At 40.3% G+C, this 144,179-nt stretch overlaps 1 protein-coding gene across 1 annotated transcript; it reads right to left on the bottom strand.

Moving 5' to 3' along the window:
- Window positions 1-59,006: 59,006 nt before the first annotated feature.
- Window positions 59,007-61,187, bottom strand: LOC147450761 (uncharacterized). Its single transcript, XM_086520520.1, is given in 1 exon segment — window positions 59,007-61,187. A coding segment is annotated over 1 exon segment (2,181 nt).
- Window positions 61,188-144,179: the final 82,992 nt, after the last annotated feature.

Genomic DNA, 144,179 nt, shown 5'->3' on the forward strand with positions numbered 1-144,179 from the left:
CCCCGTTCCTAATTGAGTTGAAAAAGAAAACATATCTGATCTTGAATCGAAGTAAGTGTCTGGCACTTCTTTTGCAATAGTTTCTAATGTTCTCCCTTGGTTTACACTCTCTTTTGTGGATGCTCTTATCCTATTCTCTCCTAAGTCAACCGAGTTTCCCAAAACTCTTGTTAGCAGTGGGACACACCCTATGGAGCTCGGCGGAATATTATTTTTTGTAATTATTCATTTATTGAGAAAAACTGACATTTCACCTTTGTGAATAGCAGGGATTACAGAAGCTTCCAGATTGTATCCTATTTTTGACATTTATATCTAGTAGATGGTTAAATTGGAACATTAGGGTTTGAGATTGTAAGGTATTTATACCACTTTTTGACCTTAATGAAAAAAAAACCTTTGTCATTTTTGAAAAGTTCTGACTGTGAGTGAGCGTACTGTGTACGAGAGAGTGAGAGTTTCATCTTGACGCTACGCGCGCACCGGTGGTCGGAATCGAGTGTCGATAAGTGCAACGTGTTTCCCCCAACGAGAGCTATGCGCCAATACCTACATTGCGGGCGTACGGTCTGGTTTTGCGAGCTCAACCCGCAAGTTTCATCTAGTGATTCGGTGAGCATACGTTATCCATTTTCACATTTCAGCATATCCACGCGTTCGCATTGAGTAGAGATATATATTAGGAACTATAGTTTTCGGAAACGACGACTTGCAAATTTCAACCAGACATCCTACGTGATTTTGCACCAGGTGTTTAGGGTTGGGATTTTGGTTCATAGACCTTAGGGAGAGCGACGTATTGGTGATATTAGGGTGTCCTTCAAGTTCTGTGGCATTTCGAGAACGTTTGATGGGTATTTGGCTCTTGGAAGCGTTGTAAGAAACCTCTTCTTATGCAGTCCTGAAGGTTGTAGCTTAGACATTGGGTAGAGACCTCTGTAGGAATTAGTCAAGAGTCGGTCGAGTGTAGATTGACACCTAATGCTTGCTTCCATGCGCCTGTGGGTCGAGCTTCGTCCTTAGTTGACAAATCTTGTTAGGTGAGTTCTCGTTGTGCTGACGTCCGTCGCGGCGTATCCGCCAACATTGGTGCCGCTGCCGGGGACGAAAACCCTAGGTAGGTGACCGAGACTAGTCCTTGAGGATAGGGATTCTCTGGCTTGCCAGAGTCTCGTTTTACATTTAGATAGGATCAAAGGGTGGAGGACTCTCTAGGTCTTAGAGGGAGTGTAGGGAGCGTGTGTCTGGCCTAGATCCTTCGACTTAGGTAGACTTAGATAGTTTTTAGGCCTTAGTTGAGTTGATGAGTAGGAGTTGGAGTGGTAGAAGCGTTGAAAGGAGAGCTTGAGAGTCCGGAGAGACCAGGAAGCAACCGAAACACCAATATCACCATTTCACATGATGAGTAGGAGTAGGGTAAGTAGGACATCATGATTCATGATCTAGAGCACTTCATGCATGTTATACTTGTTGTTAGGTTCATCACAAGGTTGTAAAAGACGTAAAAGAGTTTTTGAAAGCTGAAGTGAAGTTCAAAAGTTGCTGTGAGTGTTTCTAAGAGAGCTGCAGAGCATCAGGAGCATTTCTGTCAAAAGAGGCATCCTACACGTAGGATGTCTACAGGCTAATCTCGTGGGAATTTTGAAATTTTGAGTTGACCAGTGTGTTCATAAGGTAGGTTTTACCCTATTTTCACCTAGAAAGTGGAAATTTGATCCTATCTTGACAGGATAAGGCCAAATAGACAGAAATTGATAGACATCCTACCCAAATTGTGTCAAGGCATTATTTTAAGACCAAAACCATAGGGTGGCTGCATGAGCATAATCTGCATGATTTATTGAGTGCCTGAGAAGGGTTTCATCTCAATTGGGTGAAAAAATTGGGTTCTAAGTAGACTTTAGCATCTTTGACTGAAAAGGGATAGAATAGCTAACTTTGGGGTCTTTTGAAATCCAAACCAAAATCTAAGCATAGCACTGGGTTGCTGACATCAAGGGGAAGCTGTGGCTCAAGTCTGGGGTCAAACAGGCCAAAAAGACATCCTACGCGTAGGATGTGTTTTGTGTGCTTTGGCAATCCAAACCCAGATTTGAGCATATCAAAGTGATCAGCACCTCAAGAGGAGTCTGTGCTTTGCATTTGAAGCCATTTTGAGCAATTAGACATGCTACATGTAGAATTTCTAATGCATGAAATTGAAGCCAGAAACTGATTGTAGGCTTAGCAGGGTGTTGCATAGCCTGAAGCAAGCCTCCTAGTCAATTTTGGTCCAAATTGGAGTTGATTTGACTGGTCAGACCAACATCAGGTTGCTGGAACAGATTTTTGATCCATTGACCAGCTTATAGGTGTCCAAATCAAAAAGTAAAAACAACTGTGGACTCAGCACATCAAGGGAAGTCTATAGTGAAAAACACAGGCAAAACAGAGTATGAGACATCCTACGCGTAGGATGTCTACTAGGGCTTAGGGAAGTGAAAAACTGTCTGAGGACATACAGTGATGTTCCAATTGACTTAAGAGTTCCAAAACTTCTTTCAAAAGTGAATTTGGACCTTGTTTGACCTTTTGATAGAGCAAAGATGGAATTAAGACTTTTCAGGTAAATTGACCAACATCCGAGGGAAGTACATTTCCAGATTAGCATACCTAATCAAGAACATCAGAAGTGTATAAAATAAAGTAGTCGTTGAGATTAACCCTCCAGTTATACCAATCATTACTAAAACCACCTCTAGCGGTTAAATGCTTTGATTCGATTGCCAAAATTAAACGCTTGTGTACAAGTATATTCAACAGCAAAGCAAGAAGTTGTGCGGAAACTGATCCTTTGCCAAGTGAGTGGTTGGATTTATGTAAAGTTGCATTGCTAAGTTTGATGAATTTAAGATCAGGAAGACACATTTTTAGAGACCAAAAGGTGGTAGGTGATCAAGGTAGCTTAGTGTCCACAAAGGAGACTGTAGCTCCGGCAAGGCTAGATCCACTAGCACCAATTATTGAGGAGGGTAGCTATATTGACACTTCATCCGATAATTCCTTCATGATGGGTAGTCAACAGCCAGGAGGTTTCTCCAATGAAGGAACAATGCCAAGAGGAAGCACCTCCCTAGATGCTTTGAACGATTCCAAGTTCACTATAATCTCCTTGGAAGGAACAAACTCGACGGGAGCCCTAGTTTTTTCTGACTATCGAGGACGCAAGTGTATTTGTATTGAAGAAAGACCTGCTCAGAGACTAGAAATAATTCGAGTCTATGATGATGGAGATAGATTCCGAGAAGAAAATGGGAAACACTATCTGATAGTTAGTAACCCTGAGGATTACAATAGATATGGATTGTTTCAGAAACTCAAGAACCACCTCCAAACATTGATCGACCTGGAGTGCTTTTTACGTATGATAAGAAAACAACCAGGGTCTCTACTCATAATGAGAATGTGGGAATTTACAAGCATGAGAGCAAGGGAATAGTCTCTTACTTCTGATGCAAACAACCCTACCCAAACGAATTAAGCAAAGACAAGGTTCTTTACTTATTCTCATATGAAATTGCTATGGGGAAGGATATTTTTTTTGTTGATAGGTACGGGCGAGAATACAAACGTATTCTCCCAGAGGGGTAGAAAAGGCAACAGTTCCAGAAGTATCAACATATTCCCCCGAAGAAGTGCCAAGGGTTTCCTACACCCCTAGCAAATCGACAAATCCATTTTCAAAAGAGTACGACGCGACCTCACATTCTACCCGACAACAGACGTTCAACTACCAAAACCAACTAGCAACTCAACCATCATTGCAGGCATGGATTTGACAGAGTGCAACATTAGAACAGGACCTAAACCGAGATATTTATCCAGCCGCACAAGGGCTAAGGGATTTACAAGAACCACCACTCTATTCACGGTATCAAGGTGAGAGAAAGCCAAAAACTCAAGGGTCAACAGAGCCTGGAAGACCACCCATAGAGCGAGTTCGAAGAGATGAACCATCTCTTGCAAAAACCGTCAAAAATTACGGCTTAGGAGCACCACTGGGAGAGGAACCCGCCCACTACAGAAGGCCAGACGAGGTATATAGATTGGGACGAGGAGATCCAATGATGAGATTTGTAGGCCATCGTAGAATTAGACCTTCTCAAGTGCAAAAATGGGTAAACAAGAAATACACAGGAAACAGAGATCCCACAGATCATGTAGCAGCCTTTGTGCGTGTAATTAGAGCTGAAGAGGTGTTAGACTTCCCTACCCAATTTGCAGGGTTTGGACTAACCCTAGAGGAGGATGCTGCTACTTGGTTTGACTCTGTGGAGCGTAGAGACTAAATTGAGTCTATGGAGGAGGTGTTTGATGAGTTTATTGAGGAATTCTCACAAATGGGAATAGCTCATAATACAGTCTCACAAATCCATAAATTCAAACAGAAAGAAGGGGATTCTGTGCAAAAGGCAGCTCTACGACTAAAAAGATATGTTAAGTTCTGTCCTGTGGAAGATTTGCCAACTCAGTCCAGACTTATGCTTATATTTATCCAAGGACTGAGGAATGCAGATCTAGAGAAGGACTTATATATGAAGAGGAGCATGATGTCAAATGAGTTAACTAAGGAGGCTCTTTACCTTGTAGACAATTGTGCGGTCTACAAGGAGGGTGAATTCAAGGATCTTGACGACGATTCATCTTCACAACAAAGTGGAAGCAAGTCTGCTAAGACGGCACCGAAAGGAGAAATAGCTGTAAACCAGGAGCAGATTGTAGAGGAAGTGCTAAAAACGATTAACCTGTATGCCAAACCTCAAGCTAAATAGCCCAAGTGGTGTGCTATTGAACAAAAATGGACAAACCATGGGACGGAGGAATGTTACAAGGGGTATGTGAGAGAACGACCTTACGCTCCCCAGGCTCAGGTAGCATCTCCTCAACTTCCACCGATGCCTCGGTATCAAGCAGGCAACCTACCAAGACCTATAGGTGTAGAAAGACCAGAACCAGTGTTAGGGAAACAACCACCCCTACCAGGATTACAACCAGTCGGCATAAGATACACACCAACAATAATTGAACCAGAAGAGAAGGCTTTGGTGCCTATGCATGCATATTATGAAAATCCCAATGGATATGCTGCAAATCTTGCCTATTATCCACCGGAAGAACCCTCAATGCTAGAACCATGGAGCATGATAGCCAACGGAGGCATGGGAGGGTAGACACATGCCTACCAACAAAGAGGAGCTCAAGGAGCACCTCAACAACCTAAGGGACCCCTGCTACAAGTGTGGTGAAGACCATTGGCTAAGAGACTGTCCTCATGATGAAATCATTAGAGTGAACGCATATTGCACCGAGTGTGGAATTACTCATTTAATTCTTGATTGCCCTGAACCCAAGCAAAGGAGCAAAAAATACCTTGAACATGCTGGAAGCAGTGCCTTCCAGCGAAGGGTCGGAAAACGAGACAATAATAACTATTCAGGTAGTGACACGAGCCCAAGCTCAAAGAATGACAAACGAACCCATAATTGAAGAGCCAAAAATCGATGCCCCAAGTTTAGAAGTGAAGAATCATAGAAGCACTTGGAAAGCTAGAAAGGCGCGTATGAAAGCCCGGAGAGAACGAGAGCAAATGGCTCTATCCGAGGAGTTAAAACACACAAAGGATAGATTGGAGCGGTTAGACGATCTAGCTAGTCTAAGCTCACACACTGCGGAAACCATAGCACCCAAGGAAATAGCAGAACCCAAAAGTGCAGGATAGGAGGATCAGTTTTGGCAGAAAAGTTAAATGAGCAGTTAGACGCACGTTTAAAAGCTTACGAAGCCAGAATAAAAAACAACCAAACCCAAGAGCAAAGATGGATGACTTATCCATATGCTGAAATAGAAAAATAGAGATTGGAAATGTGTCAAAAGATGATTGAAACAGCTCACTCCTTGATAGAAAACAATCTTGGTAAACCTGCAAGTTGGCATGAAGTACCAGCTCCAACCCCTATCAAACCAACTTTAGAGAAACAAGTAGAGACAAAGGAAAGACTCACGAATGCCTCTGAGTCTAGGGGAGCCTATCATAGTGCCAAATACAACATATGAGGCAAGTGAGGGGTTCTAGCCTAAAACATTGGTAGAAATGGGTAGGGATTGTAACGGTCTAGATGACCTGTGGAAGCAAATCCGTGATGCCAATGAAGCTAACAGGGTGAGTTACCACATGAATAGCACGAGGAAAGAGAAAAATGAGATCTTACCTCCCATTGAAGAATTTGAGGCAAGATCACAAATGAACTTTGATATACATTCTCAAGGGTGAGACCAGGGATCAATTAGTTCAAGGCACAGCCAACCAGACTCACTAAAAACTCTACCCTCTTACCTAGGAGAGTATGAAGCCAAGTCTGAGGTGAGAGCAATCCCATCCCGAAGACTTTCTTCTAACAGAGTGATGGATTCACAAGGGCTGATTGAGTTGATGTCCACCCCTGTGGCATGTACAATCACATTAGCCAAACTCTTGAGGTTACGACCAAACATGTGGACCACTGTACGCAAATGCTTAGAAAAATTTGGAGTAAAAGACCCCACCTCGAAGCTTCAAGAAGGGATCAGAGAATTGGACAAGCCTCAACTAAACACTAGGCCAGTACCCTTAAACAAGGTTGGATAATATTGCGAGGGGGAAGTTGGAAACACCACGCTACCAATAGAATTCCACGGAGTAATTTCCAAAGCTATTCTAGACAGTGGAGCAAGAGTTTCTATTGCCACTAAGGAAATCTGGGAAGAATGGGGAAAACCGGCTTTGAGAGCTACCAGAATGAAATTGCAACTGGCAGATGGGTTCATGGAGAAGCCTTTAGGACTCTTAGAAAAAGTAATTGTCACCTCGTGCGGAATCGAGTATGAGCATACATTTGCAATAGTCAATTTCGACAAAAAGAACAATTACGAGATCATCTTGGGAAGACCATTCATGAGACAATTAAAGATGGTCCAGGATTTGGGTTACGACCATATATACCTCAGACATGGCGAGACTACAACCAGAATACACCTAAAAGACCATAGTTACAAAGATGTGAACCAGACACCAGTGGATGAGTTTGATTCAGCTACATTGGCAGGGTCCAAACTCCCAGCATGGTTAGGGAAACAAAAATAGCTATGGATGTGCGGAGCTTCACATTGTGGGAGCTTAAAAAGAGAGGAATGCGTCTTAGAAAGATCTATTGAGGACAAGGATTATATTCCGAAGCCTTTTTCTAAAGATGCCTTGGAGCCTCTGGAATGGAAACACATACTAGCAACGTTGGGTGTCTATACCATTACAAATAGTCCAACGACAAAATTTTGCAATAAGGATGGCTATGATGTGCTACCCTATTACATGGTAAGCTTTATACGAGGAGGAGATGAGATTGTAGAACCACCAAAACAAGAAGAGTTTTATAACTCCTCTAAGCATTTGGAGGTAAATAACGATGCAGATAATGAGTGTTCAGACAGCTCAAGCGAGAGTGGGAAGAAAATAGCGAATATCAAGTTGTATGATTTTGCCAATCAGCACCCTAGACGCCAGGAACGCTATAGGAGAAAACGAGCAGAAAACAAAATGAGAGATAACTTGATGCCCAGGATAAAAGATAAAACTCACTATCTAATGCTTGTCAAAGCAGAGGATTGTATAAAAGACCAAATATCAGGAAGATTCTCGAGAGTGAGAAGGGAACGGACGCAAGAGGAAATAAAACAAGTACGGAAAGCTAAAACAGAAACAAAATAAAAAAATCTCAAAAATCAAAAAAAGAAACAACAAAAGACCCAGAGTGGACCAAATTGGAGCGTAAAAATAAATACCAAGAACTAAAATGGTCTTTACGAGAGGTATGGACTACTGAGGGAGAAAGTGATGGTAAGGAGGAGTGAGAAAAAGGAAACATGAATGTACCATCACACTATCGAAAATTCACCATCCAGGACAGAAAAATCATAATGACACCACTAGTCAGCGAAAGAATAAACCAGGAATCTTACGATGGGCCGGAAAATGCAAAATGGATAGACCTCTCTAAACCAGGTGAAAAGCCTCAGTCAATCTATATCGCAACTGATTTAGAGCCTGAAGAAGAAGAACAGTTAACACAACTTCTCAAGAAGTATAAAGATGTGTTTGCATGGTCCTACAAAGACCTCAAAGGAGTTGATCCATCGATATGCCAACATACAATTCCTTTGAAATCAGATGCCAAACCTAGCAAACAACGTCCTTATACATATAATGACACATTTGCTAAACGAATCAAAGAGGAGATTGACAAGATGATGGATGCTGAATTCATCTATGAAATCGAGCATACAGATTGGGTGTCACCCATTGTGGTTGTCCCCAAAAAGAACGAAAGCTGCGAGTGTGTGTGAACCTCAAAAAGGTAAATGCAGCTACCATAAGGGATAATTATCCCTTGTCGATCACAGAACATGTACTTGAGAGGGTGGCCGCCGACCGGGAAACGGGCTTATTCCTTTCTAGATGGGTTTTCAGGGTATAACCAACTGGCAATTGCAATAGAGGATCAACACAAAACAGCGTTTGCCACAGAATGGGGAATATATGCGTATAGAGTTATGCCTTTTGGCTTAACCAATGCACCAGCTACCTTTCAAAGGTTAATGACTCATGCGTTTAAAGAATACCTGAGAATATTCTTAGAAATATATATGGATGATCTTTGTGTACACTCTCTTCTACGAGAAGAACATATTGACCATTTACAAAAGGTATTTGAGAAGTGCAGAACATATTGAATCTGTCTTAACCCGAAAAAGTGCATTTTTATGGTTAGGCAAGGCCACATCTTAGGACACATTGTCTCAAGAAATGGCATAACCACTGACCTAGACAAAATCAAAGTCATAGTAGACCTACCCAGGCCTACTAACACGAAACAAGTGCAATCCTTCATGGGACACTGCGGATATTATCGAAGATTCATATATATGTATGCAATCATCGCACAACCTCTGTATCGTTTGTTAGTTAGTTTCGACTGGACTGAGGAGTGTGAAACTTCATTCCGAAAGCTTAAGGGAAACCTTGTATCAACACCTATACTTAAGGCATCAGATTGGGAAAAGATATTCCATGTTCACCGTGATGCATCTGCATATGCAATCTGGAGTATTCTGACTCAACTTAGAGATGGAACAATGGATTTCCCAGTTTGTTATGCAAGCCGATTGTTAAACAGTGCAGAAAAGAACTACACAACCACTGAAAGAGAGGGGTTAGGAATGATTTATGCTGTAAAGAAATTTCAGCATTATTTGCTCGCAAACAAATTTGTTTTCTTCACAAATCATCAAGCTCTTTTGTATCTGGTAAATAAACCATGCAATACCGGGAGAATTGTACGCTCGCTTATTATATTGCTTGAGTTTGATTTCACAGTGGTGGTCAAAAAGGGTAAAACACATCTACGGGCAGATCATCTTTGAAGGCTACAAAACGAGGAAGCTCCTGAAGGAGTAGATGATGACATACCTGATGCTTATCTTTTCAATATTGAAATGATACCCAAATGGTCTCAGGAAATTTTTAGCATTGTTTCCTTTGGAGGTAGGTTTGATAACAAAGAAGACAAATCCAAATAGCAAACAATTCGACAAACAAAAAACTTCCAGTTGATTGCAGAACGACTGTATCATCTAGGATCGGACCAGATTCTACGATTATGTATAAATCCAGAGGAATTCGAGTGTTATCTTGAAAAAGCTCACGTCCAGGATTGTGCATTTCATTGTTCAATAATGAAAACACACCAAAGACTGAAACAATTAGGGATGTATTGGCCAACTATGTATGCTGACACACATGCTTATGTTAACAATTGTACTATATGTAGTGCCAAACTACCAGTGGATTATGCGACATTGTTTCAGGTAAACATTGCACCTGCATGGAGTCAATATATCATTGATTTCTTAACCACAAGGACGTTTCCTGAAAATATAACAAGAGCACGGAAAAGGGCTACAGAGCTGGAGGCTCGCAACTATAATTTAATTGGGAACCAACTCTATTAGCGAGGAAAGAACAATCAACTTAGAATCTGTGCAAGTGAAAGTGAATACCTGCTGATTCTAGAACACGCACATGGAGGCATAAGTGGAGGCCATTTTTCAGGCGATAAGACGGCAAAAATTGTCTTAACCGCAGGAATATGGTGGCCTACATTGCATATGGATGCCGAGGAGTTTTTAAAGCGTTGTGGCGCATGTCAGCGCACCAAGGTGCCGATAAAGAGAGATGAGATGCCACTATGGCCAATGATGGGATCAAGGGCATTTGAAAAATGGGGCATTGATTTTGTGGGGTCTATTTCACCCCCTACATATCGCACCCATACCCAATATATCATTGTGGCTACGGACTATCTCACAAAATGGTCGGAAGCCAAGGCAACACAAAAAGAAGATGCAAGAACCACTGCATAATTTTTGTATGAGAATGTCTTTGTACGATACGGATTACCAATAAAAATTGTCAGTGATCGAGGAACACATTTTCTTAATGAAGTCATTGAATATCTGCTAGAGGAATTCATGGTCATACATACAAAATCTTCTACATATCATCCACAGGAAAATGGACAAGCTGAGGCCACAAATAAAACACTATGCATGGTCCTCACTAAAATTGTATCAGAGTCAAGGATAGACTGGGATCAGCAATTACACTCAACACTATGGGCATACAGGATAGCATACAAAACATCAATAGGAACAACACCGTACAACATGGTGTTTGGCCTAAATGCTATATTACCCATAGAGTTTTTAATTCCAACTCTACGAGTAGTGAAACGCTTAGAATGGACAGGGAATGAGCTCTCTTCAAGAATAGATGATCTTGAAAAGCTGTAGCTTCGATCTATGCTAAAAAGAGAAGACAAAAAGAATTTTTTGACAAGCATGTGCGCACGAAAGAGTTCAAAACAGGTGATTATATACTTGTTTATACCTTGAAGCAACATGCCAAGAAACTTAAAAAGCGAAGGATGGGACCCTTTGTGATTAGTGACCTATCATAAAGTGGAGCTGTCAAGCTTGCTACATTAGCAGGTGAAGAAATGCCAAATTGGATTAGTGGGTGTCGATTAAAGAAATATCATTGACCACTAACACAGGATATGCTTCAACAAATCCATCAAGAAAAAAAACGGATGAAGGAGAAACAGAGGGTATGAGAAGAACTCAAGTAGAAGCAAAAGAACGCATTGCAAAAAGACGGCTTCTACGGCAACAACAATAGTGTGGCTCACCTTTCCGAATAAATGCTATTCGACTAACGAATTTTGATGAAGACATAGTGGAGCCAATAATTGCAGTCAAAGTGGGTAGCAATCAAGTTGAATCAACAGCATTGCTTGATTCTGGAGCTCAAGAAAATCTAATCTCTTACAAATTATACAAACAGCTCAAGCCCACAGGTCAACTACATCCTACTCCACAAGTGCTGGAAAGTAGTATATCACATTCGCTAAAAACATTGGGCGGGATTATATTGCATGTACAACTACATCAATATATTTACCCACACAAGTTTTATGTGGTCAAGGATGAAAGCACACAACACCACATGTTGTTGGGACAACCTTGGTAAAAAGAGTATAATGTGCAGATAGATTGAAATGCGAATGCGGTCAAAATTCAGCATGCACAAGAACAACAGGTGGTAGCCTTTGCTCAGCAACCCCGCAAGAACCAGATGGCAGCAACACAATCACTAGATAAATAACCAAAAGGATGGGTGCCACTAAAGAACAACACGATACCCATGGCGACCAAACAGGGAACTGCCAACCATGTTCACTCCAACAATAAAACAACATCGACCGCAATCAAAAGATCAAGGTTAGCAACACGAGAAAAACAAGTATGGGTGCGGAAGGATAGAGGTGACATGGCAAACAAACCACAACACAATAGCATGAGTCAAAAGGAGAAAATAGTTCAACCAAAAACCAAGGGAATAAAACAGATATGGATCCCCAAAATATTGCTCGGTTACAACTTAAGTGCGACTCTCATTTGGATCCCGAAACCAAAGCAAGAGGAACTCTCTTCAGTACAAGAAAAATCGGCATACAGATACACACTACATATGAAACCAACAAACCGATATGTGGGTGCCAATCAGCAGCAAAACAATGACAATCGTGGAAGTAGCAATAAACCTACAAAAACCTCCAAAGCAAAGCTACAAATGGAAAGCAAAAGAGACAAAGTCTATGGCCAATTCTACCACGAAAATTCTCTCCAAGGAGACGACTACGGCCATATCGACAATAGTGGCAAACCAAGCGACTTTTGCAAAAAAGACGATCAAACGAAGAGCGGTAGACTTACAACTTTTACTTACAAAGAAAATCTATCGACCAAATCAACAACAAACAGGAAACCTCGACGGCGAATGCCAATAAGCATATTGCTTATACCCTCTTCTTGCACAACATTAATTTTTCCATGCATTGACCGAGTATGCATCATGTAGGGCCACATTACACGGCCAAGCATTAGCACGATTTTTTTAACCTAGGCATGACCCACACACCGAGGTGACACCTTGTTGTCCAGGAGGACTCCATCTAGGAGGGGGGGAGGCATTCTCAAATGCGGACCCAATGGCAGAAAGAGCAAAAAAGGGCATGTTTTCTAACAATTTTTAAGGGTTGTCGTTTGATTGCAAAATTTTCTGGACTAACCCAAGTACATATGCCCTTATACAACATGAATAGACAAGTATATGGAGCCAAATGCCAAATCAAGCCCCTAGGTGTGTGTATATAAGTAAAAATAGCTATTTTTTGGACAAAATATTGAAAAAACAAAGAAATCCGGCCATAAAAATTGCGTGTGATTGTATATAGTGTTTTGCGGTGATGTTTTTTATTTATTATGATTTTTGGAGATTTTTTGGGTTTAATTTGCTATGCTCTTTTTAATTTTATTAATTTTCGGTAGAAAAACTTCAAAAATACAAAAAGCAGGTGAAAAACGGTCGTAATGAAAAACAAAAAATATGGGGATGATCAGTGACTATAGGAAAACCTATGGTACAATGGGGATGCAATTATGTGAATGGAGCGGAAAGCGTGTTTTGGCCAGATTTTGACCGAAACGTCAAATTTCTCGTAAACTGGGCAAATGGAGTCCAAATCAAGAAATTTTTGAGCTTAAACCGCATCTCGCAAGAAGTTGGGAGCACATGTCAAATTTCATGGAAAGTGGTTCGGGGACCCCCATTATAAAAAATTTTCACTTCATTTTAAGCTCATTTCTACTATTGACTTTTGAGAGAGAGCTCCTGCCACCTAGAGCGAACGGGACTTCTAGCAGCTTCTACGACGTGCACGACCACCCGACAGGCTCCAGACATGAGAGGTAGGCTCACCACCTTGAGCTTTTCACGCATGTTTGTTGTTTTGTCGCGAAAACTAGGGTAGGGTTCACATGGGAAGAGGGTAGTAGAGACCTACAGGTAGAAGTGACCACCTAACGGCTAACCGAAAAGCAATCAGACTTCATTGGAGGCTTACCCTAGCATAGGAGACCATTTTTGGATGACCAAAGGGAGTAGAAAACCATCGGGAAAAACCCTAATTCCTAGAGCCCCGCAAGAGGCCACCAAATGGGAAATCGGCGGAAAGGAAGCCCAAATGCTACCAAAACTCATGGGTAGGAGCATCTCAACATGCTCGACAAGTCTATATAGCCCACATGGCCATATGGTGACACGAAGCGGCACTAAACTTCAGAAACGGCATCAGACACACAAAGTGTCAAATAGCTCTCCCGGCCAAACCGCATGTCCGTTTTCCACCAAACTTCACGAGCGTCTTTCTTAGGCCATCCACAACCAAGTCCTATGGTGGTAGACCACCACAAGTCATTGAAGACATGAAAACGCAACCACAGGTGCTTCTAGAGCGACAAATTGCCAAACGAAGCTCCGGTGAAGCCAAAGTCGACAAAAACCATATGGCAAGGATCCCCAAGGGACCATGAAGCTATGGAGACCAACATCAAGAAATTTCATCGCCGAAAAGCACTCCAAGAGTCAGAAAATGGCTCGGAGGATCTGAAATCCACACAGGGAGTTTCTTTCTATCAATTTGACTTTTTTGTTGAAATAATGCTTAAAAGGGACTCAGGGGGACTCAGGGCAGGTACTAGTAGCACCTCCAATATAATGTTCATCAGGAGACATCCTACGAGTAGGATGTCTCAAGGCCAAATCTGGACACCAAACCTAACATTTCTCATCACACACAGCTTCTAAATAGCCTGTACATGCTAGCCACCAAGTTTCATCACATTTGGACAAAAATTGACCTCTTTATGCATCAAAAAATGCAAAGTCAGAGCATAGAGGCAATAATGGGCCATAGACCTACCAAACTTGTCCAAATCAAATGAAACTTGCACAATACACTCATGAGCACATTGCCAAGCTATCTATGGGGTCACAAATGAAAATTGATGAAATAGACATCCTACACGTAGGATGTCTAAATGACCAAATTGGCCCCCAACTGATATTTTTCAGTTCCAGATCTCTTTATAACACTTTCATAAGCCCATATATCAAGTTTCAAACCATTCCCATCACATTAGGCTCCCAACACCTCCAAGATGCACTTTTTGAGCCCAAAAACATTACACATGCTCTTACCAACACCAATTCTTGTCCAAATCAAAATCCAAGAGTAGGGCCATGTCCCACATGCCAAGAGCTACCCACAACACCAATTTCAAGCTATTTTGATGAAAAAGACATCCTACGCGTAGGATGTCTCCAGTATGATTTTGACCTACTGTGCAAGAACTGACTTCATAGGGGCCATTAACATGGTGCAAGGAGCCTGTATATCAACTTTCAACCCATTTGAATATCATTTGCCACCTGTTGAGGACATCCTACCCAATTTGTAAGCCAAAAGCTTGAATCTGCCCAGAAATGCACTTTTTGATGCCCAAACCCAATTCCAATCACATAGCCATGTTCAACAGGTCAAGGACCACTAGCATACCAAGTTTCACCAAAAACAAGCAAGATAGACATCCTACGCGTAGGATGTCTAAATGATAATTTTTGGCCAGAATGATACTGTGCGCACATGCAGAGTTTCCCTAGTTCCTTTTGAGTTTTATTTTCAATTTTCAAGTCATTTGGATAGTTAAAACTCAGTTTCTCAGCTAATATGGAAAAAATGCTAACTTCGGACTACTGAGTGCAACAGGATCCATGGCAGCAGCAAAATCACCGGCAAAGAAGAAGAGAATGACAATAAAAGACTACTTGGAAGAAGTAGAGCCATTTGTGATCCCAGAAGGAACCCTGAATCCAACCAGCACATGGATTCAGGATGATTTGCTAGAGTCCAATGATTTGAAGATCTACCAAGGCGTGTTCAAAGATACTGAAGGAAATGCAGTAGAGCTACCCATAATACCACTGGAGCTCAACGAATTTTTCAGAAGCAAGATGGGAGATTATCTGGAAAAGCTGGACCTTCATAACTACTTTGAAGCTTTGCTAGCGGGGATTGACATCAAAAGAGTGTGGGAATTTGTAACCACTATCAAAGAAGATGGAGTGGCCAGAGTCAGTGATCTACAAGGCAAGCCAGATACCATGATTTTCATCACAAAGAGGGTGGTGGTAGCCGCTCTTGACATCTCCAACAGGGTAGATAGTGTGACAAAGCGCCGAGATGAAGTCAAGGTGTACTCCGAAAAGAAGAACAACTACACTTTTGAAGACATTGCAAACCCAAAAGTGGCTATCATGAGCCATCTCTACAACCAATACTTCCACATGTGTACAAAGCGGCCACAAAAGTACAGAATGCCACCTGGAGCCATTGCCACCACCTTCACCTGGGCAATGCAGAAGAGCAAGCCAAAAGTGATCAATTATGCTGCCTACATCCATGACAACCTGGTGAAGATGGGGAACAAAAATCCCACCTACATTGTACCTGGTGAGCTAACAACAAAAGTGGTTTATGGAGCACTAGATGCCAAGGGAAACTGGCCAGAACCTCCTTCACAGAATGATTGGTTAAAGCTGCAAGAAGATAAAGAAGAAGAACCTCCCAGGGCACCCAGAGTTGCCACGCGTTTGAAACGCCGGTAGGAAACCGTGCTAGAGGAGCCGCCAGAGTCGAAGAAAGGAAAGAAGGAGAGTGTACAAGTGCCGATCAAAGAAAGCAAATCACAAAATGTGGCACGTCTAGAGCAACTAATGGAAAGCTTCAAAGCCAGAAGAGCACTCAAGGGAGATCTAAGTGAGCTGTGGAAGCCCTCCCTGGAATCCATGTCAGGATCGTCTCGAAGGGTGCACCGAGATCGGTTTGAAGACTACATCAAAAATTTTGAGATCCTTGATGCTACGACAGAAAATATCCCTAATGTCCCTTTTACAAAAGCAGAAGTGGACGAAGTAGGACGGCAGCTGCTGGAAGAGCAGGAAGGCCAAGAAAGGGAGAGAAAGATCAAGGCAGACCGGGACTTCAAGAATAAGCGAGCAAATCCACCGTCAAGCAGGGAGTCCAACCCACCGCCATCACCACCTCCTCTTAGCCCTCCACAAACCCAACAAAAGGAGGATGAATAAGAAGATTCAAAGCAAGAGAAGAGCCAAGAGAAAGAGCAGAAAGAAGAAGTTGAACCGAAAGAGGAGAAGTTAGATCCAGAAGAAAAGAACTTCAGAATATTTCTTGATCTACTAGTTGCGGGTTATTCACGAGAAGAGGCAGCCACTGTGGCCTTTCAGTTGGCAAGCACAAGGCCCAAGGAACAGATGCAGAGCCTGCAATTAGTGGAACTGAAAGAGATGGCCACTGATACAGTGGACCTACAACCACCAACCAATGATTGGGATGTGGTGATGCACAAGCTAACCGGGCTCAGGGCAAGATCAATGGCCACGAAAAGTGAGATTGAGAATCTCAAATCCAATGAAGTTCAGATCAAGGCTGAAGTCGACACACTACAAAGACAAAGCCAAGAGAATATGGACAAACAAACAAAGATGCAAGCTAGTTTGGACGTGGCATTACAAAGATGCTAGGAGATGGAACAAGAAAATCAGGCAGCAGAAAACAAGCTTCAAAGGGCTGAAGAAGAATACAAGAAAATCAGCAAGTCGTTGATAGATGCAGAGAGAGAAAGGGACAACCTAACCCTACAACTTGCTGAAGAATCCAAAGAAGTGGAAACCCTGAGGAATGCCAAAGAAAAGGCAGAGATAGAGCATGAAGCGAGCCAGGATGAAGTGATCGAGCTAAAAGATCAGATTAAAGTCAAAGATCAAACCATCCAAAGGCTGCTGGCATCTCCTGCTAGAGTCAGAGCTACGAGCTTGACTAGCACCACTTCAGAGAATGAGCTATATGAAGAACAAATGAAGGAGCTCCAAAAGGAGTTAAAATTGGAGAAGCGGCAAAGGCTGATGCTGGCCGAGGGGTCTATAGTAATGCAAAACTGCCTAGGAGAAGAAAATCAAGCCATGAAGAATGAGTTAGAAGCCATCAAGAGAAAGCTCGAGGAGGCGGAAAGATAAATGCAGATCTAAACGAACTCCTAGTAAACATGGGAGAGCAAATAGAAGAGGAAAAGAAGACACTTCACAAGAAAATAGAAGAGCTGAGAGGCCAACAGCAAACGGAAGAGCAGCAGTTTATCACCAGTCCAACAACCATGGAGGGTATTGACATAGAGAATGTGTCAGATCCAGTGGACACCACCATGCAAGAGGAAATCCTGGTGGGGCCCTCACAAGAGCCACAAGATCTGACACAAGAAGAAGAAGAGAAGTTGTAAAAGGCCATAGAAGCGGCAGTCAAAGACACAGCCAGAGAAGGATTGGAGTGGGAGCAGAGGGTGTTTAAGTCGATGACTATTAAGAAGATAGATGCTAGTAACCTTCGGCATGAATGGCTAAAGCCCTCTCTCCCATATCCTCTACTAAAATATGAAACTGCCACAATCAACAAACGAATAAAAGAGGAGCCAACAATGCCATTGTACAAAGCAGAAATCTCCAAACCTGAAGGAGTCAAGATGATAGTGGACTCTCAGCCCAAGTGGAGAAAGGCATGGCTGACAAAGTATCCTCAATATCTAATTCATCTGGTAGAGGCACCTAAAGTGATCAGAGATAACCTTAGTTTCTGCCCTCTACCAAGGATGAGGACGTGGAAAGCCCATGATTTTTTGCAGAGAATCCAAGCCACTTGGCTAAATTACACAAAGCTACCAAGCTTGAACGCAGGCGAGAGAATAAGTGAGCAATACATGGTGAAAACCCTAACGGGCGCCATCAAATTGTTCACTGGCTCACCTGACCTATCTTGCATCATGGTGAGAAAGATTTGTAAAACACTTTTGGCAGTCTTCGAGACCTTCAAACCAAGCCAGGCGACAGACAGTATCTTCTTCTTTCAAGATACATACAGATGTGCATACAATCTGTCTGGTCAACCTTCTCACAAGGTGATACATGCATTGTATCAAAGGATTATGTTTTTGACATCTTATCACCTACAGGCCTTTGAAGAAGCCTTCTACACCGGATTCTTCACAATCAGCACAGACATATTCGGCCCGACGCTACTAGCTCAACATGCGAGATATGAGTCCCTCTCAAGATGAGAGAAAGCCTACACTGAAGACGCAGTTCAACTGCCATGTTAGGGACGACATGAACAAGGAGGGGGGGAGTGTTAGTAGCGGGACACACCCTATGGAGCTTAGCGACATATCATTTTTTGTAATTATTCATTTATTGAGAAAAATCGACATTTCACCTTTGTAAATAATGGGGCTTATAGAAGCTTCCAGATTGTATCCCATTTTTGACATTTAGATTGAGTAGATGGTTAAATTGGAACATTAGGGTTTGAGATTGTAAGGTATTTATACCACTTTTTGACCTTAATGAAAAAAAAACCTTTGTCATTTTTAAAAAGTTATGTCTGTGAGTGAGCGTACTGTGTACGAGAGAGTGTGAGAGTTTCATCTTGACGCTGTCGAGAAATTTGCGGTCTTGCCAGGAAAGCACCGGGCTTATGGCTGTGAGAGTTTGTGAGAGAACTCAAAAAAAACTATATGAAGGAGTTAAACCATAGATGCCATGAAGATTAGGGTTTGGAAAGAAGTGCAATCAACGAAGACTCACTCTTTCTCTCTTGCACTCACACACACAAAGAAAGAACACAAAAGAGAATGTCAAAACAATACGAAGATGAAAACATCAAGGCTATGGTCATATCGTATCATGGGCAATATGAAAGGGTTAATGGATGAGTTAATGACATTCAATCTTGGCTGACCAAATAGGCTACGAATTGTTCTTTGGAATTGTAGTTTTGTGCTCACCATAATATATATATTTTGTCTAGTGATTGGGATTAATTGTGTGTACAAATCCTCTTGGTTCATAGCAAGATAACTACGCTTACATCAAAAGAAAAATTATAGTCTATGAGAGGTAGTATGATGGGATCTGGTGATAGAAGTATTTCATTGAGCCTTTCAGGGCCAAAGAGAAACACTATACGTTGTTGAAAGTGTATTTTACGGCTAATCCATACGTTAATTCTAATAGATCGTACAGAGTGAAAGCCATAGAAATGATCATCATGTGGGTTATTCATCTAGATAGTATGTGAGAAATGTAGATATGAGAGAAGTGAAGAGATGAGAAGTTTCCCTCCCAAGCGCTATTCTTGCCCGTAGGCAATAAGGATATTGCGGGGAGAGATGTACCTGTAGCAAGAGAACCTAGAGAGGATGAATTACTAAGAATGAGAGAGATAGGTTTGGTTAAGGAGATGAGATTAGATACATACATATATATATATATATATATATATATATATATATATATATATATATATATATATATATATATGTTGGATTAGAGATGAAAATGAAAACAACAAGAAATCAAGGAAACATCAATGTAGAACACATCTTACTTGAAACCCTTCGGCACCATTATTGATGGAGAGAGAAGAAGAGTGGATAATTCCACTTTGATTGATACACCAAGTGCAAGACCTTCTTTGATTAGAGTTGATCTTCCAAGGTTAGCTTGTTGCAAGAATGGCTAGGCTCCCTCTTGGAGAAAGTGTAGGCTCGGGCTTATGTTAATGGCTAAGTACAATTAGGCATTACTACTCACTCCCTCAAGAATTCCTCTCATCAATGGCTTGAATGCTTGAGTTCCTTTTCAAGGAAGAAGAGGTCCCCTTTTATAGGTGAAGGGAACCCCCAAGGGTTTACACAAGAAGAGAGGAGCCAGTGTGAATAGGAATTGAAAAAGTTGGAAATGAGCTGTCCCTGCATGATGTGGGCAGACTGGGGTCCAGTATTTTGATCATATCTCCTCAACCGTGGCTCCAAATAAAAAAGTAAAACTATGGGCAGAAACCTCAGCTCATTAGCTACGATTTTTATTTTAAAATTATTTTCCACTTCGGATTGGAACCTTGTGTAAAAAATTCATCAAAATAGGGTCCATTTCTGGCAGCAAAAGTCTTCATGTGGTCCCCTTAGCCTAGACTTTCATTTGATTCCAAAGGACACCTCATGCCATATGAAAGCATGACATTGCTCCTTGAAAAAGTTTTGTAATCATGCTTGCAATAATGCATTAAAATAAGTTTATCTTTGAAATCATGCCACCTAGTGTCCCACTAGGATTTGATTCTCTCCTAGTAGCTATTTAAAAAGAAATATAAGAAAAGTATAGAAAATACATAGAATATATATATATTGGAGTTTACCCTAGATATAGGATCTAGCTAGGGTGTGAGATAATAATGAAATAGTAGAAATAAAGAATCAATGCTTTTTGCCCCAAGTTAAAGAGGCGGAGCTATTGATGCTTTTCCCATAGTATTTTCTGATGGTAAAGTAAGAATAGGTTACCCTTGAGAAAAATAATAGGATGAGATAGAAGGCTTATTATTATACTTAAATATGCATATGTACATTATAGGAAAGATAATTATGGATCTAAAAAATTACAAGATAACTCTTGTAGCATGCGTTCCCACTATGTACGTGTCAGAGCACGACGACGCTGCGTGCGCACCGGTGGTCGGAATCGAGTGCAGAGAAGTGCAGTGTGTTTCCCTCGACAAGGGCTATGCGCCAATACCTACATTGCGGGCGTACGGTCTGGTTTTGCGAGCTTCATCTGGTGATACTGTGAGCATACGTTATCCGTTTTTGCATTTCAGCATATCCATGCGTTTGCATTTAGTAGAGATACACATTAGGCACTATAGTTTTCGAAAACGACGACCTGCAAATTTTGACCAGACATCCTACGTGATTTTGCACCAGGTGTTTAGGGTTGGGCTTTTGGTTCATAGACCTTAGGGAGAGCGACGTATTGGTGATAGTAAGGTCTCCTTCAAGTTCTGTGGCGTTTCGAGAACTTTTGATGGGTATTGGCTCTTAGAAGCGTTGTAGGAAACCTCTTCTTATGCACTCTTGAAGATTGTATCTTAGACATTGGGTAGAGATCTCTGTAGGAATTAGTCGAGAGTCGGTCGAGTGTAGATTGACACCTTATGCTTGCTTCCATGCGCCTACGGGTCGAGCTTCGTCCTTAGCTGACAAATCTTGTTAGGTGAGTTCTCGCTATGCTGACGTCCATCGCGGCGTATCCGCCAACAACTCTACTAGATCTTAGGTTCATATATGGATTTACACAACTAAATGAACTGATACTTCAAACCTAGAAGTTTGTCTTTGATTTCAATTGCAGTGCTTTTGCTATTTTCTCTCCTTTTCGTCACAAAGTCGCAATTCCTTGTACCACAACACTTAAGTCCATATGTGATTCCACAATTTGTGAATCCTAAGTCACAAAATATACAAAAATTCCTTTTTCCAGTGCCTCATAGACCTCTATGAAAAAATGTGAAGTTTTGCTCAATTTGATCTTAGGTGCGCCTAAGATGGTTGTACCTATCTATGGAGTCTACTTCAACTTTTATCACATAACTAGAGGCTCCACAACTTTCCAAAGTCAATTGTAGTGTCAAAATGACAAAATCTCTTTTTTCGTGAGAGATTTATCTTCAACGTGCCTAAGATAAAGCTTTTCTATTTAAACATATTTTTGGCCAGTCTGACTTGGGTTGGATTCTACATGTGATTTCAAGCTTGTATAATGAGTTTCACAAAGTCTTGACAATTCACTAATGTTTTATCACTGTTTTTGATCATGCATGGTTTTCTAGTTTTCCCAGTGTGTTTACCCTTACACCATTCCAAATTTGATGAAATTTTCTCTGGAGTTCTATTATGGTCTAAGGAGACCCTATGAGTTTAAGTTTTGGTAAAATACCCTCTCTGGAGAGTTTTGTATCTTCGAGGTGCCTAAGATAAAGCTCTACTAGATTTTGATCTTTTTCACTTTTCTCTTCATAGATTGATTTTCCCACAAGTTTTAGGATTCATCCACACCCTGGTTTCAAGTTTTAGCCCGATTTGACTTTTCATTGGTAATTTTCTTTGAAGTTTATGTTGTTTCCGATTTGGGGCTTGGCCAAGTGTTTTAGTGATCCAAATGTTTCCAAACTTAAAGGGAGATGTCTACTCAAGTTGTTCTACCACCTTGCCAGTTCATTTTGTCAATTTTAGTCCCAAAAACCTTATGTCTATGCTAAGCGTTCCTAGGATAGATTTGATAGTGTTTTGGTTTTCTCTAATGCATATCAGATCATATGTAATCTCGATGGTTTTATACATACCCTATTCCTACTGAACATGATAAAAAAGTACTAAAAGTAAAAAGTTCAATCTTCAGTCTCAAATCCCTACTCTCTACTTAGGTGATGCCCAGACCGACCACTAACTCCCAAGTCTAAGGCGCTCCTACATATCTCAGTCTCAAATGTGTGTCAGACATCAAAAGCTACTTTCCTTATCGCACGCTTGATCTGATGATTTGGCATACCTATGAGTCTTTGAATGCAACAAAACTTTATGCCTAATATGAGCAAAGTATGGTTAACGCTCTCATGTACTCAAATGTGAGTTTTTGACACTTGGAAAAAATTGTTCATAAGATAAACATTCTATTTTAGGTCAGTCAATTTTGGCGCCTGAAGCACTCTACATCTTCCTCTACCTATTCCCAAGGTCAAAAACAAGTTTTGGTGCGTGTATTGTGCATAGGGAGCAAATTTAGCTCATAGATAGCATGACTAAAAACACACATTCATCACAAGAAACTTACGTTAAATGAAAGAGCTTTCACCTACGAACGCATTGCTATGCTTGGAATAATAGTCCAACATCGTACAAGAGAGACACCAAGAATTGAAGAAACAGTAGACTCACATTGAGCTTTTGTAGAAAATGCTTACTCTCATTATGAAAAAACTTAGGTTTTTTATTGCGAAAGTTGGCTTTTATACCTTAGCCATGGTTCAAAGAATGGATTCCTAGCTATTTGGGCTCAATACAAAGCTTAAAACTGCATACAATTAGAAACTTGGATGCCCTCAACCCCTTTAGACTCGTTGGAAATCAATAACATTACAATGGCTTTGGACTTTGCGGGATTTCTTAGTAATACAAAGGGGTTTAATACAATTAATTGGCTTTAGAAAATGAGTGGTGTCCCTTTTGATGCTCTTTCTCCGGCTCTTGTTAGCTAAGAAGCTAATAAGAGGAAAACATCTTCGAGGTGAGTAGGCCCCTCAAATTCTTGGCCTATAGAACCTTGAATAAGTTTCCTAAATTAATGGTAGAATCCTAACTATTTGGTGGGTTCCCCTTACGAAGGAAACTACTACATGCCAAGGTTAAACCTTGCCTGCACTTAATCATAGAGACTTTTTTCCAGCCCTCATCCACCTTTCTTAGAGTAGGGTCCACTGTAATTTTTTTACGAGGCTTCATTGTTGGTGTTTTGATCATAGGGGAAATCGAGAATTGTAGTTTTGTCATGGATTGGCTACTTGACTCATCAGTAGAGTATTCCTAGGGGTGACCTCATGAGTTCCCAACTTTCCATATTTGAACATTACATTCTCACTATTTCTTCCACCTTCTCCTTGCTTTGCAGCTTCACCTTCCATGTTGGAATCAATCGGTTCTTTGGATGCGGTTTCTTGTGTATTTTTGGCCTTACCCTCTTTAGCCTTACTTGGACTATTGAGATGGCAATCTCTACAAAAGTGGCCAAACCCATTGCACTTGAAACATGCTCCAAACAATTTACAAAACTGGAGCGGGATCAGTTTTAGAACTGCACCAACATTAATTTCCTTGCTCTCTAGAGGAGGCTTATGTACATCCCAAAAGATACATACCTTATTTTCCATGGTTCCCAACCTTCTATGCACTAGTACAAACAATGGAATACCCAAGGTACTTGCTAGTGATAGCCGTTTTTCGGCTCTCTATAATTGCCATAGTGAGTTATCTCACCCTATCAAATCACTCAAACACTGTAGTTACCCTCACCCTTTCACTGTATATTGGTGCGTGTGAGTTAGGGGACTTTTCCCATATCTCCTTACTGAAATAAAAAACCTTCAATTAGCTAGGCATTGGACTAGTTGAGCCAAAAAAATTCAAAATATAAAAAATATAAGTATATTATGGCCCATGCGTATGTAGATATTTCTTTGTATATAGGGCCTAAATAAAAGATTTTTTCATAATTATTTTGGTATTTATTTAAATATTTCTACCTAGGTGTGTGTTATTATGCTATGTACATTGCCTCACCATTACCACAATTTTTCTTACCATTTTTCATACTCTTTATTCCATATAGAAATATTTTCATGTAAGCTTCTCTTATATTTGGTGTAACTCCACCCCAACAAAAATCCAAAAAAACTAGTTTTATTTATGTGTATATTTTTTCACTATTGTGATTTTTCCCTTCCTACATCTATTTTGTTTCAAAAAAAAAAACAAAGAACACTAAAAATATTTATCTTTTTATGGTAGCCTCATAATGAGAGAGATTTCTTTTGACCCCTTTATATTTTTTCCACTTATATTATTTATATTTGACATGTACATATTTTTTAGACCCCTCAATATTTGATTTTCTTAGTTGTACTATTCACTTATATCATGATCTCAACAATATCTTCAATTATAGACCTACCAAATAGATTCAAGGGTAGGTGGCATGCATACATGCACTATGGAGGGCTCACTCTTGGAGGTATTCAAAAGAATCATCCAAAGAAGGACCCCACAAGGACCTTGTGCAGTGGAAAAAAACGATCGGTTTTACTGAATATTTAAAATTCACTTGCTCTCCGAATTTGAAAAGGTGATACAAACAAAAGTTGTAGCTCGTGGGCTGTTCTTTTGCCTCAAATTTTTTCATATTTCTTTGAGCTACGAGCTGTGAGCTATGATTGTATTAGTGGACCCCAGTTTTCCCATGCTATGCAGCCACACTCTCTCTTCCACTTTATCATTTTCCTCTTTCACACACACTTCTCCACTCATCATCCCCACCTCTCTCACCACTCCTCTCTGCACCCTACTCACCTTCTCCTCAACCTTGAAGAATAAGAGAAACCATGGTGAACTCATACCTCCCACACACAGTTCCATTCCAAAATTGACCACCTAGTCTCATTTTTCCTCCTCCAAATTACCCATATCTTTCAAAAAAACCACAAAATTCAGCCTCTTCTCTTAAAAGACAGCATCATGGTGGTTGATTACTCAGCTTCAATTACCTTGTCTCTCAAGGAAGGTCAAGAGTGGAGAAAAAATGTACCGTCAAAGCTAGTGGACCGTCAACAAGCGTCAAAATTGGCCCTACTCAAGACACTTGGAGCATCAACCTTGTAAGAAATCCACCTTTTCTTACCTCTTAAGAGTTTTTCTTCCTTATTTGTATCCTACATGGATACTCCCATTGTAAATATCCAATTCCATTTGTAAATTAATACTAACTCTACTAACACTAACCCACTATGAAGAGTCCTATCACCTTCATTTCTCTCCTCTCTCTTTCCCCACCAACTTCTTGATAATTCCAAGCAAAAGAAATTAGATAAATTGCTGAAAATCTAACCCAACCATGGTTAGAAGAGTAACCCTAGCCTTCAAAATTGCTATAAAAGGAGGGTGTAGCTACCACAAAAAGGGGGAGCCATAAGCAAGAGCACTATGCTATAGCTTGAGAAGCCAAGCTCAACCTCTCTAGAAGGAGCTCTTGAGTGGAAGCTCATTGTATTATGCATGTGCATGTGTTGTAATAGGAGATTAGCAAGGGAACTCTATGCCATTGTAAGAGAGAGAGTGATCACTCAATTGAGAGTAGGAAATCTATCATTTCTCCTACTAGTGTAAGCCCAACATTTGCTGAATCAAGGAGGGTGGATTTGGACTAAGCTTGGATACTTTGTCTCTTTTCCCACGTGAAGTAATGGACAACAATGATGTGTAAGTGTCTTGGTGTTTTTTTTGTTAAGTTCTTGATAGCTTGTCTCTAGTGTTGTCATCAATTTAGCCATAAATCCCACATACTGTAAGAGGGCGACAGGGTGGAGAGGACTCCCCTGGCCTTAAGACAGTGAGTGGGGTGGCTTTTCTTGTGATGTGTTGTGGTGTAATTTACTCAAGCTATGTTGAACAAATACTAATATCACTTTGATTGGTCATGACAGATTTGTAAGAAGGTATTAGTGCAACAAACACCCCCTCCCCCTTCTCTCTCTTTCTTACATATATATATTTATGTTTGCTTGATCATTAACGATACACTTCAAAGCAGCCCAAGCACCATCTCTCTCTCTCTCTCTCTCTCTCTCTCTCTCTCTCTCTCTCTCTCTCTCGTGTTTTAGTGTGTGAGAGTGTTCCATTGGTGTTAGGGTTAGTGTAAATTTCTTGCTTGTTTGTGGGTTGCTCTAACGATTCTCCTCTTTTGCGTCCTAGTTCGCTCTTAAACTAGGTGGTGCCCCTTGTGTAGTTGGGATTTGGCTGGGGGTTTGTTGTTTTGGTTTGTGTTGTGTTGTGCCCTAGCCCTATTGAGCAGCACGGGAGCCTTGAAGGGTGTCTAGAGGTTGCTCTTCTTGTTGCCCGCCCCGGACCGCCTCAAATTGGTGCCCCCACTGAGGACGGCTTGTGTATTTTTGTGTAGAATCAACCTTTAGCATAGTCAAGTAGTTTGCATGAATCACGAAAATTTGTATGATCCCTTCATTCCCATTGCAAGGCAAAAGGTACACATAATTGTTAGTACTAAGTTGCAATTTCAACGTGTCATTCGTAGAATTTTAGGTCTTCTTAGGTTTGCCGAGATAAACGCTTCAGAAAATCCTTTTATTTTGCCTCTCATTAGGTACGACCTTAGTTTGGACGTCTATATTTTTGTTTTGTTTTAAGCATTAGGTCATGCATAGACCATGGATAATGGCCCAGGAATAGAGGTTTTCCCCTTCCATTTCACTCCACACATTAGAATAAACATTGCAATTAGTAGGAAAATCCATTTTCAACAACGTATGGTGTTCATGTTTGGTGTCCAAAGAGTAGGAGAAATTATCGCATCACCAAACCCTGTCATCCTACCTCTTATTGATTATCATAGGTCGTTTGATGTGAATATGTTTATTTTGTTGTAGAATAGATTGCAAGCTAGAAAACATTATTGTGTAAATCTTTTTAAGAAAGAAAAACAAAAACGGGTGTCACTTTGAAATCAATTCAATGGAAAGCCAACGCCAAATGTCTGGGTATCCTCTTTTCTTTGGAGAGCCTGGAGAGGATGCAGAATTATTTTTAGCGAATTTCAAGATGTCTTGCCGTATCAAGAGGATAATAACTGATCAAGAACGTGCAGAAATGTTTGAGGTGGTCCTTAGGAAAGATGCTAGCACTTAGTTTGACTCTTTGCCTGAGGAAGTTAAGGGGAATTACACAGAAGTTTTGAATCGTTTCAAGAAATACTTCTTTGATCCCCAAAACACTCAAAAATTATGGCAAGACATTGTTTCTCATAAGCAAAAAGACTTAGATGACTACTACTTGTACAAGCAAGAGTTTCTACGTCTTTGGGCTCTATGGATACGAAATGTTGCTAACCCTGGTGATGGTGCAGAATTTCTAAAGAAGGAGAGGTTCATAGCCGGACTCTTTCCTGACCTTAAGGTAAAAGTTGAGGCGGGTGCACCTGCTACCTTTGATGCAGCTGAAACTAGGGCTGCTCAGAAATATAGGAAACTCAAGTGCTTAAGGGGAGAGGTTCCAATAGAAGGTCTTAGACCCAAAGGTAAGTCACAAGCATCAACATCGAGGGAGCTTCCTGAGGTAATGACGGAAGTAATTGAGAAGTTAAACGAATCTTTAAGCAGCCTGTCAATTCACCTTGCACAAGCTATAGGTCCAAAGGGACAAGCAAAGAAGTCTGAAGAGCGAGATCCACGACCTAGGAGAGTCTTGCAATGTTGGAATTGCGGAGAGTCTGGACATGGGATGTATAATTGTCCTTGGCCCCGTGGGGAGCCAGGGAGACCTAACTTGAATTACCCAGTGATGAATGCAGGTGAAGGAACTGGTCAACAACCAAGTCTTCTACAAAGGCCAAATGGACCAAGACCACCTCCACAAGGGGTAGAAGGAGTTCCACCTTTGCCAGATCCAAATGTGCATGTGGTAGAGGTGACAAACTCAAATGAGGTTGACATGGAAGCAAATGGCATTAAGCGTGGCCGAGGAAAAGGTAAAGAGAAAGAGGATGTCCCATCACAGAGTGACCATGGACAAGGCAAGAAGGCAAAGGAGACCAAGGAAGCTAAGAGGACTCGATGTCATATCAATCTCCAAGACTTCCCTCTTGGACATGGTATGGCTCCATACAACCTGTTGGAAGACATGTGAGGTAAGGGTCCTGATATCTCATGGCCTCAGTTTCTTGCATTATGCCCACAAGTTAGGAGGGATTTAACAAAGGCAGTTAGCACTAGGAGAAAGGTAAAAGAGAGTTTTCCTGTTGTAAAAATTGCACATGCTGAAATGAACGAGGATGTTACACCTGTGCTAGATTGTTACATAAAAGGAAGATTGGTTAGGAAAGGTCTAGTGGATGGGGGTGCACAAATTTGCATCATGACAGAGGGACTCATGCAAAGACTAGGCATGCACATCCAGGAGACACCTGAAATCAAGGTCAAGATGGCAAACAATAGCAAGGCTAGGTGCGTAGGCATTTGTAAAAATGTTTTTGTGGAGGCCTTTGGCATTAAGAAGGCAGTGGATTTCTATGTCATGTCTACCAAAGGAAATGGTTACCCATTTATCCTAGGGAGACCATGGCTAATGAAAATGCGAGCTTTGCAAGATTGGGAGAGTGGAAAGCTAATTCGCAGGAACGACAATCATAAGAAGGTTGTCTTTGACATGAAGGAGCAACGCCAAGAGGAGCTCCATGAAGAATCATCTCAAAGTGAGACGGAAGAAGGTTGGACCGATAGCACTTCAGAAGAAGAAAGTAGCGGCAGCATTACTGAAGAGGAGTCTTCCATCAAAGTCATGGGGGTAAGGTTTAAGCCAAGCAACCAAGAGACCTCTTGTCAAGGCTTGGAGGAGGTAGGTCCTCAAGAGAACGAAGGTGTTCAAGATGAAGGGATGCTGGAAGGTATTCTATCAACAACACTTACAAAGGATGAAAGAGAGGAGTTCAAATGTGTGCTAAGGAAATTTCCTAGGACTTTTGCTAAAGACTACACCGATGTGCGTGGAGTAGATGCTATTCAACACAAAATTGAGTTGAAGCCAGAGGCCACACCTAAGGCTCAGAAGCTACGAAGGCTAGGAGTCATCAAGGAGCAGGCTTTACTCAAGGAGGTAAGAAAGCTTCTAGCAGCAAGTTTCATTTATCCAGTGGAGAATTTAGAGTGGGTCTCTCCCGTTGTTGTCACTCCTAAGAAAAATGAAAAGTGGAGGGTGTGTGTGGATTCCCGTCCACTCAATGAGGCAACAAAAAGAGATCACTTTCCCCTCCCATTTCAGGATGAGATACTAAATGAGGTAGCTGGTCATGAGAAGTACACTGTGTGTGATGGCTACTCAGGCTACTTTCAAGTAGGTATCGCATTGGAGGATCAATTGAAAACAACCTTTATCACTCCTTGGGGTTGTTATGCTTTTAGAGTCATGCCATTTGTCCTGACAAATGCTCCTGCAACTTTCCAACGCTTCATGAACATGGTGTTTCATGCATTCTTTGGAAAGTCCATTAGGGTTTTTATTGATGATTTTTGCATTTATAGCTCAAAATCATTGTATCTACAAAGGGTAGAAGAAGGTTTAAAGAAGCTCTATGACATGGGAGGTCAACTCAACCCCGACAAGTGTCACATAGCTGAGGATGAAGTGATCTTGCTTGGTCACAAGGTTTCCTATAAAGGCATTGAGGTGGATCCTTCAAAGGCAAAGGCTCTTATTGATCTCCCCTCACCCAAGAATCTCAAAGAGGTCATATCATTCATTCAAAAAGTGAAGTATATGTCACGCTTCATTCACTTAGCCTCGGAGTTGCTTCATCCTTTGCAAAAGTTGACACAACAAGTAGAATTTGCATGGTCTGATGAGCTTGAAGAGTATTTTTGTAACATTAAAGTCATTTTGTCAGAACTACCAACACTCATGCCTCCTTGTTAGGAGTACACATTCTTTGTTAGCTCTAGTGTTGGAAGGGAAACAATTGGTGCCGTGTTGCTACAACAAGATCCCCACAGTACAAGGATGCGACCCATCTACTTTGCTAGTAGGGTCATGAATGCTTTGGAGAGAGACTACACAGAAGCAGAACTCATGATGCTTTCTCTCATGTTTGCGGTGAGAAAGTTTAGATCCTACTTGCTCCCAAAACCTTTTGTAATCCTCACCGCAAAGAATTTGTTCCCTTGGGTGTCATCTCAAATGAATCTTAGTACTAGGATCTCAAAGTGGATTATGGAGTTGCAAGAGTTTCAATACTCTTTCAAGGTAGAAGATAGTGTGCGTGCACAATTGGCAGGGATTCTCACTTATAGGGTACATGAGAAGGAAATTAAGGTGCCTCAAGTAAAGACCCTACCATTGCCACCACCAAAAAGTATTCCCAATGCTTTTACCTTGTTCTTTGATGGAGCTTTTCGACGAGCCACAGGGAAAGCAGGGGGAGGGCTAGTGTTCATGAAAGATAAGTTCAATCTACCAAGTTGCCCTAGCAACAATGAAGCAGAATACGACACACTAATTCATGGTTTGAAGATGTGCATTGGCCAAGGGATACAACGCCTCATGGTAAAGGGAGATGCACTTCTCATTGTTAAACAGATTTTAGGCATTTGGGCATGCAAGAATGAAAGCTTACGGACAAAATTTCATGCCATTCGTAGATTGTTTAATCAATTTGAAGAAGTGCAACTATATCATATTCCTAGGAAACAGAATGAAGATGCCGATTCACTTGCACAGCAAGTAGTTACATGTGTTGAGAAAGAAGTGCAGGTCATCATGGTGGCAGCAACTGTCAAGCAACCGAGATACCAGGGATTGGAGTCATTGACTCCCATTATTAGCTACATTTTGGAGGGCGAGTTTCCACAAGACTTCACGAAGACTCAGAAGAGGAGACTCATGAAGAAGGCAAGCGCATATCTCTTCCTAGAAGGCTCCCTCTATCAAAGAGGGAAGGATAAAGTGTGCAGAAGAGTACCAACTATCGCGGAAATTTCAGCCATTCTAAAAGGTTTGCATGAAGAGGCATGTGGTGGTCATTTTTCCCAAGAATTAACTGTGAAGAAGATTTTGCTTGCGGGGTATGTTTGGCCAAGTCTGCATGTGGATGTCCAACATTGGTGTAAAAGTTGTCACAATTGTCAGGTAAATGGGAATAGAAGATTGATTTATGGTCCAAGGCAAATCGTGCTTGCAAATGGATTCTTTGAAAAGTGGGGCATTGATGCTATGGGTCCTCTGCCTAGGACAAAAAATGGTAAACTCTACATTCTAGTGGCTGTAGACTATATGACTAGGTGGGTGGAAGCACAAAGTGTGGCAAAGGTAAATGAGAGGACAGTGAGCAAATTCGTCTACACTCACATTTGTTGTAGATTTGGCACACCTTTGGAGATTGTTTCTGATAATGGTCCAGGGTTTAGAAAGGGATTGCTCACAGAAGTCTGTGAAGAACTTCACATTCTACATCGTCACAGTACACCCTACTATCCCCAATCAAATGGTTTGGTAGAAAAAGCTAATGGTGTCATTGCAGGCATCATTAGAAAGATGGTGAGAAACAAGACAAAGTTGTGGGATGACTTCTTGGATGGTGCCTTGTGGGCGTATCGAACCACATATAGGAAAGCCACGGAGTTTACACCATTTCACTTGGTCTATGGTCAAGAGGCTTTGCAGCCTATCGAGCTCAACATTCCAACAATGCGACTTCATGGAAAAGGAGCACAAGATGATCAAGAGGTATGGATGGATCGACTTCTTACCTTAGCTGAGCTTGAGTGGAAAAGAGAAGCAGCATATGAGTGCTATAAGAGGAAATCCACACAGACAAAGGAGAAGCTTGACAAGAAACTGAAGGACAAAGGCATCAATGAAGGAGATCTTGTGCTAAGGTATGACAATCGACTCGATAATCGTTTTGATGCCAAATTTCAAACAAGATGGCAGGGGCCATACATAGTCAAGAAGGCTTGCAATTCAAGTTACTATCAACTTATGGACTTGAATGGGAAAGAGCACTCCAGAAAGGTAAACGGCTATCGCTTGAAGCATTACGTGAGTCGCCTTCTACCAAAGGATCTACCAAAGCAAAAGGAAACTATCCCATGTAAGTATTGTTCCAGGAAGCATGAGTGTAACACAAACCAAAATTCCAAGGGGCCAAACAATGAAGATCTTGTCAAGGACTCTGAAGCACTCTTTGGAAAAGATTCTTTATGATGGTACATGAATATACCATCATCTTGGGGGAGGGCTCATAATAGCCGTTTTTCGGCTCTCTATAATTGCCATAGTGAGTTATCTCACCCTATCAAATCACTCAAACACTGTGGTTACCCTCACCCTTTCACTGTATATAGGTGCGTGTGAGTTAGGGGACTTTTCCCATATCTCCTTACTGAAATAAAAAACCTTCAATTAGCTAGGCATTGGACTAGTTGAGCCAAAAAAATTCAAAATATAAAAAATATAAGTATATTATGGCCCATGCGTATGTAGATATTTCTTTGTATATAGGGCCTAAATAAAAGATTTTTTCATAATTATTTTGGTATTTATTTAAATATTTCTACCTAGGTGTGTGTTATTATGCTATGTACATTGCCTCACCATTACCACAATTTTTCTTACCATTTTTCATACTCTTTATTCCATATAGAAATATTTTCATGTAAGCTTCTCTTATATTTGGTGTAACTCCACCCCAACAAAAATCCAAAAAAACTAGTTTCATTTATGTGTATATTTTTTCACTATTGTGATTTTTCCCTTCCTACATCTATTTTGTTTTTTTTTAAAAAAAATATAACACTAAAAATATTTATGTTTTTATGGTAGCCTCATAATGAGAGAGATTTCTTTTGACCCCTTTATATTTTTTCCACTTATATTATTTATATTTGACATGTACATATTTTTTAGACCCCTCAATATTTGATTTTCTTAGTTGTACTATTCACTTATATCATAATCTCAACAATATCTTCAATTATAGACCTACCAAATAAGGTCAAGGGTAGGTGGCATGCATACATGCACTATGGAGGGCTCACTCTTGGAGGTATTCAAAAGAATCATCCAAAGAAGGACCCCACAAGGACCTTGTGCAGTGGAAAAAAACGGTCGGTTTTGCTGAATTTTTAAAGTTCACTTGCTCTCCGAATTTGAAAAGGTGATACAAACAAAAGTTGTAGCTCGTGGGCTGAACTTTTGCCTCAACTTTTTTCATATTTTTTTGAGCTAGGAGCTGTGAGCTATGATTTTATTAATGGACCCCAGTTTTCCCATGTTATGCAGCCACACTCTCTCTTCCACTTTATCATTTTCCTCTTTCACACACACTTCTCCACTCATCATCCCCACCTCTCTCACCCCTCCTCTCTGCACCCTACTCACCTTCTCCTCAACCTTGAAGAATAAGAGAAACCATGGTGAAATCATACCTCCCACACACAATTCCATTCCAAAATTGACCACCTAGTCTCATTTTTCCTCCTCCAAATTACCCATATCTTTCAAAAAAACCACAAAATTCAGCCTCCTCTCTTAAAAGACAGCATCATGGTGGTTGATTACTCAGCTTCAATTACCTTGTCTCTCAAGGAAGGTCAAGAGTGGAGAAAAAATGTACCGTCAAAGCTAGTGGACCGTCAACAAGCGTCAAAATTGGCCCTACTCAAGACACTTGGAGCATCAACCTTGTAAGAAATCCACCTTTTCTTACCTCTTAAGAGTTTTTCTTCCTTATTTGTATCCTACATGGATACTCCCATTGTAAATATCCAATTCCATTTGTAAATTAATACTAACTCTACTAACACTAACCCACTATGAAGAGTCCTATCACCTTCATTTCTCTCCTCTCTCTTTCCCCACCAACTTCTTGATAATTCCAAGCAAAAGAAATTAGATAAATTGCTAAAAATCTAACCCAACCATGGTTAGAAGAGTAACCCTAGCCTTCAAAATTGCTATAAAAGGAGGGTGTAGCTAGCACAAAAAGGGGGAGCCATAAGCAAGAGCACTATGCTATAGCTTGAGAAGCCAAGCTCAACCTCTCTAGAAGGAGCTCTTGAGTGGAAGCTCATTGTCTTATGCATGTGCATGTGTTGTAATAGGAGATTAGCAAGGGAACTCTATGCCATTGTAAGAGAGAGAGTGATCACTCAATTGAGAGTAGGAAATCTATCATTTCTCCTACTAGTGTAAGCCCAACATTTGCTGAATCAAGGAGGGTGGATTTGGACTAAGCTTGGATACTTTGTCTCTTTTCCCACGTGAAGTAATGGACAACAATGATGTGTAAGTGTCTTGGTGTTTTTTTTGTTAAGTTCTTGATAGCTTGTCTCTAGTGTTGTCATCAATTTAGCCAAAAATCCCACATACTGTAAGAGGGCGACAGGGTGGAGAGGACTCCCCTGGCCTTAAGACAGTGAGTGGGGTGGCTTTTCTTGTGATGTGTTGTGGTGTAATTTACTCAAGCTATGTTGAACAAATACTAATATCACTTTGATTGGTCATGACAGATTTGTAAGAAGGTATTAGTGCAACAAACACCCCCTCCCCCTTCTCTCTCTTTCTTACATATATATATTTATGTTTGCTTGATCATTAACGATACACTTCAAAGCAGCCCAAGCACCATCTCTCTCTCTCTCTCTCTCTCTCTCTCTCTCTCTCTCTCTCTCTCTCTCTCTCTCTCTCTCTCTCTCTCGTGTTTTAGTGTGTGAGAGTGTTCCATTGGTGTTAGGGTTAGTGTAAATTCCTTGCTTGTTTGTGGGTTGCTCTAACCATTCTCCTCTTTTGCGTCCTAGTTCGCTCTTAAACTAGGTGGTGCCCCTTGTGTAGTTGGGATTTGGCTGGGGGTTTGTTGTTTTGGTTTGTGTTGTGTTGTGCCCCAGCCCCATTGAGCAGCACGGGAGCCTTGAAGGGTGTCTAGAGGTTGCTCTTCTTGTTGCCCGCCCCGGACCGCCTCACTAGATCTCTAAGATTATCCAACAATCAAATTGATAAGTTGATAGATTTAACCCACACCACGCACATAAGTCCTTGAAGGACTCTAGATATTCAAAGGAAGGCTTCTAGGGTAAAAAGAAAATTGGGGAGTGATCAAGGTACAACAAGCTTTGAGCCAAAATTTTGTCAGTTAAAGCCCAATCATTGAACCAAATAGCTGTGTTTGGACAAATATTCCACGTATATAGTCAATTTTTATGCACTGGTTGAGCGTCGCAGGGCTGGATATCCATCTGATAAGCTCTATACGAGATGGAACCCTATTCATTAAGACAAACACCAAGGAAAAGCTAGCGATTGTGGCAAGTTGTTTCTTGATCAATGCTTGTGGGATCAACATTAGACAAGCAATTTGCACTTTGACCACTTGTGATAGGCTTTTCTTCAAAGCTTGAAAGGCCATCTCTCCAATCGAAGGAGTCAGGTCAGATGCACCTCTCCGAGCCTCCTCAAATGATTTCTTGTGGTGATTTCCCTATTGTGCCTTACCACCTTCTTGACCTTCTCCATTTGACAAGGAAAAAGGACCTTGGATTAATGACTCTTCATCGCCCCTTCACCCCCCACCATTGCCTCAATGTATGAGGGTTTGCGCACCACCTCCATCATGCATCCCCACACAGGTTGCACCAGTGTGACACGTTTCAGAGACACCAAGATAGTATGACTACAATGATACAAAGTGGAAAAAAAAACACTTATCACTCGAAGTAGGGAAAAAATAATGCACTAAGTATGTGAAAATAAGCACGCTAACTAAGCAATAATAAGTGTACGTAGGTAAACTAGCAAGGTACATGCTTGATTGCCTCTTCCAAGCTTAGTAGATTCCACTCTCCCACTCAGTGCACTGAGAAATCCAACATTGTAGCGTCCCCAACTTTTTTGAAGGACTAACAAAGCAAGATGTAGGGCACCTTTAGTCCACTAGACCTTTGGCTCCCCATCACCCCCACTTTCACCTATGCACTTCAGACAACAATAGCCTTGAATATCCTTCCTTAGCAACTACCCATATTGGTGCAATCCCTCAAAGTCACAAACCCTCTCACCCCTTCTCCATTGCAAGCCCTCAAAGCTCTTTGTTTAGCCTTTCAATACATCTTCAGGCCATGAATGAAGGGTGAAATTATAAAATGAAAAGTCTCATGAAAATGGAAAGTAAAAAAAATTGTGTCCATATAAAGAGATGGTCGAGTGCACATTGATGTACATATGTGTATTTCTTTTGTTGATTTTCCCTTTAGCATTTTCTTCTCTTTAGAGTGTGTTCTTGCACTATATAGGTAGTGATCTATTTTTTTTTTTAAGTCACTAGTGTTGGGTTTATGCTGGCCATGTCCGACCGCCCATCTAACTGCTACTAACCCAAGTGTATAGTACACTTGAGCCACTCTTCAATATATGTGTACAATATAATTGGGGGCCTTAATATTTGGCTCACCCCCTTCCATACGTGTGTCTATGTGCTCTTTCTCCCTGCCCACAGCTTCTCCTTCACAGATCCTGCTTCATCAATTGGTATCAGAGCGACAGGTGGGAGAGTTTAGCCATAGCTTGAGCGGAGTTGAAGCTCAAGCTTACAAGAGGAGAAGAGAGAGGGCTGCACATCGGATCTGAGACATTGCAAGAGAGTAATGTGCTTGCAGATGGTTGTGTACTGGAGTGTATGTGTTGCAATTTTCAGCCTGTTTTAGTGTTCATTAAGAGAATTTCTCACAGAAGCCGTTTTTCAAAATTTTGTTCGCGAGGGGTTCCCGAAAACAGCATTTCGTAACTTTTTGCCACTCACGCGCATCCGCTAATTCCTCACCGTTTGGAAGATACGTTTGATCATGAGATTATATACAAACAACATCATGTTTCTTGCAGATCTGCATTTTACAAGTGTTTTGCCTCTTGTGTGAGGGCTTCCATAGCTCTTTCATTTCAGCTCCTAGATCCCTACTCTACACAGGTTTCCGGCATCGGATTGCGTTTCGACAACGGCATCGACACACAGAGTACAGGTTGCAGCATTTATGTCAGTTTTGGTTCCAGTGGGAGCAGTTTATATGCATACATGCATATTTTGACACTTTTTACATTGGTTGAGCTCTTTTGAGAGCAATTTGTCTCCTTGCAGGGATACTTTTTGGCATGCATATGCTTTTGGTGTCTGTTTGTGCGAAGTGACATCGTTCTACGTCTTTGTGGATACTGCCAGTGTACGTCTTTTGTGGAGTCATCTTTTGGCTAGTATGGCAGTCCCGGCCATTTCTGAGACTTGGTTCGGAAGATAGCCATTTCTGAGACTTGGCTATACGTTTTTTGCTGCATAACCTACGTTGTTGAGGGTTGATAGCATGAGGTTTTCATTGAGTTGGGGTATTCTCAAATGTGGAGATACCTTCGGCGATACACGTAGCTGGAGCATCCCTTACGAGGCCTCGCCATAGGATATGTATAGAGTGGTATAGGTGCTTTTGACGCCGAGTTGGTGGTCTATGGTCAGTTTGACTGTTTATGCACCTTAGTTGGTCTCTATACAGTCTGCTTTTGAGAGGCATTGCTCTCTTCTATGCTTTGTGAGTGACATACTTGGTCATTTTGTCTCGTATTTTGGTTGACATAGTCCCAAATACAAAGGAGACTCTGCATAAATTTTTCCATAATCTTCTGGTAGTTTTGTCACCATGTCTACTAGCAAAGACCGTGACATTTATGACATAAAGAAGTTTGAAGGCACTAACTTTCGGCTTTGGAAGAATCAGATGTAAGATGTGCTTGTCCAAAAGAAACAAAAATTGCCTATTATTTATGCGACACGGACTGAAGAGATGAATTTGACTCAGTTTCAGTGGGAGGAGCTTGATGAGCTATGCAGATCTACTATTAGATTGCACCTTGCTGAGTCAGTGTACTTTTCAGTGCTAGAATGTGAATCTACCTATGCTTTATGGAAAAAGTTATGCAACACTTATGAAAAGGATACGGAAAGTAATAAGGTTTTCATGATGCGAAAATTGTTTAACCTTCGCATGAAGAAGTCAGCCAGTGTTGCCAGTCATATTAATGACTTTGATTCTCTATTTGCCCAGATTCGTGCACAACGGATCAATATTGTTGACGAGATGAAAGCAATCCTCTTACTTTGTTCGTTGCCACCCTCATGGGATATCTTTTGCACAGCTGTTAGTAACTCTGCACCTAATGGTACGCTAGTGTACATTGATGTCACTAGTTCTCTTTTGTCAAAGGAAATGCGCCACAAGGCTATGGATAGCTCGCATCATGGCGAAGCTCATTATGTGCAAAAGGATGGAAAACAGCATAAAGGTCGTTCTTGGAATCGTGAATCCAAGAAAGAGGGCAATAGAGATGCTTCAAAGGGTAGATCAAAGTCTCTTGGTCGTCGCAATGTTCAATGTCATTATTGTGATAAGTTTGGTCACATAAATAAGGATTGTTATGCTTGGAAGCGTGACAAAGGTAAAGGCAAAGGCAAAGACAATGATGATAAAGAGGAGAAACCAAAGAGTTCGGTTAAGATTGAAGAACTGAACATAGTGCAAGATGATTGTGATGCACAAGACATCAATATGTTGACTGAAAATAATGATGTATTTTATGATGCACAAGAAACTCTATCTTTGCAGAGTTCTATGCCAGCAGAGCTACTTGTTAGCGGTGAAGTGTCCCATACATGGATTCTTGATTCGGGCGCTTCGTTGCATGTCACACCTCCTAGGCATTGGTTTACTACATATGAGGAAACCATTGGCACTGTTACGCTAGGTGACAGCTACTCTTGTGACATTGTGGGCATAGGTGATATTGCTATGGTTATGGAAAATGGTGTGAGGTTTACCATACATAATGTGCGTCATGTTCCATCTTTGACACGAAATTTGATTTCGGTTGGACGTCTTGATGACTTGGGTTACAAAGTCACTTTTCATTAGTAGTCTTGGCGTATTGCAAAAGGTCATCTTATTTTAGCCCATGGTTCTAAAGTTGGTACACTTTATCCTCTTTATGTATCTGACAAGAACAGTGTTCTTTCTGTAACCGAGCTGCCAACTATTGCTTTGTGGCATAGCCGGTTAGGTCATATGTCAAAGAAGGGAATGGAAACTCTTTCTCGTTTGGGATACTTACCGTCTTTATCATTTTCTGATTTTCCCTTTTGTGAACACTGTCAATATGGTAAGCAAACACGAGCACATCGTACAATCTTTTGACAAAGAAAGAAATCCCTTAGAGCTTGTGCATAGTGATTTATGTGGACCTATGCCTTCCAAATCCCATGGTGGTGCGTCCTATTATGTTACATTCATTGATGATGCAACACGACATGTTTGGGTCTATGCCATGAAGTCTAAAGATGAGACTTTTTCTTGTTTCAAAAAGTTATTATCTAGTGCGGAAACTCACTCTGAACATAAGTTGAAAGCTTTACGCTCAGACAATGGTGGAGAATATGTCTCTAAAGAATTTTCAGACTTCTGTTCAAGTAGGGGAATTAAGCGCGACTTTACAACTCCTTATACCCCTGCAAAAAATGGTGTTGCCGAACGAATGAATAGGACCATCCAAGAGAGGATTATGTCTATGCTATCACAAGATAATTTACCGCAAGAATTTTGGGCTGAAGCATTACACACTGCTGTGTATTTGATCAATAGATCACCACATGCTTCATTACAGTTTCGTGTACCTTTGGAGTTATGGTCAGGACATAAGTTGTCTTATGAAAAACTCCGTATATTTGGCTGCGAAGCTTATGACATGTACCCAAGGAGTTGCATGCTAAGCTTGAACCTAAGTCCAGGAAATGCATCTTTATTGGCTATGGTGTAGATGGTCAATTTGGCTATCGTTTATGGGATTCGGAAAGCCGAAGAGTAATCCGTAGCAGTGATGTTGTCTTCAATGAGACCAAGATGCATAGGCAGCCAACGAAAGAGGTTGAATTCCGGAAAGTGACGTTTTCCGATGTATCACCTCCTGTATAGATAGCTCCATAGCCAATTACTACATAGGCTAGTACAAGCTCTGATCAGCCGAGAAGATCTCAAAGAGTCTCACATCCGCCATAACAGTTTGTTCTCGGCGTGGACTTTGTGTTGCTGACAGATAGTGGTGAGCCTTCTTGTTACAAAGAGGCTATGCTAGCCAATGATAAGGTTCAGTGGGAACATGCTATGAAGAGGGAGCTATCCAGTATTGCAAAGAACAAAACATGGGAACTTGTTCCATTTCCAAAAGGTAGGAAAGCTTTGCGTTGTAAATGGGTTTACAAGAAGAATATTGCATCCAATGTTGAGAATTACAAAGCTCGTTTAGTGGCCAAAGGTTTCAAGCAAGAATATGGTGTAGATTTCCAGGAAATCTTTTCTCCAGTGGTCAAGATGACGACACTAAGAATGTTTCTTGCTTTGGTTGCCGTTGAAGATATGGAGCTTGATCAAATGGATGTCATTACAGCTTTCTTACATGGTGATCTCGAGGAAGAGATTTATATGCAGCAACCTGAAGGGTTTGTGCTAAAGGGCAAGGAACATTTGGTCTGTAAGCTTTTGAAAAGTCTCTATGGCTTGAAGAAATCATCCAGACAATGGTATCAAAAGTTTGATGCATTTATGCGTTCCCTGGGCTATAAGCGCAGTAATGAGGATCCATGTCTTTATGTGAAAAGACAACCAAATGGACAGCTTATTATGATTATCCTTTATGTAGATGACATGCTTATTGCTGGTCATTCTAAGAAGGACATTGCTGACTTGAAAACCAGGCTGAAAAGTCAATTCAACATGAAAGATTTGGGTGAAGTCAATCACATTTTGGGTATGCGCATTACTCGTGATCGTAAGAAGATGTTGTTGTACCTTTCTCAAAAAGAGTATGTGCACAAGGTTCTTGATCGTTTCAACATGCAGAAGGGGAAGGATTTGAGTACTTCATTGCCTGCGTACTTGAAACTTAGCAAGAAAGACTATCCCAAATCTGCTGAGGAAAAAGCTACGATGGCTAAGGTTCCTTATGCTTCATCTTGTGGTAGTCTTATGTATGCCATGGTGGCTACAAGACCTGACATTGCACATGCAGTGGGAGTTGTCAGCAGATTTATGTCTAACCCTGGTAAAAAGCATTGGGATGTTTTCAAGTTGATTCTTAGATACCTGAGTGGCACTGTAAATAGATAGTTATGCTATGGTCATGGAGATTTATCCATTAAGGGATATGTAGACAGTAATTATGCAGGTTGTGTTGACAGTCGTAAATCAACTACAGGTTGGATTTACACATTTGCTAGTTCTGCCATTTCTTGGAGATCAGTTCTTCAAGATTGTACATCCATTTCCACTACCGAGACAGAGTATGTTGCATTGAGTGAAGCATGCAAAGAAGCTATTTGGCTTGCTCGCCTAGTGTAGGATCTTGGATTGAAGCAGTGCTTACCAGTTCTTCATTCTGATAGTCAAAGTGCTATTGCCTTAGCTAAAAATCCAGTGTTTCATTCCATAACGAAACACATTGATGTGCGTTATCACTTCAGTTGTGAATGCCTGGCAAACAAATGCATTGACTTAGTGAAAATTCCTACGTCAGAAAACACAGCAGATGCACTCACCAAGAGTCTCTCCAACCATCAGTTTCAACATTGTCGTGAGTTGATGGGCATTGGGTAAGATACAGACCTACTCATTCATTCTCTCTTTTGTCCTCTCACATTGGCCATCAAGTGGGAGATTGTTGGGTTTATGCTGGCCATGTCCGGCTGCCCATCTAACTGCTACTAACCCAAGTGTATAGTACACTTGAGCCACTCTTCAATATATCTGTACAATATAATTGGGGGCCTTAATCTTTGGCTTACCCCCTTCCATAAGTGTGTCTGTGTGCTCTTTCTCCCTGCCCACAGCTTCTCCTTCACAGATCCTGCTTCATCAACTAGGAGAGCTATACATTAGTTCTGGCCTTTGAGCTAATACTTTGTTTCTTTTTTACCCGAATCACAATTGTGAGTGGATGTATTAAATTCTTCGTAGAGAAATGTACAAATTACCCTTAAGCTCATGCCAAGCCTTGAGGGATGGCACGATTCATCAAGAAGCTACAAAGCCCCGAACAGAGGTGAGCCATTTCACATGATATTTTATTCACCATTAGCGAGTTGAGGTCATGACGACGAAAATTTCTTCATGATTTCTTATTCATCATTAGCGAGTTGAGGTCATGACGACAAAAATTTCTTCATTCCACTTATCTGACTTCTTCCCTTTTCCAATGAAAATAATCAGTTCTCTATTCTGTTGGATAATCTCAATGAAGCTAGCACCTTCTACAAAAAAATCTTCATCACAAGAGGCCAATATGGATTCTACATATGTTATTGGCTATTGCCACCCATCTTGGTTCAAGCTATTTCTTACCTCATTGCTTATTGAAGGGGGATAATGAATCAATTTTGAAAATTAAGATGTTGTAGATTCCTTGGTTTTCAATATATATAGCTGCCTGCTCTTGGGCCACTTCCATGATCTCCACTCAATTCAAACTCCTAAGCAACTAGCCCTTGTATAGAACTATCTACTCTTGGGACAATGCCATGCTTTCCACTTGAATTCAAACTTGTACGTAGGCATCAAGCAATTTTTTAGGCCTGGTACCAAAAGACTCTTGTTAATCAATGATATTTTAGTACCATTGAGGTGACATTGGGCAGCCAATTGGTCATTTTTTTCCAACTCTAGCAATTATGGTCCTAAAAATGGACCAATCATTGAAGTCCTCTATTATTGACCTTTCTAAAAATTTCTCTCTAAAATGGATCCAATAATTTTCTTCATGCTTTTCTAAGCCAAGGGGATTAGTGCGTTGTGGAGTTTTGGAAATATCTGATTCCCTCCCCCATTCAAGTGCTTTCATTGCTCTAGTCCACTTACATACCAACTTGCCCATTGTGCCACCTAATCTCATGTTGGACCGCTAAGGGGCTAATAGTTTGTCATGCATCACTAGCTCTTTCTATTGGCCACCTTGAGAAAAGAGCTTTGCCTTGTCAATCGTATCCCTTGTCATAATGTCCCATGCTTGGTCTTTCTTTGCATTTGAGACCATAAAGTTTTCACACTGGGCCTCTACATGAACAAGGTTGAGGATCCCAATACCACCTTGCTCCACTTGTCTAACAATGGACTCCCATTTTTTCCGCTATGAGGGCATCAAGTCATTGGTGTTATTTTTCCACAAGAATCTTTTCACCCATTTCAAAAATTCTTTCCAATTTCATTTGTCTATCTTCAAGAGAAAACCAGGGAAGAATATATACAAAATCATAAACAAATTAATCACTTTCACCTTGTTGGGGAAGGGAAGCAACACATGCTCCCACCTTTGCATCTTTCTCCTTACTTTGTCTAAGACCCACTATAACCTTTGCTTGTGCATGATGTTGACCCCTAGTGGGGATATAAGGTGTCAAAAAGTCATTCCTTTTGACATAATTTCTCTAGTCCAATTAGATGGACTGAATGAGTTGTATTTTGAAAATGATATCGATCTTGATATCTCAATATTCCACTTTGAGCTTGAGAATATGGAAAATAGTTAAACAATCTCTAGAGAGTTCATGATTATCTTAAGGCTAGCTTTCCATAAGACAAGGGTCATTCATGAAAAGCTGGTCATTCATGAAAAGCTTAGACACGAGTTTTTTGGTGTTAGGTAAGGTCAACCCTTGGATCCCCTCTTGTAGCACTAGATTCAAGCATGGTAACCAAGGGATGATAACTGCTAGCGAAAAACAAAGGGGCTAGTGGGTAACCCAACTTGATTGATCTTTTGATATAGAATGTGTCCACAATTTTGTTATCAAATAGGAGCATAGTTTGGATGCCAGCACCAAAAATGTGTACCCATTGACACATCTCAGGTCTAAACCGGAGTAATTTCATGACATATTCTATGAAAGGCTTTTTCCAGGTCAAGTTGAAGTAGGATACACTCTTGCTCGGTGAAAATTGCACACTGGATGTCAACCATTGCTACCATAATGTTTTCATACATTGATCTTCCTTTGATAAATCCATGTTGGTGGGGGGGTAATGGATTTTTCTAGGAGGGGAGAGAGACTAAGGGTGACAATTTTGGCAATACATTTATGTACCAACGACATCATAGTGATAGTCCATGAGTGTTCACTTGAGAGAGAAAAAAATTGCTTGAGAAGAGGTTTTATGAGGCCCCTTTTTATGCTTGAATCTAGTACTCCAACCATGGATTGGTTAGCCATTTAGTTGATTGAGGAATTCCGATCCTCCTAGAATTCCTTGAGAAACTCAATTGTCAATTTGTCTCATCCAAGGGATTTCTCCTTGTTTAGTGCTTGTAGTGAAATTGAGCATTCTTCCTTGATAAAAACATTCTCTAGTAGATTTTCTTCTTATTGTGAAACTATCTTGTTGAAATTATTGAGAATAGATATTTTGGATTCATCCACTTCAAGGGAATGTGCCTCTAATTGTTCTATGACTTGATATAAGTGACCAAACATCAGCTTAACCATTTCATGTAGGTGTTGCACTGCATTCCCTTCCCCATCTGTGAGCGAGTGGATAAAGCCCCAACTCCTCTTTACTTTGAGGAACCTACAAAAGTACATGTGGGGATTGGGGATTCCGTGCGGTGAGTGCAAGAGGGGGAAGGAGATGCAGACACATTAGAGTTGGCTTAATGGAGTAGAAAGTGAGAGTTGTATTCAACTCTCACTTTCTTTCCGTATATTCATTAGAGAGAAAAAACAAGTATGGGGTGGTTCCCATGGCCACCTGGCCTACACCCCAACAACCTCCCACTTGAAGGTCAAGGTCGCCATTACTGGAGTCAATATAGTTAGTTTATACAAAATCAGTTAAGCATCATCAGGCTTCATCCTACACCCATAAGCTCTATGTAGTTTGTAAACTTCTCCGAGGCTAGGCTCTTTATGAGAGTATCTATGGGGTTGTCGTTAGTGTTAGCCCTGACAAGCTCAATGCACTTGCTCGTCAATACATCTTGTATGACATGGTATCTGATCTCTATGTGTTTTGACTTTGAGTGAAACATCGGATTCTTTGCCAAAGCAATGGAACTCTGACTATCACAATGCAGTACTACAACATTGTGAATGCCCAAATCTCCCACTAGACAAGCTAACCATATGGCTTCCTTACTCGCATTAGACGCAACAACTTACTCTGCCTCAGCGGTAGATGAAGACATGCAGTCTTGGAGACACGATCTCTAAGAGATAGCCGCTCGCAAACATGAACACATAGCTAGATATGGATCTTTTATTACCCACACAACTAGCATAATCCACATTCGTGCAACCCACAATAGATGCATCCGTGTTTCGGAAGTGTAAACACTTGCTACATATAACCTTCAGGTATCTGAGGATTTTCTTCACTGCTTCCCAATGCTTCTTGTCAAGGTTTGACATGTACCTACTAACCACTCCCACTACATGTTCACTGTCTGGTCTTGTGGCTACCATAGCGTACATCAAACTGCCAACTACTGAAGAATATGACACTTTTTCCATTCCCTCTTTCTTAGCATCTGTCTTGGGAGAATCGGGGATTGGGGATCGAGGATCCTGTGCGGTGAGTGCAAAAGGGGGAAGGATAAAAGGGGCAAGGAGATGCAGACTCAGCACAACCGGGTTAGTGGATTAGAAAGTGAGAGTTGTAGTCAACTCTCACTTTCTCTCCCTATATTCATTAGAGAGAAAAAGTAAGTATGGGCTGGTTCCCATGGCCACCTGGCCCACACCCAACAATGAGCTTGATTGGTAGCCTCCAATTGAAGGTAAATATATCGTGTCTAACTATTTAGCTGGTGTAGATGACGGGAACCCACGGTCACACTAGCCCAAGCCATATTCTTGATGCAATTTATCTTGCTTTTTTGGGAAGCCTTGTAAATGAACATATGTATTTTTTATCTGAGAGTTGTGAGATTTTAATCCGTAATATTGGATCACGTATTCAAAGTGCAATCAGTCGACCGTTGGCCATTTTGGATACCCTAGGTATAAAGGTGAAAAGTCTTAATTTGAACGGCGTCATTATGATCATTAACTTTTGGAAACGAGGAGCTCTATGTACGACTGCCAAGAAACCACTCTCCTTAAACTTGTAATCCTTTTCTCTCATGATTTGATAATTCAAATTCAGTTTCAAGGATTGCATTGTGCTCCTTGTCTCTTTGTCTTTCATTTAAGTGTAAGCATTTCAAGTTTTGTGAGGCTTATCTTTAATTTTGAGTGCTTAATTAAATAATTGTGTTTTGAAATTTTGACCATAGGAGGATGTTATTAGACCTTAGGGTGATCTATTTATGCTGCTTTATTGTAGTTTTAATGACCTAGTACATGATAGATCGTGATTTTGGTACCTTGTATGATGGCCACAAGACTTTGTAGAGTTGTCCCCTTAGACCTAATATAGCTTCCCTTAGAGTTTCATGACAATCCAAGCTTGTTTACTCATCAAAATAGCATGATGTCCTATAGAAATGAGATACGACATATACATTTTTTTTAATCTAGGACTGGTGGTTAGCATGTTGAGTTGATGGGTTTGCCTGTTAGGTTCACTTCTGGAGGGCTGGTCACAACCTCAAATATTCTCTTTGCCCCATCTTAGTCTCATTCCTAAGTATTGACATCATTATGTTAATGCTAGATAGCTATGCTGCAAAGGTTTGTCGTCGTAGACCACTAACATTGTCACCATTGTCAAGTAATGATCCTTAGATGGTGAGCGATCTAGTGAGTTTTTGGAGCATTTTTTTCCAAATGTTTGTCATGCATTCCACTTACACTTTAGCACTAAAGTAGCTAGACATGGGTTTAGTGCTTGATAGAGTCTAGAGTCGAGGGATTGGCTAGATTTATCCTTGAAAGGCAAAGAGAGATGTGAGTGAGATGCCAAAAGGATTTCAGACATGGTAGTGCTTGATAGATTCTAGAGTCAGGGATTGGCTAGATTTATCCTTGAAAGGCAAATAGAGTTTTGAGTGAGATACCAAAAGGATTTCATATCAAATTTTATCGAGGCTTTGAGAGTATTGCTTTGTTCTCCATTATGACTTTAATTCACAATGTCTTGTTTATTTTTGTTCCAAGTTTCTATCCAGCACATAGGAGTTGGGTAAGTAGAAACCATTTCCATCAAATTGACCTGAAAAGGTTAGGGCAAAAAGAACTAAAAACCATATTTTAGCAAAAAAGGTCATAATTGTGAAATTATTGAAATTTGGTGGTAGAGACCTAAAAGCTCAATATGATAAGTTTCACAAGATTTTGTGGTGGAACCTCGGGGGGTTCACTATGTGTAAAACTACTATATCACGTGCATTCAAGACATGTTTGTAAAACCCCTTATCTGTGAATTTTGTTAAGAATATAATGTACCCTTTTCTTTTAAAATCTGTAAGTTTTTTTCAAATTTGAAAAAATAATTCCCTTATGTATATATATTTCTGTAAGTTTCAAGAACTTTAAATACCCTTCTGTTGAACTCACGTGATATGTTATTAGGTGACCTCCCCGGGGGTGGAACATGGATCGTGATCCATGTATCCCAAAGACAGATTGATGCAAAATTGAGACTGATACTTGCTGATTTCAAGGAATTGAAACCAATTTTGGGTTCAAATGGAGATCAAAATCGCACTCAAGTCAAGGAAATCGCGAAAACATTGCTAAAGCTAGTCTAATTGACCAAAATTTGGGTATTTTTAACTTTTGTGATCCAAATCCAAAAAGATTTGGGGAAAAGATTTCAAATAGTAGAGACTACAAGCTGACAAAGTTTCATGCCAAAAGGAGGTAGAACATGGATCGTGATCTATATACCTCATGAGAGATTTAGGAAGAGAATATATTGAAGAGTGAATAGCTGAGACTAATAAAAATACATGTGCAAAAAGAGTGAGAAAAGTGACCCGAAAGAGGCAAAATCAAAATATATTCAAAAATCGGTAAAAAAGACCTGAGATTTCACTTTTGACTGACACAAACTAATCCAGACTCGAAAAGATTTTGGGGATAGGCTGCAAACATTATATTTTATCAGCTCACACAAATCCCAAGTCTAGAAGTTATGGAACATGGATCGCCGTCCATGTCTCCCATCTGAGATTTTTGGTAGAGACTGCTCTAACTAGTAGTAGAGACCATTAGAGACTATACTTTGCAAAAAAAAGAGTACAAAGATAATCCAAAAAACTCATCAAAAGAGCCAAAAACACTTCAAGGTGAGAAATTGTAGTCGGACATATGGTTTGAATTTCAACTGATCTAATCAAACCAGATCATACAAAAAGCATATATCTGGTGTGAGAGTACAAGGGCAATTTGTGTTTAAAGTTTCATCCCATTCTGCCACTGAGGTACATAAATCACGATCCATGTCTTCTATCATCGATTAAGACCATAGTTGCATCATAGCTAGATCTAGTCATAGGAAGCCTAGTGGCCTTTTCAAAATTGACTTTGGACATTACTTGAGAGTTTTTCAAGCTAAAATAGGTTTTATGCCAAAATTGTGATTGCTTTGTCAATTCAAAAAGTGAGAGAGGTGTTTATTGTACAAGTTGGACATGCTAGAGCATTTAAGCTTGAAGTGATTCCAAGTCAAAATTTTGGAAGCATTTAAAGAGGTAACATGTGAGGTTTTTTTAAGAGTTATTGTTTCTTGATGAAATTGAGATGAAGTAGATTCTACCTGGTTATAATTTCTATCGTAGGAGATCAAATGAGCAACATTTCCATTGAAGAGAGTGTGAATCAAAGACCATTGACTCCCTTAGAGCCGATCAATGAGGAGATTTTATATGATACTTCATAAAAGAGATCTTATACATACCCACATGGTTGAGGAATTCAATAGAGTGAGTTTTAAAGAGGAACCAAACATGGGAGGAAGACCATCCCAACTAGCACCAACAATGAAACTATTGAACTTGAAATACCACCTCAAAAATGATCAGAGTGCAAAAAGTTACAAAGACGGTGTGGATTTCTATTGTGTGAAGTTAGAAGAGAGATCTAGTGTGTTCAAGGACCTAGTACCTGTGGACTATAGTGGTGATCAATACTTTGATGAGAATAAGGTATCTAGTTGCGCAAAATCCCTATATTATGAACAAATAGGGAATGACTAGCACAAAAGACAAAGTGGACGTAGAGCTTGAAAATAAACCGCCTAAGTTGGACATTCCAAATGAAAAACTAAGGCAAGTAAATAAAATGAAACATATCAACACGGACGACAAACCATGTGGGACTGTATAAGTACAATAATGGTGAGAAAATGCACTATTAAAAATGTGATGAGCCCTACCTAGGAGAGTTGTCAGAGCAAAAATGATTGTATGTGTTTACATACATTGAAGGCAAAGATACCCATATAATCATGCTTGATAAATAAGGGCATAGATATTTGACAATAGACAAAAGAGAACTTGAGATGTATACATACTTTAAAGACCCACTCCATCATATTATGTCTCTCCAAGCACGTTCAGACCTACTGTATCAGAGATTAGACAAAAAACGAGAAGATTGAGTCCGAATAGGATGAGAATTTCTTATTCAATGAATCAACAATTGTTTTAAGTGCCTATACTGATGGGATTCTTAGGCTCAATGGCTCCAATGACTACATATAGAGGAAGCACGTTCAGACCTACTGTATCAAAGATTAGACAAAAAACGAGAAGATTGAGTCCGAATAGGATGAGAATTTCTTATTCAATGAATCAACAATTGTTTTAAGTGCCTATACTGATGGGATTCTTAGGCTCAATGGCTCCAATGACTACATATAGAGGAAGCTAATCTTCTAGCATGATCTATACGTCTAAATCTTCAAAAACCTTGATGGAAGCAAGAGATGCTCATCTTGAGGAGAGAGCCACTGAACATACTCCAACCAGAGTTCCTAGTGGGGGTCATGAGGCTAGCGATGTCCTAGCAAGAGAACCTAGACTTGTAAGAATGACTGCCGAGACACGACAAATTCAACCATCTTAGGTAGCTAAGTGTGTTGCCAAAAAATACAATGGTCCAGGTGATCCATAGACACATGTTTCACTCTCTGATAGGTTTTTAGAGTTGAATAGGTGGACGGATTTCCACACTCACTACAAAGGATTTGTTTTAACATTGGAAGGAACAGTCTTGACATAATTCCAACCTTTGAGCAGTAGAGAATTGTCAAACATGGAGCAACTTTTGTAAGAATTTACTAAAGAACTATACAAAAGGGGAATCAAGCACAATACTATGTCCCAAATCTACACTTTCAAGCAAAAGAAGAATGAGAAAGTGAAGGAAGCTTCATTTTGCTTCAAACAATACATAGAGAGTTCTCCATTAAGGGAGCTACCACAAGATGAGAGATTATTAATTCTCTTTATAGAGAGATTGAGGAATGAGACTCTAAAAAAGGACCTTACACTTCAAAGCATGTACCACATTTGAGAAAGTCACTATGGAAGATTTGTATCTAATTGACAATCATAAGGCTTACAGAGAGATGGTGGAAGATGCAGAGAATGCTACCACTAGTGCCTCTTCTATGACAAGTGAATCCACAATGAAGAGGAACCCAATCATACTGACTGTTGATTAAATGATTGAGGAAGTGTTCAAGAGAATGAACCAAGACAATCGATCAAACCTAAATGTATGACAGCAATCAACAAGGATATGTGACACATGTGGAAGAGATCATCCCACTCCATGGTGTAATACTCAGCCTAGGCCGACAACAGTAGTCAACATGCAATGTGTCTTGAAGTGGTGTGTGATTTAGCAAAAGTGGACCAACCATGAAACAAATTAGTGCTTTTACAATAGGAATTACATGAGGAAAAGGACACATGGACCTCTGAGTGTACAAAGGCTTTGCCACCACCATCAAGATACCAGATAGACTTGAATAACATAGACAAAGGAAGGGGCAAGCCTCAACCAGTGAACCTCCCTTACCTCAAGAGAACCAAGATATTGTTGGGTACACACAATTGGTAGAAACAATTGCGAGTCAAAAAATGTCACCACCAACTTCTTGTTATGAAGAATCGAGTAAGACCTACAAGAGAGAACTTGAGAGTATTGTATATACCAATGAAGGTTACCCTTCTTGGGTAAGTAAAGATGATGCTACAGATCTATGATATGTTGCTCAACCAGCAAAGAATCATTACATGATGGATGAGAACACACTCATGTTCATAGCAAACCAAAAATTATTAACGTAGAGATTATCCTCCTAGGTAAAGATAGCCAATGAGTGTTTGTCCACACATGATTTGTGTGGATCGGACAAACCCTTGCTATCTTTGAGGGCAAAAGGATCTTAGAGACAACTCAAGCTTTAATGGAGACACAAAAACCAAGCATCTCTAGACAGAAATTTTCAATCCAAAAATCACAAAAAAGACAAAACAAATTATCAAAAGAAGCCTAAGATAGAAACATCATTGGAGAATAGGGCCCAGTGGCTAATACCACAAATGACTCTAAGTCACAAGTGATGATGCCAATTCCAGAAGTGGAAGAACCATGGCCACAAGCCTTGTGGGAAACAACACAAAATAGAAAGGATGGTAGTATGATGTTTTAGTCTAACACCTACCATTGAGATCAATATGGATCACGAGTTTTATCTTGGAGATATACAATCTCTGTACAATGATGCAAGAATAGAAGAATTCAATGAGAGTGATTTTGAAACATTGATAACCTTGTCGTCTTTCATAGGAGAACATGAAACAAAATTGGATGTCAAGGTAGTGCCTTCTTAAATAAAAGACAATTCCAAATATGATGGACACTAAAAGACTTCATGAACTAATGTCAACTCGGATGGCTATGTTGAGAGACATTGGTTATGTTGGAATAGGTCAAAGTATCCTCATGTGGAATAGAGTATGAGCACACATTTTTTCCATAATGGATTTTGGTAAGATCAACAAATTTCATGTCATTTTGAAAAGACCATTCATGCATCAAATTAAATTGGTACAAGATTTGGTCTATAACCATATCTACTTGTGACACAAAGAGATTACGACACATATTAGCAAGGAGGATCACAACTGCAAATATGTTAGTCAAACTCTTGTTGAGTATTTTGACTCAACAACAATAATCGAGAAGAAAATACATGCATGGGTACATACCAAAGAACATCTTTGGATGTGTGGAGCTTCCAATTGCAAGATCTTGGCAGGAGAAGATTGTATCCTAGGGAGACCAGTGGAAGACAAAGATTACATCCAAAAGCCATTTCCTGAGGAATTGTTTGAATCTTTGGCTGGAATCAAATATTGGCTACCCTATATGTATGTGTGAATGAAGTAACCCAACGAGATTCTATAATGAAGAGGGCCATGAAATAGCGCCCTTCCAAATGGTGAGTGTTATCTTGGAATCACAAACAGAGATCGAGGACTTGGATACATTGAAAACAGTTGAGTGAAAACGTATAGTTGATGAGCTTTTCATCAAATATTGGAGTGACAAAAGTGAGGAATAATTCCAAGAGTCATAAGATGAGGTTCTTCTTTAGATAGATTGCTAGAAGATATAGTAGACGGATGCCCACGTGGATGGACACCTAGTGAAACACCACATTTTAAATGAATTTGTACTCTCCAGCTAGTATAGCTACACTTTGTGTAGAACCAGATTCCAGAGTAGCAGATCAACTCCCTTAGTTGTAATTCTATCATGATATGTGTAAAAGCCCATGCGAGCTAGCCACTTGCCATTTAGAAATCCCCAGGTATAAAAGTCAACAACCTTAATGTGAAAGAAAGGCTTATCGTTCCTCTTTCCATGGATTTCATTCAAGTGTAAGCACTATCAGTTCTATTGTGGTTTGCAACTACGCATTAGTGAGCGTAATCTTTAAACTTGAGTGCTAAAATCACAGTTTTTTGACATTTTGACCATAGGAGAGTGCTCCTAAAGCATAGGGTTATGTTTTTGGTGGATAGTTTTGTTGTAGTTTTCAGGACTTTGATCATGATAGATTGTAGTTTTGGTACCTTGTCAAATTGCAAACAGCCATGGTAGGATAGTGCTCTTAAACCTCTTAGACCTCCGCCTAAAGTTTTGTTGCATTTTGACTTTGTTAATTTGAGTGCCAAAACGGTGTGATGACCAATAGTGGTGAGACAGAACATAGGAAAACTTCTCAATCATTTAGTGGTGGTTTGCTTGTTGAGTTGAAGCGTTTTCTTGTAGGTTCATTTCTTGAGGATTGACAATCTCCAAGAGTTTCCGTGCCCCATTCAAGTCACTTACTTCATTATTGACATTATGTTAGTGATAGATAGCTAGGCTACAAGCGTCTATGCGCAGCAACCCGCTAGTATTAGCACCGTTGCCACGGAATGATCCTTAGATGGTGTGTGACCTAGTGCTAATTTAGAGCATTCTTTTTCCAAGGATTTGTCTTTCCATTCCATTTAAACTAGGAATGAAGTAGGTAGACACGGGGTTTAATACTTCATAGAGTTTAGAAGTGGAGGACTTTCTAGATCTATTCTTGCAAGATAAAGAGAGTTGTAAGTGAGATAGCCAAAAGAATTTCATTCTTTGATTTTCTCATTGCTTTCAAAGTGTTGTTTCATTTTTCTCTACGACTTTCATTTACATTTTTTTGTTTGTGTTTGCTCCTAGTATCTTTTTTAGTACATAGGAGTAGGGTTAGTAGAAACCATCACGATCAAATTGGGCTAAAACAATCAGAGTAGAAAATGGTGAAAACCATATTTTGACAAAAAATGACCATAACTCTAAAATTCTAGAAATTTAATGGTGCAGCTAAATCAAAACCAAAAATTTGGTGACTAGGGGCATTTGTAGACTCTCTAGAAGTAATGTGGAAATTTTGACTAGAATCTGTGGGGAACATGGATTGCGATCCATTTACCTCATATGCCATTTTTTTAAAAAGTGAGCAGTGAAACCTTGTATCAGTAAGACACTACTCTGATCAAGTTTGTTTGCAATAAAAATTCAAAAATCACATTAGAATTGATTGATAGAGCAAAAATAACAAAAATAAGGATTTCAAACACAAAATCGAGCACATCTTGAGATTTAGTGATCCAAAAAAAAAAAAAGTTGGGGATTGGCATCTATAGGGTATAGGCAACTAGCTAACCATGCCAAAATGGTATCAAACATGGAGCGTGAACCATGTAGCTTTTCACGATTTGGTCCTGAGATTTGAGTAGTAGGTAGGTGATACCAATTGAAACATGGATCGTGAACCATGTAACTTTTCACCATTGGGTATTGAGATTTGAGAAGTAGGTAGGTGACACCATTTGAAACAAATTTCCCAACAAGTAGTATAGCAAAAAATTGCAAAAAGTTGGTCTCTCTCCAGGCCTATATGAGTGCAGGTGCTCTCTCTCTCTCTCTCTCTCTCTCTCTCTCACACACACACACACACACACACTCACACACACACACACACACACACACACACACACACAAATTGCTGCTTCAACTCCTGGCTACTAAGCCCCCACCTTCATGCCCACGTCGACACTTTCACTCCCCTTCTTGGTGGTACCTTTTCTGCTACCTTAAGTAGCACCGTGAAACTTCTCAAGCTTTTGCTCCTTAATGATGCTTCGGGTCCTAATTGTTGCTCCCACATCTTTTAAGAGATTTAGCACCATGCGACAGACGGGATGGGTTGCCACTTGGAAACTTGAATCTCCTCCCCCATAATAGGATACATAGATATTAAGCGATCAACCAGGGAAACTCAATACTAATATCCTCCCAGAATCCCTTGACTGTGAGTAAACAATGGAATTCTAGAAAGAGTTAAGAACCCAAAAAGCATTGAGCAGAGCGACTCTCTCAAATGGAAAAAGTGAGCAAAGAATAGGCCAAGATTTTGCAAGCATCATAATGGAGATGAGCATCTAAGTAGAGATCCCAATAGCTCTCTCTCTCTCTCTCTCTCTCTCTCTCTCTCTCTCTCTCAACGATCATCTTGGAAGAAATCATCTATGTGTGTGAAGGGCAATGCCAAGAATCCAAGCCATCGACTGCAAAAGGTGTCATAACAGCCACGTGCAAGGCGGTTGTTCAACACATATGCACCCAAGGCACTCCATCTTCGATGCTGCATGGGTTGGACCTGGTCACACTCTCTTCCTTGTAGCAACCTTATCTTTTATTTCATGAGAGTTCTAGCATCACAATTTGTACAATTGCACCTAGCTTAATGAACTGTCTCCCCCCTCATTGGTGTGGTTGAAAGCACTTGATTGTTCATCTCAATGCCTTCAATTTTGGCTATTCATGCGCACCATGCACACACGCAGAGAGAGAGAGAGAGAGAGAGAGAGAGAGAGAGAGAGGGGGGGGGGCTAGGGGGGTTGTTATTTGGCAACAACTGGTCCTTGTTGTCATCATCCTTGTAACTTCTTGGGCTACTCAAAAAAGTTGAGCGCTCTCTCTCTCTCTCTCTCTCTCTCTCTCTCTCTCTACGCCACAATCGTGCAGCTTTAAAATTAAAAAATGTCGACTTGGAGTGAGAGGAAAAGGAAAAAGTCCACTAAATTCTAGAACAAAATATTGTAACAAATGGTTGAGAAAATGTTTTTTCATTTCTAGAACAATACGTGGGATGCATCCATATCCCTCATGTATGTACACAACAAAGAGACAGAAAAAATGTTTGTAAAATTCATTTTCTTTGTTGTATGTAAAGTATTAATTGACTATGAATGAAATTGGTAATAGTAATAAAACAACGGAGATTCTGATGAAGTCGAGAACTTGTGAAAGGAGACCATACCATTCGAGCTTGAGTGTGAAGGAGGGAGTGGCGATGGTGATGGATCAGGGGGTATGGAGGCGGTGATGATGCTCTGAAGAAGAAGTAAACCTCATAGCGGTAGAAGCAACTTGCAAGTAACAGTTGGGCACCTAGATTGGAACCACAGATTATGTGAGGTGGGTATTGCAATAGGCATTGCGAGCATTATGTTTGTAGCCCATGCATTGGGCCAACGCGTCATGCGAAGTGTGGTGGCAGTCACAAACCTGCCCTGTAAGCTATGAGGAGCGTGTGAGGGAGCGAGGGTGGTCACATTCTCCATCATGCTGGCCACAGACGCATATTGACCGACCCACAATTGAGACACACACACACACACACACACACACACACACAGAGAGAGAGAGAGAGAGAGAGAGAGAGAGAGAGGTAGATTACGTGGAAACTATCATTGCCCTCGTCCTCACACCGTCTTGGGCTAGTCGGGAAAGAGACTTGCAAAGTCAGTGAGCTGCATATCTCAAGGATCGGGCACTGACCTGTGTGTGTGTGTGTGTGTGTGTGTGTGTGTGTGTGTTTCCTCTTCGGATGCCCGTTTGCCTCCAGTCCCTATTTGTTCACCTTCCATCCCCTCCAAGCTCTGGTCGGGCGTCGTTGGTTGTTCACCTCCCATAGGTTCGCCTCCAAGCTTCGCGAGACGAGATGGCTTCCTGGCAGCTCAGGTCACGTCCATGCTCAACGTAACGCCTCCCACTTATACCCACCTCTAGCTACATGGAGTGCCTAAATACGACCTCCCATAAGAGAGTAGAAAGATATAGTGCTTTTGGAAATACATGACATATGGTGTACATATCCACCAAAGCATTGCCAAGAGAACATTTTTTTAGCAGAGATATGTCATCGAGAATTACTTCTTGTCTGCATTGTCATAACTGCTCAAGCAAGAAGCTCCTTCTCTCTCTCGCTCTCTCTCTCTCTCTTCATTTGCATGTGCATGTTGGCCTCCCACCTCCTAGCCAAGCAGAATTTTGGGTCCTCAGACGGCTTCCACACCCACACGTACACACACTATAGGTCAACTCTGCACGCCCTGCCCTTGATTAGTTGTGGTTGATGGCGCATAGCTGCAGTCCGCACAAAGAGATCAGTTGAGAGAGTCTTGCTCATGGGTGCAACTGCCAAACTAATTGAGTCGGATTAGTTGAAAGTTCTGGTGTAGTTGTAACTTGTGACTGTGCCAACTTCTTGTGGGTATAAAACTAAACTCACACGAAATCTTGAGTTGCAGTTCTCTGTGGCTACCTCCCATCAAAAGATCCCCTCCTTGCATGCTCCATTACCGTCCACCCCCTTTCTCGTCTTGCTAGCATGCAGTTCTTTCCCAAGAGAAACACCACTGTGATTCAATTCTTTTCTTGCAAAAAAAGAAACCCTCCTACTTTCAGTTATCCCCTTCCAAAAAAAAAGGCCTACCTATTTCTTGCTACACAGAAACAGGCTTCACTTGCCCACGTAATGCAAATTGTTTCCTTCGTCTGATTGTGGAGACAAGAGTCTCTCTCTCTCTCTCTCTCTCTCTCTCTCTCTCTCTCTCTGCGACGACTTGCCGTGGTGCAAGAAACTATGGTGATTGAGCGAAAAGGCCAACTTGCAGGTAAATTTCGTGTGATATTGTAGCAACTCTCTCTCTCTCTCTCTCTCTCTCTCTCTCTCTCTCGCGGCGACGACTTGCCGTGGTGCAAGAAACTATGGTGATTGAGCGAAAAGGCCACCTTGCAGGTAAATTTCGTGTGATATTGTAGCAACTCTCTCTCTCTCTCTCTCTCTCTCTCTCTCTCTATAGCATGCTCTCTTATCCCCACACCCCACTTGGACCATGCACTCAACTGACTATCTGCTTTCCGCATGAGTCCTAGCCATTGCGAGCGTTAGGATTTGCTAAGCACTCCTTATTTGCAATGGACAACCTCATTTTACGATTGACATTCCGCATGGCATGGCAAATTTTCAAAAGGCCATTCCAAAGCCTCTTTGAGACACAAGCCACCATTCCAAAAAGTTTGCTCGAGAGAAAAATTTTCATGACAATTATACTCTAGGGTTAATTGCAAAAGATCTAACTAGTAAAAGAAAAATTAAAATTTGACAAGACTTGATTAGATATGGCGTCATTGGTCAAGTAATCCACATGTGACCCAAAAATTGAAAACATAAAGCTAAAGGAAAGCGCTTGAACAGCCTTGACAACAACATGTCAGTGAGCAAACCATAATCTCACAACGAGAAAGCCCAATAAAAAGATACATCATCTTCACATCATGTTGTCTTTACATCTCCACTCCTCCTATTCTTCATGCCCTTCCAAGCCTCAAAGCATTCATCCCATAAGACATTTTCTGGATTCGCTACCTTGGGAGTATTCATGCCAACAGACATCGCCAAATTAAGCGTATCAAGCGACAATTGATTACGAAACTTGCTCTTGATCTTGTTCATCTTTGAAAATCCCCGTTCACAAGCTACACTTGAAAGAGGAAGCACTAACAAAGCTTTCCAAAGCTTCATAGTCCAAGGAAAAGAATTCTCCCATTCTACATGATTACATGTATCCAACCAAGCTGTATACATATCCTTGCCTTTAAAGCAGTTTCGCATTCTGGTAATAAAAGATACGCGTTCTCCTTTGCACTCTTGGCTATTGAGCAATGAACTTTGACCTTCCCCAAAGTGTTTGCATAAAACTTCCAGCCATTGTTGTGATATTACATTTACCTTTGCCAAGTCACTATCATAATCTTTGGGTGAGAAGTACTTTGAAGCTTGAAAAATGTCAAAGTAAGATTTTAAGCGATCACACAAAGATTGAATTATGCTTCTCACATAGCTTTGACACAAATACATCATGTAAATCATTGCACTATCATATGTTTCCTGCGGATTTGCTACATCTCCTTCATACATGGGACCTAAGTGCAAGTAATGAGAGTGTACTACTTCCTTCTCATCCTTGTACATCATTACCCCCATTTGTGCATGTATTGTTTTTATGAAGCTTTCAGTGTGTCTTGTTCCACTTGCAAAATTAGGACCCAAGAGCAATAAACGAAAGGTCTCCATAACGGACGTAATATGGTCTCCAATGCTACATATGTCAACATGAGCCTCTTGAAACTTGCAATTCAAGATATTCAACTCTCCAAGTACATCGGCAAAAAAGTGAAGAAGAAATTGCACCTTGTAATTAGTGAGTGATGCATATAAAGAGGCATCCGCACTCCTCATTACATTCAAGTACGCAGACATCAGTCGCATAACCTTAATCAAGACCTCACCCTTTGAGAGCCATCTTACATCATGCATCTTTTGGGGTCTCAATTTTCCCCTTCTACCAATTCCAAAAGCTTTCACCACATCCGCAAGAAAAACATGTCTCTTGGCAGACCTTGAAGTCCATCCATAAAGCTTTCTTGCAATTTTGTCAGTGTACTTGAACTCTTTATGCTTACTAAAAACATCATTGGATGCAAGAGCTTCTCTATGAGCTATGCAATGAAAGCTTACAAGATGGGGAACCACTCGTTTAAGCCTTGTCACTACCCCTACATGTGAACCTGTCATGACAGTTGCACCATCTGTTGCAATGCCAACCATCTTGGCTATAGCTACATTTTGGCTCTTAAAAAACTCAATCAAAACATCATAAAGAGCTTCTGCAGTGGCATCCCGAGGCTCCAAAAGCTTCACAAACTTTGTACATACGGCCCCATTGCCAGCATCTTCAATGTATGTGACATAGAGAATCATATATTGCTTGACACTAATGTCCGTACTCTCATCCACTTGAATGGAGAAATATGGACTACTCTTTACATCCCGCATCAGTCTCTCAAAGTATACATGCTGAATCGCCTTGCCAAACTCTTTGCCTGCATCTTTCCCAGTGTAAGATGAATACTCATTGGTAAGTGGCATATTTAGAGTTCTCATAAATCTTTGAAAACTGCATAAATTAGGATACTCCTCAAGAGGCAAGAACATTTTCATTACATATCAGCTTGTTTACATACATGACAAAATGCGTTCTTTTTTGCTATCTGTCATAATAGCAACATGCTTTTCAATGGGTAAAGTGATTCTTCGCTCATACTCTAACCACAAAAGCTTTGCATCATGATGCTCGTCAGAGTCTTCATGCACTTGAAGAGCAGGTTTTTGCAATGAGTGAGCCCCTTCCGGCTTTGCATAAACATTTTTCCTATAAGCGAACATACACCACTTACACTTGACTCGTTCATTACCATCTTTGTCGATGATACAATAAGCCCATGGATGAGCTATTTTCCAGCTCTCTAGACACACTCGACGGTGTTTCTTATTTTTTGCTTCCTCCTTTTGAAGTGTCTCCTCTTCGGTCTCCTTAGGCAAAGCGTGCAAACCAATAGACTCATAAAGAGTCCTTTGATTTTTTCTTTTCTTAGGACGCCCTAGAGCAGCCATAACTTGACTCTAGCTGCTAAAGAATCAAGATAACAAAATAAAACATACTAAGTATAGCTCAGTTTGCAATTCAAAGACAAAATCGAGGACACAAAACAATTTGAAAGCAAAACAAATACTGTATCTATACCATTCCAAAGACTCTTTGAAACACAATACCGAAGAAAAAAGATAAATATTGCACCTGCGCAGTGCGGTCGCGGGTTGACCTCACGATGACAGTCCCTTCTTTTCAATCTCTTGCCCCAATCTCTTCGTCAAATAATGCACCACGCGTGACGCAAGTCCCTTTTTTTCAAGTTTCTGTAGATTGTTCACAGAAAACAGTTTTGGTCAGACTCTCTCTGTACCAAGGTGAACAGTGAACAATGAACATTTCATTATTCATAGGCTATAGCTTTCAAAAACTGAAAATAAACGATGGCCCATGGGCATTGGGCACTTGCCAGGTGACTCAAGTGACTCGGTGAGTTCTGCAGACGACGGCCCACAGTGAGGGCGCAAGTGGGATAGGGAGAAAGACACAAGAGGGGCCCAGGGCGCAATGTGTTCTGCTGCGAGCAAGGTTCTGCTGCGAGCTTCTACAGCTTGCATCAGGAAGGTAGGCACTGGGCGGCAAGTCAGGACTCGGACACGGACCCAGGAGCAGCTGCGCAGTGCATTTTTGAACCAGCCAGCTGCGCAGACTGCAGTGCGTTTTTCTGAGTTTCGAACCAGGCAGCTGCGCAGGCGTTTTGTTCGAACCAGGCGAAGGCCACTACTGTGTAGCCAGCATTACATTATCCTTCATATTTTAATGTGTGTAAAACTTGTAGTTGTAAGCAAGTTTTAAATTGATGTCCGGACTCCCTAGTCCGTAGCCTTGGCACTTGCCTCTAAATTGATTTTCCCTCTACCAATTTCCAAGTTTAGTCCCCATTTTGGCCCCAAGGGCCAAGTCCCATTGAGCTTTAGCCTTCGCCCTTGAGTCTTGACTCTTTTAGGATGAGCATTGGAGCAGTGTCACACCAGTGACTCGTGAGCTTTAGCCTTAAAATTTGAAGTCTGTAATGTCTTTTATAACTATTTAACATATCAAATTTATATCTCTCTCTCTCTCTCTCTCTCTCTCTCTCTCTCTCTCTCTCTCTCTCTCTCTCTCTCTCATTCGTTCCTTGTGCCACGAATCGTGACTGAAAGATTAGTTGTCAAAACTGAGCTCTTTCTCTTGTTCTGACACAGACCTACAGAAATGGAGAACCAATAGCCAACATTATTGCCACTAGCTCTAATGCTAGAAATGGAGTCGTACTGTAATCTGATGGTAAGCAAATCTTATGTGTAGCCCACCCACTCCAAATGAAGTCATTGGTTTTGTTGGTCACATCTATAGTTTTGTGAGGGCATTTCTGCATAGTATGTGTGTATTACAACATCAAGTGTTGACAGCTATACTTTCAAGTGATTTTAAGTAAGTAGCATATTATGCACATTTACAGTTCTCAGGAAAAAGTAGAAGAGAGCCACTACATGCAATGAACTACAACTCCCAAGATCCAGCTCTTTCTGTAATCAGGGAATATGAGAGAGTAAGAAAGAGGAAACAATGGGAGAAGAAACAACTGAAATTTGAGCGATAACATCATGCCCTCAACGATGAGGAGAAAAAGAAATTCTCCTCCGAGATTGTGAGAGCTTTCAAGAGTAGGACTGAAGGTTTTAGTATAGAAGCAAAAAGGAAAATGTTGAATCTTGTTGCTCAACATCCGCCTGTTCAGGCGATCCATGATGAGTCTTTCGAGGAGGAGGTTGCCGTACAGACCGCAATTGTCTCCAATGTCCGCAGCCCACTAGCTACCATCAAGCAGCCAGGTCCCAATTAGGAGTTGTTTTTGAAAAATGCAGTATTGTAGATGATGTTGAATTCAAAGGAAAACATGCCTATTGCAACAACTGCTAGGGTCCTAAATGTCAATCGTCGCACCTTGCACAAGGCGAGATCATGATAGGCAAAGCTCGATGTTGATGGTCGATTGTTTTCATTGGTTGCATGTCACAAGGAACACCGTCATAGCCCTATCACAGTTGAAATTAAGGAATTGGTCTACACATTTTGGAAAGTAAAGACTCGCGTTTCACCGAACAAGAAGGATGTTTGTCAAAGAGGATGGGGAGGAAAAGGTACATAGAACACCCAGTGCACCTCCTAGACGAGCCTTAGGTGATCAATCAAATACTTGTACCATAACTTATGCATTTTATGCATTGCATCTCTAGTTCTTAGTAGCTTGTATATGCTGACCAATAGCATATTGATATGTAGACTTTTGCTAGTTAGCATATAGACTATGTTGGTTAGCATATTGACTATACTAGTTAGCATAAGGAGTATGCTAGCTAGCGTTTTTGGGTTCTAAATAGCATACAGAGCTAGTTGGTTAACACAATATGTATGATAATTAACATACTTGGTATGCTAGTTAACAAACCTAGTATTCTCAATTGCATGATAATTACATTGTCTAATAGAAAGTGATTATGCTAGTTAGCATATAGAGTTTGCTAGGTAGCATACGGAGTATGCTAGTTAGCGAGCATTCAGTTCTAAATAGCATACAGAGTTGATTGGTCAACACAAAAGGTATGCAAGTTAACACCACTTATGCTAGCTAAAACCTAGTATGATCACTAGCATGATGGGTATGATATTGAAGACAAGGGTTATGCTAGTTAGAACTGGCAATTGGGTTGGGTATGCTTGTAAGCATATGGAGTATGCTGGTTGGCATAATGAGTATGCTAGTTAGCATGCCTTGTGCTCTACCTGGCATATAAAGTTAGCTAGTCAGCACAAGATGTATGCTAATTAACATCATTTATGCTAGTTAGCACCTAGTATGATCAATAGCATGATGGGTGTCCTAATGCGTATACTCGTTAGCATAATGAGTATGATAGTTAAAATATGGACTGTGCTGTAGAATATGAAGTATGATAGTTAGCATGCCTTGGGTCCTAAATAGCATACAAAGCTAGTTGGTTAACACATTATGTATGCTAATTAACATACTTGGTATGCTAGCTACATACCTAGTATGCTCAATTGCATGATAAGTACGTTGTCTAACAGAAAGTGAATATGCTAGTTAGCACATGGAGTCGGCTAGGTAGCATATGAGTATGCTAGTTACCAGGCCTTGAGTTCTAAATAGCATACAGTGTTAGTTGATCAACACAAAAAGTATGCAAGTTAACACCACTTATGCTAGTTAACAACTAGTATGCTCAATAGCATGATGGGTATTCTATTTAAGACAAGGGTTATGCTAGTTAGAACTAGCAACTGGGCTGGGTATGCTAGTTAGTGTGCCTTGTGTTATACCTAGCATAGAGAGCTAGCTAGTCAGCACAAGATCTATGCTAATTAACATAATTTTTTCTAGTTAACACCTAGTATGCTCAACAACATGATGGGTGTCCTAATGAGTATGCTAGTTAGCATATGGTATGTGATAGTTAGCATACCTTGTGCTCTACCTAGCATAAAGACTTACCTGGTAAACACAAGATATATGCTAGCTAACACACTTTATGCTAGTTAACATATGTTGTTGCATGCACATTAGGATGTTGATTGTAACTATGATTTGTTTTCATGAAATTGTTGGATGTCCTAGTTAGCAATCTGAATACTGATCATCATTTGGATGTTTCAGGTTGAGTTCTTTTGTAGATTCAAGGAAAAACATCCAAATTGCAAGATTGGCATGAGAATGTTTGAGATGTTGAATCCATTCTTTTGTAGGCGGCTGAAGGATAGATACACATGCTGTTGTGAATACCATGTGCAAATGTCGTTTTTGAAGGACACACTGAACCACATGCGCTCTCGTGCTTTGGGATGCATAGACCAGGTTGTGATTCTATATACAGTATATGTGCCCCATGTGAGAACATTAGCAAGGGTTTCTTGGCTTCACATCACACGTTCAAATGTGTCACACATATGTGGGAGTTTGTTCTCTGTCCAAAGCCCGCAGATGAAGTTTTCCATAGAAGGGAATGCCTGATGGGAGAGTGTTTGACATGTGGAGTGAATACGTTGGAATTATGCTGCTTGGAGACAGCAAAGCCAGGTAATAGTATTAATGTGAAAGTATTTGCATATGTACAAGCTCAAGAAAAGCATGGCAATAGTAACAAAAGAAAATATCTTTTGCACCAAAAAATGCAGCGCTGGGAGTTTCTTCAACTCTTGAAGACCAAGTTGGATCTCTTTGTCACTCATAACTATGTGGCTCGATGGCAAGGACAACAATTCAAGGATTTCCTTCTTCGGTTTTCGGACGATGTCATCGTGTCAGTTGTTGATTATGCCTTCAAGGAACAAAATGAGATTCAGTCAATGCATTGGCACTCTAGTCAAATAACCATTTTTGTACACATAACATACTACGGCAGGGCATGGGAGGTAGTCAAAACCATCCACTTCTTCATATCAGATGACAAGGTGCATGACACGTTGTTCGTGCAACATTGCTTCATGATACACCGTGACTGGTTACAACAAGAGGGTGCCACTCCTAAGCAACATTGGGTGTGGTCTGATCGTGCGGCCTCACAGTTCAAGGGAGCCAAGCCTTTTTACTTTGTTGCAAGATATGGTGGACTCACAGATATGGGGATGAGCTGGTTCTTCTTTGTATCAGGGCACGGCAAGGGAGAGCATGATGGTTCAGAAGCAGTTGTGAAAAGAACCTTGACCATGAACAACTAAAACCTAATGGAGCTATTTTGGGGTGTGCAGCTGATGTGATTGCTTATTGCCAAGCCAACCTGTCGCAGGGAGCACCTTCACACTATCCTTCAAAAGAAAGTGAATGTGCCCATGTGTTCTAGGAGGTTAAGGAGGGGGAAGTGAACAGGGAGGTGAAGTGGAATTGTGCTATTGTGGCAAAAACTCACTCTCTGCATGCTTTTTGTGGCCACAACCCTGGGGATCCAATTTCCCTTGCAACAAGAGCCTTAGCATGCTTCACTGATGCACGAATGCATGCGTGGAAGATGGAATTGGTGCGTCAATAAAGCTCATGTGCAGCCTTGGGATTATCATACTCTACTGCCATTACCTGATGAGGCCGTGTCAGATTTGGAAGATGAAGGAGCCGCCTACGATGACTTCACATACGAAGGTCATCATGATGTGTTGAGTAGCGCTCTATGTGCTGGCGACGCATTTGCTGTAAATCCAGATGCTTCGACCAACGTTGAGGATGTGTATTTCTACCTGGTCAAGTGTGTTGCAGCAAAGGAGACGGTGGAGAAGGGGTACCTCGATGAGTGGGGCAATGCAATTGATAGAGGCTCATATGTTTTGCAAGGTCTGTATTATGAGCAATTGGATGCATACACCTTCAAGCTAGACCAAAAGCAGCCCATCGTCCACGTACTTTCACATCTGGTACGATGTATCAAAATACCCATGGAGCACATCCCAAGGAGATGGCAGGTGTACACAATCAGCCCAGAAAGCTATGAAGCAATCTATAATAGCATGTCCTTTAGCTTTTGAGTTGTAATCACTGCATCTTCAATATACTTCTTGCTTGGAGATAATGCAGTTTTATCAAGAACTTGGGTATATTCTGTCTCTTGTGTCTCTTGTGTGCTTTGTGTATATGGGTTTGGTGTCTATCACAAAGGGGTCTCAGTTTAAGAGAGATCATTTGTACAACCTATCTCATTGTGTTCTAATTGTGTTTGGTGGGTATGCTAATTATTAGCATACTGCTAATGCTAGTTAGCATACAAAATGTTCTAATTAGCATACCTTTAGTTGGTTTTCAAGGAGAAGAGATGGAAGCTTCCTGTATATTGTGTATGTTAATGCTAATTAGCATAGTGTTTATGCTGATTAGCATAAACTTATATATGCTAGTTAGCATAAATAGTATGCTAATTAGCATAAATTTGTTGGTTTTCAAGGAGAAGAGATGGAAGATTTCTGTATACTATGTATGCTAATAAGTATACTATGTTGTGAGTGCAATGATAATTAGCATATTGTTTATGCCAACTGGCATAAACAGTATACTAATTAGCATAAGCAATATGCTAATTAGCATACTGTTTATGCGAGTTGGCATACCCTTGCTGGTTTAGGGAGGAAGAGATGGAAACTTTCTATATATTGTGTATGCTAATTAGCATACCTTTGCTAGTTTCAAGGAGAAGAGATGGCAGATTTCAGTTCTTTGTGTATTCTAATTAGCATACTATTTATGCCAGTTGGCATAAATAGTATGCTAATTGGCATACCTTTGATGGTTTTAAGGAGAAGAGATGACAACTTTCTGTATATTGTGTGGTCTAATTAGCATACTATACTGTGAGTGGAAGTTAGCACAAACAAAAATGCACAGTATGCTAATTGAAGGTATGCTAATTAGCATACTATGTATGCTTATAAACATACTGTTTTTTCTAGTTGGCATAAACAGTATGCTAATAAGCATATCTTTGTTGGTTCTAAGGAGAAGAGATGACAGGTCTCTGCATCCTGTGTATGCTAATTAGCATACTGTCTGTGCCAATTCCCATTCTGTGGGTATGCTAATTAGCATAGTTAACTGGCATAAATAGTATGCTAATTAGCATAGGTTCTCTGGTTTCAAGGAGAAGAGATAGCAACTCTCTATATACTGTGTATGCCAATAAGCATATCATGTATGCTAATTAGCATATTGTATGCTAGTTTCAAGAAGGGATGGCAACTTTCTATACACTATGTATGCTAATTAGCATACTATGCTATGAGTGGAAGTTAGCAAAAGCAAAAATCCAAAGTATGCTAATTGAAGGAATGCTAATTAGCATATCATTTATGCCAGTTGGCATAGACAGTATACTGATTAGCATACCATTGTTGGTTTCAAGGAGAAAACATGGCAGCTTCCTGTATACTGTATATGCTAATTAGCATACTATGGTATGCTGTGAGTGGAAGTTAGCACAAACAAAAATGCTCAGTCTGCTAATTAGAATGTACTCCAATTAGCTACTATGAGTATGCTAATTAGAATACATGGTATGCTAATTAGCGTACTGTTTTGGGTGTGTTAGCATAAACAGTTTGCTAACTAGCATAAACATTATGCTACTTATCATACCTTTGATGATTTCCAACGAGAATGTATAGAAATTCAATGTTTACAAGACGCCAATAATACACATAGTATTGTCTTCAAAACAAGAATAGTACATGATCTGATCATTACTATCCGAAGTGAATGTCGGAATAGATACAAACACTGGAAAGGTAATTTACAAATTTCCCTCATAATGTTACAAAACTGCAGAGAGCCTCCTACTTTGGATAAGATTGTGGTTTAGCGCGCTTGTACACTCGCTTTTGCCCAGTTTTCGTTTACTTCTTTGTTTGCTGAGCTTTTGGGTCTTGCTCTCTTTCTTGTTCTTTCTGAGCTTTTGGTTCTTGCAACTCTCTTTCTTCTTCTTCTTGCTGCTGCTTCTCTAATTTTTCCCTATGTAGACTCTCTCTCTTATGTCTTTCAGCTTCTTCATCAGCCTCCCTTTGTCTCCTAGGCATGGCTTCATTAGGTTGGTCCACGTTGTGCTGGTGCATTTTTGATTCCAGCTTCCTGATCACATGATGTGAAAAAAAAAATTGGAACAGTATCAAACGCATTTTCAATTGTATACGCTGCACGATCCTCTGATTGCAGCCATTGGAACAACCAGATGCTCAAAGTATCTATCAGGAAGTTTTGCCGCTATTCTTTGGTCTGGTCCTCTATTTTAGGAGTAACAAGCCAAATTCCTTCAGGGTTCTGGCACATTTTGTACATATTATCGTCAATAATTAGATTGTTTTGGGCCCCAAAGCTGTAGGTTTTTTCCCTTCCTTTAGTAACAATCTCAAATTCTTCAAGAATACATGCTTATTATTCATTTTCCAAGGCTGGCCACTACAATGACCCTGTGTAAAAACACCTCTCAGATTATCCCATTGCTCTTTGAATACTGTTTCTAATATTGCATTCACTTTAGGTGCCATGCTGGTGCTCCGTATATACACACGGAAAAAACGGAGGCACCAATCCAAAAATTTGTGGCTCTCTTTTGAGACAAAATAACAACCTCCTATCTTGTACATTGTACTTTATCATTTCCCCTACATGTTTAGGGGGAATGTCACCGTGCATTGGCTCCACAACTTGAACAATCAGGCCATTTAAATCAAGAACCAGAGCGCGCCCCTCGTCTGGAAATGGCTTTGGCACGCATATTGGGTTTGGCAGTGCATACCACTTAGCAAAAATAACTTCCCCCGAGGGATGAACATAACTGAAGTACTCATTTATTTTTGTTAAGCGTTTAAGATAGCTAGCCAGGTGCTTCTCAATCTCGGATTTGTCTTTTTGTACTTGTCTAGCCTTGGAAATACGCCGCTTTTGTATGGTTTTGCATGCAATGGCATAATTCAAATCATGCAGGGCAACTTACCTGCAATTTCTCTTGCCCTGTGACACAGAAACAGTATTGAATAAAGACATCATAAAGGACAAGCAAAAACTACTGAACTGTTTCACAGTAAAATAATATTGAAAAGAGTTTTTCCATTGTAAATATCTAGAGACATACATGCCACAAGGTGTGGAGCTTGCTAGCACTACATAACTTGGACACAATAACAGATTCAACATAATTTCTTGCAAGCACATGAGCGAATGGCTTTCTTTTCACCTCTGCTACGTTCGTTTATGTCATCCAGGGTGCTTGGAGGGGCATCACATTTCTCGTCCCCAGGCTCTTCCAGAATCTATTCCAGGCCACCTTTTCTCTTTAATTTCACTTTGTTTACAAAACCCTGTAGGGGGCTGTCATCACCAATGTCGTGCATAGTTAGCCTACTGTCAGTCGTGAAACCTTCCTCTTGAGCACTCCTACCTTCCTCTTGCACACTCCTAATTGTTTCCTTTGAGACGCTTGTTTGATCATTTGTAGGGGGCTTGGTTTAGGGATGAGTAATCATGATAAAATCTTCATCATCATCATCATCTGTTTCTTTAACATCTGAAGTAGCCTCATGTGTTGTCGCATGCTGTGGCATTACATATGCCCTTTCGTGTTGTCTATCCAGCTCATCAAATTCATCATTACAAAGATTCTCTTCTTTGATTGATAGGTGTCTTGTCAGGTTGGCATCCTGCATCATTGATGCTTGTGTATTCCATTCACCCATTAATTTTCATTGATACCATTATGATTGCTTGTATGCATAGTGTGACAAGTAGCATTCCATGTATGGTAGGCATCTATATCCTGTAGACATTCATATTGTCTATGCTAACCATGCTAACTAGTATACAAAGTGTGCTCACCACCATGATCAATATGCTAACTAGCATACAAAATATTCTAACAAGGAAGTGTGAATATAGTGTGTATGCTATCTAGCAGAGAATGTATGCTAATTAGCCTATATAAAATGTTAATAGGCAAAATTGTGTGTATGTTAATGGTATGCTTATTATTGATGGTGTGATAATTAGCATACCTGCTATGTTAATTAGCATAGATGGTATGCTAACTAGAGGATAAGTTATGCTAATGTGCATGCTAATAAAATACACATTATGATAACTAGCAAAGAGGTATGCTAACTACCATACAAAGTATTCTAGCTAGCTCAAAATGTATGCTAACTAGCATAGAGGTATGCTAACAAGCATACACATTATGCTAGCTAGCAAACAAGGTATGCTAATTAAACTTTGAATGCTTGTTAGCATGCACCAAATGCTAGCTAGCATACAAGGTATGCTAGTTAGCATACAGAGTATGCTAATTATCATACCTTTTTTAATAGTTATCATACTTGCATGCTATCCATCATACATAATGTTCTAATTAGCATAAAAGGCATGCTAATTAGCATACCTTGTTAGCTAGTTAGCACACATGGCTAACAAGTGATGCTAATTAGCATATATAATATGCTAATTAGCATACTTTTTATGTTAATGAGAACATTGTGTTTAGCTAATTGGCTAAACACATTGTTCTCATTAACATAAAAAGTATGCTAATTAGCATATTATATATGCTAATTAGCATCATTTGTTAGCCATGTGTGCTAACTAGCTAACAAGGTATGCTAATTAGCATATGTATTATGCTATTTGGCATACATTTTATGCTAATTAGAACATTGTGTATGATGGCTAGCATACAAGTATGATAACTATAAGAAAAGGTAGGCTTATGCATGCTAATTACCATACCTTTTTCCTAATTAGCATACTTGCATGCTAGCCATCATATAGTGTTCTAATTAGCATAAAAAGTATGCTAATTAAACATATTAAATATGCTAATTAACATACCCTGTATTTTAGTTACCACACTGTGTGTGCTAACTAACATACAGTGTATGCTTATTAGCATACCTTGTTTGCTAGTTAGCACACTGTGCACTAATTAGCTTATTTAACATGCTGATTAGCATACTTTGTGTCTAACTGGGAAATTCTCTATGCTAGTTAGCATGCATAGTTTGTTAACTAGCATAGAAGGTATTCTTATTATCATACAAGAAATGCCAACTAGTATTCACAATATGCTAGCTAGGATAATTATATGTGCTAACTAACATACAAAATATGCTTATAACCATGACAATGTATGCTAGCTAAATCTCATAGTATGCTAACTAGCATAAGTAGGTTTGACAACTACCATACACAATATGCTAGACACCATACCCACTAAGCTAACTAGCATACCTTCCATGCTAACTAGCATAACTAGGTTTGACAACTATCATACACAATATGCTAGACACCATACCCACTAAGATAACTACCATACCTTCTGTGCTAGCTAGCATACACAGGGCTAGTGTAGGAATCAAGGTTGGATAAACTGCTCCTTAACATTATCTTACCAGAACTCTGTGTGATTGGAGGTCCTTGCCAAGTGACCTTGCCACACCATTCAGTTGGTATGCTCTGATGGCAGGTGGAAGCTCTACATTCGGTCCCCAGGGAGCATGTAGCAACAAAGCAGATGAGGTGATAGGTATGCTCACATGGCATTTTGACCATTGCACTGATTTTGTGTACTTCTAGTGGCAGACCACATCCAGTACACACGTTGCTTGTTGTCCCATCACGTACCCCTCCTATACACTCTGTAAAAGTGTCCATATCTATCTTGCATAGGGCAGTGGGGATGAAGGAGCCTTGTATCATCCTACTTATCTGCATGAGAAGCTGCAATTGACTATCACAGGCATGCACTTTTGCTTCCTGCACCTCCACATTAATCTACAAACCAATCAAAATAGAGGCATGGTAAGTCCATAGGATAGTTGTGCACATATTCAAAACATAAGGTTCAGTGGGGGTGTCAACGATAATGGGGGGTGTCCTTACTGTGAGGAAGCCCCGAACCACCCAGTGTCTCCTTCAGTGTCTCGATCTTTATCTTGAGCTCTATTTCTCTCCTTGCATCCACACTGTTAGTGAGGCCTAAACACCGCAATTCATTCTAAGCAATTGTGAGAGCTCTTAATAGAGAGGGGTGTTGCCCTGGCAGCAGAAACAACATTCGGAGCTACTTGGCCAGCACAATCGTCCTTTGTTTCTGCAGATCCCTCCTCTGCTTTTTGACTTGAGGGGTGGGTATTATGCACCCTCCACTTTTCAACATGGGCACCGTAGTATCCTTTTTCTCGAAGGTCTTGTAAATGTTGGACAGTAAACTCAGCCCAATTGAGCTGCATGATTGAGCCACTTGCAATTTCCACTGGACTAAATTGTTTTACAAAACCCTTCGCAAAAGCCGAATTAATTTCCATGTTGGTGGAGGGATTCTTGTACACCCTGTAGTGCAACTGAAGTACTTGCTCGTACATGTCGCTACGAATGCTACTGCATTTGAAGCGATATTTGTTGCAATCCTTTGCCTCTCTGAATACACTGAACCACTCCAAATCTGTAATCTGCTCCCACTTCACCAATTTGGGCTCATCACCGTCCATGGAGAGGCCATGGACAACATTGAACTCTTCTGCTGTTACACAAAACTTTTCATGCAGTAGGATATTAAGCTTGGGAGCTTTCCATCGACCTGCACACCACACAGGATTATAAGATTAAAACCTTAAAAAACCCCACTAGAATAGGGCTATCAAGTAATTTCTACACAGGCAATTACACGGGCTCTCCTTAGATGCAATCATCTAAGCATGCACCTTGAATGCCTATGGCAATGCACAATCACCTGATCAATGTGAGAGAATCCACAACTAGATTGCAGCCAGGGGCTACTACAAAAACAAGCATATAAGTTGAATGAATAGTCCTCCATGTTTATTGCAGCATATGCTTAGCAGCATAATTTTCTCATGGGTGAGAGGATTCACTAACAGATTAGTAGTCGGAGCATGCTGGAGAAATGTGTCATGCTTTGCTTGATTTACAACTTCCAAATGTGGCCCCCTTATTGGGTAGAGAGAGAGAGAGAGAGAGAGAGAGAGAGAGAGAGAGAGAGAGAGAGAGAGAGAGAGTACTTGAGTCTTGCTTCCCCTTCCTTACATGCATCTACTTTGACATTGGGGATCCTTGGGAATTACAAGTGATCCGAGCCTATCACAAATTTTTTTTACTATATTTTGTTGGTTTTCCTTGCTTCTAGAGGTTTACAATAAAAGAAAGAGTGAGAACAACCTCTCGGAAAAATAAAAAAAATGATTTGATGGGAATTTTTTCTTGACTAGTTCACCGGAGATGAAAGGTAGAGGGAGAACCTAGTGGTAAAGGGAAGGGAAAATATGTAAATGTGAAAAGAAAATATATGATGTGGTTGTGGAGCCATGCACCCATGATTCAAGGGTCATGAGTGGCTCATATCATCATGGTTTTGGAGCCATATGATGATTCAAACAGATGGGACCCAAGTGGAAGACTTGGTAAAGGAAGGAACCAGACACATGATTTTGCTGGATTTTTCAAAAATACTTCCACTCCGATCCAAGAAAAGTTGTCTTCATGAAACTTGTAGCTGAGGAGCTGGAGATTTTGACCATATTTTTTTTATAATTTTTGCATCTACGATCTAGGAGATATCGCCAAAACGGCGGACGCCAGTTTTTTCAACTGTGGTGGAGACCACCCCCTCTACCTTTACACACACACCCTTCCTTTTCCACATTGAGACCTTCTCTAAAAATCAGCCATTAGTCTTCTCACCCTCCCCTCCTTCCTTCTCTCTCTCAAACTCAAAAAACCATCACAAATTCCTCTTCTAATCATCTCTCAAGTCATGCTTAATCTTGTTGTAATTCATAAGTTCTCATTCAACCCCTTTCTATTATTACTAGATATGTATTTATTTTATTTAGATTCTTTACATTTTTAAATAAGGAAGCTCTTGGATTGAAGCTATGGAGAAAGGAGTGAAGACAACACAAGTGATGATGGAGCCAATTAGTTGCAAATTGGTCAACAAATCACTTGGAAGGAGCTTCTTCATTGGTTGAATGTCCCTAATCAAGCTTCATTTGTACAAATTACACTTGGATCTTAACATCACTCCTAATCACTCTCTTCCCTATATAAAGAGGCCTTCCCCTTTGTAATTTCAAGCCTCCCTCAGCCCCATTGAGTCTTTGTATCACTCACCATGAGCCCATAAAGCTCATTCATTCACTCTATTCTTGCACATTCTAGAGTGCAAATTGTTTCATGCTAGTAACCTCCCCTCCTCTTACTTATGTTAATTAAGAGAAATCTTTTATGTGTGTGTGAGAGTGCTTGATGTGATTTTGGCTAATCCTTGAGTGGTTGTTTAGTAATCTACATGCTATTTGTGTTGGGAGTGTTTGAAGTTATCCATTCCTTGTACACACACTAAGGTTAATGCTTCATTCATAGTGATCTCTCTCTCTCTCTCTCTCTCTATCTCTCTCTCTCTCTCTCTCTCTCTCTCTCTCTCTCTCTCTCTCTCTCTCTCTTTGTGTAGCGGTCCTAGTCCACGCTTCCAAGACTAGGTGGTGCCCTCATCTCATTTCCCTTGTGGCGCAATGGAGTTTGTTTTGGTGTAGAGGCCGCCATTCCAAATTTCCTTCGTCAACAAGCATTCAATCTTTTGCAGGGCAGAGGAGAATCAACAGAACCTTTGCCCCTCGACTTCCTTCTAGATGGAATACTGTCAAGATTGCTCTCAAAGGTGGTTGGCTCCAGTGGTAAGCTATCCTCCACTTGGACTGACTGCTAGTCTCTGACGGCAGACTTGCTTGGATCTCGCAATCGCTTTCCTCCCTCTCTCTGGCCCGTGGCCCCTGCGCTGTGCTTCCCTCCATGCTTCATGACTACACCACTACCTCAACGTAACGCTGAGCTTAACTGTTAGAGATTTTAAAAATATTACGATTCATTCTTTTGAAGTCCAAGTATTGCACTTTGTATAGTTCATGATGGTGGCCCACACACTTGAAAAAACATGACTGTCCTATCCATGTGTTATGCTTACAAGATGTGCTTGCTGCCATATGTTAACTAGCACAAAAAGCGTGATACGTTAACATGCTTTCACGCTTAACTAAAAGGGGATCTTCACATACAACATTGTTCATTACAAAGGAATATGTAAAACTATATAAAATTCCATTGAGAATTTTTTTTGACAATACTTTGAAGTAATTGGCCTTGAAGATGCTTGCTTACCTAGCTCTTTGTTCACCTAGATGTTGTGTTAGATACTTACATATTTCATGCACCATGTGTGTGTGTATTTTAGGGAGACTTTGTTAATGGCATGGATCATCTCTTTGACCTTACTTATCTACCTATCATTGTTTGAAAAAGAAAAGACACATTCTTTGTCTCTTAATCACTTTGTATTAAGAAAAATAAAAGAGTGTTTGAAACTGAAAGAGACATTATTTCTCTCTTAATCACTTTGTATTAAAAAATAAAATAGTGTTTCCATCATGATTATTTCGTAATTGAAGCTTTAACTTACACACAATGCAACATCGATTAGTCATTACTACACTCAAACTTTAGTTTGTCATATCAACATAGCCTAACAAAATGCTCACAATTCTCCCCATTTCTATGCTAGACCACTCACTCTTTCCAAGATTCAGTATGATATCATCTAAACCCTTTCAAGATTCTATATTTCATGATCCAAAAAAAAGTGAGGTTAACCACATGTAAAACATTACGTGCAGCTTGGTCTATAGAGATGTAGCTAGGTGAACATGAGATTGAGAGTGAGGTAAAGCAAACATCAATGAGTTTCAACCATCCAACATTCTCGTTGACTCTTTACACTCTCTTTCCCTCTCTATATGAATGTGTGTGTGTGTGTGTGTGTGTGTGTGTGTGTGTGTGTGTGTGTGAGAGAGAGAGAGAGAGAGAGAGAGAGGCAAGAAATTGCAAACTTGTAGACCTTGTGTGATAAGAGATAGTGTTATAACTTTGTGGGTGGAACCAAACTTAATCAAATTTAACAAATCTGAAAGCTAAATGTGCTTGTAAGAAGGAAATTAGAGTGGTCCAAACACACTATAATAAAGTAGAAGACCCATGTGTATAGAGCATAAATTTTCATACTAGGAAATTATTCTTTAAAAGTGATATCCCACACTTTATCCTCATGACTATACATTTACTAATGCTTTGATAAAGCATGATGCTATTAATAGCCGTTTTTCGGCTCTCCGTAATTTCCATAGTGAGTTACCTCACGCTACCAAAACCACCCAAACACTATGGCTATCCCTACCATTTCACTGTACATAGGCGTGTGTGAGTTAGGGGGCTTTTCCCATATCTTCTTAAAATCCTCAGCTAGCCAGTCACTGGGCTAGTTGAGCCAAAAAAATAAATAAAATCAAAAAAATAAATATGCCCTAAATATAGGGATTTTTATAATTATTTTGGTATTTTATTTAAATATTTATACTTAGGTGTGTGTTTTATTAAACATGTGTATGCTTTCTTTCATCCTCTTACACCATAAGTATATATTTTGCCAATGTGTACATACTCTAACCTCATATTGTTCTTTTATACAAATCACCCCCACATTTTCACCCTCACCCTCGTGAAAACAAAAAATTGATTTCTACTCTCTTAGTTACGTTTATTATGTTATTTACTTGCATACCTTTTCCTCTTTCACCCAAAATAATACAAAGAGAGACCATATCATATGATTCCAATATCTTTCCATATCCATAATTCCTCCATTTTTAAAAAAAATGTTTACTCATTATTCTAACACCATGTGCTCATGGAGCTAAAATCCATGAATAGTCCATACACTAGTCCCACCATGTATATATTGATTTATTCACCAATAATCCTCCTCCATGCATGGGTCAATGGAAAATTGGATGCTTTGTATTATGATATGACAAAGGAGGGACTCACTCTTGGATGCATTGTACAAATTCAACAAAGGAGGGGGCCACTAAAAGACTTTTGTAGGCATAAAAAACAGGCTTTTTGGTGAGAATTTTGGCACCCATCTCCACTCCGAATTTGGAGCGGTGGTCAAAAGAGAAAATGTGTAACAAAAGCTGAGTAATCACCTCAAAAATTTTGGTGATTTTTGGGGCAACCACCGGTGAGCTATGATTTTTTGAGTGGACCCTAGTCTGCCCACTTTTCTCACAAGTAGCCCATAGTCTTCTCTCACCTCTTTCCACACTTCTACACACACACACAAACACACATTCCTCTCAATCCCTCACTCAAACCTGCACCTTCAATGGTTTCTCTCACCTTCTTCACCATTAACCTCTCCACTTACTCCCATAGCTCTCATATGAGCTCTCCATGTACATACACCATCTCTATGCCTCTCTCTATTATCTCCAAAGTACAATTCCATACTACTTCTTATATATATACATAAATTCAGCATGTGTATCATGCTTAACCTCTGCAAATCAAGAGATCTCATCAACGGAATTACCATTTTCATCACGATAATCAACCTTGGCGGCGGTGGCGTAAAGAAGGGAAGACGAAGAAGAAGATCGATAGTCATTTTGAGAACCTACACAAGTCCAAAACTTCTTCAAGCTTCACCATCACAAGGATTTGCTCACTTCATTCAACCATCTTACTTCAACCATCCACCTCATTCTACCCATTGTAAATGTAACATTAACTTTCTAGTGATTACTAACACTAACCACTAACATACTAACACAAAATAGCATTGACCTAACCATAAAAGACACCTCACCTCAAGACATGTACAAAGTAACTCTCTCTCTCTCTCTCTCTCTCTCTCTCTCTCTCCTTACTTAAAACTTTACTTTCACCTTATCTACCATCAATAATGCTTTTTTTTGAGCCCACATCCATGACTCAAGCAGACAAAGAAGGCCCGCAATGTTTTGATATTCAAAAAAATCATAATCCTGATTTGTTAGCTTATAAATTAGGATTTCTAATCATCTTAATGAGGGGTCTCCAACCTATAAATAGGCCCCTCTCCTTCTTGTAAAACAACCTCCAACATCTCACATAGCACCCCAGCACTCTATGCGTGAGGAGAGACTTAGGTGTAGCAACCACTTGTGAGCTTCACTCTTGGTGTGAGAGAAGCCTTCAAGCTACACATTGCAAGTGAGAGAGCATGAGTTCCACAAATCTCAAAACCACTATTGTATATGCTCCTTCATCATCAATAAATTTAGGTTTGGTGCATCAAAGGCGTGATTCGACGTTCAAATCTTCGTCCTTCCATTTGTGCAATATGGTTTGGTGAATTCAAGGTGACTTGTGTATTTTGAGTTTTTATCGGTTGATCTTGATTTTAGAAAGTGTTTTAGTGTGTTTTTCATTGCCAGTTTTTTGTCCATTGTAAGAGGGTTCTTGTGGTGAGAGGTCTCCCACACCCTAAGACTGTGTGTGTGTGTTTTGGCAATGTTTAGCAATCACTAAGCATTGAGTGAGTTTTGTACAAGTTCTACGATAGCATCATAACGAACCATCTCCATTTGCAAGTCACAAATAAGGTATTATGCAAGATCCATTCCTCTCTCTCTTCCCTTCGCTCTAGCTCTCTCTAGTCCATTTTGTGTGTGTCTTGGTGTGAGGTTGTTTGTTTGTGTTTTTTGTGGTGTATCTTCTTGGTTGTGACAATCTCTCTTGCATCCTAGTTCGCATACCATAACTAGGTGGTGCCCCTATTTTGTTTGGGTTTGGCTGTGGGTTTGTTGTTGTGTTGTGCTTGTGGTTGCCCCAGCCCCAATTGAGCAGCACGGGAGCCTTGAGGGGTGTTTAGAGGTCACCTCTCTTGTTGCCCGCCTTGGACCGCCTTACTATGAGAGACTAGCATTGAATCATGATAACCTTAATCATATTATGGTGATGACTGAAGACTTCAAACATCAAATTAAATAGTGAAGTTGTAATAGTATATACAATCCAAATTACTATATGGACATCCATTACTAAATCATGTTCATCTTTGAGAGATGATCTAATGAACTCACCTTTAAATTCTTGAGCCTATCTTGTTGTCCACACGGGGAGACGATCTATTGAACTCGCCTTTAAACTCTTGATCCTATCTTATCATCTTCACTTTGCAGCTAAGCTCCCACTCCCTTTGATATGAAACATGGTACTGGGACATTTGGGAAGTATTCTCCATTATTGCACATACACTATACCCCTTGGAGGTTTAGTATGCTTAGCTTCTTACCCAAATTGAGTGCTCTACTTTTATCACATTCAAACTTGCTTTCTTCACATTTTTAGCCTCACATCTACTCCATGGATGCTCAATTTTCACCCTCATCTCCATAATCCTCAAGCATTGAGAGCTATTAGCCAACCTTTGATGACAATACAACTCTCTATGTGTATGTGTGTGTGTACATGTGTATCTGTGTATATATGGGAGATAGGAGTAACCTTATATATTTATAGATATTTTGCTGTATATGGCTAAATGGGGGCATGCTCTCTCTCTCTCTCTCTCTCTCTCTCTCTCTCTCTCTCTCTCTCTCTCTCTCTCTCTCATTCAAAGACACACAGACCAGCACACATACACAAACACACATTTTTTGGCTCTATGGGATCTTGAAGTAGCCCTCCTCTCTCTCTCTCTCTCTCTCTCTCTCTCTCTCTCTCTCTCTCTCTCTTTATGGTTTCAAGGAACAATTATTGAGTTCAACTTGCGTGATTGATCTCTAAGATCCCTTGGGTATTTTCATTAGGAAGATCATGGGGTCTAGGAGGGCCTCTTTATTTGGCATTTTAAGGGAGTCAAACCTCTAGTATTAAGAAAGAAATCAAAGGACAGCTTTTGAATTGAAACAGGCTACACGGCTACTTTATTTGAATTTAAATTTTCCACCCAAAATAAAATTTAAAATATAGCCGAAAAAACCATATCATGCAACATATCTAGGGAAAGAGCTTGGCGTGTAGATTACAGATCTACAAAATTTCACTCAAATTGGAGATCATATGTAGGAGTTATGGAACGCCAAAAATCATAAAGTTGTCCATCCCCTTTTCGGGGGGGGGGGAGTGCATCCTTTGACCACTCTTACACCTCTATTACAGAGCCATTATTCTTGCACACATGGTGTGCATCTATTTGTCAAAATGATAATCACCTCCAAAATCTCATGGAAAAAAGAGAGGCCTTCCTAGATCCCATCCTCTTCCTAATGTCCTACAACATTAGAAATTCTCCTCATGGGTGTGTGTGTGTGTTTGTGTACATCTCTCCACCTCTCTCTCTTGCTCTCTCTCTCTCTATCTCTCTCACACACACAGAGACGCACACACACATACATATATATGTATGTGTGTGTGTGATATATATGTATGTATGTATGTATGCATGTGTGTATATGCGTGATTATGTATGTATTGAAGATTGGAGCAACCTTATATATCTTTATATATTTCACTTTAGTTGGCTATATAGGAGCATGCTCTCTCTCTCTCTCTCTCTCTCTCTCTCTCTCTCTTTGAGTAACAAATCTTGAATTTGACTTGTCAGATTGATCTCTAAGATCCCTTGGGTTTTTTTCCACATTAGATTCTTCTCATGTGTGTGTGTGTGTGTGTGTGTGTGTACATTCTTAGAGTTGTTTTTAAGTAATGCAAATTAGTCTCTTTTCAGAGAGAGACACAGAGAGAGGGAGAGAGAGAGGGAGAGAAAGAGAGACGTGTAGTCTTGGAGACACGGTCTCCAAGAGATAGCTTCTCTAGCAAACATCAACACATAGCCAAATGTGGATCTTCTATGATCCACACAACCCACTGTCGAGGGATATGTGTTCGAAATGTGATCCGGGTCAACACCGGGCTACTAGTTGTGGGAGAAGAGAGAAAGAAAAGATGCACCACACCGCCCAATTGTTAAGTAATTTCTTTGAAACAAGATCAAAGTGCCAAAAGAAATGAATTTTATGATATCGACAAAATTCGATGTACAATAACAACATTGTTAACTTAATTAATTGTAAATTAAGGAGTTTAAGATCTTGTTTACAAAATCTAGGCCAAATTAGTTTAACTGGCAGTGATTCAAAATGTCCACTGGTGATCGGTGTTGATGAATGTAAGCCGCTAATCATGTTGAACTGCCAACAAAAATTTTCCCTGTGTTGCCAAATCTACCTCTTTCTGCTTATATTCTCGATCAGGAATGGCTTCCTCTTCACACGAGAGAGAAAGAGTCCTGCTTTGCTTAGCTTTAACCTCTTTGTTTGCTTCCTTTGACTCCTTGCTTGTCTCTTCTTCTAACTCCTTGCTTATCTCCAAGAGCAAGAGGGTGAGAGTTGCCTCATACTTTTCCACAAACGAGAGAGAGAGAGAGAGAGAGAGAGAGAGAGAGAGAGAGAGAGAGAGAGAGAGAAAGAGAGAGAGATAGAGAGAGAGAGAGAGAGACCTGCTTACTTCAAGAATGAGAGAGCCCTTTCTTGCTTCGAGAACGAGAGAGCCCCTTCTTACCTCAAGAACGAGAGAGAGAGAGAGAGAGAAGGATCCCTAGCTTCCATCCGAGAGCGAGCGAGAGAGAGAGAGAGAGAGAGAGAGAGAGAGAGAGAGAGAGAGCCCTTCTTCTGTTACTCCTTCTCTTTCTTACTCTACACAATGCTTCCCTTTCTCCTCCTTTCCCTCATTTTTGCACACCAAAATCTCTCCTATATTTTGTCTTAAAAAATAATTTCCTTCTCGGCTTGTCACGGAGGGGCCGCGGTGACAACCCGCTTGGTGATGTGGCAGCCTATCATGTGACCTGCACAAAAAGTGGCACCATCGATACCAATAGGGTTGTCCTAGCCTGAGAGTCATTTCTCGCTTCTAGGCCATCGCCATTCAAGCATCAAGGCCCCTAGCAGGAGCCTCTTAAGGCTTCTCTTTGGTACCTTCGCGTTGTTTGCCCGCCATCTCTTCCGTTAATTTTTCTTTTTTCACACCCACTAAAGTCCTAAGCCCTTATCGGAGGCCATTCAATAGGTCTTTGGGCAACCGGCTTCCCCTTTGGGAATTTGGGTGGCCTCTCAGTCCTTAAGCTTCATAAAGTCCTCACATTTGGCATGCATATGAAGCAAGGCATTGTTGAGCATGGCATGGTTAGCCAAGCCTGCCAAGCACAAAATCTTCCTCCAACAACCCTTGAATAACAATATCATCGTGAATTTTGCTGCTATTTCAATTTCTCAGATAGTTCCACAAGCCTTTAATATGCAGGTATAGGTGATTGAATTTTTAGAGAGGCCTTCAACTTCGCATCTGCTTAATATATAGCCATGTTGGGCATTTCTTGCTATCAATTATCTCCAATAAATAATATTCTTGTCAGGCACAACATATCAACCAAAGCATTGCCTGTCACAACACATTTGGCATTCATATCGGCTAAGATAATGCCAGGCACGACAACTACCCTTATAGATGAAATTTCATCAAGCACTTACTACATGATATTCTAGAATGTGGTTGAAGCCCATAAATTCTCCAATGGCACACCGATCGAGCCGACCAGACTGGTATGGAATGGCCCCCTGTGAAATTTTATCTAGAGATATCGTGGTAATTGTAACTCCAATCGCTGATCTAAATAGACCGACGCACTCCACAAAGTGGGCACTTTAGGCCTATGCTTTATCTTCATCTCTGATCCCTAAACTACACTTGTCCAATCCAGCATACGGATCTGCAATTGACTCAAACTTCAAACTACCTTAACTTCTTCACCGTAGCTCCAATTGACGAGCCATAAAGACAGGCCGGTAGAGCACCTCAAGAACTACAATTCAAAACCATACTATTAAATTTTTGCTCACTTTAACCATACTCTTTTTTAGCATCATCAAGGCATTTGTTGGCCCTTTAAAGCCGCATTTGGCATACATTAACCGTAAATCTAGATTGTTAGCAAGCCTTGAACACTGATCATAAATCAGGTGAGCTTCAATTAAGCTTGATGTGAATCTTCCTTGTATATTTCTTAGCATGGGAGTGGAGCTGCACGACATCCACCCCCTCTAAACCTGCACAACCTCTGGTCTGTGCCAATTGCACTTAAGTATCATCATTAAGAGCATCATCAAACTCATCGTCTAATGCATACATATCATTATCTTCAAGAGGTTGATCTGTGCTAAAATCTTCAACATTAATCTCACTTTGCATTGCTTAAATAGATTAACTCTTTTTCATGCAATAGGCACTTTGAGCTTAGTGCCATCGAGCTCACATAGCTTATATGTCGCATTATCATAAACATGAAGTACTACATATGCTCCAAACCATCGTTTAACCATCTTTAGCATAGCAGTGTACTGGTTCTCCAGGCTACTCTCATATACAAGGACCCAGTCCCCATCTTTAATAGCATGAGGTTGTAGTCTGTGCTTACCATGAAATGCCGCTTTATTCTTTAACCTTGCTTCCTTAAGCTTCACTATAACCTGTTCACTATCTTCCTGACGCCTTTCAAGTTGGTGAATTTGCAAAGCAAGCAACTCTTTTGTAGACATACCTTCTTCCCATGGCATTATAGTCCAAGATATAACTGCTTCTTTTGTAGGCATAATGGGTTTTTGCCCATGCATCAACTCGAATTTCATAAACCTTGTAGCAGACATGTGTACGGTAGTTCGATCAGCCCGTAAAGCAAATGGTAGGAGTTTAGTCCAATCACCAATATGTCCCTGGCATGCCTTTGCTAAAACTTTAACAATAGGCCGATGCCCTCTTTCACTTTTTCCATTTCCTTCTGGATTGTATGCTGTAGTGAGAGCTAGTTTAATGCCCAATCAAGCAAACAAATCATGAGCTTCATTTGCATCCATCTCTCCTCTGCCAACAGCAATTTTACCAACACATCCATACCTGGAAATCACATCTTCAAGCAAGAACTTGCATACTGAATTTGTAGCTTTGGTACACAAAGCTCTGCCTTCAACCTGGTTAGTAATATCTTCTTTGGCAAGAACAATATACCTCATCTTCCACACTACTACTGACATTGTAATAAGGTTCACTACCCACTTGTAGTGCATAGCCAGTGGATAAGTGGGATGCAATCCATCTCGATGTTGCACATTAGAATATTGTTGGCATACTAAGCATGTCTCCACAAACTAAGCCACATCTTGATACATACCTTTCCACCAGTATAATGATCCTTAATCTTGACAAAAGTTACCCAGACTCCTCTATGTCTAGCCCATAAACTTTCATGGAATTCTTTGATAACCTGCTATTGAGTTGCTTTATCGCAAACCCGTTGCGGTACCCCTCCTGGGCGCGTTGGTTGCTTCCATAAATGTCCATCCTTCAGAAAATAGCAGTAAGTCTTCTTTCTGATCCTTTTATACTCTTGATCCATCCACCCTTCATGCTTAGTAAGAGTGCTAAGGTAGCCACCAATCAAAATCCATTCTCCATCATAGAACTCCTTAGAAAATACCTCAAAAATATGAGCAATATTACCACAATTTTCATGTAGATAAGAAGATGTATAGAACTTCAAGCCAACATCATCACTCGTGGAAAGCATATTTTCTTCATCTTCAAATCTAGACCTTGATAACATATCTGTGCAACATGATTATCTCTATCTGCAATATGAAAAACTTTAAGGTTAAGAAACTTAATATAAGCTATCCATCATAGCATGGCAATGTCCGGAGTAGAGAAGTTGGAAACCATCCCTATCAATGGCAAGCAATCTGTTTCAACCATGATTGAAGCTCCAATAAAATATTATCTGCCAGACCTTAGAGCAGTAGCAACACCCCAAATTTCTCTCTTAACCTTTGGGTAGCCTCATTGATGAGCATTGAGCACCTTTGCTCCAAATCAAACTACATATCTATGTCCTTCATCATCCTCTTGACCTATAGCCCACCCAATACTTGTCGGGCTAGTGTCAACTGTTAAGATTACTCACCTTCCACATTTGTAATCAACCTTCCTCAAGGTAGGAGCCTCGAGAAGCATTTGATTTATATTTATGATAGCCTTCATATGGACTTCTTCCCAAACAAACTTCTTTCCTTTCCTTAGCAATTGATAAATAATTTTTGCAACATGAGATAAATGTAGCAGCCAAATAAAATAGAATACACATGCACCCAGAAACCGCCAAACTTCAGTAACCAAAGAGCATGTTTCCTTCATCTTTTGAATAGCTTCAACATTAGCTGGACTTGGCCTTCTACCTTCTGGACTGCACATATGCCCCACAATTAAAACTTCTTTCGCGCCAAAAGTTGATTTTTACCCTGAAAGTGTCAAGATAACTTCTTCAAGCCTGGACAAAATAGCATCACAATTAGCAATATGTTGAACAACAAACTGTCGACACCCCCTTTGATCTTTCACCTCATCTTTTGAGCCTTCCTCACATCCTTTAATTGGTAGATCATCAATGAAAGGCATAGTAACATGATGGATAAAGTCCCTTAATACCTTATTCATGCCATTCATCATATGTGCTACAGAATTAGTAGCACCTTGTGGTAGAGTGCACATCCTTACCAACGCAAGAGGTGTGCGCATCATAGTAAGATCCCTGCTCTCCAAAGCTAACTGAAATTGATCATATCCAGACTAAAGATCACCCATAGAGTAAATTGACCTACCTGCAAAGGCCTCAACTAATTCATCCAGAATTGGGAAACTACCCACATTGCGGATTGTTACCTTGTTAATCGACTGCATATCCTGTATGAACCTTAAAATACCATTTCTCCTTGGAACAATGAACCAACGATTGGAGTATGGCGCACATAATGGCTCCAAAATTCCCATTTGTATCTTCTCATTAAGCAAATCAATAAGATTTGGCAAGTGAGCTTTAGGAACTGGGATGGGACGTAAGCTCCATGGCATGTGAGGAACAATGAATATAACCATAGGTGAAACAACACTTGGATCCACACACCCAATTTCACTTGGCTCAAAAGCAAAAGCTTTACCGTGTTTTCTGAGCATACCTTGAAAGCACTTCATTTCCTCTTTGTTGAGAAAACCATCTTCTCCAACCTTCAACTGCTGCAATGTCTCCTTGGTAAATTTATGCCCAATGTTCTTTGGATTTTTGAGCATAGGCTGCCAATATGCTTCTTTAATCACCCCATCACTTCCTTCTGGTAGAGGTGTAGCGACTGGTCTCACTTTCTTTGCAATTTTCTTGTACTTCTTTTCTACTTATGCTTTAATCGCTTTACTGAAGTCATCTTCAATAAGGATAAGTGCCTCGTATATGTCCATGTCTTCATACATGGCCATCGAGTGCACTTTAAAAACTTCAGTTCCACTTTGTAACCTATATTGTCTGATATCCTTAAGCTTTGAGTGTCAACATAAGAAATCTCTTTGAAGATTCCTGAAATCACATCATCTTGTTCAAGCACATCACATCCCTGCGATTCACTTTGAATACTTGAAACATAATGCTTCTCCCATGTAGGTAAATCATTAATTTTTTGTAAGATATTGAACCCTCAGATGTTGTGGGACGCATGTCTAACCTCACCATCCTATCTTATTGTAGTATTAGCTAGAACCACGATTAATTTGTCAAACCATGGGACGAAGCTGACTCGACTAGTGCATAGAGGCTACAAGAGGTTGTCAATCTCTTAGAAAATAACTAACAACTAGCGTCTAACTCAAGCTACACTGAAGTGACTGAACTCACCAAAAGCCAATCGCTCATCGGCAAGCAAATCACATCCGTTATAGCATCAAATGACATCCAAACGTAATGAAACTTCTAGGATAAGTTTACAAGACCTAAGCACACATTCCTATGGTCTCAAATCCCACTTTGGGTCAAGGTCCAAAATCGTGATTATTAACAACAGTGGATTTTTGACCTAGTCGTTTTCGACCCAAAATGCATCTAAATGCTTAGCAATGATGCCCCAATACCCCACCTATACTTAGTTTTTGATTTAAACTTGTAAATTCCTATCTATGATGAAATTAGGCCACAGATCGGTGACGCCAAAAGCTACAAAATACCGTGAATGGCTTATGTCAATGCGTAGAGCTCTTACCTGCGGTTGCAATGCAACAAACGCATTCGCAATGTGACAACCGGAGAGGGAGTAGGAAGCACGAGAAGGAGAGAAGTGAGCACCGTTAGCTCACGCTGTGTATTTCTTATCCAAAAAATTATAAAAAACTCACAAAAATTGGCTTTTATAACTTAGCTAAGGTTTTTGGGTGGTCAAAAGTAATAATCCGGAGTTCTACCACAGCTGGAAATTGAATGGCTGATACAATCTGGAAGCTTGTAGTCCTAGCTCATTAATTACAAGGTTTATCAAGAAAATAGGAGTTACCATATTCTCGATTTTTCAAAATAATAATTGTTTTTACAAGGAGAACTCCGAAAAATGGTGTCCGCGTTAGCTTGCTACTAACATTTTTACCTCCTCGCCTGTGTCGTCCCTTGACACAGCTTTATGGGCTAAAGTAATCTTTGGGTTGAGGTGGTCCTTAAGTGCTTCCAGTACCTTTTCGTATCTAATCTTGTGTTCTTTGTCTGGCACTTGCTAAAACTGTATGGTGACTTTGTTTTTCATTTCCACTACGGAGTATCCGAAAAATCTTGCAGTGAGGTTGCTTATCACCGGTGCAAATATCTTCGTTTGCCAGGTGAAGAAGCCAGTGTAAAATGCCTCCTCAAAAGCTAGCATATTGTGCGAGGGCAGAAACATGCATCGGGCATAAAAGCCATAAAGAACTTCCTCTAAGGGCTGCCCACTTAGATCATAGCAGAGGCCTTTGTTTCCTTCTAAAAATGAGAGCCATGGGGCTCCTGTCTACTCCGGATCATTGAAGACCTGTATGCATGTGAGTAGCATCCGGAAGATTTTATAAAGCATGGCACAAGAGAGATCTAGCAGACTTTTAAAGAATGTCATGGCGCCCCTTAGGGTTTTCACCATGTATTCTTCTGTTGCTTGGCCTCTCTCTGGAGCTGGCAGCCTTGGAAAGTTTAGCCATGTTGGCATCTTCTTCTGCAGTGCTTCGTGTTCTTGCCATGTCCTTACTGGAGGTACAGGGAAAAATGTTGGATCTTTCTATATGGCCGCAGGTGCTCTCATGAACAAAATCAAGTATCTTGGATTCTTGTTCAACCAGCTTAGCCTCCATTTCGGGTGGTCTTGATTTGCGCCATCTTCTTGCATATCTCTCTATAGTCTTTCCTTTAATTGTAAGAGTTCAACCTTGATGAGAGGGTATGGCACGGATTGTTGGTGTCATTGAGCATTGGTTTGATTGGGAGTGAGTTGTGTGACGTTGACAGAGTGTAAAACTCTCAACTACCAATCCATAGCTGCCTTCCACTACTCATCTACCTCCAAAGCGATCTTCTCCTTTAGTGCATCTTCTTCAACCTTTGATAGCTGGACCATCGGCACTGTGTCTTCCTTTGTGATTTGGACTTGAAAATCTTCTCCCCCACTCGGCTTTGCTGTAGACTGCGTCTCAAAGTCAGCAAACGAGACCGAGGGGATTTCCACTTGGGGTGGATCTGAAGTGCCTGCCTCTTCCTCTATGTCTGGCTTTCCATCCCTGAGGAGTTGGTTTACTCTTTTCAATTCTGCAATCTCTTTAAAGAGCTCCTCCTCTCTTTGGATCCGCATGAGCGCCAGGTCTCTACGTTGTGACTGCTCTAGCTTCAACCCCAGCTCTAAATCTTTGTTTTTATTTCAATTATTTTATACACCTCATATGTTCCCTTGATCGAGGCCACGGCTGGATTTTTTCTGAATTGCCGCAAGAAAGTGGCTAATCATTAATTATTTGTTCAGAATACTGCAGAGATGTGTTTGCTATATCTAATTGTACTTGAATCTTTTGAGCTGACAGAGAGGTGTTAAGAAGTTCATTTGTCGCTTCTGTCAACTGCTCATCTTTCACTTTGCAGGCAGTAGATAGCTTAGTCAGGAGGTCACCCAACTCCTCCATTTCCTTTTGTTGGCTGTCCCTGGCTATCTGATGTCGTTCTACTTCACTCTTTAGCTCTTGTACCTGATTTTGGAGATCAGTAATCGTAGCCATTCTTTCTTCGAGCTCTGCGTGAATAGCATCGATGACCATTTCTAATTCTTTGGCTTTAGTATTGCGGTTAAAGGCTACTGAGCAGAGTTTCTCCATCATGATCTGCATTTGCCTTGCATACTCGTTCACTTGTAGAATGACTTCATCATTGGATTGCCATTCTTCTTGTCTTGCAAGTTGAGATGGGCCGGCAGCCTCTTGTGTTGCTTCTTGTTGTGTTGTTATTGCTGGTGTTTCTATAGAGATGGTTGCTTCCTAGCCATCCTGAGGTTTTGAAACCTCGACAGTTTCTGGCTGAGTGGAAACAAGCTGTGTGGTCTCAACCCTTACAGCTTCTTCAGTTTTGTAGGCCTTCCTGCCTTCTCAATGTCAGTTTCTTCCTCATGTGTAGTGGTTTGCTCCTTTTATTTATCTTCTTTTTTATCAATTTCATCTGCCGGCTTGTGAGTCTCCTCGGCTGTCTGTTCTGGTTCTTGTTCAGCTTCCTTTTCTTCATGTTGTTTGGCGTGGTCAGCTTGCTGTGTATCTTCCGTTTGGTGGGTGAACTCACACTCTCTTTCCTGTCAGTCTCGGCTTCTTCAGTGGTTTCTTGGCCTAGCGGTGATGATGGTGGAGTAGGCATAGGCTGGTCCTGTTGTTCCGGCGGCGGTGAGGTGGGTCGAGGAGATGCCTGGCCTTGCTCTTGAGTTGCTGCTTCCTCAGCTTTCTTGGCCGCTTTTTTCAACTTCAAGACCTCTACCTCTTGGTAGATTCTTTCTAAATGATCCTTGGGATCCTCGGCCTCTTTCCTTGAATGATGTTCCGTTTCGAAGTCCCTTTAAGACGGTGGGTACCCACTTTTCTTGGTCTTTTCCCTGCGCTTGCCTAGTGCGCTGATATGCCTATTTGTCTCTTTCAAATCTCGCTTGCTTTTGAGTTGGCTCCTCTTGGTGGGCAGCCACAACTTTTTGATTCATTTCTTTCCTCCTACCTCTTTTTCTTCGTTGTCAAAGCTTTCACTACTAAGCTGCTCGGATGAACTGTCATCGAATTCATCACCTGATTTAAATGATTTCTTACCAGATCTTGTAGATCTTGGAGAGGGTGGAGCTGCCAAGATGCATGTGTTCTGATCCGGGGTAGGTGGTAGGTTGTCGGCTATGCTGATGGCATGATAGGCTATTCTAGTTAAGACTTCAGGTGCGCCCAAGTAGGTTATCTTTTCCTCCTTCTTGGTGGCCTTGAATGTTGTTAACACATATTGCACGTGGTCCACAGGTTGTCTGGTGGTTGACTTCAAAACTTTTGTAAAAGTTGTGGCCACGGCGTAATTTGGTGTCGTGTACCTTGGTGGCCTTTTCGCCAGGAAATGGAAATGTTGATGGTATAGACGTGCTAGCTCTTCCACCTGCTTGTGGATGAGATCGAAAAATGTAGCCGCAATTGTTTCCTTTGTAAACGTGCCCGCTATTTTCCTATCTCTTGCCTGCATGGTCATCCCTTCAGTGGGCAATCTGAGTGCCTCCACCACTATTTTCTTTGTAATCACAACCTCTACCTTATTTCCTTGGTTGTCTGAGAGTTGGGCAATTCTGTCTTCCTTGATGGTGGACAGAAGCTCGTAAGCTTTCTGAAAGTCTACTCCGCAGGGCTCTTGTTCATAGAAGTGTCGGAGTCCCAACCTGCGATTAGCCTCTTTGGTTTTTGGCTTTGCTGCGACATCATAAACCTCTTTGCGCAAGAGCTGCAACTCCACTAGATGCCCTTCTTCACTCGTAAAGTTGCCTGTGAAGACCATGGTGTGGTGTTCTTCTAACTGCTCTTTAGAAAGATAAGATGCCTTTGTTGCTTTTACTGACTCGGGGTCCAATTGATACGGGGGCAACTCTTGCAGTTTCTCCTTTTGGTTTAACTTCCTCTTGGCCTTGTTCGCGGCTTGCATTGCTCCTGTTCAGTGAATAGTGTGCAAAGTTAGCGGAGTTGTCAGATTTTTCTCTAGAATGTCCTTTTGGACTGAAATGCTAATAATCTGGTCCAAATTGCTTCAAATCAATTTTTGAGCAAGCAAAGATGCATAAAATCATGCAAGGAACAAAACTGTATGGTCAAAACTAAAATTTGCAACCAAAGTAAATAATCGTGATTATTTACAGCTGTAAAAAATTTCAACTTTTTTACAATTCTGGCTTTATAGGCTTGAAGTATGTGTCAATTACATGCTCTGAGGGAAATTTGGGTTCATTTGGATGTACAGGGGAAAAATGGTACCAGATTTTGGCTTTAGGTCTCTGAAACAGTAGATATAAAGGAAACTTGAGATTTTTAAATCCAAATTGACTCAAAATTGGCTAGTGGGCTTATCACATTGAGAGGCAGAAGTGAAAAAAATAGACCCGGTGGCCTCTACACCAAGACTATGCACAATGGCCTCAACATGGGGAATACACAATAGGGGCACCACCTAGCAAGATATGCGGCTAGGACGCATACATATACACAATGAAGCATGCATGGAAAACAATTTCAAGATCCACGCCCAAATGTGGAATGGGGTGGTCGGAGAATAAGGTGAGAGGAGTGGTGAGTGAGTGAGAATGGGCTCGCTACGCGTGCATGTAGTAAGGAAGATAACGAGGTCAGGGATACATGCAAGTATGCTCACTTCTCATACAAAAGGTGGCGAATCCGCACACCTTAAGATGGAAGTAGCAAGATGATAGGAATATGAGAGGGAGAGAGAGTGTGTGTGTGTGGTGGCGAATCCGCACACCTTAACATAAGCCGAAAAAAAATGGCAAGGAACAAGAATATACCATACTCACAATGAGATGTATCCAAAGCGACACAAAGTATGGCACCAAGATGGAGTGTGTTGATTGCTTGCAAAAGATGAATACAATAGGTAGCGTATGGCAGGAAAATGAGAAGGGAACAAGATCGTAGGAGGCATAATGGAGAGATGGGAGTTGATGGCGAGGAATATCATGAGTGTGTCCACCCTTCTTCTTCTTGAAATTGTGCCTTCAACCCTTAATTACAAGTGGTGTGGAGGTGTGGTGCTCATCTTTTGTGCATGGTGATGGTGATGATGATGGTGTTGTGATTATGTGATTAGGGTTCATGCTACAAGCATGTAGCATAAGAGTGTGTATGGATAGGTGTGTGTGTGTGTGTGTGTGTGTGTGTGTGTGTGTGTGTGTATGTGTGGTGTTCCCTCCCCCCAAGTGAGCTCTCATGGCCTCCTTATATAGGGCAGGAGGGAAGGTTTTAGCAATATTTCTATTTGAGGTGAGTGTCCCATTTTGGTGACTAGGAAAATGGGGTGCATGTGACTGTGGCTCCCATCTTGTCTCCTCATTATTTAAAATACCAGAGTCAATAGAGAGAGAAGAGAGAATGTGGGTAGGATATAGAGGATAGGAAATATTTACAATAGTCTATCTTTGGATAGACATAAGCTTATTAGGGAGAGAAGAGAGAGGTAAGAAAATTATAAGAGAGGTTGTCGAAGGTGGATATTTGTTGATGAGGATGGATCCTCCAAAAATGGTGATAGAATTACTCTAGACTAGCCAAGACCTCATTAAAAGAGCCTTGTCTCTTGTAATCATGCTTGAAGACTTGTAGAACCATAGCCATTCTAGAAGGATGAAAAGTGGGGATGGCCTGTGTCACCATTACACGAGAAAAATGGGGTCCACTACAAAAATCATATCTCCGTGTTCATAACTCCAAAAATTCTGAAAAAAATTGAGCTAAAAGTTGAGATCACGAGCTACATCTTTTATGTTGAACGCTCCTTCAGATTCGGGGTTCTTCTTTACTTAAAAAATTCAGCCAAATAATGTATTATTTGTGGCTGCAAAAGTCTTTTGGTGGTCCCCTTTGAGTGGACTTCTCTCTTGCCTTCAAGTGTAAGCTCCTTCATGTGTATGAAAACATGACCTAGAGTGTTGAAAAGATTGGCAATCATCTAGATGGAGGTATTATTGAAATTTGAAAGTGGGGTTGAGGTTTGAAAATGAAAACTAGTGAATAAAATATTTGGTAGAGTGGAATAATATACATACATGAAAAAAATATATTAGAAAATACTAGAATATATATATTTAATATTTTTAAGGTCAAAAGAGAGATCAACAAAGAAAGATTACTTATTATGCTACATCGTGATTGATTAGCATAAGTATTATTTATTTAATAAAGGCTAAAACGTTTGTGAAAAAGGTAGAAGAAATCAAAAGTAACTTATATAATGGGAAATATTTTGATAAAAGGGCAAAAATATATGGGGGGGTTCCCATGCATGGAAAAGCTTTCCTCAACATCATATACTTTGGATGTATGATGACAAACTTTCAAATTGCCGCATTTTGGCCAAAAAGTAAATAATCGCGATTATTAACTTTTCTTCCCAAAATGACATTTTTTGGCATAGACTGGTTCTAGGCATGGTATAGACCTTGGGTATGAATTATGAGGTGATTTGGATCAAGAAAAGTTGTTCATAATCCAAATTTTGGCTTTCACTGACTTCTTTGCGTTTTTTGGCAATTTTACAAGTAAAGGGTGGTCATTTTAGCTTATACTTGATTTTTGGCATGTAATAGGTGTGTACACATGATAGGTGAGGTGAATTGACAATTTCCATGCAAAAATGTTGCAAAAGAAAATAATCGCAATTATTGACAACAGTGATGAAAACTTTGCATTTCACATAAATTTTGACCTCAACATGTTTCATACACCTAATACAAGTCCTAAATTGAATTTGGTCAAGTTTGGTCATGCCGACACCACTTTGTGCTCTGTCGACTTTGAATTCATTGTTTTTTGTGATTACTCTGTATGTTAGGTTGGTCGGTCAACTTTGAGGCTTTAGAATTGTCTATAACCTCGTCATGAAGCTACTTGTCCAATTTTGGCTCATTTGGAGTCAGTTTGGCTTCGTATGTCGAATTTGACACTTTGTAACCTTCGAGCCGTTTTCCACTTTTTGAGGGCTTTACTTGATTGATTTCTCCAAACCAATCATATACATTGTATATGAGCCTCATTAGCAAGCCATCTGTGGGGTCAGGTCGGAATTATGGCCTTTTCCAAAAAACCCTAATTCTCTACTGAGGACCCCCTTGACCCCAGCCGAATGATCATCTAATGGTATGGAATGGTTCTATTATGTTAGGGCATGCTATGGTTCAAATCCCATTCGATTTGGTCAAGCTGGAAGGTCACTTTTAGGTCGTAGGTCTTCGTGCACTGCTCGGCTTCTAGTGTTTTTTCTAGGGCTTTAGACTGGCCACCGGCCGTACAAAATGGATCATTGATTAGTAAGGAGCTTACCCCTCATGTCTCCTGTGAGACGGCGCTAAAAAACGTCAACTGTGGACTCCGGAAATGACGCGCGAAAGAAGCCGAAATGCTCTCTCTGCAAAGCTCCAAGTGGAAATGAGGTGGTTTTAGCTTAGGCTGGATATCTATATCTGGACTTCCCGAACCAATATTCCCAGATTCCCCCGTTAGTCCTATTAGGCCGTGAAATCTATGTTAGGCTCAAAAATTTCCAAAATCGGATTCCTGTTGCTCATTCTGCAAGAATTTTGCAAAAGTAGGTTTGGCCGCCTAATTTGGCCTTCCCGCTTCCATCTTCTAATTTCGTTGAAAATTTTTGTGCTTGTCCGCCTTGTCTTTTTTATCACCATCATGTCTTCCATTTTTCCATCAAAGCTTCCCTGTTATTTATTATTAAATTTTGATCTTTTTATTTGAAAAAATCAAAGAAAATAGAAAAATGATCTAAAAAAGAAAAGTGAAAATCAAGTAATTAAGAAAATCCCTTGAAAAACACAGATTTATTGTTTTTCATTGGATTTATTCATTTCTAAGCCTCCTTTTCAACAAAAATGATAAAAAATACACAAAAAGAGACTATTTTTTATGATTTTCTGATAGTATATATACTATTTACACTCATCGGGAAGATATTATCAATGAATTTTTCCTTGTTGATGAATTATAAGGGCATTATTAGGTAGTTTTGCAAAAAATCACACGTTAACATGAAACTTTTTCCTCCCTCTTCAGACATTGCCCTTAATTACTTAGTATTTAGTAGTACCCCTCCTAGATGGCGTTCCCCAGGACGTCTGCGTGCATGGGTCGAACAATTGTGTCTATGCATAGCCATGATTGTCTCTACCATGATATGAAGATCAATGCAATTCAACTTAATATGTTGTGCAAGAGCTGGGTCTTGAATAATTAACTCAAGAGCTTCCGATGTCGAGGTTTGCTGTTGATGTCTTCCAAAGAGCAAATCTTGTAGCCTTTGTGCTCTCTGCTAGTTATCTAAATAGAAAATGGTTTCAGGGAAATATGACCAACACTGAATATGAGTTGATAAAAAATAGTACAGAGCTAATTGAAGGTCTAAAGGTGTCTCTCCGTCGCCATCTTCTACAACTAATTTGTGCGGATGGACAAAATTTTTCTATTTTCTTTTGAAAGTAAATCAAATCATACTAAACTTCTTTGAAAAATCCCTCAATAGGTATGTGATAGATGTACCAAGCTTTTTTAACCCATATACAAAGACAACCAATATTTTTTACTTCTCCAAGTTAAGTATCAAAGTGCGGTTTTACGTAAAATTTACTAATTTTAGAAAAGTAATTTTTTTTAATTTTTGAGCTTTTCATGTAAATTGAGTATTTAGAAACCTTTTTCATATCTTGAGCCCATAATTAAGAAGTTTCATGAAATTCTGATATCATATACAAAAGCTATTTTTCATTTACTAGAATCCTGATGTGAGCCATTTTTGTGGCTTCAGTCAATTTTGTGGTTCATTACAAGTCTAGTGTTAAGAACATACATCATTTGTATGGGAATTATGTTGTAGCCATCTTCATTGCAAGATTGAATAGGCATAGACGTATTCACACATACATCCATTGCTGCTAAAATTTGAGTCCACTCAAATGGTTCGAATAAATGCTTTGGAAAGGGTTAAGGTATGTAGGCTTCGTCTGTACAGCCCCTTTCTAGGATACATTCCTCTCGTCTTAAGCTTCCGTTTTCTGAAGCTCCGCACATCCAAATATGAGTCTCTTTGTTTAGCCAAGATGGAAGTTTAGTTTAAGCCGAAGAGACCGAATGAAACTCTTGGATGGGTGTTTTCAAGACGTCTCTATAGGTGTGGTCCTTTAGATTGACCCTTGTTATAGATCCCACCTGCTTTAAGTACAGATAGTCGTTTCCCCAATCTTGGATAAGTTGTACCTGTCGCATCAAAGGTCTTTCCAATATGATTTCATAGTTGAGTTTTTTCCCAAAGTCTACTATGGCAAAAGTGTGTTGATATTCAATTCCACAAGAGTTGACTATCACTTTTTCTAGTAGCCCTAGCGGTCTTTCAATGTGACTGTCAGCCAACTGTAATTTCATCCGTGTTTGTCTAATGGCTGGCTGTCCCCAGGATTCCCATACTGCTTTAGTGGCTATGACTATGCCAGCTCCACTATCCACTATTGACATGGTTTCAATGTCATTATATTTCAATGGGAGGGTAGTGTTTCCGTCTTCCCCTTCAAAATACTCTCCGACCTTGTTCATAGGAACTGATCAAATCTCTTTGTATTCCGTTTCATTTTTTGAGTTTCCCAGATTCTTAGAGATTAACCCCGTTATCCCCACCTTTTCTAGGGTTTTCTATAAATCATTCCATAAGTATGGCGTGAGTTTCAACAGTTCCCCCAAAGTAAGAGTGCATTGGATAGGTGTAGACATGATTGGATGAATGTTGTCTACTTCTAGGGTCTGTTTGGCTCTTTTGACTTGAGTGGTTTTGCAAATGATAGAATCATCTTCGTTATCTCCCAAGTAAGAAGGTAATGTTTTTAATGTCATTGGTTTAGATATCCCTGAAGCCTCTGATCCTCAATCCCCGTATAAGGATTGTATATCCAGATTTATATCAGATGGTAGGTTATCCAACCAGACTTCCTCTGTAGGAGCTGACTTTAAAGCTAGGCTCCCATCATTGATCTCCCTTACCTTTTCCCATAAGTGTCCTGGCCAATATTCTTCTACGAATGGAATTCCGTCTAAGGCATCTTCACTGTCCGACACCAAGAGCTCTGGTTCATTTGTTTCAAGGTGGGGTTCTGCCACCACATCAGATTTTGCTTTCGTTTCTTCTATGGTCCATTTCCCCTGGATTGTACACCATTTTTGTGGCATAATTGGTTGTCCTTGTGGGGATATCCCCTGTCCTGGTCCTCTCATAGGTGCTTTTTGCATATTGTTCATCATGTCATTCATCCTTTTTGGCATATCTTCTATGGCTGAGAGTGGTGCCGTAGCAGTCGTTCCCACTTGTGCTGGTTTTGTGGATGCAGTCTTCTCGCTTTGGTTATCCTTAGGGGCATCCTCTTCATTGAAGATCTCACAATTGTCTCCTAGGTCGATAGCATCAGACACAGACGCCTCTAGGGTTGTATGCTTTTTACTATAGAGTATAGCATGAAGTTCTTTGTTTAGTAGTCCCTCCAGAAACAATGAAACAAGTCGTTCCTCTACAGGTATCTCCATCTCTGGGCATCTGGCAATGTATTGTTTCATTTGAGTTTCACAATCCCTAACCGACTCACCATGTTTCTGTTCAAAGCTGTAGATTTGAGCTACCGTATTATGTTTAATCCCCGTTTTAGAACAAGCAGCTACAAATCCTTGAGCTAATTTATTCAAATCTATGATTGACCTTGGTGAAATGTTTTGGAACCATTTCAAAGCTTTTCCTTCTAATGTCATTCCAAACCCTTCGAATTGAGTATGGAAATTGAATATACGCTCTGCTCTTAGCACTTGCTCGAAGCTTGCTAAGTGGTCATATGGATCCCCTGATCCACTGTATTTTTTGACCCATTTTTTGAAAATCAACTGGTCTGACACGTCTATTCGGTTCAACTCCAGGTATTCTGGGAGTTGATCCTGTTCCTAGTCCTTCAAACCAGTCTGTCCAAAATAGTGACTCGTGTAGCCCTGGGTTGGCCTTAGTGTCACCCGTTTTTCTACGTGATGAGGTGGTTTCTGGTTTCTTCACATTACTCTCGAATGATCTTGAGGGCAGGAAAAAGAGCAGTGCAATCGGGTGGCCTCTGTACTCGTGCACACTCCACAAACCACGCCTCATGCAAACAAGCAAAGAATAAACAAAGGGGGCACCACCCTAAATTAAGAGGTTTAGGGACCTCACACATAGTGCACATAGGCAAGTGAGACTTCTGGCATTATGATGGCATCAAAACATATGGCAAAACACATAGAAACGAAGCTTAGGGACCTTATGTAGCATATATATACACAAGACATCAGCTTAACAATACAACGGCATTTGATCATACATAACAAGGATATAGAGAAGCAAGCCAAGGATGGCATAATCCCTTGTCAAAAACAATCAACCCAGCAAGTAGGTATGATCCTACTAGCAACACATCAATACCTTAGAGAATGATGGCGAGGATGGTGGCCATGGAGCATGAGAGAAGACTCCTTATTTAGGTTTTAGGGCTAGTAATGTAGCATACTAGAGGGAGAGAGAGAGAGGGAGAGAGAGTAGAGCTCCATCCATAGCTCCTCGTTGTGAGCAATGTCGTCATAGCTTCATTGCTTGGTGAAGTGGGTGAAGTGTTGGTTTTGAGTGAGAGAAGGCCTCCTTATATAGGTTTCTGAGAGGGTTTAGGATTAGGGATAAACATGCTTAAATCCGCTGATTGGGGTTACTTTTTGCTTAGGGTGGTCAACAGATTGAGGTCACCTGATATGTCACCATCAAGATATTCTCTAGAGTGATGTGAGAGGGGAGGGTAAATGCTGATTTTTCTGATTGTGACACATGGGGATAAGGCCTTGACCAGCATTTAAGAGCAGGTGAGGTGGCTGTTGAAACTGGAGGTTCTGCACATGTCAGGGGGGGACCTGCGGGAGGGGGGGGGGGGGGGGGGGCAGCTTTTTTGCCAACCACCTGGGTCCTCCTGAATATCAAATTCTCAAAAAGTCCTCAACCATGGCTTCTTTTGACATGTGTTCTTTGAAAAAATCAGCATGTCTCTTTTCAACTCAAAAGTCTTTATCCCTGTTGACTCACCTTTACCATAAGATTTTCCCCTTTTCTCCTCCTGTATCTGCATTGTTGATGCACAATCACTGCTTCTAGTAACGGTGAACTGTTACCTACCAAATACTTATGGTGCAGTAAAAAATATTTACCATGGGTAAAAAAAGTTACTGTAGGTAAAAAGTGATTTGTATTTACCATGTAGGTGAAAAATATTTACTGTAGGTAAAAAATATTTACTGTGGTAAAAAATATTTACTGTCGATAAAAAAGTGAAAACAAAGTATGCTGTGCTGTGAGTCCACACGAACATCCTCGTGTAAATTTCACTAGAAATTCACACCTAGAATGGTCTATTCTGTAAGATATAGGTTGTAGGCATGCATAAGAGCTCGTTCCCACGTATCTTCTGTCCATGGCACTTTTTACTCTTTGGTGCTTGTGAAGTAGATTTTTCTTCTCTTTCGAGATCCCTTGGACTAGAGTATCCTCATCTCCCCAACAACTGACTGTGCCTTTATTGCATCTTCAGAAGGGGTCCTAAAAACCATTCATCATATAGCCCTCCCCCTTAAGCTAGAGGTATTTGATGCCTCTATCTGTAGGTTGTGCTACAATAGGGTTCTCTTGAATACTTACCCACCTGGTACCAATTGAATTTGCCATGTTACTGCTTTCTTGGCAGAGGCACCCTGTTTAGTCCTTTCTGATGAATAATTGTATCCATCCATGACTAACAACTGGTCTCCTAGACCCTTGAAAGCCATACCCCATCCATTGTCAATATCCGCTTTTACTGGTAGCATTCTCTTTTTTTCTTTTTTTCTTCTCTTTTTTCCCTTTTTTTCCCTTTTTTTGTCTTCTCTTTTTTTTTTTCTTTGAAACGACTATGTACATGATTGTTACCTTAGTTGGAGCTCGAATATGATGAGCTCTCCTCTGAACCATCCTTAGCATTGATTTCACCAATATATGGCTGTGAAAGACGACATTGGTAGGCCTTCAATCGCCAACCATTTACCGGGGTCTGATGTACCTTACCATCTAGGTCACCTAGTTGGTAACTACCATTTGAGAACCTCTGTATCACTACAAAAGGGCCTTCCCACTCAAGCAAGAACTTACCATCCTTCCTGCGATCAAAGCGATTGTCGTATCTAAGCACTAAAGAACCTTCCTTGATACCTTTCTTGACAAGGTTGCGATTGAACTTCTTTCGTTTCTTCTCTGCCTGGGCTGCATAGTACTTTACTGCTGACTCTTGATCTAGCCCTAACCTCTCCAAATCGATGATTCTTCCTTCCACCTGCTTCTCTTGACTATCCTCTTGATGTGCTTTTAGAACTTGGAGGCTCGCTAGCTCCACTTCTATAGGCAATAGTGCCTCTTGCCCGTAAACCAAGTGAAAAGGTGTATACCCCAAGGATGTTTTAAAGGATGTTCTGTAGGCCCAAAGTGCTGCATCTAGGTGTTTGTCCCATGCCTTAGGATGTAAATGCACTTGCTTAGTGATGATTTTACATATAAGACCATTTACCTTTTCCACAAGACCATTGCACTGAGGGTAGTATGGTGTAGAGTGCCTGCGCTTGAATTTTAACTTGCTCATCAATTGCCCGACTAAATCAGCTCGAAATCCCGGTCCCCTATCCGAGAGAATCTCCAAAGGTGTGCCAAAACGGCAACAAAGGCATTCAAAAATGAAATCACTCACGTCCTTGGATGTGATGCGCTTTGTGGGACGAGCTTCTGCCCATCTGGTCATGTACTCCACCCCCATAATGATGTATTCCTTCCCTGATTGAGTGCAAGGTAGTGGCCCTATTGCATCTATCCCCCATTTTTCAAATGGACCATAGGTTTTGATTGGATGCTGATTTTCATGGGTAAGACGCCTTGGTCCAGCTTTTTGGCAAACCTCACATGTGCGGCACCAATGTTGTACATCTCGATGGAGGCTTGGCCACGTGAACCCTGCTTGTAAAATCTTTCTGCTAGTAATCTCTTGTGCAAAGTGGCCACAACACACACCTTCATGACAACTAAACAAAATATCCTTTATCTCTTGGGATGCAGGAACTCTCCTTAAGACAGCATCTTTCCCTCTACAATACAAGTCCTCATTCACTAAGCTATAGCTGGTAGCCTTTTTTGCCAACCACCTACGTTCACTTTTACTCATACCAGAGGGTGCTTCACAATGCTCAAGAAAGTAAAGTAAATCATGCAGCTCCTCCTTTCCCTGGTATAAAGGACTTTTCACAAGGATAGCACCTACTATGAGAGTTTGTAGTTCTTCACCTGCTAAGGCATCTGCTTCTCGATTTTGATCTCTAGGTACAAAGTGCCCTCGAACTTCTTTAAAACCCTTCAACAAGGCCTTTGCTTCCCTCATCTTAACAGACAATTTGTCATTTTTACAGGCCCATACACCAACCATTTGCTTAACAATCAACATGGAGTCACCAAAAACATTTAGCTTTGTGATGCCCTGAGAAAGACAACATTGCAACCCTAAAACAAGGGCATGGTACTCAGCCTCATTGTTAGAATGAACCTCTTTTAGATGAAATCATTTTGCAAAGATCTTCTCCTTCTCTGGACCTAATATTACTATGCCTGCTGATGCCTTGTCTTTGGTCCTCTTGTAAGCCCCATCAAAATACAGACTGTGTGCTCCTAGTAGAACCTCAGGCTCCGGGATAGGCGGTACCTTACTAGGTGCCCCTTTCTTGGCCTTCTCATAACACCTTTGTGTGAGGACATCTGCCAAACAAGCACGGGTGGAATCCTCTACTTGCAGTGTGTGTTCAAACTCTTGAAGCTGCACCACCCACTTTGCTATTCTTTGAGACAATTCCATGTGTTGTAGGGCATATGGAAAAACCTCCTCAGTTGTGATCACCACAAATTGTCTCGGAAGTAAGTAAGCCCGAAACTTCTCCACTGCAAACTTAAGAGCTAGCACCAATTGCTCAGTTGCGCTGAAACCCTTTTCAACAGCTGTCATCACTCTACTAGAGAAGTAGACTAGTCTCATGAGAGATGTCTTTGGGTCTTTTTGCATCAAGACAGCTCCTAGAGCTTCTGGATCTACACTAGGATTTACATAGAATAATTCACCCCATGTGGGTTGTAGGACGACAGGCAATGAGCTCAAAATGGTTTTAACTTCTTGAAAGCACCTTTCACCCTCCTCACTCCATGTCAATGTAGTGTGTTTAGTGAGCTACTGCAAAGGATAGATTGCCTGAGAAAGGAGATGTATGAATCGTCCCATGTAGCGAACCTTTTGAATGAAGGAGACTAGTTGCTTCACGTTTGAAGGAGTAGGTAAAGCTAACAATGTCTTTATCTTTTCAGGGTCAGCCTCAATACCATCTTGAGACACAACATGGCCTAGTAGAGTGACCTTGCTCTCACCTATGTGGCACTTGTCTTTATTCAATTGCCCACCCAATTGGGCCAGATGGGTGAAACCTTCATCAACCTTGGACATATGTATTTCCCTAGAGCTGTAAATGCAAAAATCATCAATGAAGACTTGTATGGACTTACCAAAGTAAGGTTGAAACACCAAGTTCATAAACCTCTGGAAAGTAGCCGGGGCATTAGTTAAACCAAAAGGCATAACTCTATAAGCAAAACACCCCCAAGGTGTTATGAAGGTAGTCTTTCTTTGGTTTTCATCTGCAATTCTAATTTGGAAGTAGCCTGAGTTCCCATCACACACTGTGTACCTTTCATGACCAGCCACTTCATTTAGTATTTCATCTTGAAAAGGCAAAGGAAAATGGTCCCTTTTTGTGGCTGCGTTTAGAGGCTTGTAATCCACACATACCCTCCACTTCCCATTTTTCTTTGGTGTTACCACAACTGGAGACACCCACTCAGAATATTCCACTGGGTAGATAAATCCTGCCTTGAGTAATCTTTTTACTTCTTTTAAGAGTGCATCTTGTTGCACTAGCCCTAATCTCCTTAGCCTTTGCACCACTGGTTTGGCACCTTCCTTTAATTGGATATGGTGTTGGGTTACCGTCACTCCTTTAATGTGCTCGTAATCAGTTATAAAGAGGCCATCATGCTTCTTTAGTACCTGCAAATAGGGTTCTCTCTCTTCTTCTAGTAGGTCCTTAGCTAGCATCTCCTCTAAGCCTGTGGCTTCTTCCTTGTTTAGAGAGTCTTGACCACCTTCTCCTTCTGGGTTTTGCAGTATTATACCCATGACTTCCAAAGAGCTAGCATCCTCCTCAGATGACTCATCCTCAGATGAAGAGCAGCTGCTTGTGCTCCATTCATCCATAGAAGTCTCCATCTCTAGGTCTTGTTGTCTACCCTGCTTCATGTCATACACAATTTTTTGTTGCTTGCCACCTACCTTATGATTTGGTCGCAACTCAAGGGAACCTGTCTCCCAATCTTGCCTAGCTTTCATAGCCATAAGCCAAGGTCTTCCAAGGATTAGCGGATAGCCCTCCCCCTTAGTTGGGATCACATAAGCATCAATTGAGATTGCCACACCAAAAGCTGAAACCTTCACTCCATTAACCTTTCCCACATAAGCCACCCTTACATTATTTTCCATCTTAGCTTGTAAGGAAGTTTGCTCGTTTACTTCCAAACCCAACCTGTGCATTAATTTCTCTGTCATAACACAAATCTCGGCTCCACCATCTACGTACACATTGGAGACTTGTTGACTCTTAATCTCTGCATCAATGACTGGCACGATATCTTTCATGCCTCTTGCACTAATAGACCCAACTGACTTTGCCTTAGCCCTCTTGGTGCTGACCATCTTAGACCAGGTTCTACGCATCTTTGGGGAAAGGTGTAGGAGTTGCTGCCATGAAATCTTTGGTCCTTGCTTACTCACATCTGCTACCAGGTCGTAAGGTATGGATCCTACCCCAAGTGGAAAGTCTTCTACTCCTATGTGCCTCCTTGACCTACTCTTCCTTTTCTTGTCTCCTATCACTTGGGAGGAATCCTCATTCCCTTTATCCGGCTCTGAAGCTTCCATTTCATCAGTTCTTTGTCTCCTAACTCTCTTTATTGGCATGGCAACAGCTTCCTCCATTTTTTCTTTCCCTTTATCCTTACCATTGTCAAGACTTATGACAGAGACAGCCCTGTCCTCCCCTCTCAATGGTAGTGGAGGGATCTCTGCTGGTGCTTGTGGTGGTGGAGGAGGGGGTCTCAATATTTGGATTGGTGGAGCCACGTGTGCATTTTGTCCATTTAGTGGCCTAGCTCGAGGAGGAGTGACTTGCTGGCAAGGAGGCCGTCTTTCATTACCATTTCCTTGATAGCGTCATGGATGGGGGCAATAATACATGCCGTGACCTACCTCTCCACAGTTGTAGCAAATGTACTCACGTGCTTGCCTTTGTCCTTCTTGTCTATTTTGTTCATTTCCTGGCTGGGGAGCCCTTACACCTTGAACCAGATTGATGGACAGGCTCTCTAGTTGATTGGTGATTTGTTGAAGTAATTCTTGTTGAGAGGACTCTTGGTTTGTTGCTCCTGTCCCTGCTACTACCCTTGTCGTAGGTTGAGCTAGCGGTGGAGGCTCCATTCCCCCTTGTAGTTGAGCTTGGAATTTTAACTTCCTATCCTTCTCCCTTGCATAAGTCATAGCTTTATCAAAGGTATCTGGGAATTTACCTTTTACCTTTTCTCGAAGGATGGGGTAAAGACCTGCCAGGAAACAGTCCTTCTTTAGGCATTCTGGCACCCTTTCTCCTTCACCTAGTGATGCACACCATTTCTCCCACAGGTTGGAAAACTTTTCTTCATAGCTTCTATAGTCATTGGGTGATGTTCGGCGTAGCTCTAAGAGCTGTCTCCATATCTCCTCTGGAGGCTCATGGCCACAAAATTCTTCGATGAAGGCCATCTTTAAGGACTCCCAGTCTCTTCTTTCTTCAGGTGCCAAAGTTTGATACCATAATTTTGCACCTTCCCCCAAGACCAAAGGAAAGGCCCTTAACTTAGTAGCTTCGTCATCCCTTCCCGATACCAGAAAGGCCATTTCCAAATTATCCAAAAAGTCTGGAGCAACCTCCCCAGGCTTACCATAAAAATTAGGGAAGGCCATAAGTGAGAGAGTAAACAATTACACAAACAGCTCCAATTTATTTTAAAATAGAGTATGGTAATTACAATTTGGAGCTTTAGCACAACTTAGCTCAAAATAGGATGAAGATCGACACATCAAAGGAATGGTAATAGTCTAGTAAGGGTAGAATGACAGGATGAGGAGAGCGCAAGATTTCCCCAAGTCTCTTGGCTCCAAACAACAGGGCTATTCTTTGCTGATAAAAGATTTTTCTATCAATACAAATATTCACACGGATATGACACACAAAATGGAAAGGAAACATGCACGGATCATCATTCTCATTATTGGCATCCATACTTACACACAAGAGCCTAGCTTAGTTGCACCACCTTGGGACCAATGAGCCTGATCAGCCACAGAAGGTCAGCACCTCGAATCACTTCGACTCTTCCGGATGCATCTGTGAAGACGTAAGGCGTGATGGCAACACTTTGTACAATGATGAGCCTTTTAGCAAGCAACAATTGGATGCTATTACCATAATCAGCATGACGAATGAAAGTGACACCATTAATGTGCAGCACATCATCAACTAAGATAGTTTCCTTAGATTGAGATAACTTCTTGAAAATTAGCAGCAAAGGTAGGGCAGGGAGGCTTTTCACCTGGTCTCCAAAGCACTTTGGACAATATCCAAAGTAATCTTCACGCGGACAGGAGGTTGGCTTGGGATTGGTGGTGTCTGGATTCACAAAGTGAACTGGGAGCACTCACAGACGGGCGGCAATCTTGTAGGCAAGCCTTCGCCTCTTTGCTTTAGAAGGATTTAGGGGTGAGAGTCGTGGTTGCAAGTTGGAGGTTGAAGTTGGTTGCTCACTAGCCTTTTTCTTGCCTGTAGTGGTCATGTAATCCCTTATTAATGAGATTAAGCCAAATGTTACCTTACGCTTGAGCACGCACTGCGGCCTTGGGCCACTTAGGTGTAGAGGTGATCTTCCTCCTCTTAGTCGGCTCCTCAGGAAAGAGAGGCCTGGTGATGCTTTCTCTTCCCTTAATGTGTGTCACAGTACCTTCGTGTATGTTGATGTAGAATATTTTCAGCTCGTGTGCGTTGGAGGTTTCTGGAGCACTCATAGGTTAAGAGGAGATCCATTCGTCCATGTTGTAGATTGCACATCTTCATTGCTTGTGGACTGAAGCTCTGTGTAGCCCTCCTCGGTGGGGGCACCAAAATAAGGGCGGGAAAAAGAGCAGTGCAATCGGGTGGCCTCTGTACTCGTGCACACTCCACAAACCATGCCTCATGCAAACAAGCAAAGAATAAACAAAGGGGGCACCACCCTAAATTAAGAGGTTTAGGGACCTCACACATAGTGCACATAGGCAAGTGAGACTTCTGGCATTATGATGGCATCAAAACATATGGCAAAACACATAGAAACGAAGCTTAGGGACCTTATGTAGCATATATATACACAAGACATCAGCTTAACAATACAACGGCATTTGATCATACATAACAAGGATATAGAGAAGCAAGCCAAGGATGGCATAATCCCTTGTCAAAAACAATCAACCCAGCAAGTAGGTATGATCCTACTAGCAACACATCAATACCTTAGAGAATGATGGCGAGGATGGTGGCCATGGAGCATGAGAGAAGACTCCTTATTTAGGTTTTAGGGCTAGTAATGTAGCATACTAGAGGGAGAGAGAGAGAGGGAGAGAGAGTAGAGCTCCATCCATAGCTCCTCGTTGTGAGCAATGTCGTCATAGCTTCATTGCTTGGTGAAGTGGGTGAAGTGTTGGTTTTGAGTGAGAGAAGGCCTCCTTATATAGGTTTCTGAGAGGGTTTAGGATTAGGGATAAACATGCTTAAATCCGCTGATTGGGGTTACTTTTTGCTTAGGGTGGTCAACAGATTGAGGTCACCTGATATGTCACCATCAAGATATTCTCTAGAGTGATGTGAGAGGGGAGGGTAAATGCTGATTTTTCTGATTGTGACACATGGGGATAAGGCCTTGACCAGCATTTAAGAGCAGGTGAGGTGGCTGTTGAAACTGGAGGTTCTGCACATGTCAGGGGGGGACCTGCGGGAGGGGGGGGGGGGGGGGTGGCAGCTTTTTTTTTAACCACCTGGGTCCTCCTGAATATCAAATTCTCAAAAAATCCTCAACCATGGCTTCTTTTGACATGTGTTCTTTGAAAAAATCAGCATGTCTCTTTTCAACTCAAAAGTCTTTATCCCTGTTGACTCACCTTTACCATAAGATTTTCCCCTTTTCTCCTCTTGTAACTGCATTGTTGATGCCCAATCACTGCTTCTAGTAACGGTGAACTGTTACCTACCAAATACTTATGGTGCAGTAAAAAATATTTACCATGGGTAAAAAAAGTTACTGTAGATAAAAAGTGATTTTTATTTACCATGTAGGTGAAAAATATTTACTGTAGGTAAAAAATATTTACTGTGGTAAAAAATATTTACTGTCGGCAAAAAAGTGAAAACGGAGTATGCTGTGCTGTGAGTCCACACGAACATCCTCGTGTAAATTTCAATAGAAATTCACACCTAGAATGGGCTATTCTGTAACATATAGGTTGTAGGCATGCATAAGAGCTCGTTCCCACGTATCTTCTGTCCATGGCACTTTTTACTCTTTGGTGCTTGTGAAGTAGATTTTTCTTCTCTTTCGAGATCCCTTGGACTAGAGTATCCTCATCTCCCCAACAACTGACTGTGCCTTTATTGCATCTTCAGAAGGGGTCCTAAAAACCATGCATCAGATCTCTCACGATGTGCGTCTCTTGGAGTGGTTTTTGGTCCTTGAACCAATATCCAATCCTATATGGAATACCCCTAGTATTTGGTTTGTTCTACTTCCTTAGGAGTCATCATAACAAAGTTGTTGTTGTTATAACAATCCCTAAACAAGTAAGTTGGTAGATCTGCAAATCCCTTATCTCTGATTTTGAAGATATAGATGATCTTCATGGCCGTTAATTGTCTTGGTCTTGCATGAGAAGTCCACAAAATATCTTTTATGTTTCTATCTTCCCAACAATAGACTCCGATCCTAGGATTATCCGTACTAAGACGTTTCAAAGGCTTTAAGTCTACTTGATCGTATCCCTCGAATTCCAAAGTTGGTGGTCCTTCTTTTGCTGACATATTTGGGATTATAGTGTTTACTTCTAATCCCCATTTGTCTACCATATCAGGATTTTCAACTTGTACATATTGAGTTCCGTTTCAATCCATGTACATTTTTCCTTGTTTTTGGCCCTAACTTCTTCTTCGAACTCAATACCATGATCATCAATACGAATAGCATACTCTTCGTTAGGATCCAAGTAAACCTAGGCTTCATGACAATTAGTCTTGTAAACAGAGAGTATATGGTTGTAGCGCATTGTCGTTCCGATTTTCGAGTGAGTCGAGTAAGAAGACATTTCGGATGTTGAATCTGAAAAAGTGTCCGAGACTTCTTGAGGAATTGTGTGCAAGGAATTTCCTTGATTTATGCTTTCTTCAGTGGATACTCTACTGGTGTTTTCTCCAAATAGGCCTTGATTTCCTATTACACGACTGGATCTAAGGTTCATATAGACTTATGAAGCCCTTGATAGAGTACTCACCTTAGATTGACTTGTAGTCAATTTCCACTTGACTCAATTGCAACTTTCTGTCAAGCCACTGATTCCTCGTCTGCAACCTGATTCCTGTACAAAATTTGAAAAATTAGCTATTTTTCTATAAGGACAGTATAACTCTTGAGAACTCCAATGATTGGTCTCTATATTTCACTTCAATTTGTGCTATGGAAGTCGAAATTTTGACTTTCAAATTCAGCTTAGCAAAATCAAAGGTTTAATCTGCAATCTATAAACTGAGTGTATCTGTACCAATTTTGATCCGATTGAGCCCAAAATTTCCCAGTGGCCTTATGTATGCTGGTCTAACACTGTATAAGCCCAAAAGTCAAATTTGAAGTCTCTGGATAGCAGAAGTAAATAATCACAATTATTTACTTTTGTCACTTTTTTGCACTTTTTGGATTGATTTCGCAAGTATACAACTTGTTAAATCCCTTGGGCAAGTTTCAACAAGTTTGGACAAAATTTGATCAAGTTTACCCACTGTTCCATGACCGAGACTCTGATTTCGAGAATCTGGCTTAAGTCTCACTTTTGTGGTCCAATTTTTGCCAAAATTGATTTGTGGGGTCTAATTGATATGCTTGACCTTGTGGTATACTCAAATTTGCAAAATCACCAAGTTTTGAAGCAAATGTAAATAATTGCGATTATTTACTTTTGACAAATTTTTGCACTTTTTTGTCCCAACTTTGACACAGATCTATTAAGCACCTTATGTTAAGGTCACTAGCCAATTTTCATCAAGTTTGGACAATTTTTGGTCAATGGTCATCAATTATCTGTACGCAAACTAACTTTGTAATTTTTGCCACAGTTTTCATCCCAGTGATCCAAATCTTACTAAATTTGATTTGTGGACTTATTACAGCATGGTAAAGCTAGTGGTATGCCAACTTGGTCGAAAAAGTTCAAAAACAGGGCATCTGTAAATAATCGCGATTATTTATATTTGTCAAATTTTTGCAAGTTTTTGGTCAATTGAGCATATACAAATGTTTAGCACCTCAATATAAGCCTATGAATCAATTTTCAACAAGTTTGGATAAATTTTCCCTCAATTCACACTGAAGATTCAAAAAGTCAGTACAAACTTTAGTTTTTTGCCAGTTTAGTGATCCAAATCTCTTGGGCCTTTATAAAAGTTGTTTGTACACATACAATGAATCGATGATATGAGTCTTGGATGATTTAGAGCAAAAAGTTAAAAATCGCGATTATTAACTTGAGGCTTGAAATGAGCACAGTTTTTGCAATTTTCTCAAAGACAATCCTTTTATGATGTTTTTTTAAGCCTATAAATCAAGTCAAAACGTTATTTGGCCTAAAAAGTCAAGAAAAATTAAATAATCTGAGTTTTGGTCAATTTCTTGAAATTTTTACCTCCAAGTGTCCTTGAGCTTACCCATTGGTTCGGACAACTCTTAGGCTTACTCCCCAGTTGGATTGAGTGAATTCGATTCTTTTCGTGCTATTTCTAGCCGTAGACCTGAAATTCTGCAACTTTACATAACAAATCACACTTGATTCTTTCATAGAGAGCAATGTTATGAAATCCACCTCGGATCCTACTTACCCTACTCCTAGTTCCTCATGCAATGGGGTTGTGGAACGTGTCCACAAACACTCGTTTTCTTGTGTTTTTTAAGTTTTTGAGAGTCTTGATCTTAAGACATGTTTCGTCTACCAAGCATTCTCCAAATCCTAATCTAAATCTACAATCCTGCAGTCCTAACACTAGGTTGGTAATGGGACACTTTTATGTCCTGGGACACTTTTATGTCCTATTAAGTGACAATTTTCCTTGAATTATGTCAAGAGTTTCAAAATGGATTTTGAGGTGCTATCTGTCTAGAAAGTTGTCTCATGAGCTGAAAAAAACTCGACATTTTTTTGGAATATCAATTCCATCTTTAACCTTGTCCTTGCACAACATTTCACAACCTAAACTGTGTGAAAAAACGGGTCCTGTTTTTGGCTTTTTTCAACTTTTTGCAGCTATACCACTCTAGAATTCATGTTTGTGAGGTCTATAGTGCTAGAGAACTATCTTTAGTAGTCCTCAACATGTCCTAATGCTTCTAGGGAGAAATAAATGTTAAAGTTGTAAGTTATGACCAAATTACAAAAATTGTCAAATCTTGTCTTTTAGCCAATTTTAGCTCTTCTATGATTTTTTTTGGTGGCTTTCATGATATTCAAATGCAGTTTTGATTTTCTATGTCACATATTGTAACATAAAGCTAATATTCCTTGAGTTTTGGGGCACCTAATACCCTATTTTGCATAGTAGACAACGATGGTTGATTTTTTTAATTATAGAAGAAAACGAAACATTCTAGTATATCAAGTATAGCTTTTTCAACGTTGTTAGTTTCTTGTGACAACTACATGCATTTTGTAGGTAGTAACCATATCTAGTCATAAGGATCAAATTTGGCTAGATATTGAATAGTTTCTATGGGATTCTACAACTCATAATGTTGAACCCAGTTTTTTCATGTTTGCTGTATTTAGCACTTCATCTTTGTCCCTAAGATTCCCCTTGGTAAGAGATGTATTATTATTTTGACATGCTCCATGGCTCCTTATAAACCTAAAGGACAATAGGGAACTAGAAAACGTGCATATATTATTTGTATTGACGTGGCTATAGAAACTTTGATGATAGGTTTGCAGAATGGTAAAAATTCAACTTTTTTGTACCTATTTCTTTTGGGAAAACAAAAAATAGTGAGTGAGAAGCAATCATATGTTCTGATCACCAACCCATTGAAGTTAACTAGGGAATTTATCTCAAGTCCTACAAAAATCCCTAATCTTATTTTTATGCAACAAAACGTAAGAAATGACTGTTTGGATGAAAATGTACTGGTCCATCAACTTTGGAGGCTTGGTGTGACCAAAAGATGAGAAATTTTACAAGTTTCTTATTTTTTCCATGTGTAGTAGGCCTTGAACTATAACCTCATGAAAGGATTTTACAAAATGAGTGGATCTACTATGGTTTTGGAGGTTTTTTTCAAAACCCTGAAAGGACACTTTTATGTCTTGTTAGGTTACCAACCTAGTGCTAAAGGTACTCAACAAGTACGATTACTTCCAAGCTACCTCTACACAGTAAAAGATGACAATCTTAAGCCATGCAGTTTCTAAAAGAGAGTTTTGAACTCTAGGCGAACCTAGAGGAAGTTAAAGGACAATTACACAAAACGCTCATGTTTTTCCTAGTTTAGGTCTCTCGATCCCCGGCAACGGCACCAAAGGTGGAACGCATGTCTAACCTCACCATCCTATCTTATTGCAGTATTAGCGAGAACCATGATTAATTTTTCAAACCATGGGACGAAGCTGACTCGACTAGTACATAGAGGCTACAAGAGGTTGTCAATCTCTTGGAAAACAACTAACAACTCGCATCTAACTTAGGCTACACTCAAGTGACTGAAATCGCCAAAAACCAATCGCTCATCGACAAGCAAATCACATCCGTTACAGCATCAAATGACATCCAAACGTAACAAAACTTCTAGGACAAGTTTACAAGACCTAAGCACACATGCCTATGGTCTCAAATCCCACTTTAGGTCAAGTTCCAAAATCGCGATTATTAACAGCAGTGGATGTTTTCGACCCAGAATGCATCTAAATGCTTAGCAATGATGCCCCAATACCTTGCCTATACTTAGTTTTTGATTTAAACTTGCAAATTCCTATTTACGATGAAATTAGGACACGGGTCGGCGATGCCAAAAGCTACGAAATATTGTGAATGGCTTACATCAATGCGTAGAGCTCTTACCTGAGGTTGCAATGCAGCAAATGCATTCGCAATGTGACAACCGGCGAGGGAGTAGGAAGCGCGAGAAAGAGAGAAGTAAGCGTCGTTAGCTCACTCTATGTATTTCTTATCCAAAAACTTATAAAAAATTTACAAAAATTGGCTTTTATACCTTAGCCAAGGTTTTTGGGTGGTCAAAAGTAATAATCTAGAGTTCTATCAAAGCTGGAAATTGAATGCCTGATACAATCTGGAAGCTTGCAGACCTGCCTCATTAATTACAAGGTTTATCAAGAAAATAGGAGTTACAATATTCCCGATTCATCAAAATAATAATTGTTTTTACAAGGAGAACTCCAAAAAATGGTGTTCGCGTTAGGTTGCTGCTAATAGATGTTCCCCAAAACCCCCGAAGAGAAGGTCTCCCTTTGCGAGGACTTCTCCTACAGTGGCACCCCAAGAAAATCCTGAGCAAACCTATGTTTTTAAAACTCTTTATGTATCTTTGGCATTGGACGATCACATAAATTGTCTTTATTCCTGGCATGGTCAACACATACAATAGAAAATTGAACTGATTTTTTACCATCTTGACTACGAACCCTAGCATAGGCCAAGCCATTATCTAGCACCTTGGTTTCCATTCGCACAGTCGTAATGTAGGACTATCCTAAAATCAGTGGGTAGCAGGAATGCTCGTGTATAAAAAAGTTTTGCTCATCACAGACATCCCCAATAGTTACCTTGATGTTTTCACATGCACCATAAAGATCTCGTGGAAGCATGTTGGCAGCTTGTATTCACCAACCGTGGTCCACATCAATAGGACTCTTCCCCTTGTGGTGCAACCTCTTTGCCATAAGATTGATTTCTTAACCATGCTCTATAAGGGCTAAGACTGGCTCCTCAATGTCTCCAAGCTTTACCAGAGTTTCAGTCATTGCTCTTGCCCAATGAGTCCTTGAAAAATGACTCCTGGATATAGTTTCACAGTCTTCCAAGTCATTCAAATGCATGTTTCCTACCTCGGGTACTATCAGGTTTGAAACCACCACAGACCTCCACTCTTCTTCTTCAAGATCTACCGAATATTCTTCATAATCATCCAAAATTTCTTCAATGTGTCGAACCACCTGACTTTTACTCACTTGGTGTCTGATGCTTCCTTTTAATAATATCAATGATCTTCTCATGGAACTCGCGCTTGGCAATTTCCAGAATCTCACCCAATGTGACATCCACTTTACTATTCAAGATACGCTCTTCAAAAACCTTCTTCAGATCTGTAGCCAATTCAATACCAGATTTAAGTTTATACGAGGTCCCTTAGGCTTACCTTGCTTTTTGTCCTCTGGTGCCTCCTCCATAACCACTTCGAGAGTGGGCTAGGAGTAGGCCCTTCCTCTTTCTTGTTGTTGGATCCCGTTGGCCTTTTTGATGTTCCAGCAACATATTTATCCCTTTTCCACTTCTCTTCCACCATAGCTTCATTGGATTGATCTTTAGCAATATATGCATATACTAAAAGAGAATCTACCGGATCAGTCCACCCTGTAGTTTCCCGAATTGAAATCCCTACCTGTCGTAGCTTCCCATAAGTTACCTTACCTCCTTCTACTATCTTTAAAGCATACGGCCACAATTGGCCCTTTGCACTTGTAACCTCATCATCTCACTTACCACAAACCTATAGCCCATATGTAGCTGCTTCCACAAGAGAAACATTATGTTGTATTTCTTTCACTAGCTTCTTCATGCCACCCCTGCCAAAGTTTAAGCGAAGCATCTCTCCTATTGCCCTGAGATGAATCTTCTTGTCTTTTGAGAAAGCCACATTCTTCTTGTAAGCTTCATCGAACTCATCACACTCCTTCACATACCTATGGTCTTCACTATTGCACCACATGCATCGATTATCCCAACCTTTACGTGGCGGCTGTTGTTTAGGCTCTAAAGTAGACCCCTTTGCAACTAATCCTTCTAGTTTAACAACTTTAAATTCAAATTTCACTCTTGTATACCTTTCACCAGTTTGTTGAGAACTGGCTCCTCCACCTTGGCTATTGTAGAGGATGGCTTCTCCTTAGTTTCTTCTTCCATGACGTCTACCACAATCATCTTATCTACTCTCTTCAACCGTTTCACTATCATGTTTATTTCTTCAGTGACTATCTTCCAACCAGACGTTAATCCTAGTTCACCTGTCAGATCCTCCAGCAAATGTACCAAACCTTTTTGAAGCCCTTGATTAGCAGCTTGAATAAGCAATTCCACCTTTTGGTTTTTTATCAAACGCTGCTCCACTGTAGATAGCTGGTCCTTATTCTTGTTCTTGCACCCACTTCACAAAGATTTGTCTGGTCACCCTCTGAGAATATTCAAGGAAAACTCCTCCTGCAACGCCTTCTTCAACTCCTGTCAATCCGGCATGTGGATCGTATGAAGGTCTTTAATCTGGGACCTCAATTCAGGTACCACTATCCAATGAAATCCATCTATTGCATTTTGGTTATCAATTCTGTTATCTTTTATAGATTGCTTGTAGAGGTTACAAAATTTTGAGATATCTTGACCTTCAAAGCGTGCAATTTATCTGCAATCGCCTATTGAGCTTTACAAATCTACTCTTGCAAATTATACTATTGTTGGGCAGCTTGCTTTTGTTGCATGTACGTTGCAAATTGTTGCATCATCTATTGCATGGATGCCTCCTGCGGTGTAGACATATACGATAGTCTAAATCTCTCACCCTGGCTTGGTTTCATGCTGGGTTTACGACATGTCGGGAGATATGTGTTCAAAATGTGAGTCGAGTCAGCACAGGGCTGCTAGCTGTGGGAGAAGAGAGAAAGAAAAGATGCACCACACCACATAATTGTCAAGTAGCCTCTTTGAAATAGGACCAAAGTTTCATTAACCTAATTCAATGCAAATTAAGGAGTTTAAGCTCCCGTTTATAAAATCTAGGACAAATTAGTTTAGCCTCCACTGATTATAAATGTCCACCGGTGATCGATGTTGATGAACGTAAGGCTAATCATGTTGAACTGCCCGAAAGAATTTTCCCTGTCTTGCCAAATCTTCCTCTTTCTGCTTCTATTCTCGATCAAGAATGGCTTTGTCTCTACAAGAGAGAGAAAGTGTCCTGCTTTGCTTAGCTTTAACCTCTTTGCTTGCTTCCTTCGAATCCTTGCTTATCTCTTCCAGTGGCCCCTTGCTTATCTCCAAGAACAAGAGGGTGAGAGTGGCCTCTTAGTTGTCTGCGAGAACGAGAGAGACAAAGAGAGACCTCTAGCTTGCATGCAAGAGCGGGAGAGAGAGAGGGAGAGACCTTCTTGCTTCAAGAACGAGAGAGCCCCTTCTTGCTTCAAGAACAAAAGAGACCCTTCTTGCCTCAAGAACGAGAGACCTCTACCTTGCATTCGAGAGTGGGAGACTCGAGAGAGCCCTTCTTGCTTCAAGAACGAGAGAGACCCTTCTTACCTTGAGAAGGAGAGAGAGAGAGAGAGAGAGAGAGAGAGAGAGAGAGAGAGACAGAGAGAGAGAGAGAGAGAGAGACCTATCTTGTAGCCGAGAGCGAGAGAAAGAGAAAGAGATCCCTAGCTTGCAGTGGAGAGAGAGAGAGAGAGAGAGAGAGAGCCCTTCTTCTGTCGTTCCTTCTCTTTCTTACTCTATGCAATGCTTCTCTTTCTCCTCCTTGCGCTCATTTTTGTACATCAAAAGATCTCCTATATTTTGGCTTAAAAAAGAATTTCCTTCTCAGCTTGTCGCGATGGAGTGACAACCCACCTAGTGATGTGGCAACTTGTTATGCAATGTGCACGAAAAGTGGAACCATCGATACCGAATAGGGTTTCCCTAGCCTGAGAGTCATTTCTTGCTTCTAGGCCATTACCATTCAAGCATCAAGGTCCCCAACGGGAGCCTCTCAAAGCTTCTCTTTGTTGCCTTCACACTGTATGCCCACCATCTCTTTCCTTAATTTTTCTTTTTTCACACCTACTAAAGTCTTAAGCCCTTATGGAAGGCCATTCAATGGGCCTTTGGGCGGCCAGCTTCTTTTTTGTGAATATGGGCGACCTCTCGGCCCTTAAGCTTCATAAAGGCACCACATTTGGCATGCATATCAAGCAAGGCATTGTTGAGCACCACATGGTTAGCCAAGCTTGCCAAGCACGAAATTTCCTCCAACGGGCCTTGACTAACAATATCATTGTGAATTTTGCTTCTAGTTCAATTTCTCGGATAGTGCCATAGGCCTTTAACATGCAGGTAGTAGAATTTCATGAGCTAGTTGCTAGCCAACTTTTTGAAAAGATTTAAATTGTAAAATTTGGCTATCGAGAGCCACTTCATTTCATTCAACAGTTGCATTATTTTTTAGCTCTTGGCTTGTTTTAAACTCCATATTTCATTGAGCTAGAAATTAATCGACTTTTGAATCATGCATGAGAGATGGTAAAAATTATAAAATTTGCTAATTTAGAAGCGTTTTATCTTTCTCATTGATGATATGTATGCATAAATTTGCTATCAAAGAGCATCATATGCATAACCAAAGGCACTTTTTTCCCTTGGGTTTTTTCCCTTTTGCAAATTTGGGTATGCAAGACCCTAGCTTTACGTTTTCATTAATGTTTTTTGTGTGCATTTGCTTTTTCATAATTGGCTTTTGGAGCTTGTGTTTACACTTAGCTTCAAATCAGCTTCTTTTGCAAATAAAAACATCTAGAGACTTCTCTAAACAAAGGGGAAGCTTACTCAAGGATGCACATAGAGCATGAATAGGTGTAACCCTTCCATGATTTTTCTCTTTTCTTCATCTCTTCATTCTCTTGCTTGGCTTAAGTGAAATTTTATTCTAAGCTATGGTTTTTTCATGTTCAAAAGCTAGGCATACTAAAGTTTCAACACTTTGCTTTGTGAACATTAACTCATCAAAAAATCAGGTTTTATGTGTGATTATCATAGGTAATTGGCCTTGACCTTAGGTTAATGTATATTCATTTCTCATGAGTCCTAGACTCTTAGTGATAGTCTTAATACTCCATTCATTTTTAATATGACCTAGGGCTATGATTAGTCTTTAGTCCTTTAGTTCAATTGCCATTAGCATCTCATGTTGGAAGAAACAAAAAAGTACTAAAAAATGAATCAATGAAGCAAAAAGTGTCAAGAAAAAGTAGCAAAAATGCTACTAGACACATCAAAAGAAAATTTCTATGTTATTTTGTGTCTATGTGAGGCCTAGTGCCTTATTGGCACTTGGAAGGCAAGGGGAATCACTTTGGCTCGCTTGGTTAAGGCCCTAAACCAATGCCCTGGGCTGATAGGGGTTAGCGGTCGCCTTGGTGGGCTAGCAGGCTTTTGGAACACCTTCTTGAGGGTTCAAAGAGCCAAGAGTTGCACCTAGACTTGCCTTGGGGTGGTAGCCTTGTATTGTGCTTTAATTTTTTCAATGAATGAGAAAAACAAAACTTCCATGAGCTTCAAAAATCTTTGACAATGTACTAATAGATTAGGAGCTTTTTTATAGCCTGTAGACATGATAGACTTGAATGAGTATTTAATATTGGTCACATAGTTTCTAGGCTAATAAGTTTATGAACTTGCATTAGCGTCATAATTGATTGGTTGTGTTTCATGCATAAAACTAAAATTTCAAGTGGTTTAATCTTGACAATCGTATAGGTGTTTTTTTTTCTTTTTGTTGTTTAGTTTCTGACTATGATTCATCAATCTTTTGGCAACTAAAAATTCACTTTGCATGATTGTTCATTGTGCTTCATGTTTTATTCATTCTTGGTGGCCTTTGATACTCATTACTTGTTCTTATGTTTTGCAGCTCAACATTTCTTCCATAGAATTGCTTTCTACCATGTCACCGTGTGTTGCTTCACTAGCACACAAGGACATGCACCAAATTAGAAAAGGGAGAATGTTAGCAGCGGATAACACAGGCTACACGGAATATGCATCAAGTGGGAGATATTCTATGGATGTCACAATATTTCCCACTTACTTTGTATAAGTCTTGGGCTCACTTGGAGTTCCAAAGGTGTATATGGTAGTTAGAGGACTCAAGCTTAAACCCATAGTAGAAGGGATTGTGGTGAAAGCCCTTAAAGGGAAGCCTTTAGGCAAGGAGGATTCATTCTTGAGTATCCACTCTTGACGATCCACTTTTGAGAGATCCCTCTCTCTTGAGTGTTCACTCTTTGGCCTAGCCTTGAGCTTAATGTCTATGCTTGAGAGGCTATTGCTAACCATTGTAAGTAGAGTAAGCTATTCTTAATTAATCTAATCCTTATTTTCTCATTAGTCTCTTCTTCTCTACATTTCATCTTGTCATGAATTAGTATTTACACTTTCATTATTCTAGATTTGAGAGATGTATGTACTTCTTGCTAGAAACCACTTCTATTCTTCCATAAGAAATTGATTTGCAATATTTAGCATCACAAATTAGGTTGATTAAGTTGGGTCTTAATCTTGTAATTTGTGTGTGTGCCCTATTCTATTCTTGTGTGTAGATAGGTTTTATGAAGCTCTAGCACCATTCACCTCGTGTGTGTAGCTATTGATGAAGTGCCGTAATTGACATGTGGTAATTAGTGTGTGCTTATTATTAGTGTGCTTGGGGTTTCTAGTCTATGGCAAGTTGGACTTCGATGGACTTGATGTGTGTAGGAGTTGTTTGATTAGTGATTAGAGTAGGTTTAGAGTTAGTATTTCCATGGTTAATCTCTACTTGCATTGGAGAGACGATCTCTTGAATCCTCTATTCCATTCATCCGATGCTTGTCCTTCCATGCCCTAGCCGGGTTGCCGATCCACGGATTTGATAATTTTGTGTGGGTTGTGATTAGGTCCTGCTACAATACCTCTGTACATATTTTCATTCCCTTTTGGCTAATATGCCCTAACCGGCTATGCCACAACTCAGTAGACAGCAGCTCAGCAACATAGATAGAGTGCTTGTCGACACTCAAAACAAATATAGATTACAAAGATCCTTTTTTAGAACCTTTTATCATGATAAGATTTTTCTTGCGGATCAACCAAGAATGATCACCAAAAATTGTAGTGTAGCCAAGATCATCCATTTTCCCTATAGAAAGCAAGCTCTTTGTAAGCTTGGACACACGTGTGACATTTTGCAACACAAAAGTAGTGCCATTATGCATCTGAAATTTCACGTCACCAATGTCAATAATCTCAAGCTCATAGGAATCACCAAGATTGACTATGTCATGCATGGATGAATAAGACAAAAACCACTCTCTATGCGGTGTGACACGAAAACTTGCACCAGAATAGAGAATCCAATTCTGTGCATAACCCTCATCCTTTGCAACCAAAGCATATGGAGAGAGATCTGAAGTGAAAATGAGCACATCTGAGATCTATTGTCACCTTTGCATGAATCTCTATTGGCATAATGTTCATCAATGGAGGAGGAGCATCCTCTGCTGTAGTGGTAGGTATGGGAGACTCAGTCACATTGAGCTCCTCAATCTTTACCGCACTTTTTCCTTTGCCATAATTATTTTTTTGCATGTTTTTTTGATGTCTTAGGAAACTGCGACAATCCTTTTTGTAATGGCCCTTATTATGGCAATAGTAACACTCCACATTTCTGACACTACCGTCTCTACTTGAGTTCTTGTGTCTGCTAGGACTACAAGGATTTTTCTCTCTAGTTTTGCTTTTGTATTTGTTCCTGTCACGGCCTCTTGCCTTTGTTGAACTACTAGCCATATATGCATCTCCATGACTAGCACTGTTAAGAGGTTTACATTAAATTTCTTTAGTGAGCAACACACTTGTGACATTATTGAACACTAACTTGCCATTAGGAGCCAAATTGCTAATTTATGTGCAAAATATGTCCCATGAAGTGGGTAGAAAGCATAACAAGAGTATAGACTTGAGTTCATCTCGTCAAACTCCTTAAATCCCTAAGATGTCAATTGACTAAACAAGGAGTTGAACTCATTTAAGTGACGAGAAACTGTGCTACCTTCTTTCATGTTGAGCTTCATAAGTTTTTTCATGAGAAGAAATTCGTTGGATGCACTTTTTCTCTCTCATGATGAACATAAGCTATCCCAAAGTTCCTTGTTTGTTGTCTCGGCTAGATGTAGATGTATAATATCCATCGCTCTCGCATCATCCAAAGGCTCCCACTGAGCTTGTGTATAGTCATCATCCTCTAGATGCTCTTTCAATGGTTTTGATAGTCGGTTGTTTGTCAAAACATCTTTCATGTGCTCTTTCCACATGGCGAAGTTACTGCCATCAAACTTGCGAATGAAATACTCATCCTTTTTTGAAGAAGAAGCCATCATTGATGAAAAGAGGGTTTGAGAGGTGCCAGACTATGGCAAGAAGCTACAGAAATTTGGGCAGAGTAACCTTTGTATCGTGAGTAAAATATCAATCAAAATAAGCTCAAAAGTGCCAACAATAAAAGCAACGACTCGCGGAAAGGAAATCCAACAGAATCTCCTTTGTATGAGGATTTAGAAGTCAACTCAAAATACACATAAATGTGACAACTTCACATTAGGAAAAATTTGGACTCAAAAATGGGCCTTGTAAGAATTGTTGATGTGGCATAGCTTTCAAAAAGTGGGGATTGGTAATTTTTTTGCAAATAAGATCCAAACTTGTCGGAGGTTGGATATTTAGAATCTACTCTTCAAATGCTATCTATTGATATATAGCATGCATGTAACTGACATTGCCTTCATGTAGATCTAGAAAAAGGTGATTTTAGATTACCGTAACGGTAACAAAACCTGGTTGATTGAAAAAAAATGGCATAACTTTCATAGAATTCATCCAAACTTTTCGGACCTTGGATCTTTAGAATCCATTTTTCAAGAACTTTCCAATGATAGGTCATATCATGGGGTTCTAAGCAATATTGAGAGGGGTCTACCGGGTTGCTTTCTTTTGTACAACTTTGATGATGTGGCACTCTTAAAAGGCCCAAAAATGAGTTCAAAATTTTCCTAATGCTAACTGGGCATCAAAACATTAATACTTTCACAGCCAATTTGATTGTCAACTCTGCATCAAAAGCATATGAAATCGTTCAGATACATTTCCAATGGCGAGGGTATCAAAAGTGGGGAGCTCCAGCTACCTGTATCACCGAAGGTGTCTCAATATTTGAGCACACCCCAAATCAAAGAAAACCTAATGCTATCGACCCTCCAAAGGCTAATGCAAACACAAATGGACTAGCCACAGTCTCATAAAGGGATATTCTCGTATGAATCTCAAAAACGGCCAAAATAGCAAAAAATGTCTCCACACTTCACAACTCAATGTACATGAGTGAACCATGCTCAAATAGGCGCCAAGAGCTGCTGCATGCAGTAAAAGAGATCCCTGTGGGGACTTCTGCTCTCAAAAGATCTTAGTAGAACTAGGCGTTCCACACTTTATCGTCTTGTTCTTTCTCGAAAAAACCACAAGGCTAACTTACATAAACTTCTTAAAATATATCACCATGCAACAAAGTAGTAACAATGTATGACTGATGCACATCCCATCCAAAATGAGTTGTCAATGCACATAGAAAATGCAAATTAGTCATACAACAAGTGGGAGTAAAAGTCTCTTCATAATCTATGTCTTTTTATTGTTCATAACCTTTTGTAATAGGTCACTCGTTATAGTGATCAATTTCACCATCCAGCTTACATTTCAACTTGTAAACCCACTTTGTACCAATGGCCTTTTCTCTAGGAGGCAAATTGCATAAATTCCATGTGTCATTTTCTATAAGTGCATCATATTCCAATTGCATGGAAGCCATCCAATTTTTAGAATTAGGTGCTTCATCAAAAGATAGAGGTTCCTCCACATCACATTAAGTAAAAGAAGCCAAATCATAACAATTTGATGCATAAGATGCATGGAAAGAAATTGAAAGAGTACTATTAGACATAGGTGCATTCAATTTACTATCATGCAAAGTATGCACCAGCCATTTTGACACACTTCTAGCCTCCTCCTTCTTAGCGCTTTTCACATCAAGTACATCAGGTACATCTACATTAGTAATAGGTAGATATGTAACATTTTCAAAACCCCCCGCTAGGATGTGCATTTGCGTCATTGGAATTTACATTTAAGTTTTCACCATTAAAAAGAGGCAACAAATAGTCATAATTGTCATGTGAGCTTACATTACTATTTTTAGTACATGTCAACAAAGACTGAACATAATCTTTCACAAACATAACATATCTTAAAACCAAGATATGCTTTTTTTGCAGATAAAATAATCTTCAAGCTTTGGTTTTAGTACAGTAACCGATAAAAATGTAGCCTTATCATCCAATTTTTTACCCCGCGTTTGTGGAACCAAATCATATGCTAGACAACCCAAAACTCGCATGTGATCAATAGATGGCTTCTTATTATGCCATGCTTCATAAAGAGTCATAGACTACAAAGATTTCATAGGACACCTATTAAGTACATAAGTAGCACACATGATGGCTTCATGCCAAAACAAATGTGGAAAAGCTTGACTCTTAACCATACAGCATGCCATCTCCATAAGAGACTTGTTTTTCCTTTCAGCAACACCATTTTTTTGAGGTGTATATGGCAATATACATTGGTGTTTTATTTCATGACTATCCAAAAATGCATTAAACTCATGAGACATATACTCCCCCCTTGACCTAAACGGAGGGTGCCCATAGTACGAAGCACATAAAAACTTTGGACTTAGCTTTAAGCGGATATACCCATGCACGCTTTGAGTAGTCGTCAATGCAAGTCGTGAAGTACAAGTAAATGCCTAAGGATAGAGTTTCAAATGCCCACAAACATCATTATGCATAAGTTGGATATAAGTTGCAACTTACATGTAGCCCATATTGAACCATCCTTTAGAAACTTCAAATGCTACATCTTACCCAACATACAGCGTTCACAAACATGCTTCACACGTGCTTCAAGAGGCGGCAAAGAACAACCATACTCAAAGGGACCACTATATGTAAAACCTCAATATTGCGTGTGTTCAAGGCTTATTTATAAAACCCCTTAATTGTGAAATTTTCTATCAACAAAAGGGACCCTTCTCTTATTCAATCTGTAAAATTTACTTTCAAGATCATTTTTTCAAAACCCTTCTGTATGTAAAAATGTGAGAAAATATAGAATAATATAGTCCCTACTACTGAACCCACGTGATAGGCATGTTTTTATTGGAGTGACCCCTCAAGAAACCATATGAAAATTATGTACATGCAGTAAACTGGCAAAATTCACATGCCCAAAACATGCATGCCAAAGTTTTGCATCTAAAATAGCCTTTGAATCCACAGACGCATTTGCAAAATTCTTCTCACACTTGTCATACAAAGTGAGCTTATACATCCCATGTCACAAAATGTCAAATGCAACATTTTCATCACAGAAATTGATATCACAAATTGTACATGTATCATCCATAAATTTGAGAACAAGACCAAGTGTAGCAAGTGAAGATAGAGAAAAAAGGTTCTTTCTTGATCCTGAGTAAATAAAGTACATTAACAAGTGTGAAAGAATTGCAATTTGCAACAATCAACACAATCTTTCCAACTCCTTTCATTGGATAAGATGCATTGGTGGAACAAGTGATTGTATTCCCATGAGGGACAATCTGCAGAGAGTTAATGTGCTTTGTAGCACCACTATCAAAGTACCACACATATGAATTTGCAGGAACTCACATACATGCATCATGGATACAAGGACCATAAGTGCACTATGCACTAAATGAGCACTCTACATCTACATTAGCATTACAATCTCCTTTCACAGATGATTCTACAATAGTTGTACTTGTAGTGGAACCAACCTCTTTCTTCATGGCCTTTTTTTCCTTAAATTCATGACACTATTTAACCAAGTGATCATTATCCTTGCAATAATCATTAGCCCCATTTAGTGCACTCTTCACTAAATGCCCACTCTACATCTACATCTACATCTACATCAGCATCACAATTTCCTTGAGCACATGATTCTACAATAGCTGTACTTGTAGTGGAACCAACCTCTTTCTTCTTGGCCTCTTTTACCTTCAATTCATGACACTAATTTATCAAGTGATCATTAGCCTTGAAATAATGGCAATATATCTTCTTTTTGGCCCTTTCACCAGAATTCCTAGATGAGGTGTGGTCTACAGAGCATTGGAAACATGTGATTTTCCACTTGTTGCTGAAGAACCACGAGAAGTGGTTACATTGCTATTACCACCTTTTCTTTGAGCAACAATAACTATTCAAATGCACACTATTTAGCCCCATTATTTCTTGAAAGTGACTTGCAACAATAATGTGGACAATCTATCAACCTTGATCAATCTAGGATTTCCTTGGATCATAAGTCTCCAAGTACTAGTCTGGTAAGAATCTAGCAATGCATCAAGAAAAATCCACACAAGTGAACTATTAGAATTGACTTCACCTGCAGAAATGAGTTCTCATTAATCCTTGATACCGGAAAAAATAGTGTTCATGTCATATTCTTCATGTATAATCGTTGACTCCAACTCTTTATGCAACAATGCAATTTCGGTGTCGTTGCGACTTGCATAAAGACAAGCCAAAATATCCTAAGCCTACTTTGCAAATTTTAGCTAAACAAATGTGAGGATTAATAGTGTACTTCATAGATAGCACAATCAATGCATTAGCCTATGCATCTCTAGCATCCCAACAAGACTGCTCAACCATAGGAAAGGCAGTTCTAGCAACATCAATTTGATCGTGCCACAAAAACCTACATTTTCCTCAACAGAACCTGTATCCATAGAATTTGGGCGTACATCAGTTTCCTAGAAAAAAATCCAAATGCCTTTTGACACAAGAACATGTTGCATTATGTAAGCGTACATTGGGTAATTATTCTTGTCCTATTTATCCTTAGTAGGTAGTGAACATCTTGAATACATTTGTGTTGTTGTCAACCATGGCAAGTTCCTGCACCTAATGTGATAACTACCCAAAAAGAGAAGAAATGAAGTGGGACTAACACTTGATATACAACACAACCCAAAGAATATTGTACGGGACCTATTATGCGAAAAAAATCACTAATGGGAAGTCTACAGAAAAGGATGAAATTGCATGCGTAGTACTACCTCTAGTGTAAATTGAGGCCGAAATGAACTTGACTAGAAATTGTGAGAAGTCCAAGCTCTTCTAGCTATCCCAAAGTATTTGTCAATCTACTGACGATCACCAAAGCTCACATAAATCCGAGAAAGTGAGCAACCATGTGTCGGTGCAATGCTCGCAACTATGACCGGTGTCATGTTGTGGCATGTGCATAATGTGAAAATAAAAATACCTACCTCACTCTTAATTTTTTTGATGTGTGGGACCAAACGCTACAATGCACATAGTGTGCTATATGCGAAAATGGATGCCATGGTTGCAAGCGTGCACATACCTTGTCAGGCAGGCGAGGCCAGGGATGTGGCACTGTTGCATGTTTTACCACATTAAATAATTCCTAATTTGTGTTAGGAATGTACAAATTTCAAGTGTTGTGAAGTGGCACACTCATTTTGCCTAAAAAGTTCAATGTGGACGATCTTGGCAAAAAATAGTAAGTTTTGTGCACGGGCATAAAAGACATGTCCAAAGTGCTTACCAAGTGGAGAAATGAGGTTCAATATAAATTTTGAGCCCAATGGTATTGTTTCCACAAATTTAGGGAGTTTTCTCAGATCGTTTGGGCATTTTACGGGCAAAAATGGGCATTCTTAGGCAAAAAATTGACTGAAAATGGCCATAAAATGGTAAAACAATGCCCAAAAAATAGCAAAAATGGCTCAAAATTCCACATCAAGGATAGTGCCATCGTTGCCCAAGCCGAGGGGAAAGTTTTAGAGTCAATAATGAGCTCATTTGGGCATATGAGCAAGGATATACAACCATTTCATTACAGGGTGCTAGTGTAGTCTTGTGCTGCTTTCACTACATGTTCGAGGCTGTGAGGCCTCCAATCAGGGTTTCCCCTCCTCTAATAACTACTTGGGCTTCTCCAATGAAGTACTAAAAATTCCATGAAATGGCCACAATGAGGAGTCAAAGCGCCATTTTAGAGTTTTGAACAACTCAAATGAGCACTACATATGTGCAACTAGGAGCGAGGCTACACCTAATCTTCACATACACAAGAGTTTTGAGTTAGTATTGGTTCTTTTTCCAAGTGGATATTTCATGGCTAGAGCTTTGTTCTATTTGAGTGTGTTTTTGGCTTCAAATCATCAACGCCTTGCTTGTTTTTGCTACAAATCCTCATAGTCAACAGCTCGATGCTTTCCTAGTGGCACTGGCACTTCTTGACACCGGGAAGACGTAACCTTCTATGATACCAATTTTGGAAATTAGGGTTGGAGGGAAAAATACACAGCTTGGAGAAGATGAAGAAACTCAAGACACACAATAGAGAGTATGTATTTCCTAGTGCACAATGGAAAGAGAAGTTATTCCTAGAGTGATGAGTGTATATACAAAAAACCTCCTACTGAGGCAAAAAATGCCATGGTGGTCCTAAGTGTGTTCCCACACATCACTGCCACATATTTATGGTAGTGACGTGTATTCACATACATCACTACTAAGAAATCTTTGTATGGGTTGAAGCAATCTCCTCGTGATTGCTATGAGAAAATTGACACTCATTTGGTTAAACAAGGATTTTATAACAGTTCAACAAAAAGCACTTTGTATGTAAAGCCTTAAGATTATGTATTTCTCATTGTTGTTCTATATGTTGATACTTTGTTTGGTGATTACTGGCCCAAATGAGACACATATTGATGAATTTAAGGCTGATTTGAATGCTATGTTCTAGATGATATACTTGGGGTTGTTGCATCATTACTTGGGCATACAATTTAACCTACCCTTGTCTATGGGAGCTATTGAGGATCCCACCTTGCCTCCTTCATTGGACCCTCTCTTGATCTCCCTGAAGAGTGGGTTCCACAATCATTCTTGTCCTTGTGCAATGACATTGTGGAGGACCCTTGAGATGAGTTCCAAAGATGGAGACTTATTGCTTGATGCCCTATGTAGAAAGGTATCCATATTTGGTCCAATCCCCGTGTAACAAAGTGCTAGAAATACATGATCTTTTATACAATGGATATGTGCAATAATTACATCAATGACACATGCATCATAAAGTGAGAAGTGATGCTTGTATCCCTACTTTACTAGCCAAGTGGCATGCACACTCTCTACAAGGTTTCTGGTGGGCGGGCAGGCTTGTTCCCAAGGTGTTGATACTTCCTATAAAAATTTAGAGCTCGCATTTAGTAAACATAAGATAATTTAACAATAATAAATAAATGACTAAATATAAAAAAAAATTCTATCTTTGTGAGGACATGTTGACTTCCCGAATAATCAATTTAGTCCTCTCACCACTTGAAACCTGAATTTAGCTTTCCAAAACTCTCCTAAGCCACCACTCCACATTTCCATCACTTCTTCCTGCACTCAACTTGAGCTATTGCACTATTGCAAGTCTCACTTTTTTGCCACTTTTACCACATGTCCAAAAATTCTTGTATTTTGGGCTTTAGGGTTAGCTTCTTTGCAGTTTGTATAGGCTCTGCTCCTAATAGAATAGAAAATAGCACTCTCTACCCTCCATGACACTATCTACCCCACCATTGAATACTATTTAGGATATAGTCCAGTTTTCTCCAGCATCAATTTCAATGAACATTAAAAAGTAAGCAGGCTCATACCCACATTGACTCATTACTAAATTTAGATTGTCCCAAAGACAATATGGGACTGAGCATCCTTATCTTTCATCTTGCATATTGCTATTATCATCAAACCATGCATTTTTATCCAAAAACAATACATGAATGCAACTTTAGTCTCTATAAGCACCATATTCAACCTCACGATGTAGGTTGAAATCTTAGCAAGGGTCATACACACTACATTGGTTGTGTGGCCTTTAGTCTTGTGTGTGTGGTCAAAGTGAACCAAGATCTTTCAGGTCACGTGGACCTTTTTTTCATGTTCTTTTGAGAAGGTCAACACCCTAACAAAGTCCTCTTGTTGCCATCTTGAATAAGAAACACTTTTCCTGTTTGCCTCCTTGACTTGGAAATATACTTCCATGAATGAAGGGAAAGATACATTTTTTCTTAAGTTGCATAATGCTATCAAATCCATCCCCCATGGCAAAATGGCCTTTGTTCCTTTTGGTGGAGACAATACTATTGAGCCTACATTAGAAGCCTTAGTTTCTTAATGTGCAAGTTTTGTCATCTTGATGATATATGAGTTCCATGTACCTCTTGTTTTGAGCTAATGGCATTAAATCCTCCAAGATATTTTCTATTCTAGAATATCTCAAACCATCGTTCTTCCTAGTAGATCCTCTAACTATTAAGGAGTTAAGAAGAAGTTTTTAAGACATCAAAATTTGTGCTCTGCAATATACCACTTTTTTACAATAGTAACAGTTGATTTTGAGCTAGTCATCATCACAAAGCTACCCCTCTATTACCCTCTTATCCAAAAACTGATTTAAAAAATAATCAATATACTTACCTGTGTAAGAACTGTGTGCATGTCACCCTTGGGCACTTCAAGGACTCCGAAAATAGCACGTTAGCCTCACTATGTAATCAATGGACATATTGGTGGTTTTTTATTTTTTCCACATATATCCATCAAAATTTTGTTCCATACCACACATTTTCTTAACCTTCCCAAAGTTTGGAGGAAACTCAAAAATAATATTACATTTGTACTCTATAGGGACCTCAGGTACCCTTCACAGGTCCAATAGACTACAAAAGGAAATATCTTAAAACACTAGCCCCTAGGATTGCACTCATGATGTTGGTCATACTAAGTTGCTTAGACCTCTGCACATTGTTGATTCTTGTCTTTCCAATTGGTGTCTATAAATTTTCTATGAATGGCTCTATTGCACTCACTGGCTCATCCTCACTATTTGGAACACCCACATATATTTTTGGCTAGCATGAAGCTATGCCCCCGTCATCTATACCACCAAAATAAATAATAACATAGTGCCTTGATAAGGAACCATCAAGCAAGTAGTGTACATTCTAGATCCCATTATGGCTCTAGTGTAGCACCACCATTGACCATCCCATGGTTCATAAATTGTAAGAGATCTCATTTTTAACCTTATAAATACGAAGAAAATTTGAGAAAAACTATACATAATTATGAATATTGAAAGGAAACACTATGAATGTTGGAAGGAAATAGCCAAAGTAGCCTAGCTGTAAGACTCTTGCAAAGAAAGAGTCATAGTCAATTTGACATTGGTCATAACGTTGGCCATATGTGTTGTCATCGCCTTATCTTGAAGCCCAAATGCCCACAAAGCTAACCAATTGCTTGCCATTTTTGTTGAAAGTTGTGGAATAGAATCCCTACCTTGAATCCTTCTATACTTCATATAAAAAATAATGCACATGTACCTGCCCTGTGCATTAAAAATCTAAATGTTGCAGCTTCCATTGTTCCTGTATTACTTGAAAAAAAAAGCAGTCCCTCTATTACTAGAGGAAAAGCATAAGTCCCCCTTCAACATTGAAGGGGATAAAAGCGGCAGGGGAAGGGCACATTCCCTACAGTTTTATAAACAATGTAGAGAACTATGCCAACTCCACACCATACTTATATATGGTTTTTCCTTTTTTTCCCACAATACATAATCATTCTGTGCACGATATTCTTGCAAAAAAACACTAGTACTTTATACGTGCATTGTGCCTTGTTGCACGGTATTGTGCAACAAATAATTCCCTGTTCTCAATGAACTCATAGACTCTGGTTTTTACTTTGCATATTTCCTTGAAACTCTTCCATTATTCGGTGGTCTAGAGTGCTTGTCAATTGTGTAGTATTGTGATGTTGTTGTTGCAAATTCAGGGCTCAACTGATTCCTAGTCTATTCTTCAGTACTGTGAATTTGTCATTGCAAGATTAGGAACGTTGTTGTATGCATATCAGTTTAGGGTATTAATCTGAAAATTGAAGTTTTACTTTTGTTGTTGAGTAGATGTGAAGGCATGTATGAATCTCCAAAAACCTCATTACTTCGACATCAATCGTCTTTTCAATTACAAATGTCGTCGTCTCCCATTCACATACATTGTACTCGTCGTTTCCTTTGTAAACACCCTTGTCCTAAACTGTAAAATTGAATTTATTTATGTTGTAGAGTAGATGTAGAGGCATGTATAACTCTCCCAAAACCTAACAACCCTGTCCTAAACTATAAAACTGAACTTATTTATGTTACCGAGTGATGTAGAGGCATGTATAACTCTCCCAAAACCTGATTGCATCGATAGCAATCCTCTTTTTGATTAAAAATACCGAGGTCTCCCATTCGCATACACATTGGCCTTCCTTTGGTTTTAAATTGCCTCTGTCATGAATTGTATAGCTCTCCAAAAGCTTGATTGCATCGGCATCAACCATCTTTTTTATTGAAAATGTCGTGGACTCCCACTCATATACAATTTGATCATCCTCTCATTTTTGAATTCTAGCATCTTACACAATTCCATGATGTAACCTACCCACTGCAAAGATCGCCTCACGTACTGCAACATTGGTGGTCAATTTGGTGCCCCATGTTGTCACACTTAATCGAACCATTTTCTGTTAGGCGGCATTGTAGAGATGATTCCCATTAGTTGTTGCACTTGTTGTGCTATCCCATGTAAAACAATTATGCTTCTTGTTAGCTCGTATGTAGAGGCCCCCTGTAAGGTAGCAAGCATGGATCTTGAACCAACGTATTGCACTACTTTATGAAATGTTTAATTTCATTGAAAAAATATGAATATAGATACTAATTTCTTGATTTTCATTCCCTCCTCCCTATCAATACAATACTTGTCATTGTTGCAAAAAACTACCTTCAGGTTTGGACTCTAAAGGGATAAATACTCTCACCAACACATCATAACATCATTTCACTACTTGTAGGTAAACTGCTATGCGAGCAAGCACTACGGTTGAGGAAGCGGTTACACACATATTTAGTGTGGGTAGTGGATGCCCTCACATTGGATGAGATAATAACAACCTTGCAAGATGAGCGGCATGTGCAAGCCTTGCTTTCTGAAGTAGTTCACTCAACAACTTCAAAGTTTGAGGGTGTTGATATTGGCAATGTGCAACACCTTCTCTTTTGTATTGTTGGATACATGGCAAAATGTGTCGTGGACGTGCGAGATGACTTGCCAGATGACATATAAATGGAGAAATTACAACATTGGTATAATTGTTGGAATAATGAGAAGAAAAAATCTGCCCGCACAAGGGACATTGACACACAAAACACATTCAGCAAGAAATTGCGGAAGGAGACCCTTGAAGATAGAGAAGCTTCCATGTCTAGTTTACATATTCAAAAAATTGTGTTGGAACTCACTTTTCTCTATCACCTTGGGCATTCCATTTGAGATATAAAACGAGGAAGGAAACTAGGGTCTGGGTCATATGGAGACAATTATGAATGTAGAATAAAAGGGATTTCTTTCCTTCCCCCACCAACGTATACTGCTATAAGGAATTCAAAGGTCAAGCAAAGGAATAGTTCAAGTCATTTGCAATCAAGAGCAGTGTTGACCTCAATCATCGGGGTATATTGTGTGCCCTTGTACATACTTTTCGATCACCATGGGTACTTATATTTCCTTAGTTCGATTTCCCTTGGTGATTTGATGGAGTGTGTGCATGCACCTTCTTGAAGCATCAATGAGATTTTACTTTCCATGGGTGATGAAAGTCGCACAAACCAACTGAATTGGAGTTGTAGCAATGGAGACTCATCATTAATCATACTATTCATGTACTAGTGTAGGCGTTGACATTTACACATGACCACGGTGTTATTCACAATGACCCACCCTTGGAACATCATGCTTGACTTCACCATAGAGGGAATACCAAGAGTATGCATTATAGATTGGGGTCTTACCCTTTGACCATAGTACGAAAGAAGTCCAACCAATATTTGCAGGTTGAATGATCATTCCATTAGGCCATGGCGAGCAACTAAACTCCTGAATACAAGATCCACATGTCATTAGAGCAAGTCAATTGATGTTTATGCACTTGCATGGGTCATCGATTAGCTGGGCATTTTTTGCAAACAATTATCTGTGTCCTACAAGATTGACTTGATGCAAACAAGGGCCATTGTCAAAGTTCAGGTGATACAAAACATAATCAACAAAGCCTACCTACGAGACAATCCTCCTGAGAGGAATATGCTCACTAAACTGGAACATCTAGACATGCACCCTGAACAAATCTTGCATCCCCTCTCTGAAATGTGTGTTTCTTTCTTCCACCATGCCTAGAAGTCATTATAGCTTCCAAGATCTTTTTGATTTTAGAAATTCCGTGCTTTTGTTCCAACTTGTCTCCAAATTTGGCATGCCCTTCTTCAATATTACCTGAAGGTTTCAGTATGGTTGAGATAGTGCATTGAATATTGTTTTGTCACCCAATTCCACTATATTGGTCCCTTCTAATTTCAATGAGACTAATTTAAATGTGTTGTATTCACATTTTCATTCAGATGTAGACCCTCTCAATGGCAATTGTGACTATGCTACACACCAATCGGAAAAGACGACGGAACATTCTGCCTTTTAGGCCATGACTAGGTGAAAATAACTGCTTTGTCTTGCTCCTTCTTCATGGTTCAACATGAAACATATTTATGAGGCTTGGCAAGAGGAATGAAATCTTGTAGCCCACAATATCTCCATTTGCGGAAGCTGTGGCATTTGCAATCTATTATAAAAAGATATCTAGAACAACGGCCTTAACAACAAATGCATGAACTTGGAAAACACAACCCTATTGCAAACAACTGCAATGCATAATGTCACAACAAATTGGACTTGTTGTTGTGCCGGTTCTTGGGGGGTGAACCATGTAGTCATGTTAATGTATAGCGTGAGTTCGAAAGGAGGGGTTTTAAAATACAAAAAGTTTAGGCAATTTAACAAAGATACATTAAAATAAGGGATAATTTTATTCATTTTTGTAAAGAATGAGGATGCAAGAGAGATACACAAGACAAGCACAAAGCACACAGAGATGGAAAGCTTCTTCTTCTTCTTCACAGAATGACTAAGTGCTAAAGCTGAAAAGTAGCACATATGTACATGCGGTCACTAAGTGTGAACTCGCTAGAAGCGTACTAGGCTGGCACTATAAGTGTAGTCCAGCTGTAGAATCACTGGCAGAGATCCTCCGTGTCGGTTACCTAACGCGCCAGTGAGTAAATGTCGTAAGCGACCAAGACCCGTAGTGGATGCCAGCTCAAGGTGTAGAGCTCGACATCTGAACACTCCCCCTCGAGCTCTGCATGTCGCAGAGTCCAATCATAGTCCGAAAACATTGAAGCTTCTCAGCTTCGAGGGCCTTGGTAAAGATATACGCTATCTACTCCACTGTGCTGACGTAGACCAAGTCGATTTCGCCCGCCAACACTCGCTCTCGAACGTAGTGGTAATGGACCTCTATGTGTTTGGTCCTAGCATGGAACACTGGGTTCCTAGCCAACTGCATGCTGCTGAGGTTGTCACAATGAATGACAATCTGTTGGTCCACCTGCACTCCCAAGTCCTCAAGTAATGTGCGTAGCCAAGCTACCTCGCACGCCGCAACTGCTGCACCTCTGTACTCGGCCTCTGTGCTCGATAAAGCAACCGTAGGCTGCTTTTTGCTGCTCCAAGTAATAGAAGCACTCCCAAAAGAGAACATGAAGCCACTCGTAGATCTCCTATCAACAATGCTACCTGCCCAATCTACATCTGTATACCCATACAATGCTAATGGTGCATCTGCTGCATAGAACAATGCGTAGTCAAGAGTCCCTTTCACATACCTAAGTGTGCGTCGTACTCCATCCAAATGTGGCTTCCTTGGAAGCTGCATGAACTGACTCTCCAAGCCTACTGTGTAGCTCAAGTCTGGCCTCGTGATAGTCAAGTAGATTAGACTACCCACCATCTTCCTGTACATATTGACATCCTCAACAACATCAGCCTTCTCTGCACTCAGCTTTGCATTCACATCCAAGGGAATAGAAATTGGCTTACAATCAGCCATACCATACTTTGACAACATGTCCAAAGCATACTGTCTCTGTGATAGCCATACACCCTCTGGAGTCCTGATCACCTCAATGCCAAGAAAGTAGCGCAACTCGCCTAAATCTTTCATTTCAAACTCCTGTTTGAGAAGACCCTTCACATGGTCAATCTCCATAGCATTGTCACCAACAATAATAAGGTCATCTACATATATGGTAATGACCACAATCCCCACATCACTCTCACGTACATAGAGTGAATGATCAGCATGAGCTCTCCTAAAACCAATACTGACAAGTACTTGGCAATCCTGTCATACCATGCTCTAGAGCCCTGCTTCAAACCATACAAAGCTTTGAGAAGTCTGCATACATAATCTGGGTAACCTGGATCGACATAACCAAGTGGCTGATCCATATACACTTCCTCTTGCAACTCACCATTCAAGAAGGCATTCTTTACATCCATTTGATGCATAATCCATCCTCTAGATGCAGCCACTGCTATGACAGCTCTCACAGTCGTCATCTTTGCCACTGGAGCAAAGGTCTCCTCATAGTCTATGCCATACGTCTATGCATAACCCTTTGCGACCAGCCTTGCCTTGTGATGCTCAATGTTACCATCAGCCTTATGCTTGGTTTTATACACCCATTTACAATCAATAGCTTTCTTGCCACTTGGCAATGGCACCAACTCCCATGTGTCGTTTGCTTCCAATGCAGCCATCTCTTCATTCATTGCATCATCCCAATGCACATTTCCAACTGCATCCTCAAAACATGTGGGCTCCACATCCTGTATCACCTTAGCCATGTAGGCTTGGTGATGCGCTAGATACCCATCTGCGCTGAATTGGATTTCTGACTCTATTAGATCTGCGCGGTCCTGGGTCACTCCTTTGCCCTCTAGCATCTTCTTGTACTTTCCTTACACCAGGTGTCCTGACAGCCGGAATTCCAAATTCCTCATCAAGACTTTGTTCAGAACCATCTGAATCCATGTCTACATGTGAAAAACCTGATGATGCATCAGCCATAAAGGGAGGTTCATCAACCTTTTCCTTTCCTTTTCATGATACATTCCCTGTACATGTTGGTGGAGTAACCTGCGTACGTAGTCTACCGTTCCATGGTTTCTCAACAGAGCCACGAGAAGAGGACTCTTGTGGTCCACTCAAAACCTGTGACTGTGGCCTCACATTTTGTACAACCACATCATCTTTTACATCAGCCCCAATAGTGCCATGTGCATTACTGTACCAGTTGCTTATCTCATCAAAGACTACATCTCTGCTCACTCGTAATTCTCGTGTAGTAGGATTGTAGCACCTGTACCCCTTTTGTTCAAGGGAAAAGACCATATTAGGTATTTTGGTAAAAATCTCACATTATGGGAATCTCCAAATCGACCGAATTCATGTAATTTGGGAATTTTCCACTTAAAGTGGGAAAAATTGAGGTGTGTGGCTAGTAAATAAAGTGAAAATCTCATAGGATTGTGGTGTTGATAAACACCAAAAGTCAAGAGGATGTACAACACATGGATTTGAATAATAACTATAAATTACATAAAACAAAGGAAGATACAAAACAGATTTTGTTTACAAATTGACTAGTATAGTCACAATAGAAGCTCCACATAATTCTACTCCACATTTGATACCATATCTGAACTTTGATCCAAGTGTGGCTGATGTGCACGAGTGAGGCCTTCTTTGGCTTTTAGAGCATGTCTTTCTGGAATCTTTATTCTAGAAAATGGTCCTTCTTTGTTGGGTCTCCAAGACCAAACAATTGCATCTATAGTTTCCCACACTTGTGGGTCCTTATACTTGACAGCCCAATAACCCTTCCAACAATTACTGTAAGCTTGAGTATCTGTCATCCCACTTTTTCTCGCGCAAGGTGCCCAATATTGAATCAAGAGTTTTCTGTAGTTTGGTGATGTAGGCTCATTATCAATGTCAGATAAAGCCATTGCAAGCCACACTGGATAGATTTCTGTGTCACTCGGAACAAGCATGAGAAAGTCACCTTGGTGCACATCAGACATAGGGTCAAACTCTTCCCTTGGCCTATCTCGTTGAGGCCCACAAAAATGATCGTTCAACTCTTCAAGGCCTAGGAATCTTTCTGCTCCTTGTTGCAAATTCATTGTAGTGCTTTGTAGATGAGAATATTCTTGAGTTTTTGGCCAAAAAATTTCATACAAGACTCCCTCTGATATGATTGCTTTTCCAATCTCTTCAATTACCTTACTCCAATAATCTATCATGGGTCTATAATATCGCGGAATACTCGAACCATTCCCTAAATTTTTCCAAAATTTTATATAGTTCTTTAGCCCCAAAATGACTTCTTCGTGGGCCTTGACATACTCCGCCATTTGTACTAGAGGTGGATCTCCATGTGGTAACATTGGCTTGCCTTCTGTGTCTGTTTTCCAAAGGCGAATACTTCCACTCCAACTTGATACACCTACATGTGCCTTATATTGCATCATTGGTGTCTCATCCTGCATAAAGAACCTGAACTGAAGCGGTTTGGAATGTCCAACAAGTATGTCTTGTCCATCACAAAGATAGCCATCACAATATTGCTTGAAATCAGGGATCTTTGTGAGAAAAAATGGAGCTGGAGATGAAGATGAGCTGTTTCGTAATGTATCCATCAAATGTGGCAAAGTATAGGTTTGTGTAACTCTCAACTTCTCTGAAAACCTACTAAACATGGCGTCTATGTCCTCATGTGTATGCCCAACCATTAAAAATCCCAGCTGGATGGTTTTGAAAACACCCCTTGCAACAAGCATTGACAAATAGGCAAATAAGTATCGATTTTTGTTTTCCCCTGCACAATTATCCAATTGTAGCAACAAGTTCTCTGGCAATCTGCGAAATGTTGACCCCAATTCCTCTTCTGCAATTTCTGACGACTGCACAATGGGCTCTTTTCCATCACTCAAGTTATGGTAGTCCAAAGCATCCCTTGAGTTCAAAGCATGTAGTAGTGAAATATTGCTCCTTGGAAGTCCATTTGTTACTAGATCACCAAGAGGATGCTTATCTATCCTCTCGAGGTTATGTAAACAATTAGCAATTGAGCCAATTGTAAGATTTGGATCAGCTGGCCACAAACCATTCAAGACAAAGTGTCCGTAATGACCTTCTCCATGTCCATGAGTGATCATGCCAATCAATGCCACCTGCAGATTATATCCTGAATCCACACCCTTGGGAACAATGCGTAATCTAGGAATGGCAGTCTTCTTTTGATCCATCTTATCATGGATTATGTATACATATTTTTGTGGTTGAGTTTCTGAATACGTGCGCCATGCATAATATAGGCTTCTGCAACTCTTTTGTTGTGCCATGTGAACTTCTCTCTCCCTCAAGAGAAGAGCTCTCTCTTCAAGAGAAGGTTTAGCTTCTAACCTTGCCTTGATTGAGCTACAAATATTGCACTTAGAGAACTCACTCGTCTTTGTTAAAGTGACATGTGGGTACTCTTTGTTCCAAATTCTACCAAAAGAAGATTGGGATAGCTTCTTCTCATAGCCCATTTGGTCAAGTGTCGTGTTGATTTCACATAAAATATCCACTTGTTTGTATGTTGATGGAATCACCAATTGAGTCTCTCTTGAGCCATCTAGCAGTGTTCTACTTCTATGTGGCATCTTCTCAGAGTTATTTTCCACAAACTCGTTTAGTAGTGCTCTTGCTAAACTAGTATGTTGAAGTCCCCTTCTCAATGTACATGTGTTCCCATGTACATATTGGCGCACACCATTTTCAAAGTTCTCCTTGTATCGATAAAATGATGTCTTTGGTATTCCATGTAGCTCATACCATGCTCTACAACAAACAATAGAGCCATTTAGCCTGAATTGGTATCGTGACTTCTCATCTTTCTGATAACATATAGAAAGAACATCATAAACATAATTAGTGCGTGATTTTTGAGACTCTCCCCAAAATTGTTGTCGTAACCTTGTCACCATATCACGATCTGCAAATTGGCAGCATTTTTGTGCACAACAATCAATGCATGATACCCTTTGAATTGATTTGTTTGAAAGGTAAAAAGTCGAAGCTGGTGCTGCTTTTGATTTTTGAGTCCTGTTCATGAAAGTGTATCGTCTCTTCCTTGACAACTGGACAACATTACTCCCATCAAGTTTTTTTCCAACATTGCCATCGTTGGATACATCCTCATATGTAGCATGCATGCCATCAACAGGAACAAAGTGTTGTAATGGGCTCCCATTCAACATTGTTGTCTGCTTGATGGGCCACTTTAGCAAAGTGATGCTACCCACTTCAACCACATCATGAATGCTTGCATTTTCTCTTTCAATACCCACACCCACACAATCAGGACCAAGTTCCTGAAAGTTGACATAATCATGTGGAAATACATATAAGATGGTCCCTTCATTCATGGTTTGCATCATTGTGTCATCTTTTAAAAGGACCCTCTGATTTCTCCAAGACTCTCGAATCATTGCTTCAAATTCTGGGCTTGTCATAGGTATTGCATCTGTAACTAGAGGATCAGAATGATCATGTTCTTCATCACCATTGTAGCTTTCGTGTGGATCAATTAAGTTCCCATTTAATACAAAAGATTGCAAAAGAAGCTTTGACCATCGAACAGCACTCCATAATGAGCCTTGGAGAGATGAAGTATCCATTGTAGGAAAAGGTAGGACCACATCCTTCAAGCATTCCTCCACTAGTATGGAGACATTTCCCAGCCCTATCTTTGTACCACCACAAGTGGAATCTGGATCTGTTCTACACACACAACCAATACCAACGATTTCATTGTCAAGTATCATATGTACTTTCTCCCCAGATTCGAAGTCCATCCTGTAAGTAAAAAGATTACATTGTTAAATCCATAGTTATAGAAAAATACTCTTCAAACCAAAAATCATGCTACAACATGAAAAAGGTTTGCATAGGTTGGACAAGTGGTGAACCTTGAGACCAAATCCTCCTTGCTATATTAATGGAAGCAAGGTTGGACAAGTGGTGGACCTTGAAACCAAAGCCTCTTTGCTATATGAGAGCATAGGTTGGACAAGTGGTGGACCTAGTTGTAATACCCACTGCCACCTATCAACTACTATAGGACTATGCTTTCCAATGTCCAAGTATCCCTTGAGTCTTTCAAGGTTGAACACGTGGTGGACTTGAAACAAAAATCCCCTTTCTATATCAGAGCATAGCTTGGACAAGTGGTGGACCTAGTTATAATGCCCAATATCCAAGGTGAAATACCTTAGGACTTTGCTACCTTGCTTGCCAATGTTTACGTAGCCCCTCATTTCTTTAATGGAAGTAAGGTTGGACAAGTGGTGGACCTTGAAAGCCAAGCCTCTTTGCTATATAAGAGCATAGGTTGGACCTAGTTTTAATACCCACTGCCACCTATCAACTACTATAAGACTATGCTTTCCAATGTCCAAGTATCCCTTGAGTCTTTCAAGGTTGAGCACGTGGGGGACCTTGAAACAAAAATCCCCTTTCTATATTAGAAAGGTTGAACACATGGTGGACCTTGAAACAAAAATCCCCTTTCTTTATCAGAGCATAGCTTGGACAAATGGTGGACCTAGTTATAATGCCCAATATCCAAGGTGAAATACCTTAGGACTTTGCTACCTTGCTTGCCAATGTTTACGTAGCCCCTCATTTCTTTAATGGAAGTAAGGTTGGACAAGTGGTGGACCTTGAAACCAAAGCCTCTTTGCTATATAAGAGCATAGGTTGGACCTAGTTTTAATACCCACTGTCACCTATCAACTACTATAAGACTATGCTTTCCAATGTCCAAGTATCCCTTGAGTCTTTCAAGGTTGAACACGTGGTGGACCTTGAAACAAAAATCCCCTTTCTATATTAGAAAGGTTGAACACATGGTGGACCTTTAAACGAAAATCCCCTTTCTTTATCAGAGCATAGCTTGGACAAGTGGTGGACCTAGTTATAATGCCCAATATCCAAGGTGAAACACCTTAGAACCTTGCTACCTTGCTTGCCAATGTTTACGTAGCCCCTCATTTCTTTAATGAAAGCAAGGTTGGACAAGTGGTGGACCTTGAAAGCAAAGCCTCTTTGCTATATGAGAGCATAGGTTGGACCTAGTTGTAATACCCACTGCCACCTATCAACTACTATAGGACTATGCTTTCCAATGTCCAAGTATCCCTTGAGTCTTGCAAGGTTGAACACGTGGTGGACCTTGAAACCAAAATCCCCTTTCCATATCAGAGCATAGCTTGGACAAGTGGTGGACCTAGTTATAAAGCCCCTCCTTTCTTTAATGGAAGAAAGGTTGGAAAAGTGGTGAATCTTGAAACCCAAACCCTTTGGCTATATATAGAGGATATCTTGGACAAGTGGTGGGCTTAGTTGTAGTATCCAATGTCCAAGGTCCAAGGTGAACTATGTAAAGACCTTACTTCCAAAAACAGAGTCGTACAAGTGGTTCTCCTTGAAACCAAAACCTCCTTAGTGTATTAGAACATAGCTTGGAGAAGTGGTGGACTTAGTTTTAATGGTGAATGTCCAAAGCAAACTATTATAGGACCTTGCTTCCCAAATCAAGTTTGGACAAGTGGTGGATCTTGAAACCAAAACCCCCTTACTCTATTAGAGCATAGCTTAGATAAGTGGTGGACCTAGCTGCCATGGAAAATGTTCAATCTGAACTGCTGCAAGACCTTGCTATTAAATGTCTAAGTAGAGCTAGCTTCTTTAATGGAATCAAGGTTGGGAAAGTGGTGCATCTTGAAACCAAAAGCCCTTTATTGTATTAGAGCATAGCTTGGACAAGTGAGGGACCTAGTTTTAATGTGTGATGTCCAAAGAAAAGTATTACAAGACCTTGCTTTCCAATATTTGAATTGGTCAAGTGGTTAAAACTAAGTATAAAACTTTGACCATTTTCTTCTCGAATTGCCAAAAAGCTAGTTTTAGACACCCCTAAATGAAAATGGTTTAGGGTGGCCTTAAACAATGTTTTTTCAAAGACTTGAACAAAAGGGTTGTCGAAGAGTAATGACAATTTATTGTGGCTTGAAGTGCCTGAGTATGTGAAAACAAGCCTAGGTTTTCCACGAGGCAAAAGGTGACATAATAAGAACATTGGAAAGTTAGGATTGACCATGTGGCCTAAACTTTGGCAAGTGAAGTGGTGGCCAAGTTTTGTGGCACAGTGTGCACTTGGTCCTATATGTGTTGACCACTTGGCTAAATCTAGGACCATAAGGCCAAACCTTTGGCACCTTAAATATAGTATGGGACATAATCTAGAACTGCTATAGTAAATTAGTAGTATAGCTAATATGTTAATATTTGTATTATATTTAAGTATATGCTAATATAATTTATGTTCAAAATTTCACTAATGAAGAATGTTCCCATTTAGCACTCCAGATGCGGGGTCTTAGGGAAATGCCACAATGGGGTGACAAGGCAGCGCTTCCACGTGAGGTTTGGGGGTAGCGCTCTTGATGGAGATGTGGAATATAGCGCTCTCGATGGAGGGGCTTGGGAGGTTGATTTTGGGATATTGTTCTGGGCGGGGTCCAGGGCAGCGCCCCGGGCGGGGTCAAGGGGCGGCATAGTATAGAGTTATGCATGTTTTTCATATTTTCAACCATGATTTCTTTAATTTTGGCCGTGTGAATTGGTTAATTTTTTATATTGCTTTTGTTTTTTTTAATCCTATGATAAAACATGGACTTGTAGCATACGTGGCATTCTAATAAACCCTATCAAGATTAGGCACACAGAGAGCGCACGAGAAACGCACACAGAGAAAGCACGCGAGCAGAAAAAACACAGAAAGCGCACACGGATCGCACACAGTTGGAGTATACGCGCGCGTAGAGGAGCAAGCTCGGCATCGTACACAACACACAGGTGGAGTGCACAGGATTGAAAGTTCGCGCACAAGACAAAGAAACAGCAGCGTACACAACGCTTTCCAGAAGGGCAGGATCGGGCAGTCTTCTCAGGAGACATTGCACACCTCACGAATAGAGAAAAAACAGGTATTTCTCTCTCTCTCACTCTCTGTCTTTCTCCATATAGAGAAGATGGTTCTCTGTAACTCTTCTTGCACACACACTCTCTCGTCAAAAGACAGAGATACATAGTTTAAAAGTATCCCCGCACACATACACATATTCCCACACATCGTCTTCCTCTCTTCCACATACATAACCACAGTGAAATCTGTTATCTTGCTGTCTCTCTCTTGAAAATACATGCACATATTCCCACACATCGTCTTCCTCACTTCCACATACATAACCACAATGAAATCTGTTATCTTGTTGTCTCTCTCTTGAAAATACGTGCACATATTCCCATACATCGTCTTCCTCTCTTCCACATACATAAACACAGTGAAATCTGTTATCTTTCTCTCTCCTCTCTCTAAAAAACAGTTATGTATCTCTCTCTCTCTCTCTCTCTCTATCTATCTATCTCTGTATTTGCTATCTCTCTCTTGAAAATACATGCTCATGTATGTGTGCGTCTGTGTTATCTATGTGTATGTATGTATATTTGTGTTATTTCATTGTAAT

The sequence above is a fragment of the Adiantum capillus-veneris genome, chromosome 9 (genome assembly GCF_014529385.1).
Source record: "Adiantum capillus-veneris isolate H3 chromosome 9, ASM1452938v2, whole genome shotgun sequence".
Classification (NCBI taxonomy): Eukaryota; Viridiplantae; Streptophyta; class Polypodiopsida; order Polypodiales; family Pteridaceae; genus Adiantum; species Adiantum capillus-veneris.